General features: G+C 36.5%; 1 long non-coding RNA gene and 1 pseudogene across 1 annotated transcript; one reads left to right on the forward strand and one right to left on the reverse strand.

The window, feature by feature from the left end:
• Positions 1 to 45,881: 45,881 nt before the first annotated feature.
• Positions 45,882 to 47,101, forward strand: LOC123643292 (annotated as a pseudogene).
• A 3,157-nt stretch (positions 47,102 to 50,258) lies between these two features.
• Positions 50,259 to 115,353, reverse strand: LOC123643293. The gene is made up of 3 exons (XR_006736746.1): positions 115,300 to 115,353; positions 51,047 to 51,202; positions 50,259 to 50,543 (listed from the first exon to the last, which is right to left on the reverse strand). It is a non-coding gene; the product is annotated as an uncharacterized LOC123643293 (long non-coding RNA).
• Between the last annotated feature and the right edge of the window lie 28,826 nt (positions 115,354 to 144,179).

A 144,179-nucleotide genomic window follows, 5' to 3' on the forward strand; every position in this document is an offset into this window, starting at 1 on the left:
TAACACCATATCAGAGTAGGACAAAAGCATATATGAAAATGGTAACTAAATAAGATGTCATTTGAGATCATGGAAGGGAACTTTGATTCCCTAAATAGGTATTCAGAGAGTGAAATGAAAACTCTATTATACAAGAATAATTGACTCTTGCCAATTGGGACTACTTGATTACATGAAAATATTATAGAATGAAATATTTACCAAAATATAGTTCAAAGATATTTGCAGGATCATAGATTCTAAGATATGCAAAATGGGATGAGAACTGAGTGGTGTGTATGTATCTTCAGCAATGCAGCCAACTCAGTTTCCAAACTAAAAGAAAATTTTCAAAAGATTATCTTTTCCTGGCAAGATAAAACTAACACAAATACAAAAGTAATTATGCAGAAATCATTACTTCCGACCTTCATTTTCAGATTAACTTAAAACAGGTGTTAGTGAAGCCAACAGCAAGGTTTTGATTTCCATGTGGCCTGGTGACCTCACTTTCTCTGTTCTTTGAATATAGAACATAGCCTTTCCTTCACAGTCCCTTATAAACATGGATGGGCGGTCACAAGGGGGAATGAAAGGGAAAAATGATGGGAAAGAAATTGCACTTATATTTCTCAATTGCGAAACTGAGCACTGGGTATAAGCATCTTGTAAGTAAAAGGATTTCTCTTACTGTGGTTACCCAAGTCCATAACCTGGGACTTGAAGGGGTTCCCAGGATGAAGGACTTTCAGTGCTAAAACTAGAAAGTTCCAGGCGAATTGGAGTAAGGTGGTCATCCTACTTAGTGAAATAAGTTAGCTAATTAACTTGCAATTTAATTTGACACCATTACTCACAGACTTGAACATTTCTTTACAAAAGATTTTAGGAAAATAGGACCACAAAGGACTCAGGTTTCTGTTCTGAGAATTTCTCATCCTGCGTTTACCATGTAAACCTGTGGTCCCCAACTCCCGGGCCAGGGCCCAGGAAGGTCCGTGGCCTGCTAGGAAAATAGGGTTGTGCAAGCACATCTTGGCCTGAGCGCTGCGTCCCCCACCTCCCCACACATCCCCACCCCCCTACGAGTGGAAAAATTGTCTTCCATGAAACTGGTCCCTGGTGCCAAAAAGGTTGGGAACCACTGATATAAACTATATTTTAAGGCAACTAAATAGTTAATTTTAAAAAAACCTATTTTTTTCTTTTAAAAATAATTCCAACTAGTAAATACAGAAAGAATGGTGGAATTAGAAAAATCACCGTTTTGCAACCCTGAAAGACATGATGGATATAGGCATGATCAGCAGTAAATGTAAAATCAGTAGTTGAAATGTTGTTAAGGAACTTTAACAGGCTGTTCAAGCCTAGAGTTATATAAAATGAGACTCATACAAAAGGCATACACAGAATCACTTATGAAATGTTCTAGCCTGAAAAAATTGAAACAAAAACCTGAAACTAATTATATCAGATGCGTCTGGTGCTCCCAGCCCATCCTTCTGGCCACCTCTGATCTCAGCTTTCACTCTGGGGCATAGTTCTAACTCATTGTAATAAGCATCATCTTCCTGGGAAACCTTCAACCAAAGGGAAATGGGAGTCAGTGGAAACATATGGGAGGCATTCTCTGTGCTTCTCAGAGGTCCTGACTGAACGAAGCCCTGCTATCTACAACAGGTACTTTGATAACTCAACCTTAAATTCACTTTTCCTTTTTTCCTGTCTTACTCTCCCTACTCTATCACTCCTGTCTGGTGGAGCCACCTCCCAAATAAACTACCAGCACTGCTCTGGAGTCCTTGCTGCAAGCCCTGCTCTTGGAAAAGCTTAAGTCATTAATAAAACCTAGATCTAATCGCTCATTTTCAAGAAATACAGGAGATAGAGGAGCTAGCTAACTGTTAGCTCAAGGAACAGGCAATCTTCTCAGGACAAATGACTGTTATTTCCAACAAAGTGATTGCATGGAAAGAAATAAAAGAATGAAGGAAAAGAAAAGGAAAGAGGGAGAAAGGGAGGCAGGGAGGAAGAAGGCTTTTATAGAGTAAGAATGATCTAAAACATAACAACCAATGGCAGTATGTGGATCTTGTTCAAATTCTGATTTGAGTAAATCAACAGTAACACTAGGTGATATTAAGAAAGTTTTGTTAATTTTATCAGGTGTGACAATAGCAAAATGGAAGTGATTATGTTTAAAAAAAAAAGCCTTATCAGATGAGATTCGTACGGAAGTACTAATGGGTTAAACAACATTATTTTACCTGGAGTTGTATAAAAATACTCCAGCAAAACCAAAAAATAAAAATGTGGGGAATAGATAAAATCAGATTGTTAAAATCTTGATCATTGTTGAACGTGATGATGAGAACAGGGAAATTATTACCATAACTATTCTGTCTACATTTGTTTATATTTAAAAAAATTTTTATAATGAAAAGTTACTTAGTAAAGAAAGATTTGAGGGTTTGAAAATCTCTGAATTCAAACACATAAAAATAATATCAACTCTGATTTGCTATTAATTTAATCAACTCAGTCAGTTAATCTGATCTGTCGATTTTAGTTTGATTTCAATTGTGAAGGGCAGAGACAATGACAGTGAGGTGCCACAGTAACGATATGGTAAAAAGCTATTCAGTAATCCAAATGTCAAGTCTATCACCTTCTTGTTCCCAGAAGCAAATTCCAATGGAAGTTATTTTATCACTGGCTACTATAGTCTGGAGGCCTCCCCAGTTTCTGTGCACTCAAGAAAAAGGATCTATTTAAATATTTGCCTATGCTAGGTATCATTGGGTAGCTATAAAGAGGAAAATTAACTCTACCTCCTATTTGTATTGATATTTTGAAAGTGTTTTCAAATGCATTATTTCTATCAATTCTTAAAGAGTTCCTAAGAGGAAAAGAAGTCATATACTATACACCAAAGTCAAATGATTAAGTGAATATGAATCACCTGACATTAGCTGCTTTATATTACTCTTCTCTTACACCAATAGATGACCATTCTTGGAAATGTCACAGTAGACAGCTACTTGAAGAAAGGGATTTTTTTTAACGTATTCATTTTTGTATCCCTAGCACCTAAAAGAACATTTGACACATTATAGGCACTTGATAAATATTAATGCTTAAATTCCTTTAAATCCTTTAGTGAAGGAGTAATTGGGTCATCTGTCGACTTCTCTCGTCCTCACGGCCATTACATCAGCATAAACTAGCATTGCTGTCTTCTCTGGACTTTCTAACTGGTTTCCTCACATCCACTGTTGGCAATACCGAGCACATCGCAGGGTTCTTTATAAATGTAAATATGATTGCATGACAACACACACACACGCACACGCGCACACATGTATGCCCCAAAAACCACTCAATTGCATTTCATAGCTCTAGGGCTATTATTATCTAAATATGTCATTATATATTTACTGTGTGATTATCTGATTAATGTAAATCTTCCCTAACAGACCTTAAACCCTATTCTTAGAGCAAGAAACTGAGCTTGTTTTGCTCTTTATCTCTATTTACAGGGTTCTGCACAGTGCCTCGAATATGACACGTGGTCAACAATTCTGTTCAAAGAATTCATCCACTAGTTGAATTTTAACTTGATTTATTTTGGCATGTCATTTTCATTACACATACAAAAAAGGTAAAACAACATAGTGAACGGAGATTAAAGTCAAATGATCAGAGCTCCCCACCAGACATCATGGACATGAGCTGCACATAGGCTATCAAAGCTGGTCAGGATCACCAAGGTGCTGAGCAAGACTGGCTCATGGGAACAATGTACACAGGTACTCATGGAATTTATGGATGGCACGAACTGCTCCATCATCTGCAAAGTGAAAGGCCCCATGCTTGAGGGTGAAGTGTTCACTCTCAGAATGAGGGGCTCAGAGGCTTTGCTGAGCTTGGCTGCTGGGTTCTGGATTTCCCAGTGGACCATTTCATCTATGGGAATGATAGCTGCAACTATTAAATAAAGCGTTCATATTGTATGTAAGAAAAAGTCATATTATTAGAATTGTTTACATTTGCTAACAAATCACTAAAACACCTATAAGATTGCAACTTGCTAGTAACAGAAAAGCAACAACTGTATCTCCTTGCAAACAGTGACCCTGACTGTCAATTCAAGGGAGGTACTGAATGAAATCCATAAACCTGCCTTTACTTATAATACTTATATAAAAATTGAAAGTATATTTGGCAGCTTTCAGGAGCACAATTTTATATGAGGAGTAGTCAGTAAGTGGAAGCAGTAAAAAGAACCTGTTTTATTACAAATTTTAGAAAAGAGTCATTTGATTTTACCTCTTTCGCAAAACCCACTATACAAACAAAAAAAAGTATACAAATAGAAAACACAAACTTATCATGGATAAATTTCAGAGTATATTATTTGAACACAAAAGAATCTGGGGCACTTTAAAGGGCACCTTTACTATCTCATTCTATGCTAGGCCCAAGAGGAATGTTTCTTTCCTTCCTCTCAATGATGCTCAGTCTCGTGATACCATAATCCATGTGCTTGTGTGTTTCTCTCACTGGATTATAAATCTACAAGGTCAGGATCTGGCTCTACCCAAATAGTCTGGAATACATAGGGGCTGTATGTAGTATGTAACTCTTTATTGAATGCTGTGATCTAATCCAGAAAAATCCAATGTATATTGAAGGTTTTGGAATAATATCAAATCCATTGAGCAGAGGATGGCACAAAAGCACATGGGCCAAAGGTGGCAGGAAAAAAGTGTTTTCCAGACTAAAGGGAGAATGTGGCTGAGCTGTTCTTTGGAGTTCCTCTCCCACGTTACCAGCTCTGGCTGGATTCCATGTTGGTGCTTCTTCAAGTCATCACCCCCTTTCTTGCTCCCTGGGATTAAGATTTGATGCATTTTACCTGTATGTATTGATGTAATGCAGAATATAAAGCCTATGATTAATTTTTGTCATTTTCCAGTGAAATTTTATTTATAGAAAATGTCATCAAATTGCAGCAATTTGAAATATTATAATGAAATAAACTTTTGGAAAAATTTTCACTCTCTACAACAAGAAGCCAGCTTAAAAGGTTCACAGATTGTTACAACAAAAATGGTCTTCAGATAATTTCTGTCTTAACACCCTCTGGCTCAGAGAGGTCAGTGATTTCATTAATTCAATACTAACAGATATTTATTGAGGGCCTCCTATAATCTGCACTGGGCAAGACACTAGAAACACACAGATGAATAACACAGAACTGCTTGCAATGAGTTCCTAGTGCAGTAAGGCATATCACCTCTGAGCTGAAGAGAATTATGGTCATGTTTTCTGTGTGCAGAGGAGATATTTGTAGAATCTCAACATTTAGAGAAAATGTGACTTCTCAACAATCATCCTGATGAGCATATTAGTATTCATGGGGTCCTTGTGTCTCTCCATAGGTACCATTGTTGTGGAACATATTTCATCTGAAAAGAAATAACCCCCTAAAGTGCACACATTTTAAGTCTAAATAGTACCCTTTCTTTTGAAATTTTAATTTTCGGAACTTAATATAGAGTCTACTGTTACCAGAACAACCACATCTACCAAAAATCATCTTAAAGTAGCTATAGAATCCCAAAAGGATAATGAGTTCTTACAGAATTTCCCTAGTTATGGAGAGGAAATCATTAGTAACTTAAGACAGAAATAAAGAAATCATCTAATTAATGTATTCAGAGATGAATCTTAATGTCCAATTATTCTCTTGATTTGACACAACCTAGTAACAACATAACATAGTCAGCAACATTGTATTAATGTTGGAAGAATTAGAAGGAAGGTAGCCAAGTGGGGGAGGGAAAGACTTTTTTTAGTCCTTTCTTTTTTTCCTTTTCTAACATACAATAAGCAAATCTTCTGCTTAAATTTATCATATTTTTTTTAAAAAGTAAGCCCACAGAATTAACCTGAAAACCATATAATGCTAGAAATTCTGAATTCTATTATAATTAGAGCTTATAAATATCATTTAAACAAAGGTCTAGCTGTTCAATTCATTAAATATTAACAAATGATTTTCCTATCATTCAATGTAGTCTCTTAGTTCAGCTTCATTGATTAATTTAACCAATGTCTATTTAAACATGTATAATTTCCATATTTTATAATTGCCCCAATATTAAATGATTCACAGAGCAAAAAGTTAATGTGCCAATATTATCATTGATGCTCCATATTCTTGATTTGTTTCTTGAAATAATGAAAATCAAGGAAGATATTTTTCAATATTTTAGTATTTTTGATTAAATAATACATAGTAGCAATTTTTGAAAAAGAAGTATTACAGTGAAAATCTATACCCATGTCTAACCTCCAGCCTCCCCATTCTCCTCTGCAAAAAATTAAGATAAAAAGTCCCTTTTCAAGTTTGTGTTTAATTTTCCTAAAATTAAAAGTTCCTATCTCTTAAATATTAATAATTTATAAAACATAGTCACCATACTCAATAGCTGGATATATTTTAAGATAATTTAGTCACATCTCACTTTTTCTCATTGAAACATTATAAAAACAAACAAATGTTTTAAGCGAATAAATTTCAGAATAAGAAAATCAGTATGGTTTTACAATTTTTTAAACTGCAATTATATACTCTGGTTATGTTTATATTCAGCAAAACTCCATTGTCTGAGGAGATATTGAATTGCTCTGTTAGATTATCTCCTCTTTATGATCTCCCTTTTTTAAATTTTTGAACACTTCTAAATGATTCTTTCTCTCCCATTGCTGACATTTTAAGCAAATGTTTGTCTGCTTTGCCCCTATCAGTCAGGTCAGTACTATTTTCTTTATGATATGCAGCTCTACTCTGACCATCCAGAGTCACGGGTGGGATTCAAATGACTGATCTGTAAGTAAATGTCTAAATAGTCTGTCCATAAAGAAATAGCACTGAGCTTGCAATATATGCAAGAATCCATTCTAGGCATAGCTTAAATGCTAAGAATTACAACTTCATCCCAAAGTATGTAGAAGACAGGGAACCTGACCTCAAGGAACATAGAGGCTGATTGAAGAGATACAATGCAGTGCATGCAGAAGACATACACATGGCACTGCCATTAATAATTGTTGGATAAAAAAAAGTGAGAATTCAAAGGAGAGAAAATAATGATTATAGGCTAACTGTCAGAAGAGTTTGTTTTTGCTTTTTAGAAAAAAAAGATATAAACTATGCCTCAAAATATTAGTATGTGTAAGAGTCAGATAAACATTTTTTAAAAATACAGAATAGTGTGGCCAAAGGCATGAGGATGGAGACCTAGAAGACTATGTAAAGGACTACGAGTGGTGTGGCTGAAATGAAAGGTTAATAAATGGGGATAATGTGAGGTCAGGTTAGAAAAGCAGTTTTGGGATTACATCATAGACACCTTGGAAAGCCAAGTTAAAGAATTTAGCCATTAGGTGACGGCAGGGTGTAGTTAGTGATGATTTTTGATGAGAGAAATGACATGATAGGAAATATTGTTTTAAAACAATTCATCTGGGTGATTTTTCTTCTGTTCATTCATGCCCTCATTTATCCCACAAACATTGATTCAAGTTCTAGAAGATCCAAGCATTGTACTATCTTAGCAAAGACAAGCATTTCTCACCCTCAATTTGCTTTAATTCTAAGGATAAAAGTAAGTCAGTAAGTGCCATTTATTGTGGTAGGTGGATGGTGCAGCACCACCCTAAATACTAGGGATGGGGAGAAGAAAGACTCAGATAATACTCCTGATCAGGGAAAAATTCCTGGCAGAGGAATGGTGTGAGTTAATCATATAAAGTTGGAAAAGAAAGAGGCAATGAAGACATTTTAGGCAAATGGGAACCATTCATGCAAAGGCACAAACCCATGGCATAGTGGAGCCCTGTCTTTGATGCCCAGTGTCATGACCCTTTGGCTTATCTGTGATTTCTACTGCAGCTGTAGAGTTTAGTGCAAACTCAGAGATAGCATCCTATCAAACATGTCCCACTTCAAGGACTTCTCTGAAGTTCTGGAAGCTCACTGCGCCCCTGCACAAATGCAGCCTAGAAGTGTTGAGATGTCACACCCAAAGGCATCCTTCAACCAACCAATGGGGCTCAGGAGGTGGTGGATGAATCACTCAGCCTCCTGTCCTCCTGACAATTCTGGGGGTGTTATAGACTTCTCAGAGGTTTCAAGGAATGAAGTCCTATTGCCCATTACAAGGACTTCAATAACATGCCCTGACAAAAACATACTGTATATCTCTGTTCCTATTTCCTTATATAACCACCCAAATATATTTCCTGCCACCAAGTTCCTGCCTCGGGCTATGCTTTTGGTAGAATCCAAATTAAGACAAAAAGTAATTTATCCAGGGTAATGGTAGATAAATGTGTGGTAGTGACGAGAGGGGCCAGGATGTATGAGAAAGGATGGTTATTTTGAAACTAGAGAGAGCATTGTATATTGTGCTAAAAAGTTTGAATTTTGTTTAAAAATTTTATAGAGAATTTTTAATGATTTGAAATAGGAAGGTAACATGATCAAGATTTTTGTTTTTAAATTTCCCTCTGGTGGTGTAAAGAACATGAATTGCAACATCCTAGAGTAAGAACTGGGAGGTTGATTTAGAGACTATACAGTGATCAAAGCAAGGTATTTTTGATTCAGTCATTTGTGTTCAAAAAAAGGCAGTTCTGGGTGTAGAATGATGGCTTGAAAAGCACACATGCAGTTCTGAGTGGGCGGAGTTTCAAGGCCATGATTATACTTCAACTGAGATATAACTGCATTAAGATTTGATAAGCAATAGATAGAATAAATAAATAATGAAGTAAATTGGTTATATATACACATGTGTATATGTGTGTATGTGAGAGAGAGATTTCATTAATAAATACAGACTTCCAAAGATATAATAACAAAATATTCAGATTGGAAGAGATCTGAGAGAATATCTTATCTCTCAATCCCTACCCCCACTCTCATTTTGTAAAAAAAATAAGTGGAAATGTTAAACGATTTTTTTAAGGTTTAAATCCATGAGCGAGCTGGACATTCATTGAATATTTATCTGTCTAGCGTTGAGATAGATGCAGTATTTTAAAATACATAAGATAGTGATCCTTCCTTCAAGAATCTTATAATATACAATTCTATTTTAAGGATGGTTCTCCAATGTTCATGAAACAATGAGTTCACCAAGATGTAGCAAGACCCATGGAATTTGTGTGATTTTCATTAGGATTTTTTTTAATTTCCATTAACTTTTTAATAAATCATGTGTAGTTAATCCATGGCCTATATTTCCTGCCTATAAGCCTATAAAAGTAAATATTATGGTAGCTCTGTAGTTCTACATAATTACAGCTCTCTCTTATTTTTTTTTTTTTTTTTTGAGACAGAGTCTCACTCTGTTGTCCGGGCTAAAGTGAGTGCCGTGGCATCAGCCTAGCTCACAGCAACCTCAAACTCCTGGGCTCAAGCAATCCTTCTGCCTCAGCCTCCTGAGTAGCTGAGACTACAGGCATGCACCACCATGCCTGGCTAATTTTTCTATATATATTTTTAGTTGTCCAGATAATTTCTTTCTATTTTTAGTAGAGACAGGGTCTCGCTCTTGCTCAGGCTGGTCTCGAACTCCTGAGCTGAAACAATCCACCCGCCTCGGCCTTCCAGAGTGCTAGGATTACAGGCGTGAGCCACCGTACCCAGACTACAGCTCTCTTAAATGAAAGTATTTTCCTGTTTTGTAATCATTTTGGATATGAAGCAAGATATTATTAGTTGAAAAATGTTTTATTTCTCTGTTCAACTGGAAGCTCTCAAACTATGGAGAACACCAGAGTCACCTGAAGGGAGTGTGGGAACAGAGATCAGTGGGCCTCACCCTAGTGTGACTGATGGGGCAGGTCTGGAATGGGCCCAGAAAATCTCAGGGCTTCCCAGTGATGCTGATGCTGCTTGCTCCATGACCTCACTTTCAGAACCACAGCATTAATTAGACCATGAACAACTTTTGTGTCTCACTCATTTCTCTTTTTTTTATTATCATTTCAGAATGTCATGGGGGTACAAACACTTTGGTCACACAAATTGCCTTTGCACCACCTGAGTCAAAGCTACAAGCATGCCCATCCCCCAGACAGCGAGTACCGCACCCCTCACTCATTTCTCTATGCTTAGCATCTACCATATAGTAGAATGTCAACAAATGTTTATAGGCATGTGTAAGTGATTGATTAATTACATAAATGATGTAACTAATAATTTTGCCTAATTTAGATTATTAAATGCCCAGCTCAAGAGTTTTCCTGTTACTGCCACTTATAAGGAAATTAATAAATCAAAAAAATATTAAGTAATTGCTGTCCCATTTGCTGAAAATGAAAAAGCTGAACTCGGTGTTGTCATGGATACAGTATTCTATTTTCAGAACTAGTCGTGTCCTACTTGTTAATGACTGTTACAGTAACCAATAGGAAAATAACACTTCACTCACCACATTTCATTAAATTTAACACCTCATATTAAGCTTAATGGGACAATAAGAACAAAGTTCTGCTTGCCAATTGTTTACAGAATTCTACCATTTCCCGGTAGTTAGTGACTTACACAGCATCAACCTCTATGAACAGTTTCCAAAATGAAAAAGAAGATAGGAAAATAAAAGCTTTCTATTTGACTAAATATAATGACCTCTGGGCTGGACATTTCCTGACATTTAACCAACAGTTGAATTAAAAGACTCTACTGTCTTTGATTTAGGGTCTGTGCTTTCATTACTACCTCTCAGGAAATACCCTTGCTTTCCAACATTACAAATTTAATGAAAGAGACAGCAAAATAATGTGAATCCCAAGCACCAGAACTTTCAAATCCTTGCATTTTACAGTGGAAAATGCAAAATATGAGTGGAGAGTGGACAAAATCATTTAACTTGAATACAGTTCTTCACAGTTTGATCTTGATGCCAATCACGATGAAATAATGACCTCCATTGTTGAAACCTGGAGTCATGTTACTTTTCTCCCAAGGAAAGTTGAACGGTGAGGACAAAGAGCTTAATAATGCATAGGGATGGAAGACATTAGAAACAAACAATTCAGGCTCCTGAAGAAAAAAATAAAGATAATTAAATACATTTAATGATGCACACATCTGAGCAAAAGATCAAGCAAATATCAAAAAATATACCATCATTTCGAAGTCAAGGGAAATAAATGGGAAAGGAGAAAAGGACAGAAAATTCAGAGGGACTGAATAAATCTCAGATAGGATATAAAAGACTAGAAACAGATGTTTATATTAAACTGCCAATGGAGTGATGAAACCATACAGATTGTGGTACCAATTTAACTGGAAAAAGCTATGGCGAGCAGACAGAGATTTGAGTTGGAGCTCTATTTTCCACCAGTGAACTAAAAGAGGTGGCTGCTGCCGCTACTGCTAATGATGAACACCATATGCTAGCAAGAGACATAGCCAGTGTGCTCTGCTGTGTGTGTTGGTTTGGGAAGATATGTGTAATTTTCTTTATCTGATACAAAATTAGTGCAACTTCAAATAACTACGTGCAGAATGCCTGAAGAGAAGACCATATTGCTTCTCATTGAAAAAGTCAAGAGTGAGTCATTAAAAAAATTTTTATCTCAATTCAATAATTCAGTTTAAATAATTTTGCCCAGATTTAGCCATGGTATTGCTCTAGTTGTCTATTTTATTTTTATAGTGGAGAGGAAGCCTACAACAGAATAACCATGTAGTCAAATAGTCAAAGTGACATTTAAAAAAAAAAACCTTGCTGCTTACAGTACTCTTTAAATGAACACATACAGTTCTCTGTACATATATTACATAGTTTAGTTACTGTACCAGCAAATAAAGCATCCAAACCTTGTGTCCTAGTTATAAATTTAGTCTTACACTTTAAAATGTCAACTTCCCAGCTTGAAAAAAAAAAAAACGACAATCTTCCAAAAAAATACTAGAATTGGCAATTTGGGCTTATTGTTTGTTTGCTTGCTGTTTTCTTTAAGGGAATTTTGGGGCTCAAATGCAAGGTTAAAATAAATAAATGTTCAATGCAGAAGAAAATAAAAGGGCACCTAAGAGAAATAGTGTGTCAGTTCTCTTGTGTTCTTTTAACCAGCTGTAACTGCCTTAATTCTGAGCCAACACCTAGTTAATCTGATCAATTTAGCAGGAAAAAAAGCAAAGAAAACCTTGGTTATTTTCTTTCATACTCAGGCAAACAAAATGAGTGCTTATCTGAGTTTTTTATGCCCCCATCATTATATTAATGTTATGTAGACATGGTTGAAATGTTTTCTTTTTTTCTCTCTAATTCTCATTAAAATATGGACAGGACAAAGGGAGAGCCACAGAATAACTTTAAAAATATTTTGGTAGTCCTCATTAAAAAGAGTTTAAGTACCTTGGATTTTATTTTATTACATGGTAATAAAATTCGGCCAGAGGAGAGATGTTCAATCTGGAACTCAAAGGCCACTAAGCACAGCTAACTTCCAACCAATGAGCCTTTGACCGAGTAGACCTGCAGCTGAGGAAGCCTGTTGCCCCAGAAAAACCATCTGCACTATTTAAGCTACTACTTACTTTTTTTTTGTTGTTTTTTAACAATCTCTATCTTACCAGCTGAAGTTCTTTTTGCACTCATTAGTATTGGGAAGAAGTAGGGGAAAAAAATGACTTCCGAGGGAATGTGAACCTCTTAACAAATAGTATCAGATACACTTTAATACTATAGGCTCACTGATCTAGTTCTGCTCTGAAAATGAAAGAAATGAAACAATCACCAGAAAACTGAGGGAAGGATGGAAACACTGAGGAAAAGTAACTGCTGACAGAGACAGATAATGCTGCCTCCTTACCAGCCACTGTCATTTCATTCTTTCCTAGAGGCTAGAGACTTACTTCCAATGCTGCAATAGCCTTTTGGATCTCTGATACCAATGGCAAACATGGATTACTTGACGGCAATCCAAACTTGTCTGTTGGGGAGGATTTAAGCCACCTGATCCTACCTGCTGCTCCTGGTCTAGTCTAATGCTGTGACCTATCGCAGGCCTAAATGTGTGACTCCTCCTGAGATTGTGCCCACCAATCCCAGGGCCCTGGTGAGGACCGTTCACCGTCAGACCCCTTCTGGGTCGTGACTCCCACTGAAATTCCTAGCAAAGGTTTTCATTCCTAGCTACAAAGAGCAATCGCTCTTCCTGGAAAACTTTTACAAATGCTCTTTGAACGAACAAGAGATTTCAGGGCTTGCTTAAGGAAGGCAGACGGACACTGAGCTTGGCTCCATCCCCCTCTATCCGGCTTAGGTTCCAAAACTCGACAATGAATGAGAACGTGGAAAGAAATTAGAATTGTAGAGGTGCCAAAGGTATCCCTTAGAGCAGCGTGTATATTGTGTTGTCATGTAAAAGAGCCCTCGAAAGATAAAGGGACTAAGTCCAATTATATTACTGGTTCCATGTTCATCTGAATCACTGTTTAACTTCAGACTTCCAAAGATATCACAGTGCCTGCAATAATTAATTCACCTCTTACTTCCAAAAACACGTTGGAAAATTAATTCTCAATGCTAAAATGAATTTGGCAGCAGAGCACGTTACAATTTTGCAGGTTACCTGGCAATCATTTTGAAATGTTATCTTGGATAAAATGTACTCTTGTGCCTTCCCCCAAAGATGCAGTCTGCCTCATTCGTGGGCTTTACTTCTCATTTTATTAAAGAATACATAGCCATTATAAAAGAATACAAGTTTTCTTTGATAATCATTTATATAGCAGCTAAAATATATTTTTAACCTACGAGAACAAAATACTGATTTTTAACTCCAAATAAGCAAGGACATTTTGCTTATATGAAGACCAATGAAAAGTAAACCCTATAAATAAATAAGCTGGAGATAATTTTTTTTGTTATCCTATGGTTGTTATTGTGGTTTATCATGGGTGATACCTATGTAATAATTTAATCTCAGCTTAAGGGCACCCAGGACTACGGTGAATTAATATGCTTTAACCAGAACATAAATTCCTGGATTTGTACATCAGAACCTAAATGTGACCGTTTAGCCACCATCAAAATCTAATTCTATAATTTGCAGGTCTGTCAGCAGATGAGAAAACTACTCAAGACATAAAGACAAAGTTGAAATACCAGGTATAATCAAGTATTAATAGAAGAAGTATTTTTTCATCATTCTAAGGTGTTTCTTTGTTTTTTGTTTTTATTTTTCACTAATTGTTGAGGCTTCAGAATGCACAAATGCAGAGGGAACTCAGATTCTCTTTGATGGGCTCTCACTTGGGCTACTCTAGTCCCAAGAAGAGCCTATTTATATCAATATTGCAGTAGCGGAAAAAAAAAAAAAAGAAAAAAAGAAAAAGCCGGACACAGCTGGATACTCTTTCCTCTGGCAAAGAAAAGCAATGGCCTTACCATCCTTCTGTTTATGGCAACACAAACTACTTTATTTGAAAAGTCACTCATTTCTATGATTGCAGTGGACATGTTTTCATCAACAGAGCAGTTCAGGAGGAAAAAATTATTTTATTAGCTAATTTTCCTTTCATGAATTAGGGATTTTTCTCTGCACAGAGAGAAATTTCAAACCCCTCCAGAAATGGAAGCATGCCCATGGATTGACTACTACAGATCAAGTTTCCAGTGTGCTAATAACCTGCTCCAGTGAAAACATATTTTTAATTTGCTTTTAGGGTTATTTATTTTTTTACTATTACGCTAAGGGTTTATAATTTAATGTCAAACATAATTTTGCACGAATTATGTGACTGTACTATGATGCAGTAGATAAGCTCAGTGCGCCTGGTTAGCGTGGTCTCAAATGATGTTTTGAGAAAATGGATCACCATTTGGCAGATTGCCATTCCATAAACTGCTCAGTAGAACTTTAAAAGGAAAAAGTTGCAAAGAATTTTTGTGTTTTCCAAAAATATTCCTAGTAATATTAAAAGTAGAAAAAAATAATTACTCTCTTATTGCTTTCTACTAGATGTAGCATAAATTATATGAAGATAATTAAGAAATTAAAAGGTTTCCAATTAGAAATTGCAAAGTCATATTTATTGAAAATTGTCAACTAGCCAAGTGAAATAATATTTTTAAATGGGACTATTTGTTTAAAAATATAGTAGTCATCATAGTGTCTCCAAGCTTTACGATCAGTTTGGCAAACATTTAGGAGCATCTACAACATGCCAAGCATGGGAGATACAAAAATAAAAACTATATCGACACTGCTCTCCAGAAGTTCACTGTCTAGTGGAGGAGACAGGCAGAGAGGAGACCTATCAATGTAGTGTGGTATACATTATAATGCAGTTTACAGAGAGTTGTCTGGAACATAGATAACGAGCATTTGGCTAAGATTTGGGCATGGGGTGAAAGGTTAGAAAATGTCCACAAAGGAAGACTGAGGTACATATTTATTGTTTCAAGTTGGAGGAGAAAGAACCAAGAGAATTGGCTTGGCCAAATAAATGATTATTTGTTTATACATCCAGCATAAATTTCAATTTAAATAAGTGTGAATATAACAAAATATAACATTTGTATATCATTTAAGCCATTTTCACATGCTTTAGCTAATCTGATTCTTACACCAACCCTATGAGTTTAAGTATGGAGGGTATTAGTGTTAGTATATTCACTCTTCAGATAAGAAAAGTAAAGCTCAGAACAGTTTTGTAACCTTCCCAGGGTCACTCAGGTAACACATGCGTTTGTAATAACGCCAGGAGTAAACCACAGAACTCAAGACTTCCAGCCCAACAAGCATTCTGGTATTCTCCACTCTTGTCATTATCCTGCTCATTTTTCATGTCCTCACTAACCAAACAACACCAACTACAGCTCTAGGCATAGAAATGCTTGATTAAAGACTAATTTGAAATATCATTCTGGCCTTTCCAATTAAAACACAAACTTCATCAATTTAACATAATAAATAAGAATCCCATATATATTTCAAATGTCATCTGTTCATCAACCAAAAGTGCTAAATCACATCATACAGATCATGAAATCAAAACTTAAATTCACATCTGTGTCTTCATACTAGCAAATAGAAATATTTGGTTGATCAGTAAGTGAAGTCTGTTTAGGTAAAGGCATTCCAGCTCGCAGTTGGCCTATCCATCATAGTAGCCATGGAAGTTATACAACAAATTATAGGACATTTACTACAATGTTGATTGGATTGTAGGGTCATTGATCTGATTTTGTCATTATGGTAAGTAATGGTAAGTGAAATAACTGAATTGTGAGATTTTCATGAATCTTTTTTTTTTTGTAAATTCAATTGTCTTTATAGACAATTGTTGTGTAGTGAATAGTTCTACTCTTTAGTTTTCACTCTTGCTTAAAAATTTTTATTTCTGGAAATATAAGAGATATAAATCCTAGATTGGACAGAGCATTAACTTAACCTGGTATGGCATGATTAGTTATTTTTGTTTTTGTTTTGTTGTTGTTGTTCATATTCAAGAGTTTTATACTGAGCATAGGCTGGTCTGAATAAACATCTAATCCTGCAGGAAAATGTTCAGTGTGACAAAATATTTGCTTTGAAAATGTTAGAAAAAGGAATTTTCTCTATATACAGAACCACAAAACTAGTTATTGGTAACAATGATTTTTTTCAGGTAGGTGTCTACTTAGATTATTTAGGTAATATATTGCAACTCTTCTTAACATTTTCTGGTTACCCATAGCCTTACCATGCAAAAACCAGACTCCTCCAAAGGCTATATATGTTAGTTAGGTTAGGTTAGGCTATTATGCAATAACAAACAAATCACAGCATAATTCACAGAAGTTTAGTGATTGCTCATGCAAGATCCTCTATGGGTCTGGTAATTTTCAACTGAGGTCACAGGGATTCAGATTACTTATATCTTGTAATCGTGTCAACAAGAACATTCAACTTAGAGGTCACTGCACCAGGGAAAAGAGAGCTGAATAGCTACAAACCAGCTCATAAATGCATTTTGCCTGGAAGAGACCCACATTGCTTCCTTGTAAGCCCACTGGCCAGAAGTAGTCAGATGGTACTGCCTAACTTCTAGAGGGATGGGAAATGTGGGAGAGTACTTGAATCTTTTCTGAACAGAAAATTTCTCTGCCAAATTGCTATGGTTCTTACATGTTGTACTTAAGTTTCTAACATGCTCAGAAACTGACAAATTCCCTGGTTCAATTACACCACAACATAGATTATGCATCTAGAGCTAGAATTAATATCACATGTTAAACAATGAAACAGAAAATATTTTTCAAACTAATAAAAATAAAATTATACAACTGTTTAAAGCTAATTAAGTAGAAAGGAAACTAACTTTCCTGATTATTTTGTTATATTTCCTTCACTAAATCTTTATAGAAATCCTACAATCTGGGAAAGGAAGGCTAAGAAAAACTCTAAAACTTTCCTGAAGTTATGATGCTGTTCACTATCAATGCTCCTAATACTATATCATGCTGACTCACCAAATATGAATTGACTGGGAAAATGATCAAGATCTCTTCACCATTTGATGAAATCAAAATACCCTACAAGTAAAAGGTCCCTCCAGTACAGTTCATGGGTTTCCTAAGGGTAACAGGTCAGAGAAAGGCTCAAAAGTAAGAAATCAACCTTGTAATTCAAGGAAGCTAAATGAAGGATGAGAGTTTACCCAACATGCCCACTAGAAGTTAGAATAAAGGTAGCCAGTGAGATAGGAGGATTTGTAAATGCAGCAGGAATTAAGTCTTGACACCTGTAACAACACTGTCAATACAGTGCATTAAGAACAGGGTTTGGCATCAGATTGGCCTGGTTTGGTTCCTGATCACAACCATTTACAAAGCACATGATCTTGTGCAATTTGCTTAATCTTTCTATGCTCCAATTTCCTTTTTCTAGATAACACGCATAATGCCTACCTTGCTAGATTATTATAAGGATTATAGGTGGGACTGAATTGCTGCAATTTCATGATCAAACTTGAATAGATGATGAATTGCATCTTATGAATGAGCAAAGAAAGTAGTTCCTTTAGATGGAATCTACTCCTGGTGAAGATGCTGAGAACACTGTTGAAATGACAACAAAGGATTTAGAATATTATATTACCTACTTGATAAAGCAATAAATTTTTGAAAGAAGTGCTGCGGGTAAAATGATACAAAGCAACATCATATACTGCAAAGTAAACCTTCATGAAAGGACAAGTCAATTGTTATAAGTCAATTTCTTATCTTAAGAAATTGCCACAGCCACCCCAACCTTCAGCAACCACCACCCTGATCAGTCAGCAGTCATCAACATCGAGGCAAGACCCTGTACAAACAAAAAGATTATAACTCGCTGAAGGCTTGGATAGTTATTTTATTGTTATTGATATTGCATTTTTTAGCAATAAAGTACTTTTAAATTAAAGTTGTACATTTTTTAGACATAATGTTATTGCACACTTAATAGACTATAGTATAGTGTAATCATAACTTTCATATGTACTGAGAAACCAAAAAATTCATGACTTGCTTTATTGTGGTATTCTCTGTATTGCAGTTGTCTAGAACCAAACCTGCAATATCTCCAAAATATGCTTGTATTTGTGGGTTCATGATGATGTATGACAATGCCTTTTCCTGGAAGAGGTAAGGCCTAGAAGGACCTCAAATGATACAAACTTAGTATTATGAATAATACTTAAGCCACTGTAAGACTGCTTATAACAGTTTTTTATATGATTTATGGTACTTTTTTATGGATTTCTTGGTACTGAAATGGAGAGACACATAATTATAGAATACAATGTGCCAAATGAAACCAGTATAACACTGAAAACACATTCTAAATAACACAGCTAATATGAAGTAATGCAAACCTGCTCTACAAAATACATAAGCACTCAAAAGTTATTGACATAAATTCAATAGGACTAAAATAATTTATCACACTCTCTACCATCTTAACCAAGAAATTTTTTTCATTTCATTGTCATATTGCTGATAACCTTGTAGATCATTAAGATGAGCAAAATAATTCATGCCCCAAACATGTGACAAAAAATATAGCTTCAGGATATTAATTCAACTTAAATCATCTGTGTGGTTTCAACAGTTTGGTTTTATATAACATCATTTAGCACATTACTCACAGTTCTATTCTCACAGTGTAAATAGCCAGGTACCCTTGATTTATATTTTTTTACTTATTCAACCCAATTTCCTTGATATTATGTCAACATAAAAATAAATGATACAACTAAAACCAAAATTGGTTGCATAACCTCTAGCAAAATCCCAGAAATGTGTAGCTACTCTAATTATAAACCTCTTATTTTCAGCAGTTGACTACTTAAGTATTTTTTTCCATCACTTTTCAACTCTAGGAATAAGAAATTTGTGGTAATTCATTTTAGGCATTACATAGACAGCAATAAAAATCAAAGTTAACTATTTATCATAGGGAGATAGAGCCTGGGCAATGATGTCATGACAATTTTCACAGTGAGCTGGGATTCTGGGCCACCTCCAGATATACTGATGGAACTGTGCTTGGATGGGACCTTCAAGACATTTAGCATCTCCTAAGTACTAAGTAACCAAAAATAATTTAAAATGTAAGCTGAAATGAGAAAAATAAGTCATGAATAATCCAGATAGCAGTATCAAGGATGTGAAAGACTCATTACTAAGCATTAAACTTAATTTTGATATGAATTTATAGAATCTAAAACTTGTTTCTAATAACTGTGAACATTACCTAAAGTGCCACAAATAAGACTGCTATATGCATATCATTTGTCTTTTGAAAATAGCATTCAATATAAGAAAATTTTATACTAGGCATATTTAAATGGATATGTCACAATTTCCTCAAATAAGTAAGAATTGTAATGAGAAGTATACCACAGGACCAAAAATCAAGAGCAATGGATAACAATTGTGGCCCTAGCCATTTTAGCAAATCATTTTACTCCTCTGAAACTCAGTTATATCATCTACTCAGTAAGAAGCTTGCTCAAGATGATCCTGTGTGCCCCAAGTGAAACATCCAACTTACCATTTATATCCAATCCCATTCTTAGACCAGTGTGTCTTTTTACTATGTACAAAATGCTTCCCGAAATGCTGTCAACACTGACCACCAAAATACAGTAAATGCTGACTACACACAGCTTATTAAAAATCTAAAGGAGAACTGGACCTTATGCAAAACAAAATTATACTACATGAATGAATAGATCATTATCTAATATTGCACAGTGATAGCCATCTTAGGCCTCTTATGTCTAACCATTCATGGAAAATTCAATCAACTACTTTAAATAGAGGTAGCCCAAATTGCCTTGACCTCACTAAATGGTAAATTTGTGTTTAAAAAAACAATATAACTTTGTATGAGACATAGTGAGCCAGGATAATTCAAGACAACAATTCTAATTGCAATCGTTATTATTTCTTGAATCTTTACTAAATGCCAGGCAGTGTGTTAAGAAATTTATAGACATTACCCTATACTACCCAAAGTGATCTACAGATTCAATGCAATCCCTATTAAAATACCAACATTATTTTTCACAGATATAGAAAAAATAATTTTATGCTTCATATGGAACCAGAGAAGACCCTGTATAAAAAAAGCAATCCTATGCAAAAAGAACAAAATGGGAGGCATCAATTTACCAGACTTCAAACTATACTACAAGGCTATAGTAACTAAAACAGCATGGTACTCACCCAAGAACAGAGAGATAGATCAATGGAACAGAACTAAGAACCCAGATATAAACCATCCTCATATAGTCATCTAATCTTTGATAAAGCAGACAAAAACATACACTGGGGAAAAGAATCCTTATTCAATAAATGGTGCTGGGAAAACTGGATAGCCACATGTGGAAGACTGAAACAGGATCCACACCTTTCACCTCGTACAAAAATCAACTCACGGTGGATAACAGACTTAAACCTAAGGCATGAAACTATAAGAATTCTAGAGGAAAACGTTGGAAATACTCTTCTAGACATTGGCCTAGGCAAAGAATTTATGAAGAAGACTCCAAAGGCAATCACAGCAACAACAAAAACAAATAAATGGGACCTGATGAAATTAAAAAGCTTCTGCATAGTCAAGGAAACTATCACAAGAGCAAACAGACAACCTACAGAAAGGGAGAAAATATTCACATGCTACACATCTGATAAAGGGCTGATAACTAGAATCTACTTAGAACTCAGGAAAACCTGCAAAAAAAAAAATCAAACAACCCTATCAAAAAGTGGGCAAAGGACATGAAAAGAAACTTTTCAAATGAAGACAGTATAATGGCCAAAAAACATATGAAAAAGTGCTCAGCATCTCTAATCATCAGGAAAATGCAAGTCAAAACCACAATGAGATATCACTTATCTCCAGTGAGAATGGCCTTTGTCAAAAAGTCCCAAAACAATAAATGTTGGCGTGGATGCAGAGAGATAGGAACATTCATACACTGCTGGTATGACTGCAAACTAGTGCAACCTCTGTGGAAAGCAATATGGAGATACCTCAAAGAGATACAAGTAGATCTACCATTTGATCCAGCAATCCCATTACTGGGCATCTACCCAAAAGAACAAAAGACATTCTATAAAAAAGACATTTGCACTTGAATGTTTATGGCAGCATAATTCACAATTGCAAAGATGTGGAAACAACCCAAGTGCCCATCAATACATGAGTGGATTAATAAAATGCAGTATATGTATACCATGGAATAATACTCAATTATAAGAAATAATGGTGATATAGCACCTCTTGTATTATCCTGGATAGAGCTGGAACCCATTCTACTAAGCGAAGTATCCCAAGAATGGAAAAATAATCACCACATGTACCCACCATCAAATTGGTCAATACCTAAGTGCACAAATAGGAATAACAGTCATCGGGCGTTGGGCAGATTGGGTGGGCGGGGGAGAGAATGGGTGTATACATACATAATGAGTGCGATGCTCACCATCTGGGGGATGGACATGCTTGAAGCTCTGACTCAGGGGCGAGGGGGCAAGGGCAATATACATAACCTAAACATTTGTACCCCCATAATATGCTGAAATAGAAATAAAAAAAAGAAATTTATAGACATTACCATATGTAATCCTCTCAACAATCCCAAGTATTAAATAATGTTATTCATATTTTGCATGGGAAAAATGGCTGCACACTTTTTTCCTAAGGTCTTTTTATTTGAACCCCTGTAAGTTTAACTCCAAAGCCTATAGTTCTAAATACGCTTTATATATAACAGCTCTGTTGGAGCCATATACTGGATCCTCCAGTAGAGGAGCATGAAGTAGGGAAGAATATGTATAATTTGGGGCTTGGGTGATTTTAATAGCCATCACCCTTAAGCAGGGATTCTATCTGTCATTTTGAAAGTAAGAGCTATATTATTTAATAAAAGGGGACTAATTCACTAAAAGACACTAAAAGGAAGATGAATAAAAGTGATAATATCGCTCTTCCAGAATTAGCATAACTATTCCAAACTTAGATTTGCATAAAATCCAAGTTTCAGATTATTGTCCTAATCTTTAAACTGCCTTGCATGGAGGTAGATTTAAACACAAGAATTCTGATAGATGTTTCTCCCTTGTTACATCTTGCCAATAGGAAAGCACACATCTACATTCAGCTCCAAAGTAAAAGCTTGTAGAGCAAAAGTTTCACAGTATGTCCCTTTACCCATTCCCATATATAACCCACAAATCTCATTAAGAATGTTGGAGCCAATAAGAGAACTGTGCAAATGATTTTCCATTCCAGTTTCCTCTTACAAATATAGACACTATTTCATTTGCTATATATTCAGAAAATTTTTTCCCTTAAAAAAAAAGTTTTGAATTCTAGAAATGTTTACAAACTAATTACACCCAAGCTTTCAATGAGCCCAACTAGGATTTCATCATTGCAGGAAACACAATTGTACCTCTTGTGGCTCGTAATGGTAATGGTTGGCTTCTGCATCATTGCTTTGACAATCTGCCACTGATTCTTGTGGTCTTCATCTTGGTCTCCAAACACTTAAAAACAGCTGGCAATCTTGATGGAGAATTACATTTTCACTTGTTGGTCCTTGAGCTTCTTAACAATGTAAACTATTGTCATAACGATGTGGCCATGCCCTTGGACTTCAATCTGATACATCCACCACAGTCCATGATTAGAGCCTTTTAGTATGGTCCTGAAATATTTTTTGGAGTTCTAATCACCTCTGAAAAGAAATATTTGATTTTGAAATATAAGTAGCAACAGATATGTATAAACAGTAAGGGTAAGAAAAGTTAGCACCAGCAACCTACTCAGTAGTAGACACATAACTTTTTATGAGTGTCCTCTCAAATTTATACCTTGAGAATTGCCCTGTTTAGCAAGAATATGTGGCATTATTATAGAGTGTTATAAAACAAAATTCCATTAAGGAACATAATATGAGTAAATGGAGTGAGGGAAATAGTTAAAAAACAAAAAGGAGGAAATTTAGAAGACTGGGAAAAATGAGGAGAGGAAATCCTCAACTTAGACAAATAACACTAAAATCAAGAAAAAAGGAATAAAGAAAAGAAAACTATCATATATGCTGTAAGATTATAGAGTATTATAGCACTCTGTTGAATTGAATTACACCATTATAATACTAGGATAAAATGTTAGTGTACCACAATTGTATAATTCAGTTATGTGAGTTTCAAAACGTGGTATGGAACTTGTGGCCTGTGAGTCATTTTTGTCTGGATAACATGCCTGACCCTGTTAAAGATTGAAATAGCAATGATTATCAAGCATAAATTTTCAAAAAATAAAATGTCACTACTATTTTTGGAATTTACCATTAGATAATTGTGTTTTTAAAAATCAGTGGTAATCTCTTAATCTCAATTTTCCATATGTCCAGAAGCAAATCCATGTAGCATTAGTTGCTATTGCTAAAATGCTGTTGGTGGTAAAGAAAGATGATGACATTAATGAGCAAACATTATAATCTTCATAAAATATTGGGTTAACAAAGATACTGTTACATTTCTTACAAAATAGCAGACTTTTCCCTTGACATCTGATTTACGGATGCTTTTCATCTCAACTCTACGCATGAATCTTCAATCACAGAGTCCCAGTAGTGCTAATGCCATTTGAACAACTAAACTAGGCTCATCAAATCAAGAGCTTACTCCCTTTAATAAAGTCACTATCGTTTCTAGTAAATTGACAAGCCCGTGATTATTGGTATTGCAGGCCATAGGACTATTATTGTATGATTAAAAAAGGAACTGTTCAAGTATTTTTGCATTGTTACTAGAATAGAAATGATAAACAACCTACACCCATGAGAAGCAAAAAATATGTATTTAATATCTGATGTGTCAAAAATTAGCAAACACGGATCATTCTTTTTAGATGCCTTTTTAAAATTAATACTAGGGTATCATTGAGTTTCACACCTATCTCCATTTTAAGCATCTAATAGAATTTATTGCTCAAGCAAAATATATTATTTAGTCTTCTTATAGAGATGCTAATAAGAAATAGTAATGTATCAAGAGAGGGGAGAGGAGAGAGAGAGACAGTGAGGATTAGAGGCAGAGGGCTTCATCATCATAGACCCTCTGCTGAATCCTACAGGAAAAATTGTAAATGTATAGGTGAATGGGGAAAGAACAAGACAACTTAGGAAAGTTAACAGCTTGTACAGAACACTACGCACACACGATCTCCAATTATTTTCTACAGCCCTTAAACAATGAGATGACAACCATGCCATTTAACCAAAGCTGCTCTAGTACCAGAATACAAAATTTGCTTTTCCTCTTAGAAGTTGCTGATGAGGAAGATCAGCACTGTTTTGGGACATAGCTTTTATAGCCTCTACTCACAGTATTTAAATGTACTGAAATTATTTACCCTTTAAAATTAGAACAGCAATAATTAAACAAAATGTATTTTTCTGTATAATTTATGCAACTATTCGTTAGCCTTCTGTTTAAAACTTAGCCAGCATTTGAAACTCATATAATCATCTCCAGATTTCTATCTTCTCCAGATACACTTTTCAGTTTTTACTTCCTAGGCACAAATACATGAAAAAGACTTTATCTTGGTCTTGACTTCCCAGATTTTATACACTGAACAAACGGGGAGCCAAAGGTAGCCAACAATGGCTAGGTAGCATACCTAATAAATGATATTGATCACACACAAAATATTTATGTTCTCCAGTCTATTTCTTTTCCATAGAGTATGCATTAAATAGTAATTGGCATCTGTTAAATATATCCATGGACAGTATCAGATTATTTCTTCTTTTTCTCCTAAAGGCTGCTATACTAACCCACCCCATCCCGTATGTCGTTGGTTCCATCCTCCTCTTACCTGTTCTTGCTTTAGCATCTTCAGTGACCTCTTCACCACTGTATCTTCCAGTCAGTCTACAAACATCTTCATGTGTACATTATCTTAAAAAGAGAAAAAGCCTTTATTTTGCTTTTTTTAAATTAAACCCTCATTCTATTTCTTGAAAGTATAAAGTATGTTCCAAAGCAGATGCCACATTACATTGAAATGCTCTAGACTTGTGTTTTGCTCATCCCAGAATGGAGGCTCCTTGAGAGCAAGGACTAGGTCCTTGGATCTTTGGATCTCCAGCATCTAGAACAGTTCCTCCTTACATATCAGGTGCCAAACAAATAGTACCTGAACTAGATTGAATCTATCACCCAATTCTCTCTTATTATTTTAAAATATAGCTTCTGCTCTCACAATTCTACTAGAGGTCAGCCAAATCACATAGCCCTTTCTCTTCTCTTAGATGCTTCAACCTATTGCTTTGGAATTGAACAGACCTGAGCATAAATTGCAACTCAGTTACTTGCTATTTGGTGACCTTGGACATATTATTTAACCTCTCTGAACATCACTTTCTTCCTTTATAAAATTAAGGTAAGAATATATCTCTAATAGAAAGGCCAGCATGTGCGCATCTGGATCTGGATATATAGTTGACACTTGGTATGTGTCAGTTCTTTTTCCCCTTCCTCTTCTTCCCCTTTTCCACAATGCTGTGGTCTGTGATGCTCCTCCTTCCTCACTGGTATACTCTTTCATGGTAACTTCTCAGACTCCTCCTCCATTACCATTCTCCCACTAATACAGAGTCCAAGGAGCTGTCATTCCTCATTCTTCCATTCTGTACATTCTCTCCCTTAAGAATTCCATCCAATCTTCAGATTTAACTGTTTGTTTTTATCTCTACTTAGCTGACTTTAAATCTGTCTCTAGCCTCCCCTGTCTCGTGATCCCCCGAGGCGAGTTATCTGCCGAATGCTCGTAAGTGCAAATGCCACAGTTCCCACTGTCTCCACTCTCCCCATATGCTTGTCCTCATGTTTTGCATTTTGTTAATGATACCACCACTTACAGAGTCAAACAAGCCAGGAGTCGGGGTACCTTCCTTGTCCCCCTACCTCCTATAGCACAACTCTGACATCCTAACTCCCCTGATCAAACACTTGCACTAGCTCCAGTGGACTACTATGAAGTCCGAACTCCTTAGTTTGGCTTTCAAAACACTCTATAGCTTGGTCTTTATTTGCTACTTCAACCACCTTTTCCATGATTCTCATAGATTCACCTTATGCTTCAACCAAATTCTCAGCACTTCATTAATGACTTCAGATATTCCTGCCCCTCTCTCATTACCCCAAGCCTCCTTGACTGCCCAGCCCCCAGTTTCTACCTCTTCAAATACTAGATCACCCCCTAGGCCCAAAAGCAATGCCCTCTCTCTATGAAGACTTCCTTGGGTTCCACAGCTAAGAGCTATCTTTCCCTCTTCTAAGGATTCAAGACAATTTGGCAGTTTCTCTCCTAGATTATCTATTGTCTATCAAATAATAGTTATTCATATAGGTTTATTTTATAGCTTGTTAACCTGTATATTCCCCACCACCACCAATGCATTTCTAGCCCCTCCCTATTTCCACTTCCCTCTATATCTTGGAGAAGAACTAAATAAAAGTGGCTTTAAAAAATCCAGAAAACCAGGTATATTAAATAAGCAATCTTAAATGTATACACAAAATTAATTCAATAAACTTTCCAGGGAATAGCTGGACACCTCCAGGAAAGAAAGTTGCCTGTTCCAACATGGTCAAGGCTTTGAGAGGTACAATTCCAGGATCTCACCTGTCCTGAGTGCAAAGGTTTCTGAAAATCTGGCCACCAGATAAGTGGAGTGTTACTGTATAATCAAAGGCTTCTTGCCAAAGATTTATAATTAGCAACAGAATCAGCTGGCATTACTAAACTGTATTTCATTTCTTTAATCTCCTTTTCCTCTCTTTTGTTTTCCTCCTCCCTATTTGTGACCGATAGAGCCAGATGATCAATAATCTTTCTTTCACCAACTCTGATCATCGTCTTTGCTACTGCCTAGATGCTATTATTCACTTTAATACATTATTTCTTTGGTTGGAATTCTTAAACCACAATTCTTTATTAAAAGATCATGTTGGCATTCATGTGCTGATAGCAGCTTGTCTGATGTTTTGAAAAAAATAAATCTGAATGAAGCCTCTCTTTTCCCCAAAATATATGAACTGAAGGCAGAAAGAGAAAGATACGGAAGAAGAAAGATTTTAGCTCATTGACGCAATCAAATATATGAAAAGAAAATTGAATTTTATTACATAAATTAGAGAAAGTTTCACCTTGCACTTAGAATTAGACGTCAACATGTCATTTAATGACAAAGTGCTGAGAAATATTGTGGCATTTTATTGAATCTTACTCTCGTTATTATTCCAAAGAGAAATAGAACACACACTGTACTGGTTAGTAGACCAAACCTTTGTACGATTGCTGTAACCTTTGGTGGAGCCCACTGATTTTTGTTCCTTTTCAGAAAGACATTAAAGTGACAATGTGGCAGGCCATTTTTTCCACCACATCACACTAAAACTAGTGTGCGTGCAGCAGAACCCTGCCAAAGCACGTTGCATTCATACAAAGATCCATACAGATCTTAATCATAAAATAATCCATTCTGTACTCTGTTTTTATGACATTTATATGAATCTGGCCACAGCCTCATCAAGCAGTTCACAGAGGAAAATTGTTCTATTTATGTGGTCGAGACAGGGTGGACTTGATTTTCAAGCAAAGGGAGAAAGAAAGAAATACCCAATTTTTTGTAGTCACAAATCGGGAACTCAAAAGAACTATTTTACACCATTTTGTGACTATATTTGTAACGGAGGATCAGAAGAGATGAGATTCTCTTTCTCTGTCCCCTGTCAGTAGTAAAGGCATATATCGATATTTCTGAAACTGAGAGACTGAATGAAGACACCTGGAAGTGGTTTTCTTCTCCTTTTCTATTCAATTGCAAAAGGCAAAGAAATAGATGTGTGGGTAAAAGTAAAAAGGAAACTTTCCAACGTGCATCTGCTTTAATTTATTCTCGCCCCTGCATTTGAAGAACTAGTAATTTTTCAATTAATTTTCCTAACTTTTACTCTTTTTGCTCCTTTGGGTATCTCACATTCACATACACCCACAAAAAGTGACCTCTGAAAATTTGTTCAGACTCAGCTGCCCTTTCTTTCAGGCTTGTGATAATGGCAAAAATAAAACTACGTGCTTAATACTAAACAACAATTATCTGGACTCTATTAAGACATATGGAAATAAAGACAACTGTTTTATTTTCTGTAACATTTCTTAGAAAGTTAATTTTCTGGGTAAATTATGTGAATAGGTAATCTGGGTAAAATATCTCACTGGTTTGCTGACAATAATATTCCATCCATTTATACACCCTTCACTCATTTACAGTTTCTGGCTTCACTAACAATGTGGCTCATGCAATTCACACAAAGTTTTAGGTTGACACTTGCAGCTCTCTTAGATGCTGCACTCACTTCCTCAAAGTCAGAAACTACTAAATTCTAATGATATAAATCCTGCATTCATGACAAAGATAGGAGTTTTAAGTGTTCTGGTTTCTTTAAAGATACCATTACTTACTTGAGGAGGGGGGGATAATTACAGAAAGATCCACGATCATGTATAACAATCAGACACCATGTACCCCCTGAAGCCACATCAAATGCAGGCATTTTTGTACATGTTTTATCAGAAAATAAACCATTTTCCTTTTCCCTTCCAGATAATAAAGAACAATCCTCCCTTCTTTTAGAACAAAGAGGGGGGAAAAAGAGGAAGTGCCAATAAGTGTAAGACTGTTGTAAGAAACTGAATTAATGTGAATAATTATGTAATGATTGCTCCTAATTAAATAAGGATAATGTTCAGGGTGCTCTTTTTTCTCTTTTCAGAAACCACTGGTATTTAGGTAACATGCTATACACTGTTTTCATTCTCTAGCCACCCCTCTCCTAAATAAATGACAGCATAAATAGACGCATAAACTCCATATGAATCATTAGTGTGTGAGATACTGTTACCCTGAGGCTGCTGTAACTCACATGCAGTCCCTTCCTTCTATTTCAAATCTTTAAAATATTTTCTTTTCAAATACTTATAAAAGCACGTATGGTTGAAATAAAAATAAAGCACATACAGATGATATTTTTAAGCACAGCATTTTCATACCAGAAGGAAAGTAGTCAGGCATGTTCTGTTTCTCTGGGTCCAATAAATGTTCAGGGAAAATGAGAGCTTAGAAGTAGTGAGGACCAAAACGAAATTGTAGAACTACTTTAAGGTGCTGCAACTGTCATTTAGAAAAGAAATGACATAGTTCATGCAGCTCGTCTTCCTAATGTTGAAGTTTATGACAGACTGTGTATTCCATTGTTAACAGTGTATATGTGCAAAGTGTGTGTGTTTCACATCCAATCGCTACATGAGAATGAGGAGTTGTAGACAAATCTCAACCATCTGAAAATATTTTATGATAAAAAAGTACCTTTATTATTTAATTAAAGAAATACTCACGAGTTTGGCCTGAGAATATCTGTTTATCAATGTTAACATAATCTTATGTTTTAGCCATCCCTAAGTTATAAGAAATAATCTTCAAGATAAAGACTGCCAGAAGTCCTGCAAATCCAACACCTGAAAGTCTATTTTCTGAAGATGAAGGACTGCCTAATAAGCATGTATAGCCCCCCCTACCCCAAGTCTTTTCCAAACTTTTAGGATGCCAGCTTTCTAGTGAGAGTTAAGTCATAACAGCAAAGTTGGAAACTTCAGCACATAACAAGAAGGTTGAGTACATACCTGGCTCTTCTTTACGTCTGTGTGTGTCTCACAGAATAATGAGGAAATTCTAAGGGACTCCTTGAGACAGCAAGAAAGCTTATTAGTGTTTTCTCTGATCTGGCAGATATCCATCCCCCCTAAACTACACTTTCCTTGACAACATTGGGGTTTAAGGGAGTTACATCCTTTCCGTAGGAAGGATTATATGTGCAATGTGGCTTGACCACCACATAAAACTAGTCATAATGAAGATAAAAGACTGAAAATTAGGTGGCAGGTTAAAAGAAGAGCCCCAAGGCTGCATTTACAAGCAAAGTCCATGCACTGAACACATCTTCAAAATGTGGCAGAGAGAATATTCCTGGAACAAGAGAGCAATTGCACAATGGGGCCACATCATAATGTACATTTATGTTATGTGATCACAACTATACATAACTCGGCCAAAAGGATAAATAAACAGGAAAAGATCTATTTATATAGGAAAGCAATTCTGCCAGCTATTTCTACAGAATGAGCATGAAATAGGGGACATGAAGCCACTATTCCTTTAGCCGGTCCCATTTCTTATGTGCCTCTCATATATTAAACAGCTTCCAGCACTGAGGGTGACTCTAGTGGTTTGTGATAATCATTCTTCTCTACAGTATGACCTTAAATGAAAGCCTAACAATTTTATGTTAAAGCAAAAAACAGCAATCTATTCCAGTATTGGAAGAAAACTTTGCTGTTTTGAACTTATTAAGGAAATAGAATCCATGGTCTCCAATGTGGCAGCTTCCTATGGAAGGATTCTTAAGGTAATTTTGTCTAATACAATTTTCTTCCTATATCCTGACTTTAGAAACTAATTCTCAGCGATACATAATATGAGTCTCTGTACATCTTTTTTTTTTTTTTACACAAACATTTAACATTGCCAAGAAAACTGATCCCTGGTACCCATTAAACAAACCAATTGGCAAAACAAAAAGACTTTAATGAGTATCTACAGTATGCCAAGCTAGATGCTATGGGCAATAAAAGAAAACATACTACATGATATCAATCCTCAAGTAATTAAAATATCATGCATGAATAAAATTGCAGAGACCAGACCAAGATTTTTCAGTACATAACAATTGTGAATCTTTGTATCCCATGAATTAAATTCTAGAGAGATTTAAGGGGAAAATGTGATGGGTGTAATATGACATAATCTAAGAAGACTTTTTGTAGGTCGTTCTTGAGATGAGTATTTAGAGAAGAGGTATGGATTAGATAGAATGAATGAAGTTCAAGGTTAAAATTACTGCTGTATGGTTAAATGACCAATAAGATCTAAACAGATAGTTTAGAACAATTTTCTAGCACCAAAATAATGATATAAGAAAGCAGGGTGACATATTCAAATAGAACAAATTGACGGTTCATTATATTTTAGGAATCAAACAGGAAATTTTAAAAATGACATTAGGATGTACTCCGGCTTTCAGAGAAACCATTGGTTTGACACATTGCGTAGATCAACAATGGCCCTTGAATTTTTTTTTTTTATCTTTTTATTTTTTTGAGACAGAGTCTCGCTTTGTTGCCTGGGGTATAGTGAGTGCCGTGGCGTCAGCCTAGCTCACAGCAACCTCAAACTCCTGGGCTTAAGCGATTCTATTGCCTCAGCCTCCCAAGTAGCTGGGACTACAGGCATGCGCCACCATGCCCGGCTAATTTTTTTTTCTATATACATTTTAGTTGGCCAGATAATTTCTTTCTATTTTTAGTAGAGATGGAGTCTCGCTCTTGCTTAGGCTGGTCTCAAACTCCTGACCTCAAGCAATCCACCCGCCTCGACCTCCCAGAGTGCTAGGATTACAGGCGTGAGCCACCGCGCCCGGCGGCCCTTGAATTTTTTATCAGTGACATTGCCTATATCAACAATAGCCTTTGAATCTTTAACCAGTGAATTGGGGACTAGTCCAACCAATACAAAGGGAAGGGATTTGGGGTCATAATGGCAAAGACTTCCATTCAATATGGAGGTCTTAAAGCAGATCATACATTTGCATATATTATGAAAATCTCATAAAAAGCCAAAGATTCTAACAGAATATCCAGAGCAATCACTAATTTCTTTTACCTTGGAAGGAGGCTCAAAAATGAATAAAACACACATAAAAACAACAGCATTATAAGGCTGTTTTACATTTTGAAACACTTTTTAACCAACAAAAATTATGATTAAGTCAATGATCTATATAAGAATAAGTATGATCATGGCACAAATGACAACATTTTTTCCACTTCTTTTATAAACACATATTCGTCATTCATATACAAAGAAATGCACTCAACTTATCATTGTTACAGATGTAGTACAAGATCTATTAACTGTGGACATAAGGAACCTGGAAGACAGCAGGGTTCAGTAATGTATAGTTATCCCCCCAGAAAAAAACAGAAGAAACTCAGAAAACATCAACTGAAGAAGCTCTGGTTGTTGAGAAATAACAATATCTGGGAAGCAATAGGCCATTGATACTGCAGCATGTAGAAACGGAAGTATCTTTTTTAATCAAAGCTACCATGTTACCTAAAAGGTAAAGAGACAAATCTGCAAACAAAAAACCCTATAAACAGCAGCAAATCACAGAAAGTCTACAGAAGCAATAGTCATACAAGGATTGATTGCAGGAGCCTACATCTCTTTCTGGGATTAATGCCCATAAAGATAGCAACACCATCATCAGTGTCATCTTCCAAACAAAGGACCACAGTATACAGAGAACAATATTAATTATTGTCAAAATCACTTGTGCACTCAGCAATTTCAATAGGAACAATCAGTTTAAGTGGCAGCGGCAACTTCTCAACATAAAACACACTTGCTGCAATCCAAACTGGATTTAAAGAGAGGTGAGCAACTGCTTTAGTTGTTTAATCTGGTTATATTTGAGCTAAAGTAGTTCACATTTTTAGAATGAACGAATCAAAGGCGTAATTGTTTTTGTCATCTGCACAGCAATTTTACTCCTGAATGCATTGTTTTAGGCAGGAATTAATAAAAATTGCATGCGCTTCAGGTGCTGGGTAGATCACCCTTTTCCACATAGCCCAGCCTGAAGCTGTGAATGCTCCTTTTCTTATTATCAGTTAATAATTCTCTCTCATTGAGGCAAATTAGGAACTTGACTGTGTCAGAGAGTCCAGAACACTGCTAGAGGCAAAAGGGGGCTAAATGGCAGAAATTCCTCTCTGAGCAAGATGCATGAAGCACGACATTGTGTCCACCACAAAAGCCGCTCTGTATTTTTGATCCTTTCTAATTTAATTAGCCCAAGAGGTAGCGCATTAATTTGCCAAGAATTCTTCTGATGCGAAAGCTGCCCTTATTGCAGTGAAGGGAAAAAATAACCTGCGTGCTACAGTGGCATGCCAGTAATGAAAGGGGGTTATTTTTGTGTTACAAATGGCATTGCAGGGTTACAAGAGACCTTTAAACCTTTTTATCTCTGGTTAGGTCATATGTAACACAGTGCAACACAAAGCGCTAATTAACCAATTCTGGTCCAGAAATCTTTTAGAACACTCAAGAGAGTTACCCAGTTAGAACCCAGGTCAAACACATTGCTTTGTTTTGCATTTAAAAACCAAAAAACGTCTCCTGGTGTATATATTAAAAATAGAACAAAAAAAATCATCAATCGACAGTTCCGTTACTCTACAGACTCAGCACACTAGATATTTATGCTGGTCTTTGTTTCCTTTCTGTTCATTGATATTCTTTATGTGGGCAAGCTGGAGTCTTGAAGTCCTTTAGAAGGTCTCTTGGTTCTTTATGCTGTATTTGTTTGGTAAATTGTCTCCATGTTCATCTTCTTCATCAAATACTTGGAGTCAGTTTTGCAAAACTTTGATCAGATCTACCACCACCACACTTCTTCACGGCCATGTGCTTCTGATATGCACTCGTGTACTCAAATGGGTCATTTACTCATTAAAGAACGAGAAACATGCATCCTACCGTGATAAGTCCTCCCCTATACTTTGAACTGTTAATTAAGCCTATGCAATCATGTCTCCTGTTTTGCAGAACTATTTCTTTTCTAGAAATTACAGGATCCCGTTTAGGGACTTTCAACACCCTTGTCGTTTTCCCTCACCACTTGCCAACCCTGCTGCCTGAACGTGGTTTGTAAAAACGCTCACTCCTAGAAACTCAAGAAAACCCGACTGTTATTACATTTTTACATTCAATTCTCCTATCCCTTTAATGAAAACCAGTAGAAGACAATGGCTTTAAAGTAAGGCACTGATATTTCCCTCCCTCCCTGCTTCTGGCTAGAAATCAGTGAATTAAGGAGCGCTGGCATTTAGAGTATTTTCGGCTATGCATTATGGATACCCAGAGGCATCACAAGTAGCCTGTTTATGGCGTGGTGTAAGATTTAGTAGCCAAACTGAGAAGAGGAAATTAGCATTGTCAAGAGGTAGGGCAGGATGGATCCAGACAGGAGGGAGTGGCCAGGGGTGAGAGGGCAGAGAGCAGAGGAGACAGAAGAGCATCTAGAGAAAGAGAGGGTCTTTTTAAAAAAGCAAGAGAGAGGTAAAAGAAAAAAAGTGACAAAAGAAAAACAGTAATTGGGTGTTAATTGCAAGGAAAGGACAGGGGATGGAGAGAGAATCGGATTAGATGAATCTCTCTAACTGTCCAGCAATATTTTCTCATGAACAACAGTATGAAATGCTTTAGTTTCATAAAAGAGATTGTCTTATCAAAATGTCTGTACGTTTTTAAAAGTAACAGGCTTCCAGATATTTTTGTCCCAATGTAGAAATGCTTTTCAGATTTATACTATATAATTTTTTTAAAAAAACTTTAATTTTTGTTTTAAACTAACAATTTTTATCTTTTATATGTTTTTTGGAGATTTTGTTTAAAACTCAGCAGCTTTTACTTAAATACCAGGTGACAGTTTTCTCATTCAGATTAAAAGGTTCATATGTAATATTGTTAATATCACCACATATGAACAAGATAACTCAGCTGAGAATGTGCTTCTATAGATATATGTTAAACTGTTCTGAATTTTTCCAGGTTGTCCAAAAGATTTGAAAGGGTAAAAAGATTTTTTAATACACAGTAAATACTTCTGAAATAGTGAATTAAAATGAAAAACAGATGACACATTTATTCAGCTTTTGGCTTCTGTAACATCAAACAGCACATTTTCTTCAAATGGTTTCATCAGTAGACCGGTAACCTCTTAAATTGATTGACTCAAACATGTCACTTATTTGATGATTGGAGGTTTATAAAATAGTCCCTACCTTTTTTCATGTGTCGACGTGTTACATATCTCTTACAATAGATTAAAAGTATCATGTAGTTCCATGCTGTCTCTACAGACAATTTTAAGTTCTAAACTAAAATGAAAATACAAAGTATGAATGAAATACTGATTTCCATTAAAGAGATGTCTTGGAATTTGGATTTAATTATTTTTATTAGGTTTTAAAAATATTGATAAAGGCAATCTAAATACTATCTACAAAAGGAAAAAAATGAACAATTTTCTTTTACCGGGGTGATATGCAGGCAGGCAAACTTACAGCTATAGATAAAAAGTAAGTGATAGGCATATACTAATTTGAAAGGAAAAAAATGGTGAAAATCATTATTTTGAGCCAATGTTTAACAAATGGTAAGAAACTACTTTCAGTGATGTGATAAAATAGATGTTTTCTTCCCCTGAATTCCAGATACCTTTATCATCTCAGAGAACCCAGCAGAGTTGAAACAACTTACCTACGTCTGCTTTCAAGTCCAACCCAGTGCCCTCAGATCTCAATTTACGCTTCCTAAAATATCATGAAGCCCACAGCAGGGTACTCAGGTCTGAGAATGCATATATTTCTGAAAATGCATATGTCCCTGGAAATCTGTTGATATTTAAATCATAGCACTCTAGGTTGGGGAAAGTTGAAGAGGAACTAACAGAGTAAAATCCTCCCTGGAGAAAAAGGGAGAGTAAAAGACCAAAAGCAAGAAACAGATGTCTCCTCAAACATACCAGGGATGAAAAAAAAGGTATTTAATAGTCTATACCTTGACCGTTTCGTGTGGGCCTGGGATCAATGCCCTGAGGTGACGGAACAGGCAGGGCCACAGGCCAAGCAGATGACACACTCAAGCTTAGAGACGGGACGCTACAAAGTGTAGGCAGAGAAACTACCCCAGGAATGGGACGTACCAGGGCAAGCAACAGCGGAGAGCTGGTGCACGGGAGGCATGAAGAGTCCAAGGAAGAAGTGGTCAGCAGAGCCCAGAGGGGTGTGTATAAAGAACCACTCACTTAACAGGGACTGTGGCTTTGCTAGAGAGGCTCAGCCAGCTCACAGCCACTCACTGGAGGGGGAGATGAGGGAACTAATCCCCTGGCCCTCTGCTACCATTATTATCAGTCTTTGATGGAGACCCATCAAAAGGCAGAGGACGGCCCTTGGACTCAGCCTCCCCAGCAGAGAGAGGGTTGATAGGGCAGTCAAAAGATAACCAGCACAGGTGGCTTTTCATATTTAATTGGAGAGGAGACATTTCTTAACATTTTCTCATATGTTAATGATTATCAGAAAAAAAATAACAATGCCTTTTTCAGAAAGAACACTTGACAGTACTTTGGGATAAAAGATGCATATGGGTACACACACACATGCTGAATTATTTTCAAAACGGAAATAGAAGTCAAATTATAAAACTAAAAAAATTAAGATACATAAAATTATAATAATAAAATATAAGAATATATAAAATTGCAAGCTGGCCATTGCGGTGTGGTGTGTGTGTAGTCCCAGCTACTAGGGAGGCTGAGATGGGAGGATCGATTGAGACCAGGAGTTCAGGTCCAGCCTGGACAACATAGTGAGACCCTGTCTGTAAAAAAATTAAAATTAAAAAAATTAAAAATAATAAATATATAAAAATAGTTGATAAACTTTAAAAGTCTGCATCCACCCTCACTTTTTCTACTATTGAGAAATATAATCTATCCAATGAAGTAAAATATGATGAACAGTGAGAGAATGAGGAGAAAAAGAAAAATTCGAGCAAGAGAAAATACAGATGACCAAGGAAAAAAAGGAATTGAAAACCAGTTTTTTTCATTTTCCTATTCTCCTGTGCAGTGTAGCCCTGGAAAAACTGTTAATTTCTAAAAACTAGAATCCAAGAATCCACTGAATCTAACTGCTCTCTAGGCCATTTTAGAGACAAATCCTTTTTCTTCTGACAAGCTGGTATTTCCCACCCTACTTTCTAAATAAACTTGGAGGAAGACACATAGAAATATAAAAGTACCATTCCCCAGTCAGTGGGAGATGAGAGGCACTGAAAACCTATTTCCACAACCAGTGAAGCTATTTCAGATCTAGATTTCTATTCTCACCCACTTCCCAGCCTTTACTGCCTCCCATGTCCATGGGTGCTGCTCCCTTGGAGACATCGGGGATCCCAGGCCAGGGGTCAGCTAGACAGTCTCTGTGTGTGCAGCCTCCAGGGCCAGCTTGTGCTGCACAGTTTCCTTGCTCACTTTCCTGACCCTGTGAAGCAGCCCTACCTGTGCACAGGACAGTCACTAGCACAACTGAAAACATTAAACTGTCTGTTCTCTGTCCTGTCATGTTGAATACCAGCTTTAGTTCATCTTTCTTCTTTTCTTCCATCCTTTCCTCCTTTCCTCTTTTGAACATGCATTCATTTCACCAACATTGACTGAGCACTAATATGCTAACCATTGTGCAAAGATGAGGATATAAAATAACAAATCCTGAGCAGCACATGATGCAATGAAAGGGAAAGACACATTATCACATTGTCCTTGCCCACACCCCTGGAACACAACACAACATAAATGTACCGTATGCATAGATACATATGCATATGTGTGCGCGCACACACACACACACACAGTCTGATCCTGAAATACCTCCAATCCCTTGGGGAAAGATCCTCCCCTACTTACCACACTGTCTCCTGGCATCTTTCCTATGTCTCCTGATCTTTTATTTCTACGGGTTTTTAGGAATTGAACATATGCAAGGATGCTAAAGCCCACTCAGAATGGTAAAGACATAAGCACATTCCTGGACGAGGGTTAACAGTGGTAGGAGTTGGGAAGCAGCTCTAGAAGAGATGGAAGGAAGTAAATAAAGGGATGATATATGGAGATGAAATCCTAAAGACACGGAAGGAACTAAGTATCAAGATTCCCTTCAAAGTTATCTTCTGTCCAGTCCAGCCTTTCTCACACTAAAACCCAACCCTTTAGAAACAATCAGACATTAAGCTTTGGAACTAAATTTTATAAGGACAAATAATACATAAGCAAATCCTTTCTTTGCATAGTCACCTTTTTTAAAAGCACCTGCTTTAAAACAGAACACATAGTTCTCCAGAGCTATTAGAATCACCTGGGGAGCTTTAAAAACTCTCAGGTCTGGGCCCAAACCAGACCTATTAAACTAAAATCTCTGGGGGCGAGCGCAGGCATCACTGTGGCTTCAAACTCCCCAGCTGACAGTAATGAGCACCCACAACCCCATGTAATAAATGTACACTTAGAAATATGATTACTAGTTGCATACCTACCATCAGGTAGTAAAAGGAAACTATTCTAAGCAATTTTTTGTTTTTGAGAATGCCATTGTCAAGAATTTATTATAATAATATATAGTTATATCTTTAAAGTCCTTTAAAAATAAAGGTAGATATTTAGGTTTTCTATAATACCTATTTTTGAAGAAAACACGGAAGATTTTGTAATGCTTAATAATAGAAAGAACTTCCTAGAAGGTATAGCAAGGTTTTCATAAGCAGATGGAGCCTGGGTCAGAATAATGAGGCAAAATTTTTATTCAACCGACTCCCTCCCACCCACGTCCTCTTTTTTCTCATCTATCCCATGCCTGAGGTCTATTCGACAGAATTTAGATAGTCTAGCGATTTGAAATATAAGTAAGTTTGGAAAATGTTGACTTAGAGGAACTCTTTCATGCAAATAGTCGATAATTTCCTAAGTATGTTTGTTTTACAGTCCATTTTAGTAAGCAGTGCAAGGCACAGTTCCCTCGTACATTCACACAATGTAGACAACAATAGCTGCACGGGGCGGGCCCCATGTTCAGGACGGCTATTGTGACGAGGAAGGGCCCAGTCTTTAGAGGTAAGTTTCCAAGGTATGCAAACCCAGATTAGCTCTGGCATAGAAACGACCAAAAATGTTCTTGTTAACTGGGCAACATGTTTTCTAAAGGTGCAGAATCCACATTGTTTCTATCACTTGTCAGAGTTAAGCATAAATAATGTACAAACAAACAAACTGTGCCAGTATAAAATGTAATATTTGTTTATAAGACACTTCCAGAATCTGACAGTGGCCCTCTGTTAACAATATTTAGGCCATAACTATATTGGCCAAATTTTACCAAAAAAAAAAAATATATTCTTAATGGGTAATGTTAAATAGCTTTATAACTTCCCTTGTATCTGGTTTCTTCTCTCAGATAAAATCAGGCCAGAGTTAACAATTTTAATAATTATAATGTCACACTAAGCAAGAAGAATAATAAACTAAGAACCTGCTATACAGCAAGCCAGCATTCTCTTAATCCTGGACTCTCTAGACTTGGATATTTTATAAACCAGTGAAACATCTCCAAAAATGTTAGAAAGTAAAACAAAGTTGCCATTAGTTTTTTAACTTTGCCAAGGAAGGACATTAAACAGGGGGGATAAGACCAGAGCCACTATTATCATTCCATCATTATGTCACATAAACACTGAAAGAGTGGGAAGTACAGAATCTGTCACTAAAGGATAATTCTATAAAAAGTATACACTTAATGAAAATTTTATTTTTTTCTTCCATATCTCATTTCACGTCAATCCAGTGAAAATGTCATCACAAATCAGCCTAAGACCATTGACTGGTATTCCTGAACCACTGTTCTGGGAGTGTTCATTTAGACACCTGCCTACTTTTCAGGAAAACTCTACTTACAATCTCATTCAAACCTGGGAAGAGCTTCCCCTACATCCTACTTACAGGGCAACCAGTGTATTCATGACAAATCTAAAAGAAATACTTCTCCATCCAGTTTAGATCTCAAAGTTCTACCACAGCTTACAATAACATTGGGAAGAGTAAAAGAGTCACTTTCCTCAAAGATTACCACCTACGTAAAGCGACAGTTGTGTTTGTTTGTTTTTTTTTTTAAATAAAAGCTTAGGCAGCAACAGACAACCCAAAACCTGATCCCAGTGAATCAGAAAAAGAATTTATGGCCTGCCAGTCTTGGAAGCTTAGGTTTTCCATATTGTATGTGATTTTATAGACTTAACTAAAGCATAACAAGATTCCCTTATCTTACAAGAACACTTAGTATATGATATCCAGGACAACAGGACTAAAAATTGTCTTGTTCATGTTCTACAATCACAATATTGTAAGACTCTGATCATGAGCAATGCTTGAGATAAATTTAGTACTGCATAATAAATATACTCTACCAAAACTGTGCAGAGTATCTATAAAGCTACCTGACAAATTTCTTCTTCTGTTACCACAATGACATTCAGATTGTTTACTCCAAAGCAAATACTTTATTTCAACAGTCTGCAAAACAGTCATTTCATTCAATTTCAGCATCAAGAATGTCCTACCAATGAGCATGCTCTAGATTTGAATTATAGATTTTAAGTTAATTGTAAATTAACTAAACTAATTATAGATCAACTTTTCATTTATTTTAGTTTTTTTCATTTATCTCAGTTTTTTTAACAGTATTTTGACCTCCAGTAAAGAATAAATATAGCTTTATTGGTTCTGTTAATAAATATTTCTTTCTTAATTGATCAGTTTTTGCTCTTTTTTAATAATCTCAAACCCACAAATGTGTTTCAGGGAATGATAGTGCAAATACACAAGTGAAGCTCCCCCACTTTTCCAGTGCACTATACATCCATGATGATCTTGGACTTTAACTTCTTTGAAATCACTCAGAAAGAATAAAGGGACCCAGAATGGTTCATACTGAAAGGAAACCTTGCAGGTTACTTTGTCCTCCTCCAATGTTAAAAACACAACTCAAAATGGTAATAAGAAAAGAACACAGGGTAAAAAAAAAGAGAGAACATAAAAAGAAAGCTCTAAAAGGGACTCTGTACAGGCAACAGGAAAAACTATACAAGCAAAGAATGTCAGAAAAATGATATTTGAATTTAGTGCTAACTGAAACACAAAAAAATATAAATAAAAATTCAATTAGTCAATTTAAAATTTTCCTTCAAAATCCAAATCTAAGGCTTTGTATTAATATACTTTATCTGGTAAATGAGTAGCTCATATTTACAAATTTGAGAAAACAAGGACCTTATCTTAGTCTATTTATGCTGCTAAAAAAATACCTGAGACTGGGTAATTTATTAAAAAACAAAAATTTATTTCTCATGGTTCTGGAGGCTGGGAAGTGCAAGATCAAGATACCAGCCAGTTTGGTGTCTGGTCAGGGCCTGGTCTCTGCTTCCAGGATGATGCCTTGTTGCTGTGTCCTCTGGAGTGAACCCAATACTGTGTGGTCACATGGTGGATAGTTGAAAGGGCAGCAAGGACCTAGCTAGTTTCCTCATGCGGAATTGGTGCCTTATAAAAGGCACTAAGCTCTCATGACCTGATCATCTCCTAAAGGCCTCACCTCTTAACACTATTGCATTGGGGATCTAAGTTTCAATATAAATTTTGAAGAGGACACAAACATTCCAACCGTAGCAGGCCCTCCTTACTGTTCACGTTAAACAGGAAGCAAACCAATGAGTACCAATTTCCCTCAATCAAACGGATCCTAAAAAGCGCCACCTTAACAAAAATACTTATTTTTAGCCTCCCCTCTATTCTTTTTCTTCTATCGCAGTTGGTATTTCCAATATCCCTTACTTTCTTCTGCGATTGGCTGAAACACGATTTTAACATGCTAGCCTATGAAAAATTATTGAATGCTGATTCACATAGTATTCTTAAACAACTTATTTTCAATATTGAAGTTCAGATTTAATTTTGAGAAAGTTAATTTAATAGAATCACAACATATCAGAGAAAACATATATAGCCAGCTTAAAGAAGAAATGGCTCCAAGTTTTGCAAAATTCAAATGTACTTAAAATGATTGTATTAACAGAGATAAAGAAAAAACATGTGTGTATTAAAAAGTGAGTTGGTCAGCCACTAAAAGATTTTTTTAAAAGGAATCACAGAGGCACATATTGGTAGAGCTATCCAGCTCTATATAGGAGAGGCAAATACTTAGCCAAAAACTTTGAACTGTTTCTATTGTGTAGGTGGATACATTAACCTAAATTCATTTGCCATTTGATTCATTGTATTCCTCTTCTTATTCTAGGCTCACCAAGCACACTTCTATTAATAAATTAAATGCCCAATGTGATCGAATGTGTTTATTACACTATGAGTTGTATTTTTCACTCTAAATTAATAAGATCATATTCTTACTCCCCCGCATCCATCATCCTGAACAATAGATTCACTTTTGGTGTGCAACTGACATCAAGCCTCTGAGAGTGGGAAGCTGAAGACAAGACTAGACTGTGTTTAATTCACCCCAGACTTACTCGTTGTTGAGACATCTTGGGAAGAGACATTATTAATCATGAGCATTATTTTCCTTATTTTGAAATTTTTACTGATACAAAGTTTTAACATCGCTTTACAAAGATAAGGGAATTTCACTAAAAAGTAAAGCTCAACTCTCCTTCTGCCAAGACACCTGGAAAGATAAGTTTTGTTTTGTTTTTCTTAGATTAGTATTGCATTTTAATATATATATATATATAGCATGGTGTCTAGAACAGGGTTGGTCTTTAATAAATTGTCACTTTCCTGCAAAGAATATTGCTACCTTTTAACAACAACAAAATGATATCTCATTTCACCAGCCTCAGCATATGTCTGAAAGAAAATGAGCCTTTCAAACTGTATCAAACGAGTATATCCAGGGAGTTCTATTCTTAACTTAGAACATTGGTTTCTAAATGTTAAAAAAAAAAAAAAGAAAGAAAGAAAGAAAGAAATGAAATGAAATGAAATGCCATCAATGTAGGCCAGGAACATTTAAGTGGAAAACCCTATTCTAAGTATGGGGGCTCAGGTATAGAAAATATATCTAGAGTGGCATTTGTTATCAGGAGATAAGAACCATCCATAGAGGAAAAATGTTTTCATTAACAAAGAGACATTTCCAGAAATGTGTCCTTCTTTATACCCAAAGTGAGAGAGGACTGTAAAACTTGTCTCCTTAAAGCATTCATGGATACTATAGGCAACAGGAATTTTTCAGAAAGCACAAGCCAGAGTTTACCACTAACATTTTTAGCAACATGTAAGCTTTTATGAACAAGAGCATAATGTCCAGCACAATAGACATATAACAGAAATCCCTGTGTTTGAAAGACTCACTTTGGAACCACTGAATCCCAATGACAGAGAGCTCTCTGCATTGACTGTTGCAGGCTCTGATTCAGACTGTGACTGGGTCAAAGCTGATGGACATAGATGAGACAAGACTTGGAAACAGATAGGTCACAACACAAAGATGACAAAGAAAGAAGAGAACCTGATCTAGAACTATACTCTGTTCTGTTCACTCCTAAATATTTCATTAGTACTCTAGACAGGAAGAATCAGCAGTTACCATAAGGTATTCACTAGCTTTGCCTGTATATAAGTTAATTAAATATACCTGAATATGTATATAAATACAAATATCCTTACCTGTCAGTTCATTGGGCATAATTTAATTTGTAATTTAAAATGAGCATTCTTCCAGTGAAAAGCAAACAAGTAAACACACAGATAAAGGTACGATGTTGATGAGTGCGATGCAACAAAAGAACAGAGTGTTATAAGAGAACAATGGGGACGAAGGGGAACATACTTTAGTTTGAGTGGTCAAGAAAAGCCTGGGAAATGGGTTCAGCTAAGCTCTGCAGGTGCTCAGAAAAAGAGTGGGAGAAAAAAGATTTGTAGGCAGGAGAGATGTAAGAAGACTCCAAAGCAAGAATAAAACTCAGCTCAGTCAAGGAACTGAGTCAAAGCACTTTAGCATCTTGGTGCCCTTCCCTAGGTCATTTAAACTTTCAGGTTCTATTTCTTCACTTGGATGTCTTCAGTCTTTTTCTAAGAAGTGGAATCCTTTCTTCAGATACCGTCTGAGTTGCAAGGCCAATATGTAAAACCCACTAACGTTGAGCTCTGTTGGGAGGCCTGGAGTTCCGAGGGTCCTCAAAGAGCATCTTAGGACCCCAACACACACAGTCTCTTCCTTTGCAACTTTCCGTGACCCTGTGCCTGCTACACGCTCACCTCTCAGGAGCAAAGTGACCATGTGTCCAAAGATCCAGAGAGTGATTCTTCCCTTTTACAGGGTATTGAAAGGAACATATCCATTTTTCATCAATGTCAAGTGAAAAAAAGGAAAAAAGCAAACAGGTGGGGGGATGGAGACCCCACCCAAAAGATGAGCACTACCAAAGATATATTTAACTGATAATGAAAACTCTAATGGAGCTAAATTTTATTTCATTTTATTCATTAGCGATACAGATAGTTTTTGTACAAGTTTGTGCTATTTTTTATACTATGTCCTTGCTTATTTTGACTTCTATGATTGGTGAAATCCATTTTAATCTAAAGTCTTTTACTGCTCCACAGGAATAATTGGGGAGGACAAAACAGAAATTTTTAAAGAGACATGCAAACAGCATGCAGGGGTACTGAGGCTTCCAAGTCCTGAGGCTACTGGCTTTCAGGAATTCTCATTTTCTTCAAATGTTGGTTTAGACCTGCATTGAATTAGGCTATCATATTCCATTATATGATAAAGCATCATTTAACAGGAAGTTATACTCTTTTATGTTGTGTTTGCATTTCATTTCCATGCTACTTTTTAGAAAAAAAATAGTGATAAGTAGAAGCAGAATAGGTATTTGTAATTACTCATGAGTCATTTGCTCTCACAATTTAATAGCCATAGATCTTTAATATTTATAGCACACATTGAAAGGATTTAACATATGTAGTGATCTTCACCAAGTAACTCTATACTCTTCTTGAATATAAAGATGTAAATTTTGTCACCATTTATGCAACCTGTTAAAAATCTTGCTATTAATTCATGTGAATGAGTTTTTCCTCTAAAATTTTAATTAAAAAACAAATGCTTTGCACACTTCAATCTGCAATGTCCTACACATGCAGTTTTTTAACACTGACTGATTAGTTGGATAACAGGGCATTTCTTTGTGAGATGCTTTCTCATACCTAAAAATTCCCACAGAGCAGTTATTTTTGTATGAAAGCCCATTCAAAAACTAAATAACCATCACACCACAAGGTTCTCAGTGCCAGTAATGTTCTCTTTGCATTCCTATGTATGACAAAATGTACTCTAATATGAAAAGGGAGAATTGGCCAGGCTGGAAGGAAAGAAGAAAAGGAAGGGAGGGGAGATCGAGGACTGCCAGCCTAGCCAGGACAAGAATGCAGTTGCCCCAGCAGTGGGAGCTGGGAGACCCCTGTGCTTGGACAGGAACGTTCCCGCAGATCAGAATGTATACCCATCTGCAGGTGTCCTCTTCATGTTTTGGAAACAGAGTATTTAAAGGGGAAACTTTCACCTTACCCCAAACCTGGAGAGATTAGTAATGATCCCATAGCATTTAACACAAATTGAATGTATTATCCAGAAAGACCTGGATGGCTTTGATATAGACAAAGCACAACATATAGTGATGGAATCCAACATCAGTCTCCAACAGCTGAAAATGTGGGGAAACCAGCTATCGTTGAGATAACTGCCTGCAACAGGTACAACTTTGAGACTGCAAGGCATAATTTGATAACTAATATAATGTCAACAGAAGACTTCCTGCTCCCATAACATACAGAATTCTTCGTTAAAATGTAAATGTAGAAGAAATATTGGCCAGTGAGGTTCTTAGAGACTTTGTTGGGGCAGTGAAAACTGTGTGGCCACCAGAGAGCCCGAACACCGTAAACATCACACTGGCCCTGGTTCTGCTGCCCATTAATGGCCTGAAGGAGGACGTCTGTGTCATAGTTGGTGCTGATGTCCTGTTTTCCTCTTGTTTATGAGATGTTCAAAATCCACAGAATCAATTGAAATGCAGTCAAGACATGGAGCTTGTAATAACATGTGATAAAAATGTCACACTCAATTTTACATTGACTAGTGCAAAATTTCATTGGTTGATAAAACAAAGCAAGTGTCCACCTATCAGAAAGAGATTCACGGAGAAGGGATTTTAGCCGATGACGGAAAGTACAAACCTTCTTCTGATTCTTTGAAAAGCAGAGACTATTACATGGATTTCCTAATTACAATGGCTGCGCCCTTGGCAGTAGCACTGGTCCTTTTACTAACACTTGCTTATATCATGTGCTGCAGATAGGAAGGGGTAAAAAAAGAGAAACATGCAAACAGCAGGCATGCAACTGATCCATCACAGTGCTATTCGGAAATCTACCAAGGCGCTTTGAGACATGCCCAAGCATACAGAGACAGCATGGCCCTTTTCAACGCTCTTTCTGTGTTTCACCCTGTAACAGGAGAAATCATACCTTTTCTATACACAGACAAGTATGATAGCACTAACATGACACTGATGCAAATGTAGCAGAACTTGACACATCAGACACCAGATCTTCAACAGCAGACTACAAGTAAATGGTATCCCTGAAGAAAGAAAACTGACCCAAGCAATGGATTTTAAATCAGATAATATAGCAGTTATATCTTGCTTCTTTGCTCTTCCAATAAGGCCGTGAGCTTTTTTGGCATATGGTGTGTATGTTGACAGTATTAAGTGTGTACCAAATAATACAACATAACTTTCACTTTACTAATGTATTTTTTCCCTAAATCATTTTTGACAAGTTGTAAAACATTGATGACTTTATATTCGTTACAATAAAAAGTGATCTTTAAAAAACACATTATTAATGGAAAAGGGGGCAGTAAAAATCTATTGAGGTGAATAGGTAATTCTAGCTCACACAATTATAATTTGAGAGAAAACCATGTCAAAGAAATAAAGTCAACATTAACAAAGAGCCAGTAGCATCAGAAAGTGCATTACCATGTATAACTTTGGATTTCTACAGGAGTTGTTATTCAATGCAGAATACTTTGACAATCAATTATAATGATAACAAGTAATTCCTTTTCAACATCTAAATCTTTTTATGCCCAAGCTTTCTAGAATAATACAGCTACTTCAGCATGTCATCATATATTTTGAAATTGCATATGCCAATGTCATTTTTAAGAATCTATTAAAGGTACTTCTCTCATTGGCTAATTTTTTCTCCAGAACAATAGCAAAAATAGTAAGAGTAATACAATATAATAATATTACTGTGTTCTTCAGAATCTTAAAAAAACCACACTCTTTGTTTCTTTGAACCATCTTTATAAGCAACTTTTCAGCTATGTCATTTTTACTATTATATATCACTATCATGCTATACATTCTTTCACCAATCAGTTTTCTTAATACCACTAAGAATTCATCAATAATTGTGGGCTATTAGAAAGCAAAAATAAAGATTTTTCTAGACCCATTTTTCAAAAACAGAAGTATGCATTTTCCTAAAGGGATGAAAGAGAAGTGTTTGATTAACTGACACTCAGAAATCATTCTTGAGCAATCTGTTAGAATTTCTTTCCCTTTACAATGTTTTCTGTTCTATGCTATCAAGAACTATGAATCATAATTTCTGGCAGCTAAAACCAAAGGGGGTGAGAGTCTCTATTAGCATCCTAAAAATATGCATGTCCTAATGCTCTCTTAAAATATGTCTGCTCAGAGATGTTTCAGATTTTCTCAGCCAAGCAAAATGACATTAACTAAGACCCTGGCATGAAGATTTGCTTATTTTAGTTTGCTTAACAATGTAACCATAGCACAAAAATATTGCTACTCAATGGCAGATAAACTATTTTCTCATATTCTGACCTATTGTTTGTTAACATCATATCATAACATATCAAATCACTTATGATCACTAATTCCTTTGATCATTCACTTAGGAAGACAATAAACTAAAACTATATTAGAATTAGTTCTTTTTGGGATACAAGAGCATTCCCTCATTCCATTTTAAAGGAGTCTGGTTAGAATCATTCGGCTCAAACTAGGCATAATTGAGAACAATTGACAATTTAAATCAAGATAGCATAATGTATCTACGTCAGTAGCTGATAAATTTCTGGAAAAAAGTCAAAAGTGATACTAATATGATTCTTGTGTTCAGCATTCCACAAGGAAATTTGACTTTATTTGCCTCTTCTCTCTGAAAGTTTACTAGAGGATTCCAGGAAGAATTTCCTAAAAGAACAATATCTGGCAGCCTATTCAGCTGACTTGCAGTAAAGGATGAGTAGGATGCAGAGAAGGTCAGATATAAGTCAAAAGAGGATGTCTTGTTACTCTGATGTTACACCTTTGAGGCAAAGGCCTAATACCTTTACAGAAAATAAAATGCAACAAAATGAATACTTTTCTCTGCTTGAGACAGCAAAAGGACAAGGGTCATGTAATTGCATATCTTCTTACATTGTTTTGCCCATTTTCTCTTTTTCAACAGAAAACAACAAATTAATCAAAGAAACACTACCAACTGCTTTATTTAATGTGCTAACTAGTATATTAATGTATTTTCAAAAATATAGTATGCTTTAAGCAAGATAAAATGGAAATGTTTGATGAATTCACTGGAAAAATCTAAAGAAATATTTTTAGTAGGGAAAATATATCAAAAAAATACCAAAGAACATAAATAATTCTGGAAACAGCTCTAACAGTGACATAAGAGAAGATGGAGAATAGAAAGTGAAAGAGATTTTGAACAGGGTTTGCAGAATATACTCCAATTAACAGATGAGGAAACAAAAACAAAATATGGATTGATGACAAAAGCCTGACTTTTTTATGCTGGGATCATGCCTAGAAACCAAATATTTATTTATTCCATTAGACCAGTATTATCTAAGGATGTTTCTTGAAACATAAATTCAATTGTGCCATTATAACATATTCCAATTAAATATATGTTGTATATTTATATATTTTGCCAAAAAGAAGAATTTTATAATCAAAACGTTGGGATACACTGGGTTAAGCAATGTTTAATAGATTGCTTTATTGCAGAACTTTTCAGAGTCTTTAACTTGCTAGTGAATTTTATTACTCTCTGAAAGAAACACATGCCATGTTTCTTAAATGTATTCAACAAAGGAAATTATATATAGATAGAGTTGGAGATAAAGAGATAGATAGGTAAACAGTATATAGATAGATATGGACAGAGAGCAACTGTAAGAACTGACATCCCATAGAACCCAGACTGACACTTCGCAAGAATTTTTCTTTTCCATCATATAAAATGCCAACTTACTACCAAGGAGGAAAAATAACTGTTTTTACTTCAACTCATTCATTTAAATTTTTTCTCATCGTTTCTGTTTGAAGACTTCCTATATATTGTGCTTATTCTACTATAGTATCTTGTATTTAACTTCTTCATAAATGAAAACATATAAAGTGCTAAACATACTAAGCTGTGTTAGACTTTAGTTATGACAGTAGTTCCAAGTATAGTGACTTCGTTCTAATCTCTATTAGTGACATACAGAGCTACCCTTTTTGCTAGGAACTTCAAAACTAGAACCAAAGGAACTTTATTCAAGATGGTAGGCAGAGCATGTGAGTTAGTTACTGATTTACTTCAGACCTCATTTAAAAAATAATAATAATATAAATGTTTAATCTATTCTAAAACATTATCAGTTATAAGACATATTCTGATTTAAGAGATGTCAAAAAGTGAGGAAAATGTGCATTTAAATATGGATGAAATGCAGTATATATACCTGCAACTACAAATAGAATAGGGGACAAGTCATATGGACAAGAGCCACATCCTAGAATACACACAAAAGGGACTACAGTGTAGAAGGAAATCATTCTTCAAGGCAGAATTCCAACAAGTCTGTACTCAGAAGCTGCAGATTGGATGGAGGGTAAGCAGCAGAGGATAGTGGGAAGATAGAGGACACAGAAGAATGACTTTCCTCTTCAAACTGCATGCACAACTTCCAGCAGCAGGCATTTTCATCCCCTGGGCAAAACGACAAACAGAGAAAAACAGTTCTCAAGAGAGAGTGAATGATCTCTTTGGGGAGAATGAAAGCAATTCTACTAGGTGTGTTAGAACCCTAATTAATAACCTAGGAGACCCTTGGTTTATCTTTTTTTTTCTGAAAAAAGGGATAATATAAAAAGGGAATAAGTAAGGAATGAGACAGGGCTCTTTAAAATAATTTTTAAAAACTTGTCAGAATAAAAATGTTCATAAAAGTTTTAGCAGAAAAATAAAGGAATTTAAACCAAAAATAATTTATTCTCATATTTAATCTAAGAGAGGAAAATTTTTAGATATAAAGAACTGATCCAGGAATTCCAACATCTAATTAACATAGGTCAAAAGAAAATAGAAGGGAGAGAAGGAAATTATTAAAGAAATAATAGAAAATAACATCTCAGAACTGTTAAGTAACAAGTTTTCAGACTGAAAGGGCCAAGCCAGCATAATGAATGAAACATAATCCCACCTAGACTCACCAGGATTAAAAATTAGAACACTAAGAATAAAGATTAGATCCTAGTTGAGAACAGTGTTGTGAGCCTCTAGTCCCAGCTACTCCAGAGGCTGAGGCAGGAGGATCGCGTGCATCCAGGAGTTTAGGACGATCTGGGAAATATGCAAGACCCTCATTTCTAAAAAAAAAAAAAAAAAAAGATTAGATCCTAAATCCTAAATGTGTCCACAGAGTTACTTAAAAAGAAATAAGGATATGATTTTTTTCATTGTCAACACAAGTTGCTAAAAGGCAATGGAAGATTATTTTTCATCTAATTTTTTATATCCATCCAAAATAGCTCAGTTTATTTTAGGACAGAATAAAAACATTTTCTAAACATTCAAACATTCAGAAAATTTATAGACCATTTTTAGGGTGTACATATAGCAAAATCAAAGAAAAAATAACCTGAAAGATTCAGGAAAGAGTGAATTTAATTTGGATGAGTTTTGACAGGTACTCCCAGGTCAAACTGCATTGGGAAAGTCAAAGGCTCAATAAAGTAGATTCTCAGAGGGGAACCAGAGTGAGAAGACGGAGCAGGTCATCATTACTATCACTGATGCTGGGGGAAACCTAGAGATTTAAGAAAGTCACTTGGTGGAGGGTATAAAAGAGAAAATTCTTTTAGATTATCCCTGGAAACATTCTTCTTTGAGTAGTAAAGAGGTAGCTATACTGGACTGTAAATGTACAAGAGTAAACGTGATCCTAACACACACTATGTGGTTCTACATTGGATAATTAAGCCACATAATAATCTAAAATATGTTCATTGTTTTTCAAGTTTTAAAATCAACATAGTTACAAATCACAGAGGACAACGACGGTTATGGAATAGAAAACAAATGTTATAAACTACAAAAATAAAATGAAGGTAGCATCTATGATGTTCAGTTGGAATTATAGGTATCAGTACTACAAGTCACAGTTTTAAAAATATATATATAATGTATGTATATATTTACAACTACACACTATATAATATAAATTTAATTATATTTTTATGTAGAGATATAAAGATAAACATAATTATATGCACATATATGTACATATATATAAGGATATAGGTAAGATACCTAGATGATAAATAGATAGATAAATTTCTTGGATATTATGTCTGAGAGGACCTAGTAACTATAACACGCTGGTAACAACGAGCAGCCTTAGCACCCTGAACTTGATTTCCAAATGTCATTCTCCAGGATACAAGGTTAATTCCATGCTGCATCAGAAATAGTATAAGATAAGTATAAGATAAGTCCTCGAAGAATGATGAGAAAGTATGAAAAGGACACAGATCAAGGGGCTCCCATTGTGCAAATTTTAGCATCAAAATAATGACAATAGTGGATTATAGCTCATGAAACAAATTAAGAATCCATAAGTCTACACTAATATAAATAAATAATTTTTAAGTGAAGGTACAACTGACATAGAATAGGAGGTAGAAGAAGTAAAAAGGAAGGAAAGGAAAAGGGTAGAGTCCTATGTCTTACAAAATAAAAGCAAGAAATACCGTCTATTAATGATGCAACACAATATCAAGGTTTAATATGCTCTCTGAAAGTCCAGAAATGAGCAGAAGCAGAATTGCAAATATAATTGTATTAGGAGGGAGCAGAGAAAAACAACAAATAAATGCTCTAAATCCTGGTGTATTTCATCAGAAAGTTAATAGGGAAGAAATAGCAAGATAACCGTATTATTTAGAATATGTAAATACTTTCCCTAAGATTCAAAAGGTGGAATAATGCAAAGATAGTGTCTCTGTCTTTGAGAGCAAGGAGTGATAGATTTGGGGACTACTGCATTTTATTATAAGCCTGACTATACAGTTTAAATGTTGAGCTTCTATATTGATTTTGCTGATAAAAGCTTTAAAAAACTGGGGGATATATATACACACAACCAAACTCCTGCTTCTTTCAGAAGGTCACTACTTTTTATCATCTTTAAAAGATCTTAGCCTTTTTGTGCTTGTTTTTCAGTCTTACTAATAGTTGAGATGTATCTTAAATTTACTATGTTCTTTAAAAAGTTATACTGCTTCACACTGCCTTGTCTCAACTAAGCTTCAAATATTGCTACCTGGCTTTCATTCACTGGAATTTGATAAATTATTATTTTTTAATAATTTAGCCAAATCCGCTTTTTACCTTTACCATTCCAGTTAATATTGTGTAAATCTTTTCATTTTCTTGGAATAGTCATCTACCATCTCCTTCATAAATTCAGCAACTTGATGAAAATAATCAGTCTATATTTTGACTTTGAATTGGCCTAGCCTTTTGTTGTTACCTTTTTAAAGCACAGGCAGGTTACATCTTGTCTTTCAGAGAAGTGTCAATATAGCAATTCTCAAATTCCTATCCTTAATTGTAACTGAATGCCCAAACTTCATCTTTTAAAGTAGAAATTTTTTAGTTTTAAATGATATATATATGCCCTTGTACTTGTCCACAGTGACATTAATCGATCACTTTCCTGCTAGCTTACACAGCCAAACAAGATTTCTCACCCATTTTTCTTTATAGCTTTGCATTTTGCCACTGTGTGAGTTTCCTATTGCTGCTGTAACAAATTATTACAAACTTAATGGCTTCAAATAACAACAATTTATTATCTTAAAGTTATGGAGGTCATAAATCCAAAATCAGTCTTTCTGGGCTAAAATTAAAGTGTCATCTAGGCTAGTTGGTTCCTGCTCAAGGCTCCAGGAAAAAAAAAAAATCCATTTTCTTGCCTTTTCTAGCCTCAAGAGGCTGCCTGCATTCCTTGACCCATGGACCATCCCTCCATCTTCAAAGTGCGTCACTCCAGTTTCTGCTTCCACAGCCTCATCTTCTCTGCCCTGCTGCCTCCTTCTTACAAGAACCCTTGTGATTACATTGGATCCACCTAGATAGTCCAAGATAATCTTCCTATCTCAAGATCCTTAACTTAGTCATCTGCCTTTGCCATGTAATGTAACATACTCACAGGTTCCAGTAATTAGGATGTGGATATCTGGGGAGGCGGGCATTATTTAGCCTATCACAGCTGCTTAAAAGTTTCCTATCATGAGCATATTTGGAGAATTTTACTATGTATACCCTTTACCAGATAATTTCTCAAAAGTTTAAATAAGATTAATTCCAGTTTTGTGGGTCAGTTATATCACAAAGAGTAACTGAAGAGAGTTTAAGAGAAATTATTTACAAATATGTGAGCAACATTGAGGGAAACCCATAAAGGCTAGAGAGACACTCCTAGAGCCACAGCAGTCCAAAACTCTCAACCTGAATGGTCTACAGGAAGAAGCAATTACTGGAATTCCAAAAGAACCATTGCTTTTAGAGAAGTCCTCCTTCTATATCACACTGTGTAGAGAAATACATCCTCATTAGCAAGCAAAGAAGGACCCAGATAAATAAATATTTCCCTGGCCTTTCTCCTCCTGGCCATACATTAGCTGAACCCAACCAGAAGTCAGATGGCAAGAGAGCTGGCTGATGGAACCCATTGAGTCTAGCCTTCTGGGGCACAAAGGAGGGTGAAAAAAGGTCCAGATTGAATGTAGAGGGACAGAGAATAACCAGTAAGGTCCTCTTGTTTGCCCTTGGCCATCCATTCTCATCCTTTGTTGAAATGAAGAATACATATCAACATAGTTCCACCTGCTATCACCTTATCACAGAATTATGTCAACTCAGCCATATGCCCAATAAAAACCTGAAACTTAAAAGATATAAGAATATGAGCTAGCAGGAGAGTCAGGAAAAGTTGAGGACAAAGTAATAACTAACATAAAATATATCTGCTACTATAGCCTTGTGACAAATTTGACAATCACCGCTTCCTTCATTTGCTACCATTGTTCTTTACCTTCCGCCAGCACCTGAGCTGCTTCAAAATTTTCTTGATAGATAGAGGACCCAAACCTGCATTCCACCAAGATCTATGTTTTTAGTGTTGCTTTCTTCCTTTTCTTTTCTTTTCTTTCTGTTTTTTTTTTTTTTTTTTTTTTTTTTTTTGTTAGAGACAGAGTCTCACTCTGTTGCCCAGGCTAGGGTGCCATGGCATCAGCCTAGCTCACAGCAACCTCACACTCCTGGGCTTAAGCGATCCTCCTGCCTTACCCTCCCCAGTAGCTAGGACTATAGGCATGCACCACCACGCCTGGATAATTTCTTTCCATTTTTAGTAGAGATGGGGTCTCACTTTTGCTGAGGCTGCTCTCAAACTCCTGACCTCAAGTGGTCCTCCCACCTTGGCCTCCCAGAGTGCTAGGATTACAGACGTGAGCCACCACACCCAGCCAGTATTGCTTTCTTTACTGAATTGCCACAATTTCCCATTGACCATTATTATTGGATATGGAAGGATCAGTAGGTATCCCAGTGAATCATCTAAGTTGTAGACATGATGCTTTCCCTCCACCCCCTTACAGAGCACCAATCCAATTTCCCCTGGTAAACAGGACAAATCCTCCATGACAGTACAGTGACCACATTCTTTGCCAAAATGCCAGTGAGAAATCTCAATTTCTTATTTAACGGAACCGTGGCTGTGGTCCCTGGTGAAAGCATTCCTTTCGTGAGGATTAGGGTTTTCAATGCCACCAAGCCTAAATTCACGGAACATTGACAAAAATTTCTCAAGTGGCTTTATTAGGGTAATAGAGAAGTGACTCTCATTTATACTTCTTGGTTCTGGAAGTGTGCATTTTCACTATGGGACAGACAGCACCATATATTTGTTGCAACTTTTAAGCATATGCCACTTCTTGTAACATAGCAGTTCCACCTCACAGAATCAAAAAAAATACAGGAGCAGATTCACAATATATCCTTATGTCAGCATCCCAGGTTACTTCCTCAAAGGATCTACTCCTCCACCCTCAGTCAAGCGACTCTGGGTCTGTGAGCTGGATAAGGTCTCAGAATTGAATATAAAGTCATGAATGCTCACCTTGGCAACTTGAGTTAAATTTCTGCCCACCAGACAGACTTTTCCCACATATAAGAAGCAACACCTTTGTAAACTACACATCTATTTTCATCCCTAGGGACTTCATGATCAATGAGTCATTGCCACAAGTCCCTGTGGGTCAAACACTCTGATTATCACTCTATCCTTGCAACTTATTAAGATAATTGCACTCATCCTGTTTCTGCTGGTTAAGCAGTGACATGTGGCCTCTACCACTCTGTGATCCCATTATTCTGTTGAAATCCAAGAGTTCAATGCCAATGCATTATCTCCTACTAGCATCTCCAGTCTGCAGAGAACAGCCTCTACAGTTGCTGGTGTTTTCCCTTACCAATATATTTCTGAATTCTCTGGTGAAGGAAGTCTCTTCTTGGGGGTTTGTTTAGTGGGGGGCTAAATGAATTGTATATAATGGATTCATCCTCACATTCACACTTCCCTGAGCGTTCGGACTTCTTGCACTACAATATTCCAGGGAGGCCCCAATATTTCTTCCTCATTGACTCCAGAGCACTGTTGAGTCTAGTCTTCAATTCACCACATTTACATTATTCCCAAATGGGTGACACAATACATCTCAAAACCCAAGTAAAGGCAATATATAGATAAATTTGGCCTAATCTAATCTTATATTTTTCCTCCTTGGTTTAATACTCTTAGAAGCTACTTATATAAGCTACAGGGACTCTTACTAATACAATGTGGCAAGGTCCTGAAACTCTTTGATGTATAGTCTATTTCCTTCCTAAGCAGGCGTTGTACGTCTCTGTCTGCATTCTCCTGTGTACCTGGTTCTGCTGTTGAATGACTGTGGCCTTGGACAAGTCATTCCATATATATGAGCCTCTTGTTTAAAGTGAAGATAACAATACCTCCTCATAGGGTTGGTGTAGGGAATAAATGGGCAATATAAGTAGACAGTTACAAGTACAAAGCCTAGGACACAAGGAACATACAAAACATTGGAGCTTTTTTTTTCTCCTCTTTAAGGATCAACCTTGAAACACCCTCAGATACAAGCAAAAAATTCAGCCAGTGTAAGTTGCAAAGATTCCTTTTTACATAGGGCTAAGAGAATCTTAAATATTAAAAAAAGAAAAAAGTTCAGTTTAATTTAGACTGTCTCACACATAGTAGGCACTCCAGAACATTATTTGTGGAATTTAATTCTAACCCAAAGTTTGAATCTATACGACTGTCCTTGGAATTTGTTCTCCTTCAAGCATCTATGTCTGAAGAAAAAAATCCATAGGATTGCCAGATTTACCAGTAAAAGACAAATGCATCATAAATTGATATTTTAATTACTCATGAGTGGGATTGATGCTTAGCCTTGAGTATACTTAACAGGTTTTGTTGTTCACGAAAGCCTTTATTTCCACTGACATTGGCAATCAGATTATGAATCTTAGCTCCAGTGCGGTAATTATGTCAAATTCAGCTTGGGAGGGTAAAATGTTCAGTAGAGAGCAGTTGCCCTTGTTAAGAAGGAAAAAGCACGAGAAGGATAAATGATTGCTTATCAAAATTATTCTACTTGGTGAATGATAAAGTTCTTACAGAGGTGTAGAAATAAAACTACTGTTAGAAAACTAATCCTCACCTTATATGGCAAAAGTAAATGGAAGGATAAGAGAAGTGAACCACAGAAAATTTATTTGTTGGCTAGCATATTTTATTCTCTCATTGCCTTGGAAGAAAGTGTAAACATACTAAATCTCCACATGTTTTAATTTATACTAATATTTTCACCAATTAATTTGTTGGGGAACGCCCTTTTAAAAGCTGATGCATTTAGTACTTGTTTGCCATCTACTTGTGATGTCAATGCTAATTGCTTTAAGAACCTACAGTTTGGATAAATGGCCATATGTATGTATTGCAGAGACTACATCCATTCTTGGGGGAAGCAACTTTCTAAACAGCAAAAAGGTGCAATGTATAAATGCATAATCTGGAGTCATCTATTAGAAATTCATTTATTCCAAATACTTCCCCCAATGTGTAAAATTGAGATACAAAATAACTATTCCATGATGTGCTTCAAAAATGTACCAGATGTATTTCTCCATTCTGGTGGGAACCTGTGGATTAGCCTTCCCACACGAGCCATCCCAATGCAGGAAAATCATTTCCTCCTACTTTTCCCAAGAACTCGGTTGCCATTTGCAGGATGTTACGGGAAATTTGCCACAATACATGAGACACTTTTGTCTCTTGCTGGAATTTTGCAAGCATGCACTGCCATGGTTTGAAGTAGAGGTCAAGCTATTTGTTTCATACAGTGAGATCTGTAATATAACATAACGCTTCATCAGGGGACCAGGAGCTTGCCTCACTCTTCCAAAGCCATTAGAACTGACGGTATAACCCATTCATTGACGTCAAACTACAGAACAGGAAGGCATAACAGTTAGCTACAGTCATCCCTGCTGATTTCACAGTGCTGGAGATTGCAACAGCATGACTAGGTGCTGCCAGGGGAGGGGAAGGAGCTGGAAAGCCCATTCAAAATTGAGTTCTCTTCTTAAGAGAAGTTTAAACTCTGCCATGCTGTTTGCTCTGAGCACCAGAGAAGTTTGAACAACAATAAACCATTGTGTTTGTATTTTATTCATCTGGTAGGCCTGGTAGAACCAAAAGCAGAAAAATAATTATTTCTAAACAAGAATCTGAACTGTTTATATAACCAACGTTTCTATTTAGTCAAGGAAGAAAACTATTTTTAAATCAATTTTCTCTTGAAAAACAATGACTCAATTTAAGGGAAGAAATGCTTTATAAACTTTAAAATATAAAAATCTCAATTTAAAAAAACCCCACATTTGAAAAAAGAATACTTTATAGAAGTTTTAAGAAACATTCCTCATTCACTTCAGGTGTTTCTGTAATTTTTGTTTGTTTGTTTTGCACTATAAGAAATATATCAAAGTGTGAGAAAGTCTCTTGTGTGGATCTGACAGAAAAAGCCCAATAAAGGTACTGCAGTTGATTTGACCAATTCTAAGTCATTACCCTGGGCTTATGCCTTGACTACTGTGCTAATACTGTGAGTCACCAAGGTATATAGGTTATGTCCCCTATTATAAAAATGACCAGATAGACTCATAAATGGAATAGTTAATTACAATGAAATATAGTTGATCTAATCACAAATTGGGAATGGCTATTCATATGGAAGAAAAAAATGCAGTCTGCACATGATGAGTTCAGAGGCAATCCTAGAGACATGTCTATTATCAGATATGATCCAAATAAAAAAATTAAAGTTCTGCCAAATTATTATCTCACCGTGGCCTTCACTATGGGAATATCCTTAAAAAGAGGGGGAAAAGCTCATCAAATTCTAAATCTGAGATTTTTTTTTTTAATCTTCATAGTAAAGAAACAAAACAATATACACCTTGAAGCAGCCCCACAAATCTTTAATAGCCATATGAAATAGTTATTTCTTTTTTCTCACCTTCCCCTTGGCCATCAACCCAGCCCAGTCTATTCTTTGCAGCCCTCTTCCCCACATACACACACAAACACACAGGTAGAAGCAGCTTCCACTGAGGTTACCCATGATAAAAATGACACTAAATCCAACAGACATATTTTTAGTCCTTGTCCTACTTGACTTCTAAAAAGGCATAGACCACTAGTTACACTGACTTCCCTTGTCTCCATAACATGTCACTTTCTTGGTCTCCCTTCTACTCTGGCCAATCTTCTTTGCAGGCCTGTCCTCTACTCCTTGGGCATTAGTGTTAGTGTGAATTTGTCTTCTCTTTTCACTACATATTCTCTTCCTAGGCAATCTCTTTTAAGCTCATGCAACTTTTACAGACATAAATCACAAACTCTACTCTGTATTGCAAACCTCCCATTTCAGGTCACCAACTGCCTTGACATGTTCACTTGGCTGTCTCACAGAATTACATATTTAAGATATTGAGAACTGATCTCATAATAGTTCTCTATCCTAAATTTGGTTTTCTCCCAATGTTTCCTGATGGCACCACATCAATCCAATTGTGCAAGCCAGAAACCTAGGAGCTATCTTTAACAGTTCTCTTTGCAAATTCCTCTGTATAGAACCAATACATCAGAAGCCTCTATAAGATATTTCTCTGGTTTTTTTAATTGAATTCATCCACTCCAGTTCATTTTAATGCCACTACCCTCATTCACGCTGCCATTATATCTTGTCTGGACCATTAAAACAGTCTCATCATTGAGCTTTCCACTTCTATGCTTGCCCCATCCAAACTAAAGCTCCACTGAAGCCACAGTAAAGCAAGTAAATAAATAAACAAGAAAACAAATACATAAATAAATGAATTTACTTCTATCACCCAGTGCATAAAACACTTTAGTAGTTTCCCACAGCTCTTAGATAAACAACAAGGCTCCTCAGGCTTCTACTCCTCTCCACACTCATTAGCATATCTCCTGCAGGCACCCTCGCCTACTGTCTGCTCCTCGAACATGCCGCCTTCCCTCCCGACTCACGATGTTCCCTCTACTGAATACTTTTCCTCTCCTGCCCCAGTCAATCCTTCCTCACCTCTAACGTCACTTCTTCACAGAAGCCTTCGAGAATTCCCTGATGAGGCCAAATTGCCCATAATGTGATCTCATAACATCCCTGTACCTCTAATTTGTGGCACTTATCACGGTTGTAATATGAAAGTCAAGTGTGTGATCATCAGATGTACGTAGGCAGCAAGCTCTGTGACAGGACTGATGGGGCTATTTCACTCACCACGGTGTTCCCTGCTTCAGCACATTACAGGTGACATTCAATACTAGCAGAATGAATGAATGAATGGCATTCTGGAAATTCTTGCTAAATGAAGGTAAGTGCTCATTAAAAATACGGATCAGTCAAAGAACACTACTTAAGTGACCACAAAACCTGAGGCTCATAAACAGTGAGGCTGATGGTGTTGGTAACAATTAAAATGAAGATGGGGACAATAATGACACTGATGACAATGATGACGTCAGCTCATACTCAGTGAGCTTTATTTGACACATCAACAAAGTGTTAGTGCAATCCTCATCATAGCCCTAAAAGCAAATATTCCTGTCCCCTTCTTGTGAGAATGTGGAGATTCAGAGAGAGGAAGGTGATTTGTGCAATGACTATCATTAGAATATGGCAACCTGCTCAAGTTTGTTTTTATTATTTTTATCTGTAAGGTGGAAGAGTATTCCTAACTTTTTTCCAATCCAATAGTGCCGAACTTTATACATTTAATGCTCTTGGGGGAAATTGCTGACCTTTAACAACAAGTTTATTAACAAACATTTCCAATAATTTGATTGCATTGTGGCTCATCATCAGTAAGTGGAACTTCATTCTTTGGTACTGCGAAAGTATTAATTTAGAATGCAGTGTGTCCAGAAAGCTAAAGTAGTCAGTTGCCTTGAATTTTTTTTCTTACTACAGTGATCTCTCAAAATACCTAACTTCTTGCTCAGATTAAACAACAACAACAAAAAAGAGGTTTAACTTTTTACAATATTAAAATAGAAATTCTATTCCTGGTATAGAAAGTAGGACTACACACACTTTAATAATACATCTTCTACAAAGAGAAAATGAATTTATCATGACTGTTTTACATGTCTCTAATAAATGTTTTCATGTACATTATTCCAAAATAACCTATAAAATGTACTTGCAAAACATATTATAACAATATAGAATGTATCAGCAAAATAAACCACCATAAATAATAATTATTCCTTCCTTGTACACTCACGTTTATAGACCTTCTGTCACTTTTTATGGCATAGCTACCATACAGTAAAGCTGCATAAATACTATTAAACAGAAGCCATGACTTTTTGATATAAAATAAATTCTAATGGTTGCTTAACTCTTTAAGTGTCCAAAAAGGTTTCTTCAACCCTAACCAACAGTTCATGATAATACTGACTAAATTCTCCAAGATATTAGGTTCCACTTCCTCTGATCCTCCCAGTATTTGTTGTATATAAATTATCTTACATGAACCTTTTGGCACCTAAATTTTTAGAATATATAATTTGCAATATCAACTATTTGGATGAACCTGTGAAAATGACAGCTGATCCTGTTTTAAGAAACGTGTCACTCCGTCTCACAAGAAGTCATGCAATACCGAGACCTAATGATGGTTTTACAACTGTTTTCCAGCATATTTTTACATTGCATGCATTTTCACTTCCAGCCATGAATCCAATACTTAACAAGACAGAAAATTAATAATTCAGCTGAACATGCTTAACCAGGTAATGCAATCACATGCTAACTCCTCAGATGAATGAGTTGCATTTTATTTTCTAGACAACAGATTTTAAGTCATCTCATACTATAACCAAGGCAACTGGAATCGTAATGCACCAAAAAGTGCAATAAGCATACACTTCAAAAGTGCTTTTCTTCTGTGTTTGCACTAAACATGGGAGAGGGAAGAGCTTGGGGGTGTGGGGGTGATGGCAAGCTGACACTCTATGCACAACTTGTTCCATTGTATCTCGTTATTACAGCACATATGGCTTGTACCATACTGATCTGAGATCCCTGCAACACGTAGGAATAAGCAGAAAAAGTGAGGAATTAAGTGTTAGCCTTCACTTTGAGTTTCCCAGCTTTGGAGATTTTCTCTAAGAGTATTATTTAAAAGTTGTTAATTTCCTTTTATAACAGTTTTTTTTTAATGGAAGAAATTCCTTCTAGAAGTGTAAAGGAGATGCATGATAGACTGTAGAGGTTCTAAAGATGTGTAAATACTTATTTGTGGACGTTTTGAAACACAGATTATGCAACTACTCATCAAAGACTTTAGAACACATTATTGATGCAACTGATTATACTTAAAATATACTTATATATTTTATTCTGGACTATTAGAATCTGCCTTTAAAATAAAAATCGGATATTTTAAATAATGCTATTTACCTAGTAGGTTATAATGACTCCAAGGCTATTAAAGTTTGTGTATAAATATTTAGAACATGTTTTGAATATTTGCATTCCAAGGCACAACAAAAATCTTTATGCAGTCCTCTTCCTTAGAGCAGATAGAAATTAAGCTGTAATTTAAAAATCAGATATACCTTGACTGATCCATCATTATATTTAGCACCTTTAGGTATTCTTTAATTCCCCATACATTATATCAGGTCACTTGGCAGCTCTTTCATCCATGGCAAAATGGTTTGGGACTCTTTCTTTCCCAGAAAAGTACTCGGCAGGTTCCCCTACAGGCCACTAGTCAGCTTTCAGTTGTCTTCTGAGATAATTTTGGGCTTGAAGAACAAATTTTGGCCAAGTGTGACAAATTCCACAATCTTGAAACGCAAAAACCACACACATATAACTTCAGGCCTTTCATTACATTAGAATGAATGTCCAAAGAAAAAAATGTATTTTCAGTAATTTATTTAGGAGATGAAAAAGATAAGATTATTTTATTCACCTAGAATAATTTAAGTGGATAGCTAAGCCTTATCTCACATGGACATGAACCATTACTTTTTCTCCTTTAATATATTTAAGTAAAGTAAATTTATAATTTTAAAATAAGTGTATTTCATAGTAAAATCCTCTTCCTTTTGCGTTTCACACAATAAACACATAATAAATATGACATAACTGTTTAAATAGAAGAATACTTTAGAGTTTTAAGTCTAGAGTACCAACTTTATTTATTTATCTTCACTCACATGTTTCTCATGTATTCTATATATTTGCCTAATTATGCATAGGAATTTTCAGGAACTTAAACATAGAGGAATAAGGATTCAATGGTAAGGAGCATATTAGAAGGAATATTTATTCCAGTTGTAAATGACCTTGTAACTGTTCAGTGGGAGAGTAAATCACCAGGATTAGATTACATAAGGCCATTCCTAATCTGAAAATGTTTCTAGTTTTATATCTCATGTATCTCCAGGTAGAAGTAACATAAAGGGACAGAGAGGTATGAAGAAGAAATTCAAAGCTAATTCAGAAGTGCTAGTTTTGACTATAACCCAAATTTTGGTTCTAAGAGAGATTACCCTGAATAAAAATTAATTTCTTATTTAAAAGGGGAAAATACATTTAAAAGTATACCCGGGGCCCTGCTTTTGAAGGGGGACAATATTATCAATCTTAAAAATAATAATTGACTCAATAAATATATTAGAAGCAAGTACATATGGATGAAATTTCCTTGACATCATTTAAAATAATTAAGGGAGGGGAAATACTTGAAATAGAAAGCATTTAGGATTTTATTGAAAACAAGCCATTTGTAAAATAACTAAAGACACTTAATGAGCTTCAAATGTGGGTATGTTGGCACATCTTCCTTTTGGATTAATAAACTTTTTATTATTAGAGCCTTTTGTGTATGCATTCCTCAAAACTAGTATCAGTATTACCCTCCTTCAAGAAAGATGCCTGGGAACAACCATGGACCACATGCATAGTGTCCTTAAGCACTGGGAAATCCTGGGAATACAAGAGATGTAGGAGAAGAATCATAGTAAAAGTGTCATAATATAAAGACTCGACTTTTCTCATGAGTTAACTTGCTCTTAGAAATAATTAGTATAAGAGAAATGACTTGAACTTTGGATTTATAATCAAAGTTAAATTCTTTCTCTAGCTTCTGAATGATTTTAAATGTACCTGTCCTGATACAATAACTCATATGATTAGGAAATAGTTAAGGACTTTAAAAACAATGATACAGGAACAAAAGGCCACGGACTCTTGCCTACTTCTGTGCCAATCATATTCTACAAAATGCTAGTAACTGTAGGCACTCTTTGCATGAGTATAAGGTCTAAAGAGTTTACCAAACAAAAACTGATTAAAAAATAAACAAAGGATATATAATAGCTTTCCAGTTCCAAGGACTGATAATGCAATTCTTCATTTAGAACACACTTGGATATCGAATTTTCCATGCACCAAAAACACTTTGCAGGTCCAGAAGATGCATCTGCAATAGTAATTGTTTGGGGCAACGCTTAGAAATAATTTGGCCTTTTACCTAATTTAATGCCATTAAAATCTTTTGAAAAAACTAACTCTCCATTCCCAAAACAAATGCTAAATGCATCCAGAGGTCATAAAGAAAAGAGTCAGTATCAGTGGGAGAAGGCAAATGTACTGAAAGAGGAGATATTTTAAGTAGGCCTTGAGAGATGGATAGGATTTAGAGAGGCAGAAAGAGGAAACATAAAGTAAGACACAGGCAAAGCATGAAGAACAAGAATTAAAGCACAAAATAGAGCTTGTTGGGGAGTGAGAGATTAACTGGACCACAGTGAAGGGTGCTTTGAGGGAATCTGTGATATACAAGGATGAATAAAATGTAAGCAGACTATATAAGGTCTTTAAACCTGAGAAGAAAAGGTAGGAAATAAGGCAGCAGGGGAGAAAGGATAGATTTTGAGATCAGAAATGTCACAACGGAATGAATGTTTTAGAATTATTAGTGTAACAGTACGAGTAGGTAGAATAGATTAAAATGAAGAAACACTTCAAGAAAGCAAATGAACTAAGATGTCATTGCAGAATTGCAAACATAAAGTGATTGGAAACTGGGATGGTGTGCCAGCAGTCACCAAAGCCAATGGAGCAAAACATGTCACCAAAAGGTCAAAGGCAACATAGCCAACTAATAGGAAGGGACCGATGCATGTTGTCATTGGAAAAGCATGGACTGAGGACTCAGCTATTATATATTAACTCTGTGACTATAATCAAGTCATATAATCCTTTCAAAGTCTTCATTTCCTCATCTGTAAAATAGGCATAAAAACCTACCATGCAGAGTTGTGAGAAATAAATGAGATAATGCCTCGTTTATTATTAAGAGTCTATAGATTCAAAATGTGGGATTTTTGTAATTTCCCATCTTGGCCAGAAATGGTTTTAATGATCCTCTTTTACTAACCCTAACAGGTATACTCCAGTGGAAAAAACTGAATCATGGGGTCCCATTTAATGAATACTTTCAATCATCCCTTGCAAAAATTCAAGTTATTTTCTATTCTGCCTCTTGCTGCTACCCCTTTTCAAATCAATGGCTGCAAAGAAAGTGAGAAGTTGGCAGAATGAATCAAACAGATGCAATTTTAAGGACATATGGACACTGACAATTGAAAAAACTAAATTTCTATTATTGATTAGCTTTTGCTTCAAGAACTCCAGGTATTCTTGCTGAGTGTTTTATGTATTTTATATAAAGATGATAGATGCTGCTGCTTTTATTTGTTGCTAAGCTCTTTATTTTCATGTAAGTAGGCTGCAAACCATATACAGAAATTAGCCTACTGGAAAAGTCAAGTTCAAGCTTATCTTTGCTGTTGGAGAGCCCTTATCTCTCATTTTGTGGGTGGCCCAACCATGCAGCAGCTCAGAGTATAGATGTTTATTTTTACCTGAAATGCACACAGCTATACTTCTAGGTCTGTAAGTATTCCAGAAACCAATGCAATTGCCCTCCAAAAACTTTAAATGGAAAATATGGATTTCCCTTTGTGTCAATACCTCGATCAGAAAGATATATTAAAGTTGTCTCTTATTAAGAAACTGGCAGTTCATTTCCATCTGAATTTCAAGGAATAGAGGAAAGAGAAGAGATAATATTGTATAGGACAGTGTCTTAAATTTACTTAGTTTTTTGTAGTTTTAAATTTTTCTAACAGTATTGTATTTTTTAACATCAGGTTTTTAGGTGCATACTTTTATGAGCTATAGTTACATGCCTACCAACAGAATAAAATTATACAATATTTCCATTACCCCATAAGTTCCTTTGTGGCCCCTTCATAATCAATCTCTTCCTCTATTCCCAACCTCAAGCATCCATTGCAATGATATGTCACAATAGTTTTCCCTTTTCTGAATATCACGTAAATGAAATAATATAGTATGTTTGCTCTTGTATCTGGATTTGTTCACTTGACATAATGGTTTTGAAATTCATCCATGTTTCTGCATGGATCAGTAGTTTGTTCCCTTTTTTCCTGTGCAATAATATTTCATCATATGGATGTACCACAGTTTATTTATATTTTCCTCTGTTGATGGACATTTAAGTAGTTTACAGTTTAGAAGAGTTATGAATCAAGCTCCTATATATATTCACATAGAGTTTTGTAGAGACATATGTTTTTATTTGTCTTGGGTACATACCTTGGAGTGGGATTGCTAAGTTAAATAACAACTACAGGTTTAATTTTATAAGAAAATGCAAAAGCTTTATAAGAAAATCCAGAGTGAACACATTTTATGTTCCCACCAGCAATGGATTAGAGTTCTAATTGCTTCACATCCTTGTGAACACTTGGTGCCATTTTTTTTTTTAACTTTAAACCTTCCTAATAGGCATACAGTGGCATCTCATTGTGGTTTTATTTTGCATTTGCCTATTGACTGATGATGTTGAACATCTGTTTATTGTGTATTTCCCATGTATATCTCTTCCTTGGTGAACTGTTCAAATCATTTGCCTGTTTTTTATTTGGATGTTTTATTTTTATTACTATTACTGAGTTACAGTAGTTCTTACATGCCAGAGTTCTGAATGCAAGTCCATCACTAAATATGTATTTTGCAAATATCTTTTTTTCAATTGGCGTCATGCCTTTTCATTTTCTTAACATTATTTTTTGAATAGTAAAGTTTTTAATTTTGATGAAATCTAAATTATCAGGATTTTTTTCTTTTAAGCTTTCTGCTTTTGGTGTATTATCAGAGAAATATTTGCCTTGGCCAAGGTCACAAAGATTTTTTGCACCATTATGCAATGTCCGTTTTTATTCCTGGTAATATTTCCTGCCTGAAATAAACATTGTCTGATATTGTCATAGCCATTACAGCTTTCTTTTGATTAAGAATTTCATAGTATTAATATTTTTCAATTGTTAACTTTTAAACTATTTGTATCTTTATATTTAAAGTGAGTTTCTTATAAATAGCACATGATTGAGCCTTGCTGTTATATTAGTCTATTTTTTAAATGGAGCGTTCAGATGATTTGCTTTTAAGGTAATTATTAATATGGTTAGTTTAAAATCTACCCTCTTATTAGTTGCATTCTGCTTCTGCAAGTTGTTCTTTGTTTCCTCTTTCTCTCTCTTCCTTTTCTCTTTGTTGGCTTTCTTTGGATTAACTAATTTTTTTTTATAATATCATTTAATCTCCAGTTGAATTATTTGTCATTACCTCTTTTTTTAGGAGTGGCCATAATGATTTACAATTTGAATTTTTAACTTACCATAATCTATGAGTAATTTAATTTTTTTTTTTTTTTTGAGACAGAGTGTCACTCTGTTGTCCAGGCTAGAGTGCCGTGGCGTCAGCCTTGCTCACAGTAACCTCAGACTCCTGGGCTCAGGCAATCCTCCTGCCTCAGCCTCCCAAGTAGCTGGGACTACAGGCATGAGCCACCATGACTGGCTAACTTTTCTATATATATTTTTAGCTGTCTGTATAATTTCTTTCTATGTTTAGTAGAGACGGAGTCTCGCTCTTGCTCAGGCTGGTCTCGAACTCCTGAGCTCAAACGATCCACCCTTCTCGGCCTCCCAGAGTGCTAGGATTACAGGCATGAGCCACTGCGCCCAGCCAAATTTTAAGTAATATTATAACACCATTTCCCATTTAGTATAAGAAACTTACAGAAATATACTTCCAAATCCTCCTTCCCATCCTTTGTGATATATTTGTCAAACATTTCTTTTTTACCTATTTTATGCATCCCACAATTTTTTTTTATTATTGCTGTAGGTGGTTGGCTATCTTCTAAAGTGAATATTTTTAAAATCTTTTAAATTTACCTTAGTTTTTATTATTACCTCTGCATTTAATTTTTTTGTGTAGCTCCAAATTTCCATTTGGTATCATGCTGCTAAAAAACTTCCTTTATATTTCTTGTAGTGCCAACATGTTGGCCATAAATTCTCTGAACTTTATCTTTTCTGAAAATATATTTTTGTTTTTTGAGACAGAGTCACATGCTAGAGTGCAGTGGCAGCATCATAGCTCACTGCAACCTCAAAGTCCTGGGCTCAAGTGATCCTCCTGCCTCCTGAGTAACTGGGACTACAAGCACATGCTGCCTTCCCTCCCAGGTATGTAATTTTTCTATTTTTGGTAGAGACAGGGTCTTGCTCTTGCTCAGGCTGGTCTAGAACTCCTGAGCTCAAGTGATCCTCCTGCCTCGGGCTGTCAGAGTGCTAGGATTACAGGTACTGAGCCACCGCGCCCAGCCAAAAATTTTTTTATTTCATCTCCACTTTTAAAAGATACCTTCTCTGGGTATAGAATTGGGGGTTGAAAGAGTGTTTTTTTTTTTTTTCTTCCAGTACTTTAAAGATGTCAGCCTACTGGTTTGCATAGCTTCTGAAAACTGTTCTGGTGAAATCCTTATCTTTGTTCCTCTGTATGTAATGTTTCTTTTTTCCCCAGCTTCTTTTAAGATTTTCTCTTTGTCTTTAGTTTTCATCACTTACCCTATGATGTGTCGAGGTGTAGTTTAGTTTTGTTTATTTTGGTATTTATCATGCTTGACATTCTTTGAGCTTTTGCATTTGTGTTTTGATCTCTTAGGGTTTTTTTGAGAATTCTTGGCCATTATCTTTTTCAATATCTCCTTCCCTGTTCTCTCTCTGTTCTCCCTCTAAGATTACAATTACACTTACATTAGACCACTTGATATTGTGCAGACTTTAGATACTCCATTATATTTATTATTCATTCTCTTTTCTCTTTAGGCTTCACTTCAAATAATTTCTGTTGTCCTCTCTTCAACTTCAGTATGTCTTCCATCAGCTGTGTCCAGTCTAAAGATGATTCCACCAAAGGAATTCTTCATCTCTGATACCATGTTTCTGGTTTGTTTGTTGTTGTCGTTTGCTTTTTTTTAGCATTTCCATCTGATTTTTTCTTATAGTTTCAGTGTCTCTGCTAAATTTCCCAACTATTTATGCATATTGTCCATATTTCCTACTTGGCTTCTAACATATTAATTTATTATTTTAAGATTGCTTTCTGATAGTTCAAACATCTGTGTTATAGCTAATTCTGGTTCTATTGATTGTTTTATCTCTTGACAGAGAGTTGCTTTTTCTTGTTTTTTTGTGTGTCCTGTAATTTTCTTTACTGAATGTCAGACATTGTATATAGAAGAACAGTAGAGACTGGAGTAAATAACATTTATGCCTGGAAATGGACATACCTCTTCCACTGCAAAGACATTATTATGGGACTTCAAGCTAATCTAGTCAAAAATTGTGCTGAGTTTGAGGTTTATCATTGCTAGTTAACCTTGACTTCATCATACCTCAGGCTTCACATTCTTCTAGTAGTAGACAGCTGCCATTTTGGGTTCAGAGTGAGAGCTGAGTTGTTAAAGAGTTTTTCTCAGTGATTTTGTTCTCCCAGCAGCTTTCAGCCTACCATGAAGGCCTACGCCACATATGGATCTCTCTTCATGCCCTTGTTTTGTCCTCCATTGCTTATAATTCAGCATCAGGCTCTGGTTGGGGGTAGGGAGATTCTCTCTTGTTCCAATTCAGCCTCAGTCTTATACCTGTAACTTCTCACCATTCCTGCCTCTCCTACTTATGGCAGCACAACTTTGTCTTGGATCTGTAGTTGATGAGGAGTTTTTCACCTCTTTCTGAGAAGTAGCAGATCTCTGTTTGTTATACATACAGGATTCTGATCCCAAGATGGGTTCCTGCTGCTCCCCTGCAGGTGGGGTTTTATTTGTTTGTTTCCTCCAACAACTATGGATTTTTGTTTGTTTACTAAGAGATCATTTCTTATCCTTCCCTTCTGCCCCCACACCTCCACCCCTCCACCTCCACACACCACCCTCCTACCCCCACCAGAACCCCGCAAGTTTTTCTTCTACTTTTCCATGGAAGAAATGCTTGAACCTGAAAGAGAAGGTTTGCTGCCCTTTTGTTGGCAGATTTTTCCTTTATAGGAGAAAAGGATCTAGGAAAGGAGATTTGTGCACCACCCCCAAGCAGCTGATCACCTCCTTCACTCCTAAAACTTTGTCGGGGACTCTCTCTAGGCCTCTTTCATTCCCCCAATTTTCCTCATGAGCACCTAGCAGAGAACTGTCCAGAAATGTTTCTGAATACATGTAAACTCCTTTTGTGTCTGGGGATTCATCTAGTCCCAAATAAGATTTTTCCAATGTGATAGTTTTTCTAATGGGTCAGTTTGGCTAGGATAGAGTCTCCGGTTATTTAACCAAACACAAACGTATGTGCTGATGTAAAGGGAGTTTGCAGATATAAGTAAAATCTATCATCAATTAACTTAGATAAGGAAAATTATCCCAGATAATCTGGGTGGCTGATTCAATCCATTGGAAAGCCTTCAAAGCAAGGCCTGGCTTCCCTGGAAAAAAGGAAATTCTGCCTGTGGACAGCAGCAGAGGCCTGTGTCTGTGAGTTTCAGCCTGACCATGATCTCCCTTTTACAAGGCCTGTCCTTCGGATTTCAGGCTTGCTCAACCAGCTTCCCCAATCACACAATTCTGATAGATAGAATGAAGTCTGTTTCATTACATCTTATTTTCATAAATTTGACCATTTTATTTTCACCACTTTTGCCCTTTCATCATCTAAGGTATTAATTTTTATATAAATTTGGATAAAATGTTTTTATGTTATAGACGTTAGCTCACCTGTGATATCTACAGAAATTTTCTTTATTTATTTGTATTTTAATTTTGGTATTTATTTTATATACAGAAGTGGCTTCTCTCTTCATTTTTATGAAGTCAGATCTATTAATCATTTCTCTTAGAATTTTTTTTAATTACAAGTCCTTCTACACCTCCAGAGCAAACATATATAATTATTATCATCCTTCAAGTTTTTATGTTTCAGGGTTTTTTAATTATCCTTTTTTTTCTTCCTGGGATTTATTTTGTATGTAATAAAAGAGAATTAACTAACCTGATCCTTCTCTAAATATGCAAAGCAATTGAAAAGGACAGTGAGTTTTAACCTGAGAAACCTTTGTAACAATCTTTTAAGGTCAAGGGTTATGCATTCTGTATGTTATTTTTTAATGGTAACTAATGTTCCTGTTATTTCAGAAACAATAGCAACTGTCCCTGTAGGCAATACTAAAATATGGAATAATGACTTTCTTTATTTTAAAAGGTGTATCAATACATATCAGATGTTTGTTTGAATTGGTTCACTGAGCTAACATTACTGAAAGATTTAGAGTTTAAGAACAAACAGTATGTTAGTCTTTCCAAATAACCTTTCCAGTTCCTAAGGACTCAAACTGATATAGCTAAAAGCAAGCACTTTATTTTGGTGTAACCATTCTTTGGGACTAGGCAATTTCCAGGTATTCTTATGTGTTCAGCAAAGACTTGCTCATTCTACCTGTGACCTAAATAAGGCTTAATTCAATTATTTAATAGCATAACACTGGTCCACTGACATGTTCTTAATTTAGCACAGCCACAAATAATTCAACAAACTCACTTAGCTTTTTTTCTGCCTGTCAAAATTCAGCACAAAAGAGCAAAGTAATAGTGGAGACTAAAAATATATAAGCCCAAGAAAATTTTTCAAACTTTAAAAACTAATAATAAATTTGAGGGCAAAGGTTGACTACTATACCAAATGTGGGATTTTTCATAGTTCAGGGCCCTAAATCCCTACGGTTACCGAAATCCCAAATATAACATATTTTCTATTATTAGCATTTTCTATTTCTAATCCTGTTAAATTTCTGCTCTAATAAAAATATGGAGATCTATAAAGCTAGTTTATAAGATCAGATGGTTTTCATGTGCCAGAATATTTCAAACTCCAACTCCAGGTTTTAGTTAAAAAAAAAAAATCAAATCCATAATCAACTTATCCTAATTTTTATCAAAATGAAAACATTTACTGAGGAAGGGAAGTGACTGAGAAATATGCTGGAATTTCACCTTTGTCACTTTCATTTAAATCAAGTAAAAGAGTGTCCATGTGGCTTTCAAAGGTAGAAATAAAACATGTTAAGAATTTTAGCTGACTTCTTAATGACTGAATTTCTTCTTATATAATATTAACTTTTAAACCATAAATCTACCTTACATGTTAGAATCTTGGCATCAGGGCACTCAGAAAAAGTTTAAATGTTCCCACTCAGAGAATATTCTTTGGTAAAAGATCTGAGGAATGTTAAGTAACCATCGAGTGACCAAGTAAATCATCTGAGGATTCTATCTTGTTCATTTCATAATCGTGTACGTTTTCATTTGGCACAACATTCAGCCAAACAAAGAGCTGAAGAAATGAATGCATACATTTCATCTAAGAGATAATATAATATGGATTTTTAAGTTTAAACAATCTTTCATAAAAGCACTTTATTTGAAATAGTTAAGTAAAAAATAAATTTAGGCATTACAAGTGATAATCTATGCAGTAGTTCAAAAAGCCCCTTGTGGTTTAAAGCAAAAACAGTATAATTTATGAGGATAGACTACATACTCTATATATTGTCACCAGAATGCATCAGGTATTGTTACTGAATACTTACCTTTTCATGCTTGAGATAAAGACGACACCACTTTCCCTCACCACATTTGAGCATTTGACTTTAAAATCATGATCCTATTCAGGTCATCAGTGGGGACTAAGGCGTTGAAAGTACAATGGTAACAAGGTGCATTTTAAGTGGTTTATTTAAATGCTTTTTGTAGTAGGCTAATAATATCTTTTGATTCTAAAAAAACAAAAAAGAGTCATTTTAACAGTGAGTTAAAAAACACATACAAGTTTCCAGAATTCCGATCACCTCTATAACATCTGAGCATAACAATAATTTTAAATCCCTTTTGACTGCCAAAGTCCAGGTTTCCCTATCACTCTCAAGCTGAAACACTTAGGATAACTTTGAGGGACTCTAATAACTTTAAATCATTGTGTACTGCACATGCTCAGAACTGATCACTTCCAAATTAGAGAGCATATAAAAATTTGAAGAGCTTCAATTATTTTAAATCACCATGTGCAGTGTAGAGAGAGATTTAAAATAGTTGTAGTGCCTCACATTTTTTTAAGCACTTCAGTTTGGAAGTGAGTCAAGCAGCATTGCAGCATGGAAGCTCAAGACACATTGGACTAGTCTGATGCATCAGAACTAGAAATACATACCTAAAACCCGAGGAAGTAGTTTTTTTTTTGAATTACACATCTTAAAAGGTGGGGTCTTTGAAAAACCAAACAAACACCCCATTCCAATGAGAACACAGTAAAGTGAGAAATGTGATTATGAGGCCAGGCCAGGGAAGAAAGATCCAAATGATGTTTACTTACAAAGCAAAGAATGGCTTTCCTTAAACTAAAGGCAGTGTGGCAGATAAAAGAGACACAAAGCTAAAGAAATGCAAGAAGGTTCTGAAAGCACAGCGGGCAAATTCATACACTCCTACAGCTGAATTTTAATAGTAGTGGCATTTTCCCTCCCCGTGTTTTTCTTTGCCTCAATTTGCCCGCAAAGCTGACTTTCTGGTTCCCTCTTGGATGAATGATTGTACAGCCTCATGTGTTACCAACACTCTTGCGCCACTTTTCTGTATTCTCTTTGTTTGATTGTGGGAGAGGGTGAGCACTTTGACATTTTACACAGCACAGAGTTCACTTTCGACATCCAAATCCTTAAAGAACCCAAAAATCGTATCAGCACAATCAGGCTATTTAAAGGTGGCCTTTCTTCAGCATTTTCCATCTTTTCATCTGTGTAAAAAGTTATGGTTTCTTTGGTTGCCTTTGGGTTTTCACGTATTTAAGGCCTGACACTGCCCAGAAAGCAGGATGCTCTTCATAATTCTGCGTCAGTGAAAACATAATGTCCTATACTTAGTAGGGGGAAAAAAAGGGCAAAGGGAAAAAAAATGAAAGAAAAAGAGCCCGAAGGCACTGGAATAATTAAGCAAATGCAGTGACAGCTGTGGCAGGTCCTGGGCAGAACTGGCTCCACTGAGCTGAATTAATGACATCAACAGCCCAGTATCTCCATTAACACTTGATCATTAATTATGACTCTGTGACAGTAAGAGCCTAAACCTTCTCAGGAGTGGCCTGTTATAATTCTACCTTACCTGCCCTGAACACCCACACCTCAGCGCAGTTAGTAGGGCTAGTTTTCCTTTCTTGTTTTCTTTAATTCAACTATTTTTTAGTTTACTTGGATCCACAGTGATAGCCATTAGATTCTGCAGTCTTCTTTGGATTACTGGGTTTCATGTTCTTTCATCTAAGACAGGGAGGGAACCCCCTGGGATCTGCTGCATTGACTTCTCTATGTCAGGTTTAGGAGGTTCAGGAGACACAGTTTCCCTGAAGAAATATGCAAGGCAGCAAAGAAGGATACCCTCCTTTGTCCCCTTCCCTAGCCCTATAAGGACAAGAACTCCTCAGATTTCCTCAGAATCCCATTCTTGGGACTTTGATCAGTGGGCATAACTATCTTTCGGTTCTAAAACTTGTTCCCTTAAATGCTAACCAAAAACATAAAGAAGATCAATTTTGTACATGTAGCATCAAATACTGACCTCATTCAATCAATGATTGCGATTTCAATCATTCTCCAGTCAAGTCATACCCTTTCTGTTTTACAATGCAAATTACTCATATTTTATCTTTCAAAAATTAAAGATTCATTCTATATTTATTTCTAAATGTTGTTGGTGAACCTTTAAAACATATCAGAGCCTTGACCATTTAACACACACACACACACACACACACACACACCCCATAGATAATCTATAAAATTGCAGGAGACAAATTAGGAAGTAAAACAGAAAATCAAATGGCCTGTTAATGTCTGACAATGACTCAATTTCCTCTCCAACAAAGATTTGTCCTTGCCACGTGACAGAGTGTCCCGCTCACTGGCAAGGAAAAAAGAATGGGGCATGCCAACACAGCTCCTATGTTAAGTACTCTCCTCATGCCAGCACACCTTACAGTATCAGACTGATAATTAACTTTTACCAAAGAAGACTCCATACAAGTCCAATACATTCATTTGCTGATTGTTCTTTTCCAGCCAGAGACATAATCCAGAGTTCACTTCCTAGTCATAAACATAGACACAACATAACCTCACAGAGTGCCCGTTCCAACTAATGGCGCTGAATGCACTGAGAAAATCCCAGAGCTTCCAGGACTGTGTAGTATATTCTATGTATCCCTCCTCTTTAACAAGGAAACAATGCTGGAATCAGACTTGACCAAGTTTCCGTCAATTCTATTTCCTGTAGGGCACTGATGTTGGCCCCAATATGGTAGGCAGTGTGTAAATTTTTCTAAGATGATTGTGCGAAATAAGTAAATCCAGATTAATATATATTCCACTCACTAACTATACACCACTTAATTATATCATGAAGGCCCATTTTTTTATTCCCCCCACTTCTTGCTCTCCTAACCTTCAAAAGAGCCTTCCTCCCTCTTAGGGAAGATCTCTCTTCTCCTACCTACATTTACAATATCTCAAAGATTAGTCTTCCATGAGGGTTCTCCTCATTCCTTTGGTCAACCCACAGCTCACCAGGCCTCTTTGTTAGAAACCATTACTCAGGAGTCACCATTACTCAGAAATCACAGCATGTGTAATGAATCCTTTGATTAATACAAGTTCTTGGTTATCTAGTACCCTAAGATTATAAAAAGAAGGAAAAGGTGACTTAACTCTGTGGACTTTGGTTCTTTCACCTGTAAAAGCACTAGACAGAAATAAACAGCATGGTTCCTTGCAGGTCCAAAGTTGAGATGTTTGTTGAGAGATGTGTGTTTGCATAGCTAACACCAGAGTGACGAAGGAAGAATCTAGAAGGAATGAAAAAGTAACCAGGACCAAAGTCCATTTAGTAAAAATTAAGACAAAACAAAACACTGAAAATCCTTGATCTCTAAGGCAATTTTGAGATAAAGGAAAAAATATCAGTGTTTACTGTTTATATACTACTGTCTTTTTTGCCTCAGGGGAATTATCATATGGCATCAATCTTGCCCATTAATTGGCCAGGTAGTTCGGTTCCTTAGATTTTCTCACTCTACATACTTCGCAGTAATTCCCAGGATTTAACCCAATTTCACTTCATTTCAGTAATGTACTGACTTGACTGAATAGACTACTCCTACAGTCACCCCAAGCAATGGCCCAAACACTCCCCACATAGATTTTTCTGCTCGTATAGACTCAGATGTGCTTGATATTTTTTATAACCGTATTATAACTTCACTCAAGTCTTCTCTTTTAGTATCACTCTAACTAGATTCAAATCTAGATAATATACTTTTTGAGATCCCTTTTCCTTTTAGCTTTTTTTCATAACAGTAACAATGTTGACTTGGATTCTTAAAACATGTTTTAGCAAATTTTCTCTAGCTGTTTAGATAATAGATATTGCCTGTTCCCACTACATACTAATTTTCCCTACCTGATATCCTATGTTTGACTTTTTCCATAGTGGTCCTGACTCATAGGTCACACTGAGTCATCCAAGTTCACCTCAGTATCTTCAGCTATAAATACTGGTTTCCAACAATTCTGCCACCATACATGATCAGTTCATATTTGAAAACACTTAGTAGAAAGGAAATTAATGATCATAAATCACTAATGTGCCTTTTTCACAATACTTATAGCAAAAGGAACCACATTTTCCATGGGTGATCCTTAAGAGAAAAAGTCACTATTAAACACTCCCCTATTATAGTTTCTTATTAAATATTTTCCTGAATTTTCTTCATCTTATGCCACACTCACAATGACTCCAAAGAATTAATATCTTGCATTTTGATTACCTCTTTTTTTACATTTAGCAAGAGATTACAGAGCAGATATTGTTTGACATTGAAACTCTGTTAACCATGTCCTCCACTGGAGCATAGTTGTACACATTGTTTCAGAGCTAACATAATGGGGAATATTTTCAAAGAGGGCTGTGTTTCAAGCCAGATGGTTTATCTGCTGAAACAATTCTCCCAGTAGAGAAATAGTGGCTGCACAGTTGCAGTAGTGTTCATAAGCCTAGTGCAGTAGATTCATTTGGCACCCACATTTTGGAGTCTAACAAAAGTGTGGTTTGTGTGAATCTCAGACTCAGACGTTCGTAAGTGAAAGGAGTTTTCTGCAACTGCACATTGTGCTTTATTGTAAAGGCAGTAGTGTGTTTATATCAGAAACACAATATGTAAAAGTGATATAATTTTTAACTACATATTAATAGCTTCAATGATGTAAAGACACCGTGCTGAGATAATTGCTTCAAGGATCATCATGGTCTGGCTCAAAAAGAGCCAAGTTGCCATTAGTTGTGTTAGAAAAAATGTATTATCAAAAATTCAGGTTGGCTAAATCTACTAAAATTTGAAAGAACAGAAAAAGACTAGACATCTCTTGCATCTTGGGCTTTTGGCAAAGATCAATTATTACCTATGAACATCTAAGAGTTACACTGGTGTTCTACCAATGCTGTGATATATGGCTCTGCCCACCTTCTCAGAAAGCTCTTGATTTAAAATCGTGATTAAAATATCTTGATTTTCAAGGGCCCCTTAAAGGAGGGCTTGGTGACTCACAGTGTTGGCTTCTGTATTTGACCATGGTCTCTAGCAGTATTGCCATGCACGCTAGGAATCTCACCCTCCTTTGTCATAGGAACAGTCACTTCCCTGTATACTAATACTGCCCACATTTTAAAAATAAAACAGAAGAATTAGAGGATTCCAACAGGGAGTTACCATGCTCTGAAACGTCTCAAGCATGTAGAGCAATGGGAAAATCCCTGAGATTCCAAAGATTAAAAAAAAAAAAATAGCACATGGGAGATTCTAAATAAAGTCTTGGGTATGTTGGGGAAGTTGGCATCATTCTTGCAGTTCTTTCCCTCAGAGACTATTTTTGCTTGAGTTAGCAAGCAAGTGAGTATGTACAAGAATGTATGTGCATGGATGTGCCCTTTTGTATTTAAACAACTCAATGAACATCAATGACATTTCACTTTCTTGGAGAATAAGATACCTTTTTAAAAATATATTGTTTTCCCCTGAATCATTATTAACCCCAATATATCTCATATCTCATTGATTTTATTTAAAAAAAAAAACTATGTTGTCCACTTCAAAACTTCAGGATGAAAGAAGAAAGGGATTTTTTAACAAAACAATCCAAATAAGATTAGAACTATGAATACACAAAGTGAATTAACACTTTCTTCCCACATACACACACACACACAACACACTAATTTATGCCCTGTAATAACTCTAACACAAGAAAAAAATAAACATAATGACTAGAAACTTAGCATCCTAAAATTAACAGGTTAACTGGAAAACTCCAGGACCCTGGAAATACTCACATATTAACTTTTAGAGCTATCTAGTTTGAAAAATCCAGATCAGAATATTTCAATCCAAATTAATGTGTATATTGAATCCAAACAAATGTTAGAGACATGTGCCATGACGAAAATCTTTACAGTACTGTTTTCAAAACATTACCTGTGGGCAAATCAAAATGAAAAATATAAATGCCTACTGATTACCTGCATCATTTTCGAGGCTACCCAAGATATTTTGACACTTTATTTCATCCTTAGTTTTATATACAGTGCATGTTGATCTCTTTGGGTGAAGATTTGCTGATATGACATTCAGTGCAGGCATCAGATGTGCTCAAACTGGTATTAATAGAATTGTGGGGGTTTTTTTAAGTGACTGCTTTGGGGGATTTCTCAGTTTTCTGTTTTTTAAAAAATTGTGTGTATGTTGCCATTTACTGGCAGGCAACTTGTGGAACATTGTGGTGTAAGGTATACAGACCCCATTGCACTCACAACAGAACTTTTGTAAACATTTGGTAAAGAGTCTAATATACATTTTTAAACAAACAAAGAAAAATCTTATCATATCAGATGTTTGACGCTTCAAGTTACTCAATTATGAGTACTCAATTATGAGTAATTAATGCCACATATCTTTAAATACTCCTTTGTCCCAAATACCAAGAAAAATGCCAAGTGCTTCAGCACATTATTGGAATGATTTACTTGTTTGCTATTGATGTTTTATGCCACTTCGAATGACTTTACCAAGCACAAACCAGGATGCATATTTTTCCTACTTTTTTGGTAGATAATGGCATCAAAATTATATATGAAATCCAGGAAAGAGGAAAAAAGTCTGTGAAGGACAAGTTGAATTCAATTCAAACATTTGTAGCATCAAGAGCCAATTGGATATTTCCAGGAAGTAAACAAACTTAATTATACATAAGGCTGTGGTTAAGTCAGTACCTCTCTATCTTAACCAGGTTCTTTCCAATCGTTTGCATGGTAACAATACAAAGTATAGTTAAGATTTATAACTATCATATGTAAACAGAGATAGAAAGACTGGTAATTTGATTATTCAATGTATTTGTAAAATAACTTTCCTGCCACAATATCTCTCATAGTTTTGAAATGGATAAACCAAAAAATTTGTTCAGAAATATTATGAATCTTTGAAGAATATGCCAAGAAGCAAGAAACAGGTGAAATCAGGGGGAATTCCTCTCAACCCTTTCCACTGGAGTAGCTGTAGGCGTCCAAGGTAATGGTGTCTTCTCCCCATCCTGCCATTTTTAATGACACTGATTTTCAAAGAAAGAACACCTATCATTGCCACATAAGGATGATGGTTGCATGATCCCTTACTTCAGTATATTTTTCCCTCTCAAAACTATAACTCAATTTATCCCAAATTTGAAAGTGAATTCCTATGCAAAATAAGGGAGGAAAAAAATAATGAGTGACCCAATTCTTCAATGTTAGAGTGATTTTTGGGATGTACTAGTCGTGTGTGTTCCACATGAGCTCTGTGGGTTGCCCCCTCCCATACTCAATAAAACAGAAAACCACCAAATTTTCTCTCCTGTAGCATATCTGTGATATCCTTCCTGCATAGTAATTCTAGAACCAAGCTGGTTTCCAACAGGGATGTCTCCAGGCTGTGCCAGTCTGCCAGGCTTTCTAGTCAGGATCCTTAGACTCTGATTTAACTCTACACCCTCCAAGCACACAAAAATATAGCCACAGAGACCTGAGCCATGCTTCTCCATGTGGGCCGAAGTTTCCAGGTGGCCTGTGTATGTTATGATTGTGCCTGGCCTCAAAATAAAAACAAATTGACAATCCCTTACCTCCCCCAAGCCAGTGCCAATTTTTAAATAAAATGTCTAGTAGTGATTTATTGCCAATGCAAACTGCCAGACTGGCAGTCCCACTTACCTACTAAGCAGACAAATCAGTAAAAGCTGTGTTAACCTTGCCAGTTTCCCCATGTACGTTGTAGAAGGCCTTCCAAATTTCATGTTTGTTCAGTTACTAGCTTTCTTATTTGTGCACACTGGAAAACAAAATAGCTACATGACCTAACTGGCTTAAGGAAGTGGTCAGTTCTTCCCTTCGGGATTTCCCAGCATCATCCAAGTTCATTTTCCATAGATCACATTCTTCCATTCAGGTTAGAATTGCTGACCATTTATTACCTGGTGTGAATATCAAGCAGAGATGCAGAACTGAAAGAATTTCTTTCCTGCAGCTAACATCATCTCAGGGGCATGTTTCCTACCACTTCCCCAGGGAGCAAACACCTGCCTCGGTGATTCTCAAGAGACTTCTCTTCCCTATTCCTCTCTAACTTATAAACAGCACTTCTTGGTTAAGGTATAGCTTTTCACACATTAATTCAGGTCATGTTTGGTTGTTATCCATCCTTATTATTTCCTATCAAGCTAATCTATTCCAGCCAGAATAAAGTACATGAGATTTTTTGTATTGTTCTGGTCAAAAGCACTTCTTCCTATTCAAGAGTAGCAGTTCAAAGAAAACTGCTGCATGTTATATATATACATATATAAAGAAAAGAAAAAAATCCAAAGTCATTAATTGCTATTTCTTTAAGATTACAGACAGGCTGGGCTGACGAATGAGTCTTACTTAAGCTGCCCACAGTGACTAGTTATCAAGTCATTGAGAAGAAATCTTTTATGTCTCATCCCAATGCCTCTATGTCACTTACGCACAAACCTCAGAATCGTCTATATTTCATCAACCATTTTCTTCATGTATTATTTAATAAACTGTTTAGAGCATGCCTAATTACAAACATTTATTATAGAATTCAACCCTAGAAATGTGTGAGAATATGCTAAATTGTTTGCTACCTAAAGTTTTAATGAGAGTATAATACCTCCGGCCCATATGCTTCAAGAACGTTATCCTTAATTATGTAACATGGGTATTTTACTGATATCTGTTAACTGCTCAAGCAGCTGTGGTTTTCTGCTTTTTTGCACAGCTCAGGAGGAGCAGCGAGTTCAATTTCCCCTTTTTGGGGGGTTGCAAAATCCATGCCCCAAACAGGTGTGTGCAATCACGAACCACAGTGATGAACCCAAACTGCTGCCTTTCTAAAAATTCCACCAGCCGGTGACACACGCTCATCAAGGTTGCACAACCTTGTTTTCCACCGGTTATTTTGATGATTCATTCCCCCATGGGGAGGTGAATTTCAGCCATTGTTGCTTTGCTCCTGTTTCTGATAATTAGAGGAATTACTTCCTCATTTTGATGATTTCTCTTTCTCCCTCTCTTACTCTCGTTCTTGCTTGCTCGCTCCCTCTTTTCTTTCAAAAATGAATTCTGATCTTTGGAAGGTGCTGCCTGAAATGGCTGTTCCCTTCTTCGTGGACCAGGATTGGGAGAGATGAAGCTAAAAGTGCACACACACACACACGCACACACTCACACCACAAAACACTTCAAGCTGTGAACACTTAAGTTGTTACTGCATTGCTGGAATCTGCCTGGATAATAAGTAACTATAAAATAATCAATCATTCATTGAAAATACAAGAACTCAAACCAATAAGCAAGCGTTGTCCACTTCCAAGTAGTGACTTTGGAAAACTGTACATTGATTCTATTGAAATGCATGTGAATTGACATCAGCGCCTTCCTCATGTTGTTTTAAATGTCAAATATGGCAAGTTGTCCTCTCTAAAGCCTGGACTTGATTTTTGTAAACATCTGAAGTTTATCCACAGCCAAGTCTGCTGATAAATTGACCAAATCTTTCAAATAAAAATTTAAAATTTTTATTTTAAAAATCATGAAGTAATAAAATTTAGCTCTGTGAGGGATAACAAATAAATCCAAAGAAAATTTTTACAAAAGGAGGCACAAAAAGCATTTTGACCAGTGGCAAATATCACTGGATTAAATGAGGTCTTCGCAACATAGAAATACTGGAGAAAACATTCTTTTGTAAATTTTGTATGCTTGTCAAAATTATACAATACTATTTTGCCCTCCTGTCTCTGTTTTCCTAGAAAAAAGGGCAACTTAAATTAATTTACTTTTCCCCTATTAAACAACAATCAAAAACATATATTATAAGGATACTCTGTAGAAATTGCCTTCCTAATGAATGGTACCTAATTAATACAAAAGTACATCAACCCATTTCACATTGCTCTTAAGGTCTGGAGTAGCTTTGTACTAGAAAGTACTGTGACACAATAAGAGCACAAGCTGTAGAATGTGATAATCCAAATATGAGACCCTAATTTACCACCTACTGTCTGCCACCTTAAGCAGGTGACTAGACTTTCATAAACCTCAGTTTTCTCATCTGCTAAATTCAGAAAACAATTTATACCTTGCACAGGTATTGTGAGGAGGGAGTAAACGTACCAGGAAACCACAAGCAGTGTGCCTGGCACACAATAGATGCCTGAAGCAGGGCGACTTTGATGATGGTTGTTATTTTACACACCAGTTTCTGCACTGCAGCACGAGGTCCCGCAGGGCAAGCACCAGGCCTGGATGGTGTTTGTCACCCCGCATCCAGCATAGTGTCTGGCACATAGTGGGTTTTAATAATTGTTTATTGAATTAGGCTGAATATATCATTCTGAACACAGCTAAAATTAAAAATTGGAAATAAAAAGTTGAAGATTTCAAATTGAGTTTATTGTGAAAGTAGTCCAGAGGCAAACGTCATTCAGTTTGGTTTATAATATACCCAGGTTCGACGGCAATCAGAAAAGAAAAAGAATATTATTATATATTTTAAAATAACTGATTTCTTGATCTAGACCTTTCCTGCCCTCTTCAGTGTTTTAAGAAGTTTATTTGTTATCAATGCAAAGTTATTTCACTAGAAGTAATCACAAACTTTGATTATACAACTCTAGCCCAGCTAGGTAGATTGGGTGGATAATATAGCAGAAGGCATAGGTTAGCCCCAGACGGGAAGGTGGTGGGAGGAGAACTTTGGATAGGAAGAAGATTAAGCCACTACTTCTATAATTCTTGGTAGCTGCAGGGTGTGGGCTCCGTAAGGGTGGGGGAGCACTGAAGCAAAATTACACTTCCCCAAACACAAATTTGGTGGGGCAAAGTCTCCTCTTAACCTGCTCCAGACACAAACCTAAAGTGTGGCCCTCACAACTCAACCATGCAAAATGTACTGAGCACTTAAAAAGCAATTGTTATGCAAATATAGTAATAAATATCATTTAATCGTCATTTTATTTTTTTCAATATTTTTCTTTCTTTCCCCTACCCTCTGACTATACTGTTCAGAAATAAAGACTCCGAAAAGAAAATAACCCATAGATGAGACAATCTTAGGCTCAGTACAGTAGACAATGGGACAAGCTGTCCTTTGTGAATTAGAAGAAATTGCTACACTTGCATCAATTTAAAGGTAGAAAAGGGATTGTTTCTTTCAAGTAATTCACTACTACCAAAGATAAGAAGGTTGTAACCACCTTATAACAACCAACAGTCAGGTCTACTGAACCCTATTGGATCCCTGGCCTACACCAAAAACAGAAAAGGAAATTGCTACGGGAGCAAGTGCATGCTCCACAGAATGAATGATGGTGCTCACAGAGCCCTTTGAAAAAAACAAACAATAAAAGTATGACATGCACAGGTATCTTCAACTCTTCACCATCAGGAAAAATTCTCCTTGACCTGTTTGCTGCTGAATATTACTAGTCTTAATTCTAAGCACCTGGTTAAAAAGAATACAAAGAGTACCTTCAATTTACACATAGGTACCCCTTTAGAAAAAACTTTGCTTTGTCATGACACTTAGAGAAGAAGTTAGATAATCATATTTAGGAGAATTACAAACAAGGAACAGAAACTTAAGACTTTTTTTTTTTAAATCTTAGGTTGGAATCCCATGACCCAAGATTTTGCAAGTCCTGAAGAAAATTCAGCTCAGGCAATGAAGAGTCTTATGATACACTATCCTGCAATCTCTTAGTAGTTAAACTCCTGATTCATAAGTGAAAATAAGAATACCAAAAAAAGAGAATCCCAGAATTAAGCAGCAAAGGAGAAATGCACAGCCCGGCTCACCTGACAATTCGTCATCCCCTAGTCTCTAATCTCATAGTTTGGGACCATCCTTCTATGATAACATGTTTCACCTTTTATTTATGTATAACTGTCCTGTAGGCTATGAGCTGCTTTAGGGCAAGGACCAAATCTTAAACTTCCCAGTAATCCCAACGCCTGGCCCAGAAATGGCCCCACAGGCCACTTGGTAACTTGGTAACTGGTAACTGTTGGTAACTGGCCCCACAGACACTTGGTAACTGTTTGTTAAATAAATAAATTAAATGGTGGATACATCTTAGTGTTTACAAAGGATTTATCTATGAATAACAACACATTCTGCAAATCAGCATCAAATAGCACAAAGTAAGCAAATATAGTTAACTCTCTCACACAGGAGCAGGTAGACAGGCTGTCTTTCCTTCCCCTACTCATTTTGACATTTTCCTTCAACACCACCCATCCATCAGTGCATTGCCGTAGTTGGAGTCTTAAGGGTGGCAACCGAGGAAGGAATGGGGTGGAAAACTCCTATAAGACTCATCTGCCTATCCTTAAAATTCTACTGCTCTAATTGTATTTCTGAGCCCTTAATAACCACCACCCCTCCAAATAAAGATATTCTTCCTCCCATTGCCTTGGTTAAGGGCAGTTACATTCCTTGTTACTCAAGGCAAAAACCTTGGTGCATCATTAACTTCTTTTTATCCCCCATACTTCATATCTAATCTATTAGGAAATCTTGTTGATTCTGCTTTCAAAATATATCCAGAATCCAACCGCTTCTCATCACCTCCGCTGCTGCCAGCTCAGCCCAGGCCACCAGTATGTCTTTTTGGGTCTGTTGAAATAGGTCTTAGCTGCTCTCCTTGCCCACCTGCAGTCCATTCTCAATAGAGAAGTCAGAGTGACCGTCTTCAGTCACAAGCTACAGCCTGTCATTCCTTCAATCAGACCCACCTGTGGCTTTGGATATTACTCAGAGAAAAAGCCAAAGTCCTTACCATGACCCATAAAGCCCTACATTATCTTCCCAACCCCACCGCCCACACCCATTACACCCCGGAACTCTCTGGTTATCCCCCTATCTCTCTGCCCCAGGCACACAGGCTGGAGCGCCATTCCTGGAACAGACCAGACCCCATCCTGCCGTCGCAGGAAAGGCGTCCCCTTGGCTGGAATTACCTCCTCTTTTCACTGAGGCCTTTGCTTGCCATCCCATCTAAAATGTCACCATCCCTCCCTGACACCTTCTATTCCCCTCCCCTGCTATCTTTATCCTTCGCTTCGATCACTACATAACAAATCATGTATTTTCTCTGTTTGTCCTGCTTATTATCCGTCATCCTCACTAGAATGTAAGTTCTGTCATGGCAAAAATTTTACGAGAGTCTTCTGTTTCTTTTTTGCTGCTATATTTTGAGAACATAGAATAGTTCCTGGTATGTACCAGGTTCTCAGTAAAGATTTATGAACGAATGCATGTATGAATATGCCCTCAAGCACTGGCATCATTTGCAGGATCCACAGTCTCATTATTTATCTTTGATTTTTCTTAATGTAGTGTTACGACGATAAACTTTGAAAGAAATCATTTTTGAAACTTGTCTTTTTCAGAGGCATTTATAACAAAATGGAACATAACTTTGTTCTACTACAAAGTTGTATTCTGGCTTACCTAGGGAAGGAAGCTCATCAGAATTTTTGAACTTATGTCATGAGAAGGATTACATGATATAATATATGTTTAAAGGTATTTTTAATAAAATGTAATGATGGGGCAAAATTGTATTTATTTTCAAATAATGGAATCTATAACTAAGGGAAGTAGAGAAGTGATCGAAAATCTATTAGAAACATCTGAAAATTAAGTAGTCGGTTACATTAATTTAAAAAATAAACAACTTTTCTTTATAGAAATAATGACCTATTAGAGACTGCGATGGGGAAGGCGGAATCCTGTTGGAGCAACAAAACAGATGAAGCTGAATGAAAAAAAATTTTAAATTGTGTAAAACCTACATGATTGTTAAAATGCTACTAAGAAAGGTAAAGTAATTTAAATAATCAGAAAGACAAGTGTTCATCTAATTACTCAAAAATATATTTATTTAGCACCTATTAAAAATGCGGAACACCATTGTAGGCACCGAGGATTAAGCAGTGAACAAGATAAGATTCTTGTTTCCATGATGTCTCAAAGGCACTGAGAGTTCATTTTGTCTAAACAAACTCATAATGCCTGTCCCCTAAACACAGTCCTATCCAAATGATCCCGTAACTGAGAATGACACCGGCATGTGAGTATACACGCCAGGAACCTGAAATTATCTCTGACATTTTGACATTGCTCTTTCCCTTATCATCCAAATCAAAGCCATGAGCGAGTCCTATTGACTCTCCTAAACATTTGTTGCATATGATCCTCTGCATTTCCATAACCACACCTGAACCTTAGCCATCCAACCATCATTGTGTCTCTCCCAACCATGACGATAAGGCTCCCAGCACTATCTGCCCTGACTTCAACCATATCTTCTAACGGGGAGCAAATGTCACCCTTTCTGAAAGAAAATTTCTTAGTGACTCTTTATCATTCAGATCTTAACTCAAACTTCATTTCCTTGGGGAGGATATTCATGAATATTCATGGTTCTCATAGTATCATGTATTACTCTAGTCTGTCCCTTGACAAAGCTGACATTTGCTTGTATGGTAATTTATTTTCTGTCTCTCCCATCAAACTGTAAGCTCTGTGAGGATAGAGACAGTATTTCTTTTGATTTCCATTGTATTTCTAGTGTTTAGCATAGGTCCTGGCATATAGTAGGTGCTCAATAAACAATTGTTAAATTCAGTACTGCTCTTAAGACTTGGTTAAGATGGGGCTTTGCCATGGTCCTCTTCCCTAGATCCTCCCTTCATATCACATGTGTGTGCGCGCACACACACACACACACACACACACAGAAATAAAGAACATGCACACAATTTTTCTGTGTGGTTTTTGGTACACAGCCATAGCACAATGCAACCCATAATCCTGAATATCCACTTTGATAATTAACACCCTTCAGTATCCAGGGAAATACTTCTCATTTCCTGCCCTAAATCCTCAAAGCAAAAAGTAACTGAATAGTTGAGGACTGTGTTGATGCTGACAATGGAAAGGAACTATGCTTCAAATGAGTGGCAAATACAAAATCAGGTAAGAAAGACAAATTAATCATCTTGTCAAACCCTTTCTCTCAGATAGTGTAAATGCAAGAGATTCTTCCAAAACAAGTATAGTCTCCCAGAAATGTCTAGCATCTTTCTAGCTTCTTTTCATGTTCCAATTCACAGCTCTGGAGGTACTCACAAACCAATACGGTAGGTAACATGAGAATTTTTCACCTGTCAGGATGGCAAAGCATAAACCAACTCAAAGTTGATGAAGCTATAGGGAAACAGGCACTCTTCACTATAATATGGTGTTAAAATCTTGAAGAATAGTTTTGAGATATATATCAAAATTTAAAGTCTCATTCCCTGGAGAGGCAATGTCTCCTTTATATCCTGGTTCTGTCACTTTTTTCCTATGTGGTCTCGGGCAATTTCTAACTTCACTATGCTTCAGTTTCTTTCTCTGTGAAATGGTGGTATAATAGTACCTACCTTGTACATCCTAAAGTTGTGAAAATTGAAAAGGATACTGCCTATAAAATGTTTAACACAGAGCCTGGCTCATGTAATAACACTTGACTAATACTAGATATCATCATCTTCCTCTCCTCATCATCCTTATCATCACCATCAGACCAAACACCCTCTCTATATACTTTTATATCTTTAGAAATAGAAAACTCTGCAGTTAGAAGTCATAAAAAATAACGATATATAGCCATGTATGCTAATAGGGAAAGATGCTAATTATTGAATAAAGAAAGCTCCAGAAAACAATCTATAGTATAATCTTATTTTAGAATCATCTATAGTATGATTATATATGTTCATATGTGTTTGTATAAAATAGAAAATTTCCAGAATGATACACAAAAACTGTTAAAAGTGACCATCTTCAGGATATCTGAATTAAGAGAAAGATTTCATTAATCACTTTATACTCTTTCATGCTGTTTGAGTTTTTTAACATGAGCATTTATCACTTTTCTAATTTAAAATAGTAATCTATTTAAAGTTCTTTTTTTCATTTTTAGTCTTTATAGTTATTAGCGGTTCACCAATTCCAGGACTTGTCCTTTGGCACCTTGGAGGACTTCCCATTCTCCTTTGCAGTATGGTTGAAGCCATGTGATCACTTCTGGCCAATGAACTGTGAATGGAAGTAATGTGTTCCATGTTCTGGAACAAGGGAGCTAAGAGTTTGTTTGATAGCTCTGTGCTCTATCTTTTTGTGCCCTGGCAACCCTGGAAGACATATGATACTACTGCTGGTGTGACTATCATAAAACAGCACAATCCCTTAACACAATTTGAGAAATGCTACATTTTTTTCTCCTAAATTTCTCCACTCCTTAAGGGCTGTTCTCTCACTCATTGTATCTTAAGGAATAGTGAAGTCACTGCACTATGGAAAGGGACCAATAAGTATTTATTACAGTACTATTCATTATTTTCTTTCCTCAGTCCTGGACATGGGATATTCTAATTTAACCTGCAAATTGTAGTGCATATTATTGAAATTTTGAGAACAGGAGCATTGCATTTGCCATCTTTGGAAATAGACAAGAAATTAAAGAAAAATGACAATAAACACACAGCATTTTTGGAAATCAGGTGCATTTAGATTGCTTGATAGTTTACAAAACTGCAAAGCTCCACATGTTCTAACAAGCGTACATTCAATAAGCAAGTTTCAAGTATCTAGTTACACCAGGAGCTTGGAAATCAGAAACAACTAAGACTCAGAGCCAGACTTTGCCAAGTCCACAACCTAAGAGGAAAGGAATATCTGGAAACAAGTACCCAAGAGTTAAACACTAACAGTGCTATGCGTAGACTACCGAGGCTGGGTACAGAAGTGAGCAGCCACCATTCCTTGTGAGGTAGGGAACAGTCAAAAGGAGATGTCGTTTTAGGGCAGTTTGGATCACATTGGTGATAAATTTAGTTTTGAAATATGACAATGTCCCAAATAAAGGTTTTTAAATGAACTGTGATAACTTTTCCCTTTTTTAATTGAGTGAAACAGAGTGTTTGCACATACTTTCTCATAAATATGTACTTCTATTTAATTTGGCTCTATCTATAGTTAAACATACACATTTATATTGCTGTTTGAATTATTTGATTACTTCTCATTAGGGATTGGTAAATAGTGGTTTAGTATTTTAAACACACAAAAATTCAGTCCAAAATCAGATTTATGTCAGTCTGGTAATTTAATTGAAAGCCACGGCTACAGCTCACAGAGCTGGAGGTGTGATCGAATTGCATATTGAGCAGTAAATGGTGGAATGATGCTTACACAGCATGTTTGCCTCTTATCGTGTTTCACCAGTTAAGGTGTAGGTAGAAAAACTGCAGGTTCAAATCGCACAACAAAATAAGACATGAATTACTTGAAAACTGATATTTGACATGCATTTTATCCCCAGTTACTCCTTTAATAGAACCTTCCTCATCAACTGAACTCAGAGTTAACAACCGCCCCCCACCAACACCATAAAACTTTATATATTCTGTGAAACACACAAAAACTCAGCAAGTGAAAACCAAAATCTCTTAAGTGTATATAAATTTAATGTCATGCAGTCAATACTATGTAACTAATCTTGTGTCCACTTTGTTGGACTACTCTATTTATTCTGGGATGGTTCTTAATCCTGTAAATATAGATAGCAACACCAAGCATGATCACCTATGCCAAGATTTTTCAACCCCATTGCAAGAACTAGCAAGTCAATGCTTTTCTGCTCTCACACATTCTAGCTGATCACACTGATGTTACTGCTCAGGTCTTTATTCTTTCCTCACATTATTTCCTTTCTTGGACTCATAGGATTTCCAACAGAAAACAAGTGTTTTCTGGTTAGCTTTTAATCTGGATTGTGATTTATGTCTCAAAAACAGTATCTTACTTTTTTTTGTCCCCTCTCATAAAATGTCCAAATCTTTCTTCAGGTCTTTATATCCTTTATTTATATCCTTTAACTCAGAAGTAAGATATTAAATCTGCTTCTTGGAAGCCATTCTAAGAAAAAGAAAATCAAAGGTCACTATAAGGATGCTCATCAAAGCATTATTGGCAAGTGTGAAACATTGGAAACAAACTAAATGTCCAAAAAGATACGATCGTAAGGCAGAATATTATGTAGCCATTAAAAATCATGTTGCTGAAGATCAATAAATGATATATGGAAACAGTCACCATAGGCTGTTAACTAGCAAAAATAGCTCATATTATATAATATTATATAAAGTATGATGCCAGGTTTGTAAATATATACACAAAGAAGACCAAAAAGGTGTTTAACAAAATGTTAACAGTTGCTCTTTCTTGGGAATAAGAGTGTAAATTCTTTTCATTTTCTTTGTCACTGTTTCTTAATTTCTTTTTTTTTTTTTCCTGAGACAGAGTCTTGCTCTGTTGCCCAGGCTAGAGTGCTGTGGCGTCACCCTAGCTCACAGCAAGCTCAAACTCCCGGGCTCAAGCAATACTTCTGCCTCAGCCTGCGGAGTAGCTGGGACTACAGGCATGCGCCACCATGCCTGGCTAATTTTTTCTCTATATATTTTTAGTTGTCCAGATAATTTCTTTCTATTTTTAGTAGAGACGGGGGTCTTACTCTTGCTCAGGGTGGTCTCAAATTCCTGACCTTGAGCGATCCTCCGCCTCGGCCTCCCAGAGTGCTAGGATTACAAGCGTGAGCCACCATGCCCAGCCCTATTTCTTAAAATTTTCTCATTAGACACATAATTAGAAATATATAATGTGCATACATACACAGAGTTTAACACCTTTCTCCAGGGTTTTCTGAGTCTAACCAGTAAGTGTAATAATTTCTTAAGTAGAATGAAACAACTCATCCAATATACTCAACCACTGGTTAATACGAAAAAGAAAATTATCTTGAAATAGTCAGGGACTCATCCAGGTCAGGAAATAACAATTACTCAAAACCCTGACGCTAACACTAAAATGTGTCTATCCCACAACAAGGCAGTCAAATGCTGACACTTCAGCTGCACAGGCCATGTCAGTTCCTGTTGGTTCAGATCCTCTTTGAGCTTGCTGTTCTCGTCAAATTTAACTTAGTTTTTTTTCTTTAATACTCTATATCTGAACTCTAACCCTTGCAATATCACTTGGCTAGGCGAGACTAGGACAGGTGATGGTACGGAGCCTCACCAAGACCATCAACCCACAAAACTAGAAGGGGAGGGTCTGACTGCACTTAGAGTAGAGCACCTTTTTCTAGATCCAATGTTGTTCAGTCTGGTTCCCAGACTTTTGAATGTTGTGAACTGACCTCTTACAAGCAAAAAATAAGAGACTACATAGTTAAAAACTTTATTTTGCTACCTTCTATTCTCACCATTATTTTATAAAAGAAAGCACATTTTTTTACATGAAAAAATAAAAAGGGCATGATCTCAAAATAAAATTCAGTGTGTCAACCACCCACTAAAACACATGTGTAACATAATCTGGTGAAAATGTTATCACCAAATGGAGAAGATCCAGTGATTCCTCTGGGAGGCTTTCCCTTATAGGCAAAGGTGGTTTCATTATTGAACTGAGGAATTTATTTAAAAATCAGCCAAAGCACAAAGATTTATTTGTTCCCCCAGAAATGACATACTTCAAAGAACAACGAAGCACTTGGTTATGTGATAATCCATTTTGAAAATTTTCTAGAGGGTTAAAGGAGTAACAGAGATCTACCTTTCATAAGAACACTTACATCATTATAGACTTTGTGTTTTTAGAATGTTTACAATAGAACCCATCTCACAGTAAACTCAGATTCCTGAGCACGAGCATGTCCTTAGTCTTGCTAGAATCCTCTTATCTAGACAGGAGCCAAAGCCAGGATAAACCTACTGTCCTACACATGAACATGAACCCATGAAAACCCAAGGGGCATGACAGTGAATTTGCCCTGAGCCTTGATAAAGATACATTTTACCTCCATATGGCAAAGAGCACCAAATGACCATAAAACATCAAAATCTGCTCATCTGGGACTGAGAGAATCTTCTTTCCTGATTGTCCTCATTATTTGCAAAGCCACTCAGATCATCCAACATGATTTTCTGCTCAAGTTCTGGCTTATTTATCACAGCCTATACATGATGAAACCACTAATCACTTTGTTTGTTTCAAATCGTTATGTAGTAGTTTAGAGGCAATGAAACTTTTAACAAGAACCAAGGAATAAAAATAAAGGTAAAGTAAAAGTAGATTCCCTGCAGACAGTTGGTCTGAGCTAATGGGCTTTAGGTAGTATTTAGACAAGGGTCAACATTCATAATCATGTTTTCTTCATAGTTTCTTAATCCAAATTCAAAGGTAGTGGTTTCTTTTATGAATATTTTATCAGATGAGAATAAATGCAACATTTTATTTGGATTACACCACTCAAAGAAAGGGGGAAATAGAGAAAGGCCAATAAATCTTAAAGAGTTAATTATTTATACAGAGAAAATTTACTTTCTATATTGTGATTTGTTTTATTGGTACACTGCAGTTCAATTTAGATTAAGAAGCAGAAAGATTATTGTTTCCCAACAGAGAGGTATCATAAATAAATACAGCAGAGAATTTTTTTTTGTATTTGTTCCAAAGCACTTACAAATATTCAGAATAAAAATTCGTTCCTAAAATTCCTCAAGTTTTAAAATCTTGAAAATGACTACTCTTAGCACCAAAAATTTAATGGTGGGGCTAGTTAGGGGAGGACCCTTGTCCAGAGATGATGCCCACTGAAGCGCTGGCATCAAAGTTACCATATCTTCACTAGAATATTTGCTGGCTGTCTAGTTCAGCTTAGTTTACCCACAAAACTGTATGAAATGCATCATCATTCTGTGGGGAAGAATGTACTCACATACAACACGATACTCTGGTTGACAGAAGGGTCGTGTTGTAATCTGAACTATGGGTCTTTAATTGTCATTACTTGCAATACTAAAGTCAGTATCCCTGCTACACTATCAGAAAATAAAATCACAATAAGAGAAAGCTTTGGAGGAAAGTTTCACTTCCTGGTACAAAGTAAGTACTCAGTAAATATTAATTGACTATTGAACTAAATGGATGGATGGATGGATGGCCGGATGATTGAAAGAATTATTAAACCTGAGACTATGGGTGTCAGCCCCATAGTCCTTGGAGAAGTCCCAACAGATGCAACTCTCTTCTAGTTTGTTTTGAACCCAAGAAAAGTAACAAAACAATACCAGATAGTTACTAAATAATTCTAGTCACAAGAAGGTTCCAGATTTCTGGAGTTTTCTAAAATAGACATGAATTTCTTTAATTTAAAAGTCAATTGGACCTCCAAACACACCACAGAATTTACTTTATCCTTGGCTATTCTCTGCAATACATCTTGCTATAAATAGACCTAGGAAAGATTTCTCCTATTATCAGCAAATCTCAACTTATGTCTTAATTTTCTTTCAGAATTGTAAAAACAATAGCTACCATTTATTGAGCCCTAAATATGTACCAGCCACAGTGGAATGGATTTCAGATACATGACTTCATTTGATGCTCATAAATATCCTCTGCTTATATTAATATTTATTTATTCAACAAAAATTAAGTACCTTCTATGTATCAGGTAATGTTCTAAGAACTTGGAAATTAATCAGTGACAAAAATAGACAAAAATCCCTACCTTCATAGAGCTTAAATTTGTGTCAGGGTGGGCTAAGTGATGAACAATAAACATGACATTTATTGTTATTATAATTATCCCCAATTTAAAGATGAAGAAATTAATGTAACTCTCCAAAGAAGACACTGGCAGTAAATGGCAGATTTGAGGATTCAAATGCAGGACTCTCCCAGCTCCAAAGCCTGTGTTTACCATCATTAGGTTATATTCTCTCCACTATTAGAACTGAGCTAGAATAGCATCAAGTACTTGGAATCTAAAGTAGCCTGTTCAAGGTATGGTGCAGCTTAACTGGCTATGTGGTAGACTGTCAGATTCTGGTCATCTTCACAGCTGCCCAATAAAGCCAAGCTTCTCACTCTCTCCATCTGTAATCCTTAACCTTTAACTAAGATCAGGGCACCATAGCCATCTCCTGCCACAGTACTCAGTGAAGTTCCAGCCCACCCTACTCCAAGCGCACGGTGGGATTGTTACTTCCTGGTTCCCCTGTGCTGATATAGGAAAATGTGACTAGTTCTGCACAATGTGTTGTAGATAGAAGTGAATGTGTCATAGGATGGAACATTTAATTTTTAATTCAAGACCTCTCAAAACTCTCTTTTTTCCTCTTGCACGAAGCCTGGAAATGTTCAGGATGGCAATCGCTCCATCAATATGGTGCCCTGAGTAATTCCAATGAGCAGACCTTCTCTGCTGATCCTTGACAGACAGGAGTATGAGTGAGAATAAAACCTTATTCTTTAAGACATGGGAACATTGAAGGTTCTTGTTAAATAGCACAACCTAGCTGATCCTTCTTGCACTGTGAAATAGGAAATCTCTAATTTTTTTTCTTAATTATAGTGTTGTGGCAGTAAAGGTAAACTAAATAAAAATGTGAAGCCCACAGTCTAGGAAGTAACCATCTGGCATCTGGTAGAGAATATATTAGAAAGCAGAGAGAAAAATATATACAGAGAGTTTTGAGGGAAAGAAAAAAACATTATGAGAAATGTGTATCTTAAAAATACTAGTGAGCGAGGAAAAACATATGCAATCCAAAAATTGGCAAAATTCTTCTCTCTGCTCTAAGATCAGGAGTTATTACCATGCACAATCTTAAAAATATATATATAAAGGTAATATTAATCTATTAATGTATTTATTTCTTTATATTTTTTCTCATCAGTTCAGCCCCTCCCTAATTAAAAAATAAGCTCTTAGAAGGCAAGATATAAGTGTGTGCCATGTGCCTAAATGTCCAAATCTTTGAATAAAATTAAAAAGTTGATAATCAAACCTATTCTTCAACATAATAGAGCCAGAGAAAAAAGGTCCCAAGAACACAAGACACCACCTGCATTTACTTCTTCCAAATGAAAAAGTGAAAAAGGAACAAATGTGGTCTCACTACTTTCCATCAAAGTAAAGATCCTTACCACAACAATACCAATTATACCAGATTATCAAACGCAGAATCTCACTTCCGAACTAACTTCTGAAAACTACAGAATATAGACACGAAACAGAGCCAAAAGACCTCCATACAGTTACACCTCTCCTTCAGAGACTCATGTGTTACAGAAAAAGTTGGGGAAACTGAGTAATAGGGACAAAAGAAACTTGCCCTTTAAGGTTTTCTAAACGGAAATTATTCTTGTTTTGATTTACTTTTCTTGCAATTCTTAATATGCATATTTTTTAAGTAAATTGCATTTACACCTTTGTTAAATTTTAGTCTTTTGGTATAAGAAGTCAGCCTTGCAGAGTTGTATTAATACCTGTTTGATAATATTGTGTTCAAACATCTCCATTATTCAAAATAGAAAGGAGGAGAATTATGTAATAGTCCCTGGTTTATAAAAACCTAGGCCCACAGCCATAGATGAAAATGATTAAAAGTACCTAAAACTTGCTATTTTCAAGACCCTGAGAAAATCATTCCATATATATCAACAAGCCACAGGTGTCATTTAAAATATTTAAACTGTCATCCAATTATGATGTGGCCAACACATGCTTGCAGTGACTGTCCCCACAGAATAGACATCAATATTAAAATACAGACTGACATTAATAAGCCAAAAGAGAGACTGGGCTAATTTGTGGAATTATGAAAATCCTAAAGTTCACCCAAATTTGCTCCCATTACCACAGTCCATTTGAATTGAGTTAATGTTTTCGTATAAAAGTTCCTTAAAGTTCCAGGGTAGATAGGACCTTCCACAATTCGTATCTGCTTATGCACACTTTCCCAATTAGCAAGAAGCAAGAATTAGCATATCAACCACAGAATACTCATACATATACCTCATAGATTTTAAGTGCCCATAAAGCTGACTATTCCATAAAAGTAATCCATGTACTTGGAATCATTAAATTTCACCTTCTGGACACATAATGTAGTAGTTATGTCATACTCTGCAGATAGATCTTGGCTAAGTACCTGTGTCATGCTCTGCAGATAAGACTCAGCTAAAATAAAAGATCAATCAAACCTCTCTCTTCACAACCCTTAGTTTAGTTCGCTTGGACTGAATATTAATTTAGTGAAGGTCATACACTCTCTAGCCTTGTGGCCTAGTTATTCTCATCCTTTAGTGCTGCTACAGAGCATACTCCCTATCTTGGACAGTACTCTGCATTGTCTATGGTACAGTCCCAGCACCCATCATATACAACTGATATATGTTTGTTAATATATTTCATATATGTTATTTGATATATGCTTCCTGTGTATATATTTGATGTGTATTTCTTAAAATTGCATGTCACGCATCGTAGAGAAACCAACGGGAGAAAGAAGGTCGAGGAACGTGTTTACTACACACCTATTATGTGGGAAGCTCGTTCAACGTTTTATGTTATCTCACCTGACACAACTCTGTGGGTAACATGTTCATTATACAGATGAGGAAACCACAGCTCAGAGTGTTTAGTAACTTGTGCAGAGTTGCCAAGTTGTTAAATGATGGACTCAGCTTCAAATTCAGGTGTATCTGGCTCTGAAGTCCATGCTCTTCCCAACGTAGTTCAGTCTCACCTGCCCCTACACATCAAAACATGTCTTCCCTTATCCAAGCCCCTGGCTACTGTCCAGCCAACAGCACATCTCCTTGTAACAGGCCCGTTTACAGTACACAGACTTTCACATCAGGTTTCCCCCTAACTGGATATCCTTCTTCCTCCCCGACTATGCAAACATAACTGTCCCTTCAAAAGTCATTTTCTACGTGAAGTCTCACTTCCCCACCAGCCCTTTCCTTTCTCAGTGTGAATTGCACAACTTGGTTTCTGTGAGCATAAGTTAGTTTGAGCTATGTCCTTTGCTGTCCTGTTTTCTAATTAGACTATTATTTCAATCCCAGTCACATTATAAATTCTTGCATTTTATTAATAGTTTTCCTTGAATGTCCCATTCCTTCTCCTCAGTGTTAATAGGTCATAAGTACAGCATAAATGCTTCAGTTCTATTGAAAATGCTATCCTTTTGCTATTTTGTAATCAACTGAGAGGCAATGTTACGTACTGAAAATTGCACTGGACCGGGTGTCAAGAGACCTGGGTTGACATTTTATGCCATAAACTCATTGTGCCATTTGGGGCAAGTAATAGACCTTCATTACATCTCACTTTCTTTACCTGTGAAAGAGAGGGTTCAGACTAGATGATGCATAAAGGCTTATAGATATTTATTTTAATTTGTGTTTCTAAAAAAAGAAATTATAATTATGGTCATACAGTTTTGTAGCCAGGTTTTTCCAGGTTTTCTCCGTTTGGAAACAGTTCGCTCTTCTGTGTCTTCCACTTCGTTGATAAGGTCCAGCAGATGCAATATGGTAAAACACAGACATTAACAGAACTCTTTTCAAATTACAGCCAGTTTCCCAAAGCAAACTCCCACCAACCCACCGCAATATATTTAACACATGTATTTCTGTAAATGTGATTTATTAGTGAAAATCACAGTGTTTCTTATCCTGAAACTCAGACTACCACCTGTGCATAACACTCCAGAAGTAAAATAATATGTTCATATGTAAAACTTGGTTCAAAGTCAGTTCCATCCTTCTAACCATCCTGTCCTTTCTTATATTGTAGCTTCTACTTAGCTTTTATTTAAGTTGTCTATATGTATTGGAGGTGGGAGATGGATTCTGATTTTTAAAGTGGAGGATTTATCAGCCTCATTCTTAATCTAGGAAATACACATATTGATGTAAGGCTGTATGTTGCGGGGAAACCTTAAGATTAAAGCAGCACAAATAATAACTGTAAGAAGTATAGTAATAATTACAATGGCATACAGCATTCATTATAAACTACTTTTTCTTTTATGCTTGCTTTCTTTAATTCACTCTTTCACTTACTCATCCATTCATCCTTTCAATATGAAATTACTGAACATCTACTCTGGAGCAGCAACCAAACCAGCTGCTTAGTTTCAATTTTGTCATATTAGATGAAGTGCATGCAACTATTTTGTTCCTAAAACATACTACATAAAGATTAAAAATAAGCAGCTTAAAGAAAATTTATATATGGAAGGAAGGCAGAAAAACCTCATATTAATATTTAATTTAAAGTAAAAAGTCCCCCAAGACTCAGGGGAAAAAGAAAGAAAACTGCTAAGAGCAAGGATATATGAACTTCATCAGCACACAAAAAATAATGGTTGATAAAATAGGTAAGGCTGTGGCCTCAGGAATGACTGAAAAACATTCCACATCACCTTTACTCTTATACTCTATTCGAAAGAAACAATCATAGTTGTTAAGTTAGCTATATCTTATTTTTTGGAAGCAAAGAGGAAATTTTCCAACACAGTTGAACCATTTTCCCATTCAACACTTTATGTCAAATATAAACCAAATCCAACCTGCGAGATTTATTTTTTTGCTGTATTACCTCTTATGTTCCACCCAAAATGGACATATCTTGGTATAAATGCACTTTCCAGCTGATAATTACTGAATCATTAATAGATACTCTACTGAGAAATCGTTACCTTTCTTGACAGGCTCAATTCACCTGATATTTTGTCTTCAGTGAGTCAAACAGTATTGGAGATCTTGGTGACACTAGGTTAAAAATGTGTACATTACATCGTGAAAATTAATGTCTGATGTCTTTAAGTGCCTTTGCTATGGCACTTTGTCTGCTGGTCTTTCATATTTGCAAATACTTTAGATGAAAATAAGGGGAACTGGAAGCAAAAGCTCTAAAATCCATAACAAGATTTCTCGGAAAGTGTCAAAAACAATTGACTTGAATGGTACACTAGGGCCCCAAATATTCCTAGAAATAAGAAACAAAAGAGAACTTGGAGTATCTTGTAAAAGTATAGATGTATTTTACTCAGATTACTTCGGAGAGGTTGCTGGTTTTATCTTTCTCTAATTGAACTTCACAAAGCTAAGGACAGGTCCCTTGCTTTGAATGCCTCCTATGTATCAAGCATGCTACAGGGCACTTTGCATAATTTAGCTAATTTCCTCTTTACAACTACTCTACAGTGTGCATAGTATTATCATTTTTTAGAAAATGAAAAAGCTCAGAGAAGTTAAGTGGCTTGTACCGGGTCACCCAGCTAGTACATGCTGGAAGCGGGATTTGAGCAGTACACCCAACTCCCAGACCTACGCTGGTTCACAGTGCTCTGAGGATCTGTTTTCTGAGCCAAACATCTGGCTAATTACCTCATTTGGTTACAGCATGACACTGGAGAAACCAGGACTATATACATGTCAGATCCCCTTTAGGTCAGTTTGCTTAATAACAAAGAATTCTGCTCCCACTTGTGCTACCTCTGTGTTCCTTTGGTCATCAATATAAAACACTATCCCTGATAGCCAAACATTTCCAGGTGAATTCAGGATGAATGGTGTTCACTATTCTCACATAGCAAGGATAAAAATATAAAAATAGTGTACACACAAAAAAAATAGTGTACATTCCTATGAGGGTTGTTTGCTGGGACATAGTAGCTTTTATCTTTTTAGGTTTAGCTGAATGAGAAATATAGCCATCAACTTGCCAGGACTCCAAGCAGCAGCAAGCTAATAATCATATGACTGGGTCCCCTCCCTAGGACTATGATTATGTGAAGTAAATTCTTCTTTGTGACTTCGACCAAGTGGATTTTTTTTTTAAAAGGAGGCACCATTCTATCAAATTATGTAAATAATTCAAAACTTCCTCTTATGCATCCCTCCCTGCTCTTTCTAAGTCACCCAACAATTTGCAAAAATAACCATGGGAAAATGTTTTGGGTGGGCTTTTGAAGATATTTTTAGCTAAACTGGTGGAGGTTTAAAATACAAGCATGCGAGTGTCTGCCATTTAGAGAAATCACCTGCTCACACAGTTCTGTGGAGAAGTGGAATGTTTTAATGTGTGTCATTCAGTGCAACATGTGGACTGCATTAAGTCAGGTTATAGCAGGTCATGCCACGTGACACAGCTGAGCCACATATAATCTCAAGCAATACAACATGCTCAATGCAACATAAATTTAAGCAGGAGTAGGTTTTTTACCCTCAAAAAGAGGCAACAGCTGCTGTAGATAACAAAATGCCCACACTACCCCACACTGAGAGGGGTTTGTGCCTTGACATGATCTAAATTATATGTAGGTAGTTCAGTACATCTATATTTAGGGGCCTCTCTAAATATGAACAATGGGTGTTTTGGTCCATAGAATACATTCTCTAAGTGGCACAAACTTCATGCTTTTTTAATAGTCCATTTTGTAATTTTCTCACTAGTGAATAAGAAGCATTTTAAAAAAACAGCCTTAAAAATTAGATAGTAGAGACAATTTTTGGCTTAGACTAACTGGCTTCTGAGCCAGTGGGCCAAATATTTAGTATTCTTATTTAGACTAAAGATAAAATACTCTGCAAGCCCAGCATTAACAAGGCCCAGAAAAAAGAAAACAGCATGGAATTATGATAAAACAAGAAATGAGAGAAAGTAGAGAGATGTGCTGCTAAAATCAGGAATAGTTAATTTCCTGGAAAAGTCAGTACCTGTGGCACACTGGCAAGCACAGCATCCTGAGACCCTCAAGAGGTTTGTTGGATCTTTTGTTTGTTTGTTTACTCCTTCTTCCTTGGACTAGGGTGTAACAGTGTGATTTAAATCACCTTGACTTTGGCTACCACTTTCGACATTACATTCAGTTAGCTTCTTAAGAAAGCTTCATAAGAATTCCATGAGTACGAAGCAAATAAATCTCTTCAATAACCCCACCCAGCTCTGGCCACTCCCACCACATCAACACGATCCTCCCCAAGCAACACTTACATGTTCATCTCTGTACAGCTATAATTAACCACATGCTAGCTCATAAATCTATTTGAAGCACAAATGTATTATGATAAGAAAATGGGAGTATTTTCACAACGTCTCCTTTGTATTCATCAATAAATATGAATCAGTTTCATTGAACCCAGTTTTGTACAGTATAAAAACAAGCTAATTATCTCACTCTGGGAGGCTCAGGAGAGAGGACTGTTTGAGCTCAGGAGTTCAAGACCAGCTTGAGCAACAGCGAGACCCCGATCTCTACTAAACAGAAAAATTAGCTGGGCATCATGGAGCGCACCTGTAGTCCTGGCTACTCAGGAGGCTGGGGCAGGAAGATTGTTTGAGCCCAGGAGTTTGAGGTTACAGTGAGTTACTATGATGCCACTGCACTCTACCTGCGGCGACAGAATGAGACTTTGTTTAAAAAAAAAAAAAAATCCAAGCTAAGTATCTCATTAAAGAGGTGAAATTTAAGCTTCAGAAACTATTGAGGGCTAGAAAAAGTATAATAAAGCTCAATTCTGCCGGGTACAGACAATAAGTATGTCTTAGAAATAACTAACATCTATCGACTGGTTAATATGTGCTAAGCACATTACCTGCCTGACCTAATGTAATCCATGAGAAAATTATAACAAAAACAACAAAAGCTTGTAGAGGGGAAGTAGCCAGTGTGTGGCAGAACAAGAATTCGAACCTAGATCTCACTGGTACCAGAACCAGGCCTCCCAGCCAAACCCCTATCCTTTGCAATGTCCTGCCCTGACCTCACCACGTGGAAAGCCTTCTCTCCACGCTCAGGCTAAACATGTTTCTCCTAGAACTCGTATTTGCTCCTCAGGTTCTTGAAGTGAACATATCATATTTCCACAAATAAACTGACATTTTCTTGTGGACTAGGACTTTATAAACTATTTATTTTTAAATTTCGCCTACCTACCTGTATGTTTGAAGCAAACTAGGCACATAACGTTTGCTGAATTAAATGTGTTCTCACTCATGCCTACATAATTGTCAGCCCCATCTTCTCCACTCAGCTCTGACAATATCAGAGAGGCAATTGGGGTTCGAGGAAATAGGGTTAGGCGTGCAAACAACCTGAGTTTCAGTTCCAGCTTTGCCTCATTTTAGTTGTATGACACAGAAATTCGTTATCTTATTCCTTTGGTTTCCTCATCTCTAAAATTGGGACACATAAAATCTATTCCACAAAGATAAAATAGTATGACATTTTCCTTCAGATCTTTTTATATTCTACAAAAAAAGACAGGAAAATTTAACTGGCAAACTCTTAAGTGTCTGTTACAGAGATCAGCAAAATTTCCCTAGACTCCCTCGTATCATTCATTCACCCCCAGGGAGTCTGCGAGGCCCAGGCACTCTTCTGCAGGGGGATTATACAACAGTGAGCAAAACCAGACTCTGTCACTCCTCTCACAGGATTCATGATCTAATGCAAGGCCAGATGTTATAGCTGAAAATCATTTTATTTTCATACATTCATTTGTAAAATATATCTATAATTTCAATTTTTATTAATGGGACTTTCAGGAGTCAATTTAATATCCATCAGATCTGTGATCCTAATAATTGAAATTTCCTATAAAGTAACAAGAGTAAAAATTATACATGACAGTAAGAGTACAGTTGCCCACACATTTCTGAAATATTACTAGTTATGAGTAAAACACTTGGGAACTACAGGGACAGTCATAAAATCATGACGGTGTTTTCAATATGAAAGTGTTGGCGTCCAAAGTTTCCCAGTTCAGATGCAATATTGCAATCCAGGTCCTAATTTAACAAGACAAACTTTCAGACCAACATGGACAACGTGGCTTTGGTCATCTCCATTGTACTATTAATATTTGAGATAAGATGAAAATAAAGTGAAACATTACAACACTCACATAATGATATTTGAGATTATATTAAATATTCTAGAGGACTGGATTCTCAATATTAAAAAATTCCATCATTATTTGAAGAATTCACCATACTAAATATGACATTTCTACCAACAGGTCTCTTAAACCTAGCATCCTCTTAAAAAAATGCATTCATGTTAAAATACATTTCCATTCTGTAGGATTATACTTTTATTTCTCAAAAAAGATGTGATGTGTTTAATGTTAATAATTCCATAACAAGCAATTAACAGAAAACATAACGAACAGATTTTTCATAAGAAAGGAAGGAGTTATTGGCAATGGATTTCAACAAATTCCCCGGCTGGCTAAAGATATATCATGCTGGGCAACAGAGTAGGTAAAACCCTTCCATGGCAAACTTTCAAGGACTCATCATTTATGGCCGTGCTCCCTGTCCTCTCTTGTCTTCTTTTAAAATGCCAGTCGTGTATGGATGAGGCACATGTGTCTTCTGCCAGTGCCTGCTCAAGCAGACAGTTTACTAATTTGTAGCTCAGTAAACCTTTCACTGCACTGAGCACCTTGAGGTTAGCACATCTCTAATCATTATTTGATAACAGAAATCTGCAAGCATCACATCCCTAGTAACGAGAACATTGTATCTTAGCAACCAGCCTTGATATTCAAACAATTTCATTAAAGCGTAGCACCTCTTAGCAGGTGGGTGAGTGCGGGTGTTGATAAACATTTATAACATGATCAGCCATTGTGTTTGCCAACACTATAATCAGCATGACAAATTTATGAATTTGTTTACAAGCTCCTAGATAGCCAATCTATGTAGGTAAACTACATTTCAGACTGGTTAGGAGATCCAAATACCAGATCCTTATTTGAAATGGAGAGTTTCTTTAGAAACCTATCAATTTAAAAGATTGCTGAGCTGTTCTCAGTACAGAGACATCATTAATATTTCCATTGTGGTTTAATCTTCAAATAGTAGAGTTGAATTTAAATGCTTCAGGAGCAAAATCTGAGTAGGAACTTCAGCTACATTGAGATTCATAAGGATCATGTTATAAGGTTGAATATTTTTTCTCCAGATGGACAGAGCTAGCTGATATGCTTTTTGTGCCCATTGATCTATTTCACCAATGACTGAAAGAAAACAAATGTGGTAAAATCCGCCTTCCTAAAAAGAAGAGAATTTTTTAGCAAATACTTTACTACAAATTTTAAAATATATTATAAATGCATTTATGTAGACATTCATTTAAGGAATTACTGATCTGCCACCAACATGTATCAGTCCAAACATGAACAGGCTTTTCTCATTTATTTACTTCAATCTAATACCTTCATACAGTGTTTGGATTTGTCTGAAATTTAACATTCCATTTTAGAAGGATTTTAACCCTTTTCCTGGTGTATATTTCAGTAAAATATACATATATTTTAAATTCCCATCAACCCAATGCTCTTCAAAATTGAAAAGCCTTCCAATCTGGAAAGTACTACCAGAGCACATCTCCTTCTTAATTATTTTAATATATAACACAGCTCCTAATATGATTATAAGATCCCAAACCTGTGACTGTTCAAGTGTTACCAAGTATAAAAGTTCACTAAGGCATGCAGTGGAAAACAGGTAGAAGAAAAACAAGAACTTTTATACTTTCTGAAGTTTGAACCTTGAACCTACAGCGCACAGTTACAACAGGGCCCCTGGGCTCCTCATCCCTGAACAAGCTATTAATCTACCTGAAATAGGTGAACTTCAGTGAAGCATTATCAAATAGGTAACAAGCTTCCTTTCAAATTAAAACCAGCCATGATGAAAAACAAGTTTGTTGACCTAGCTTGTTCACCATGAACCATGACACGTCGGTTAATAACTACCACCTGGGCAACTCCAAGCTTCAACAAGTAGCATTCAGAGACAACAATATGCAGTATAGCCTGAAAGACCACCAGCTCTCTATTCAATATTGTTGGCAAAAAAAAAAAAAAGTCAGGGAGAAAGAAAAAACTAAAAACGTTTAAATTTGGGGTCAGAAAGGATCATGATCTGGGAGTTACGCTAGAGCAAAGGCAATAAAAATTCTCTGAATTTGTGTGTATGGTATCAGGTGGGGTGGGGGACAGAGATGGGGTGAGAGGGGGAGGCTGGTGTAGTATTTGCCATATAATGTACATTAGGTTAACTATTATACTTATTAATTTAATGCCTATTCATACTGATTTCCTGAAGCTCTCCTATATCTATTTCTTGTATTTTGACCACATGTATAGGAACTCTCTTTGTCCAAAGGAGAAAATAATTCAGTTTCTGAGGTGGGGTGGGGAGGTTGGAGAGAGGGAGAGTGACTAAAACAGAGACGCAGCTGGAATCGGGGTTTACATTTTGGTCAAGTCTTTAAACCTCTTTAACTAGCCAAGTACTATTAATTTGAGGCTAACAACTCCTTATATTCTGAATCTAACTTTTCTTAAAAATTAGTCATTTCTCATGAGAATTTGAAACTCGTTTTCTGTGTGAGGTTTTGGGCAAGAACTAGTATGTTTGTGAATGTGTACGAGTATGTGTGTGTGAGTGAGAGTGGGTATGAGTAAGTATGGGTGTGAGAGTACTTATTAGTTTATTTTTTACTTACTGAAATCATCAGGTAATTTTATATATCACTTTCTGAGAGAGCTATCAAAGTGCACTGGTGTTTGACGGACTACTTCCTGCACAGTTGATTTGTGGTCATTAAAATGCTGGATTTCTAAAAATATGTAATAGAACGTAAGTAATGCAACTGTTCCACAAGTAAGAAAATTTTCCTCTGTGTTATTTTACCTTCTGAACAATGCTGCACATTATGGATTATCTTCCAGTTAAATAAAAAATAGAGAGATAAATCAACACCTTGTTCCCCAGTAACACCAACTATTAATAGTAAAGACTCTTTTGAGCTGCCTTGCTTTGCCCATGCTAGACAGTTAAAGAAAAGCACAGTGCACATCTTAGCAACCCACCTAAGAGAGGCAGCTACCACTAGAGTTGGGCTCCCGTGGCTAGACCAAACCTCAAGTTTTATGTAACCAACACCAGGTGGTATATACTCTATATATAGAATTCATCTGACTTGGCTACAAATACTTTTTACTCTGGCTATTCATATCTAAAGTTTCTGCCAAAATATTTTGAAGAAAATATAAGCCTATGTCACTGGTGTTATGAAAACTTGGATATAATCTGAGAAAGAAAACAGGTAAGAACTGTGATTGTGCTAATGAATTCAGCAGCCGGCATGACTCAATGCTGTCATGGTCCTACACAAGCGGCCACCTCCCCAGCAAGCCCCTGAATTAGCAAAGTGTAAGGACTGAAAATGCCACAGAGTTCACAGTGCTTGGTATTTGTGCAGTACCTTTCATCTGAAGGTATCAAGGTGCAGGATAAATATTAACTCATAAATCCTGTCAGTTTTACAGACATGTGGGGCTTATAACCTCCAACTTCGAGTCAGAATTCCTCCCCTAATCCCATTTTACTCCATTTCCCAGGACAAGAATAAGATTTACTTCTCCACAAAAGTTTGAATATAAAAAAAAAAAAGAAAACTATAAAACACCCATGAAACTCAAACTTCTAAACCTCTTTCTCACTTATAATCTATTCTTTCCATTGAAAAAATAATTCAAATTAAAATAACATGAATGCTTGATTTATCTTGCAGAATCAAGAAAAAAAGATATATTTCTTTTAAAAAGTACCCTTATTATCAAATTTTAAAAACAATTTTTATGGAAATTTTGTAAACTGTATAGTAAATGTTCTATACAGCTTCTAGGGCAGGAACAAACCATAGACAAGTTTGACCTGTCTTAATTACTCTAGGCTACCATTATGGCCGTTTATGATGGAACTGTGTTGTAATCCAGCTCCAATATATAGAGGGCTGTTTGCCTCCAGAGCAATAGTTAAGATTACAATTTCTTTTGCTATTTTTGTAGGCTTTTTTTTTTTTTATCTCCCCTTCCATAAGCTGCCATGCTACTCTTAAAGCAAGCTATTTTTAAAGCACTCTTTACTTCCTTCCAACTTGTTGATTCTAATATAATGTTAACCAGGAAACCAGAGACCAGAGTTAGAAGACTAAACTCTTAAGGAGTGAGGGTCTGTGGTTGTTGCCAATGAGTCTATTAATACATGACAGCACTGTAGCTGCTTCCTTGTTTATAACAATCTTCTGACTATATTTGATCCATATCCCTAGAATAAGTGAGCTGTTACCGTAGAGCAAAATACATACGTAAGAGAAAAATCTGTATTTCTACCATGGTAATTTGAGCTAGTTAACTAGTGGGGGAACTGGTCATAGAATAATATATTTAAGGTAAATTTAAGAATATGGCACTCAGGAAAAGAGGTATTAGAACTGTCGATATTTTTTTTCTCTTTATCCTTGCAATGCTACTTTCTCCTTCTAGAAGGGAATAATTCCAAAAATCCCAATTCCCAACTAGATTTTCTTTATATTTCCTGATCATTGACCATTGGAGACACAAAATCAAACCAATAAATATGATTATTTCACAAGTTTTATTTGGTTTGTTTTTCCAGATTAAGTTGTCCCTGTATTAGCAACTAGTACAATCAAGTTGGGGCTAAAGAGAATTGAGCAAGAGAGAAAATACACTACAAGAAAAGATACTAAATCCAAATGATAAGTTTCTGCTGATATCTAAGGATATGTGAAAGAAAAAATTTGATGAAAATTTTGGAGAGAGAGAAAAAGCTCATGCACCACGTTCACAACCAGGTACCTGAAGTAACCAGTACGGGCAACATGGTCTGGCAGGTTAAGCCTTGTGACAGGATGAATGACAGTGTTGCAGCATGCCGGCAGCTACCTGCTACTGATCTGGAGGAGCACCTGGTCTCACTAAACACCTTCCCTGTGGGGTCATCCTTAAGGGGCTTCCCAGAGAGGTAGCAATTAGGCTTCATCATGAAAACTTCCTTTATCAAAACCAAATATGTTTTTCAATTTATCAAAACCCGGTATGTTGGCCGGGCGTGGTGGCTCACGCCTGTAATCCTAGCTCTGGGAGGCCGAGGCGGGTGGATCGCTCGAGGTCAGGAGTTCGAGACCAGCCTGAGCAAGAGTGAGACCCTGTCTCTACTAAAAATAGAAAGAAATTATCTGGCCAACTAAAAATATATATACAAAAAATTAGCCGGGCATGGTGGCTCATGCCTGTAGTCCCAGCTACTCGGGAGGCTGAGGCAGTAGGATCGCTTAAGCCCAGGAGTTTGAGGTTGCTGTGAGCTAGGCTGACGCCACGGCACTCACTCTAGCCCGGGCAACAGAGCGAGACTCTGTCTCAAAAAAAAAAAAAAACAAAAACAAAACCCGGTATGTTTTATGAATTTGCAAAACAAATTTTTACTCCCCCAGAGCACCCATTCCTCCCAAATACGCTAATGGTTCCCAAAGGGTGAGTATGAATAGCCTGGAGCGTTGGCAGGGTTATGGATTAGACTCTACATTACGGATTACACTTTACAGTTATTCCTATGCCACATCATACAATCCTTCAGATTGCAAGAGAGTTTATGGGCAAGTAATATATAAATTATTATGAAACCTCTGAAGTAGGCCTCTTGACATCAGAAAAGAACAAACATGGCCCAGTCAGGACTAAAACTTCACAGACTAGCTAGCACAATTATAATTAAACAACCAGATAAGTCACTACCTAAATCTTTGCTGTTCACAGTGGGGTTTTCGGATTAGCAGTACTGACCATTACCTGGGAGCTTGTTAGAAATCCGGCATCTCAGGATACGCTCCAGACCTACTAGGTGAGTATCTGCAGTTTAACAAGATCCCCAGGTGGTTCTTATGAACATTAAAATTTGAGAAGGAAGGAAGGGAGGAAGGAAGGAAAGAAGGAAGGAAGGGAGGACGGGAGGAAGGGAAGGAGGGAGGGAGGAAGGAGGGAAGGAAGGGAAAGAATATAGAATATAGAATGTTTTTCTATATTCCCTGCACTGTTCTAAGAACTTACATGCATTTACTCATTTAGTCCTCACAATGAAGTTAATGAGGTAGGTATAAAAAACAAGATTTTAAAGATATGAATAAAAACTTAGATTCTGTAATGCATGCAGCTGTTTCAAATGGTATTCATGAGTAGAAATTGTTTTCTTTTCTGACACTCCCTAGTGAGCCCTCCGTGGTTCTTTAGGAAATCTCTATGGGCAGCTATGGCAATCTTGGTCTGTGACACTCCTCTCTTTATAAGCTCTGTTCCTGGCAAAGAAGCAATTGACAGAGCAACCAGGCCAGATGCTCATCCTGGAATTACTTGCGGGGGGAGGTCTTTTGGGAAAATCAGAGCTCTACAGAGACAGAGATGTTTTCCACCTTAACCTTCCTTTCTTCCCAAGGTGTGTCTTACCTTGAAATTTGGGAACTCCATAAGGAACAGCCAATTTTATATATATTATACACAAATACATATATATATTCTTTGCATTACTAGGCATATTGAATAACTGGAACGGGGATTTCCTTTTTGTCTGTGATTCCTGGTAATGGTCTAAGATTAAAATAATTTCAGTAATAAAATCCAAATGAACTTTGTGACTCCCTCACGAGAGAGCAGGGAAGGGGGAAGAGAGAATGAGTAGAGGAGGGAGGGAGGGAGGGAAGAAGGGAAAATTTCAAATCTGATTAGCATTAAAACCCTACTTTTTAAGATTTTAAAAAGTCATCCCCTTTTAGGAGTAAATGAAAGAAAAAAAAATGCTCCTTTGCTTATTCTTTCTATGTTCATCTCGAGCATTGGATATTGCATATCTTGTGATAAGGAAGAATTCTAATGACATTAGAATATTTAGTGCCTTGGACACAGACCCACCTCATAGTTTGTTTTCTTTTATTTGATATGTCATATGCTATGGAATTTATTTAGATAAAACAATTACCAGTATCCATTCTTTGAGGATTTGAACTCTTTCTTTTATCCCACTACACAACAGGTACTAATAGAAAATATCTTTTATTTCAGCTTATTATGGGGGTACAAAAGCTCAGGTTATATATATTGCCCATGTCCTGCCCATTCCCCTGAGTCAGAGTCTCAAGCGTGTCCGTTCCCCAGACAGTGCGCCTGGCACTCACCATGTAGTCATACCTCCATCCCCTCCCCCCACCCCCCACCTCAGTCTGATATCCAGTTGGTATCATTCCCCAATGTGCATTTAGATGATGATCAGGGAAACCAATTTTCTGGTGAGTACATGTGATGCTTGTTTTTCCATTCTTGGAATACTTCACTTAATATAATTAATGGGTTCCAACTCTCTCCAGGAGAACCAAAGAGATGTCGTATCATCGTTATTTCTTATAGCTGAGTAATACTCCATGGTATACATATACCACAATTTACTAATCCATTCATGAAAAAAAAAGAATTTAAATAGAAATTAGGATATCATGCCAAAATTGTTCACCAAAGTTAACAAAACTCTAGATTTACACTTTTATCCCAAATGTCATGGGACCAAAACACATCCTTGAAAGTCATTAGTCCAGCAATGATATAGAAAATAACCTTCCAGAAGTTTGTATAGATCAGAAATAAAGTATTTTTTTGTGGAAAAAAAAAAAAAGAAAATATCTTTTATTACCTGAAATACAAATACTAAAAGTCTTTCCATTATTAGAACTGACACTATAAATACAATGGTATGATAAGAAGTCTTTTGTTTTGCTTTGTTTTTACCATTCTTAAACACTGGAATTCACTTTAGAACTCCTGAGAAGGTTGTCAGATTATTTTGATTGATAAATGACAAAAGGTACAAACACTCTGCAATTTCCTCAGTTATCTTTAAGTTGTTACTTATAAACATTTTATCTTTTGCTATAAAATAACCGTAAGGCATATGTAGAAAGATTCAACACCAAAAGTTTTATATCTTTATGTCTTATAGTGATCTTTACATTAAGAGAATATTCCTCATATCTTAATAATTCCTAAATTTGAAGCAGAAAACCTCCATTTTCTGCTTCACAAATGTCAAAATGTGATTTCCATTTTGTGCCCATTCTGAATTTCACATTACATTCTAAGCATCAACTATGATTACTGCTGACATCTTTGTATCAATGAGCCTCTAAGATTTTATGCAAAGCCTTGAAAACTTCACCCAGGGTATCACCAAACTAGGCAAGCTTGGTCTGCCTCTGTATTTACTAATTGAAGCACATAGTCTCTGAACTTAGAAGTACACGGCTGGCTAGGCAGTCATGCCCGGGTTTCACAATTTATCATTACTTTTAACGGCTTTCTTTTTATCCCAGTGAAATATTCTGTCTCTTAATTTCACGTGAATATCTTTACCTGGGAAAGTGGAAGAAAAATGATAACACTTGCTTAAAATTAATTTCTTACTTCTCCCTCAGTGCAGTGTATCTAAAGAAGCAAAACTTATTGAATCAAGTTTAATGACATAATAAATTCTTCCTTTCCGACAATGCTGTGGCTTAATTCACGAGTGCACTTTAAGCTTTTGCCTTTAGCGTCTGATGGGTCATTAGTCTGTATGTAATCCAGCAATTGGACTCCTCGGAGTCTAAACTCAATCAGCAAGCACCAAACCAGTAGTTTCTGAAATATGACTGGTAGGTCAAGTGTCCTCAAAAAGAGTGCCTGGGGCATCCCCGACAGAGAATAGGGTGTGACAAGCAACAAACTAGGACAGAATGTGATGCTGGCACTCATTAAAGACTTCATTCTTTCTAACTTACTGAACAGCTACTCTTCAAATGCTTTGACCTCCACTTTTGATGTTTTCTAGCAGTAAGTTATGCAATAAAATTGTTTGGTATGTACCAATAGCCTTAACATACATGTCATCAAGTTGAACATATTCTAATCACATTTTTGCCCCAAGAATTTTTGTCTAATACGAGAAAAACAAGCCATGGAATCACTATCAGTCATCCTAGACCAAAACAGTCTAATTGCGGCACAACAATCCCACATAGGAAATATGCTCTCTGCTGGATCAAATTAGTCTCCTTTCTTTGAGAGCATCTTCTGTGACTAAAAAATAGAAATAGAGATATCACTAATATTATTCCTGGATTTAATATGAGATTTGGGAAAACCATTTTTCTACCCTATCTTCAATGAGTGAAGTAATTCTACTATTAATACTTAGTTCTGCTATAGTGCTACATTCATTTATTCATTCAAATGATGCTGGATGCTGGAAATAGAGGGATAGTTTTCAGTCTCTGCCCATCAAGAATTAAACAATTAATTTTAGATAAGTGATGTACTTTAACCTGTATCATCATCATCACCATCTTAACTTTTTAAAGAATTTAATATAAAACATACAAAAAAACACCAGATATAATTCAGATATGACACCATGCATGGAGAAATAAAGAAAAAAAAATCTTCCCCCCACCTTCTAAAATGGGATTTTCAATGTTCTATAAAAACACTTTGTCTCACTTCATCATGGTGTCATCTTCCTGGAGGAACTTGGTATAAAGACTGGACCCAAGAGTTGAATTTAATCACTTTCTTTAAAAACTTAAAAGCCAGTATCTAAAATTGCTGGTTGGCTATGGCTGCTGTGAGCAGATAGAGGAGCAGCAAGGGCCACGGTAGCAAGAACAGACACAGAGGATTTGGATTCTGAAAGGAAAGTGACCATGAGAGCAGAAGGGAGGCAAGAGAAAAATAGGGAGTCTGAAAGAGAAGTGAGTAGAGTTAGGAGCAGGAGGAGAGAGGAAGTAAGAAAGGAAGGGCAAAAGGAGAAGAGAAATTGAAGAGTGGGTGGGAGGAAGAACAAGTGAGTTGAGCATTAAGCTACAGCACATATGCTTCAACCCATGAAATTAACATATTGAAAATAATCCAGTGCTTCCTTATAGAGAAAACAGTGGTTGGATCGAGTTGCAGGGCCTTGTTGATGAGGAAGCCAAGCGACACATTGTGGTATGCAGCCTCTAAAATGGCTCTCAAGGCTCCCTGGCTCCTAGTGTTCATGGCCATGTGTAATGCCCTCGCATCCAGCACAGGCTGGACCTAGTGATTCCCTTCTAGCCAAGAGAATACAGCAAAATCAATGGGATTACACTTAATCACTTCCAAGATTAAGTTACAAAAAGCCTCTGGCTTCCATCTTGCTCACCCTCAGTTACTTTCTCTCACTTGCTCATTCTGTGGGATGTCAGCTGCCATACTATGAACTGCCCTATGAAAAGAGCCTCATGACAAGGAGCTGAGGGAGGCCTCTGGCCAGTAGCCGGTGAGGAAATGGAGCCTCAGTCCAGTAGCTCTCAAGGAACCAAATCCTGCCGACAACTACCTGAATGATCTAGAAGCTAATCCTCCCTCAGTTGAGCCTTTAGATGAGACCACAACCCTGGCCAACACCTTGATTATAGCCTTGTGAGAGTCCTTCAGACAGAGGCACTAAGCCACCAATGGATTCCTGACCTACAGAAATTGTGAGATAATAAATGTTTGTTGTTTCAAACGGCTACGTTTTACAATAATTTATTATATAACAATGAATAACAAATATACACATTTAATATGAAAATGACCACTTTGACCAAGATTAACTCTACATCAGTAGGTGAATCACTAAGGTAACCCTAATAGATTTAATAGCAGAATTATGAAAACCTAACCTGTGATAAAGATAAGAATTAAATTAACTTTTATTAATTTAACCTTGTAAAGACAGGGTTTAAATTAATCAGCAAATCTTACCTCATGTTTCGCACAGAAACCTGGGTTTGAGCACCAGCTATGGGCCAGGTACTTACTAACTGAGGGATATGGCCAACTCATTAAGCCTCTCTGAGACACATCTTGATCTGCGGAAAATGGGGCAACTAATTATCCCTATGTGTCATGACTGTCATGAGATTGACTTGAGGTCATGTGATTGAAACTACTTTGGAAACTATACAGCCGGTTATGATGTAAGTACTAAGGGGATTGCTGCAGTCCCACTCATGCGATCCCTCCAGGCTAGTAACATTTCAAATATTTGCAACTCCTGACAAAGTATTTCCCTTTTTTATGAGGCAAAAGATGATATCTCAATACTTCTTAAGTTTTGCCACAAAATATCTTCAGTGTTTATGCTGGTTTTTTCCAAATCTAATGCTTTATTCTAGCACAATTCATCTTAAAAAATGGTCATTTCACATATCTTGAAGATTTAGTCAAATAATTTCAAAATTTAAAAAAAATTTTTTTTAATTATAAAAGTGTATGTCTTAGTTGAGTTTCCTGAGGTAGGAATTCTTGTTCAAGTGATTTATTGGAGAGTATTCTCAGGAGAAGGCGAAGAATGCTGGGCTTAGCCAGAGGTTCGCTTCAGTTGATCCTGGAACTCTGGAGAACAAATTGCACCACACCCTTAGGTCCACTTTGAGGCAAAGAGACTGGCCTTTTGCAAGCTTCCCCCAAAACCTCTCCTGCCCCTCAACCTTGACCTTCTTCCCAATCAGTTATTGGCCAGAGGACGATTCCAGAGAAGGAGGCAGCTGTGAGCTTACCAGCCACACTCAAAGCATCTTGAGGGAGGAAGCCACTGAGGGAGAGCTAGGCAGGGCATCAACAGCATCTACTACAGGATATATTTCGTGCCTTTTTAATGGTATTTTATCATCATTTTTGCAAATAGATCTTGTTATGCTAAATAGTTCTCACATTTGACCACTTTTATACCAGCTTTGTTAAATGAGATAGCAGAAAGAGTGGCAATGTGGAAAAAGAGGGATCTGTCTCTAATCAGAGTTGTAAAACTTAGGTCAAATAAATGAAAGGGGGACATTGGGAGACTTTTTTCCCCTAAAAATATAACCATTAAGGAATATATACAAGAGGTACCTAAGTGACACTGAGGTGTGCCGGGCACCTGGGGACAAGGGTTCCTCAACAAGCCCACTGGGAGCAGGGGAGGAATGCAGGAGAGGAGGCGAGAACGTGAAGGAGCTGTTAACTTGTGTTCCTGGGAGACACAAAGATCAAGGAAGTCCTTGCCTGTGCCCAAGAGGGACAGGGAAGGAAGGGAAGAGATGGGAGAGAAGGGAAGAAGAAAGAGACACTTATGACTTGAGAGGAACCATGAAGACAGGAACCCACCTAAACAGGTTAGCATCGTAGGCGTTTCCTGACTCTATCTCCTGACAAAGCACAACTCAGATAGTTTTCCATCAAGCTTTTCTCTGTTTCTCAAATCTGACATGACCCACTTTTTTCCTTATAAATTGTTTACATTCAAAAAGCTCCATCATGGAACAGAAGATGGTAAAACTTCTGTTTAATTAATGGTTATCACTAACACTTCAGCTGAAGCTTCCTGAAACACTATTGCTCTTGGTTTGCATGGCCTAGGGTGGGGGTGGCGGGGTACAGGGGGCAAAGGGGGTATTTGTCCAAAAAGGTATTTTGACATCAGTTGCCCAGAAGAAATTCTGAAGCTTCAAAATGCATGGGAGGCTTTACATAGGAGCTGAAATGGGAAAGTGGAATCTGGGGTTGGTACGTGCAGAGTTTCCAGCCTCCCCTCCTTCTAACGTGGATGTCCGATCACTGCCAACCCACATTTGTGTTTCTGACATTAATTAATTTTGGCTTTTTTAGTATATAGGAAAAAAAGATTGGATATTCTAATGAATAACACTCTACAGTGGCAATACTATTTCAACCAGAATTCAGTCTCTTTCCATCATTCTCAAACATAGGTTACCACTTTTTAGAACTATTTCCACTAGGGAATGTTTATGTATGATAAAACTAAAATGTAAACGTGGGCTTAAGGTGCTTGCCCAGCTTGCTTTATATAACAAAATATCTGCTGGTTTTCAAACTTATATTAAAACAGTATGTTAAATTCAGTTCTGACAGCACATAAAGATACTGGCTTTCCTAGACACATAAGCAAAGTCTTCTTTATGAGCTCATAAAGGCTAGACTTAAAGAATATTTAAGTAGTGGGTAATTCATAGAACAATACAATATCTTTAGTCATTCAGCTAACATAGAGGGCAGCCACAATTTATTCTTCTTAGATCTCTTCTTCTCACGTTTTATATTCTTAGGAGGTGAAAGTTATTTAGAAAAGACCTAAATACATTTTTTTATTATTATTGAACTATCAAAGATGTGTTGTCTTTGGGGACTCCCTTCACTTCCTCATTCTGTGTATGTTAACCCACTTCAGAGACCATCGTGAAATGAACCCAAAATGCTCAACTTAACTATTTGCATTATAAATGGAGACACAAAAGGATATTTTAAAACTTTTGGTTGATCTGGTATATCAAAGATTTCTTTCGAGGCTACTTCAGTGACTGCATTGAAGTAAACTGAAAGTGATAGCTTAAAAGTGGCTAAAAAAAAAGTCATAAAAAAGCAGCCAGCTTATTTCCATGGAAATCTTCAGCTTACTCTCCAAACCCCGCTTCTGAATTGTTTCTCTTTCTTACCCTCTTCTGTATTGGCAGGACTCAACAAGGAGGAAATCTGGAGTTTTCTGAATGCAAGTGTTAAGCTAGTTCTCACTGGAGTGCAATCCATTTGCCTTGCCTTGTACTTTACACTCAAACTTCCAGCAAGTAGCGTGACTCTCATTTTTTCTTCTATTGAGCTAATTGCCAACACTGCAGCTTTGAAGCTTTGCTCTAACCATGTGCTTTGCAATGTCTGCCCTCTTCCTCTGCTTCATAAAGTACCCAACAAACTTATAAATCATTAGAGTGACTACTGAGAGTCCATTTAAGTGAGGCTGGTGAAACCTAAACAAGAAGTTGGCAGGTCTTAACAATCACTACAGCTTTTTTAACTTCCCCTTTGACCCTCATAGATTCGTGGTTTTTATTTTCTATTTTCAAAATGAAGGCCAGGGCCTTCCTAAGAACCATGGGAGAGTTGAAATGGGCCATGGATAGGTAGCATTTAAAAGCTATTAAATAACCACTGGAACACGGTGGAATCTTCCAAGGGCTCCTTGGAAGGATTGCTCCATCACTGGCAGTGCTTGTGGAAGAATCCAGACTCCCTCTTTTTAGCATTATCTTGGGGAGTTAAGGACTCCTCATGGGCTCAGAGGATTAAGAAATGACAAATGCTCACAGAATATAAGTGCTTATTTTGAGAACATCAAGGGGAAGGCAAAGCTCTTTAATCACTAAATTCTTACAGGTAATATATACTGTATTACTGAATTTGTCTGGAAAATAAGGTATCTCTAACATGAAAAATTTATGCCCATATTTGACCATTTGTCATTTCAAAGTGTTGTTTTAACCATGTCCTCTTTGGAGTAGGTATCTGCCTCTCATTTGACAATGTTAAAGTATTTAAGCTAATTTAACATAACATGGGACACATGGCCACCCATAATATCAAGCTCCTACAAATGTATCTCAAATTTTGCTTTTTGTTCCACACTTTATCATACGTTATACTGATTTAAAAAATTCACATAGGAACAGGTATGTGTCCCTCTGTTCTAGTTTTTCTTTGAAGTGGCAAAACTTCTTAGATATAAGAAAGTTGACATAGAACTCTGGTTATAAATTTACCAATTAATTCATTGTGACCCTTGGAGAGATATACAGTCTCAACTCCAATCTTCCAAACATTCACCCCTCCACACACACCAACCACCACCAAAAAAAAAGAAAAAAGAAAGAAAGAAAAAGGAAAATAGCAAGATATCTCCACAGATTCTATAAAATATTAACATTAAATTTTGGATAACACTGATGAAGGGAGATGTTAGTATTAATATTTAACAACATGGAGCTTATTAGACCAGAGGTATATCTGTCTCTAAGTTATGGAACATAGTATATAATTATTTTGGCTTTATAATGAAATTCATTTCTTTAGGTAGTTAGATTTTTGATTTGGGTTTGCAAAGTTACTGTTTATTCTTGAACTGTAATGTAAAACTTACTTCCTAGCTAGGCCTAGAATACTTAAAGTTACCTGTCAAATTGTTTTAGTATTGTTTTTTAGCAAATCCAACCTTTGGAAAGATACCCATGTGTCACTAACTTTGGTATCACACCTAGCTAAATTGAAGCCACTGTGAATGCTGAATGCATTTATTCACTGTCTATCAATTTGCCAACCTTTCCGAAGTGCAAGTTCATAAAAATCATAGAAATTGATATTTTCTTGGGGCTGCATAAAGCCTCAAATTATATTTGTCAATGACTCATTCTAGAGGAAAACTTTAGTAATATTCTATTATTGCCACATATTCCTGTGCCCGTGTTAGAAACACCTCAGTATCTTTCCCTTTCTGCCACCACCTCCTACCTACTTCCTCCTAAGTTATGAGACTCAAGGCCGGTTATAATGACCTCGGCTGTCATTTCACTAAGACTTCTTTCCAATGTCACCACTAAGTCCTCCTGAAAACACACCTCCCTTAAATCATCCACCTAAACTTCTCAGGGGAAGTCTGCCCAACAGTGAAAAGGAAACAAACAAAAATTCATAATAATGTGAAGGAGGCCAGAACTATTAGATTGGAACAACCCTGTTCCAGTGTTAACCCCAACTGACATTTCTGTAAACTGTCCATTTGCACAACCATTCACTGAGGTCGTAAACTAAGTTGAATATTGGGGGCTTCTTGCCAGTCCTTAAGAAATCATTATTGCAGGAGTAATAAGACTTTATCAGCACCATTAAGATCTATTTGGTTAAACAGTTTAATTGACTTTGAAAATGAAAGAAAAGGAAAAAAAGAATAAAAGTCCCTGACACCTTTAAAAGCAAATAACAAGAAGCAAGGTAAGCCGTTGTCTTGCCAAGGGAAATGAGCTTTCCCAGAAATTATCTCTATAATAATTTTGCAGAAACCAAATTTTAAAATATAAAAAGTTACTATTAATTAGCATTTTACTTAATTTCTTCACTGCCATGAAACTAAGGCATTGCCCAACACAAAAATGTATTTAAAAACAAAGAATTAAAAATATTTATTTTCCTCTTGAGAACTTAGCAGACTTCCTTATGAGTATAATTTAAAAGATTATGTAGTATAATTTCTTAAGATTCCATATAAATCGCAAGTCAAAATATCACTTATAAATCTTTGTATTTAAACAAACTTGTTCAGCAAATACAGGGGTATGGGAAAATGTTGGTTTGTGAAATTTGGTACCTTCAAACATAATTGAAGACAAAAAATTTTAGAAAAAGATCCACTACTCCCCATCCCCTCACCCAGGAAAGAAACATATGTTATAGATAGAGACATTTAATTAGATGGGTATTAACAGACAAGTGCTAAACCCTAGGAAATAAAGCAAGACAAATCTGATTATAATGGTAAACATTTTGTTGTTCATTGCTAACACTGAAGTGACCCTGGAATTTATTTAGGTTGCCTAAAAACTCATTTAAACTGCATATTAAAAATTTTAGACAGCAATGAAATCTAGAACAGGCCGTGCTGCAAGAAGGAAAGACTACTTTTAACTTTTAACGTGCCTGATAAAAAAAAACGACGAGCCCTCCCCCACCTCAGGTGCAGACACACGGGAGCGGGTTTTCCTGTTATTCTGACACGTGCGTTTCTTCCCATATTAACAATAAAAGTTCGGTGTGCTATCTGCCTGCAGAAGTTCCTTCCTGAGCACAAGTGTGTCTTATCTGCTGAGAAATTCTGACACCAGGTAGACAGTTGTTTATGTCAAAAAGCATCTCAGGCAGATAACGGAGTGTTTTAAGAACCCAGATAAATGAGCAAGTTCTGTGTGCAAATACACAGAACACTGCTAATATAAATGTTTTTGTTTTTTTTTTTTTTCTGGAAAGACTACTCTGTGTTTCTATGATGGACATTTCTGCATGTGACCTTGTCACGTGTCCATGATCTTCAAGCTCTCCAACCATTGCCCACCTCCATTTATTTAACCCCTTTGGGGTCCACCTCTGCTCAGTTTCCACAGTCTAGTAGAGGAAAACCGAAAGACTGATCGATTGCTCTTCCCTGAACACTTGCTTTCTCCCACCTCTTCCCACAGGAAAATAATAACAATAATAATAATACAAACTAGGCCATTCCCCTTTGCTCTCTCCCTGCGTCTCAGCCACAGCTAAGAGTGAGCCGGTGCCACTCACCTGCCCCAAGGCCAACTGGCCGCCACTCTGCTCCTGCTCCTGAAAAGGAGTCAACCAGAAAAATTCACTTTAGGTTCATGTGCTAACACATTGCTGGTCTACACTTCCGGGTAACTAAATATCTTGTCCTAATTTAAATTTACAAACCACCAAGGAAGACTTCAATCCCCCATTTATTATTTCTTAAGCACCAAGGATATGCTAGCCACTGTGCTGAGGTGACAAAGATGGACACGAGAGCCCCTGCTCGCTGGTGCTCACAGTTCAGGGAAGTCAGTGGACGTGAGCAGTGTGGTAAATGCCATGAGCGGGATGTGTCCAGGACGTTAAGGCGAAAGCCTAGACGAGGCCCTAACCCACCTGGTGCAGTTGGGGAAGGGGCTCAGGAAGACCCCCTAACGTCGTGACTCATGACATGGTGTAAAATAAGTAGGAGTAAGGCCAGCGAGCAAGGGCAAGAAGGGAATTCCAGAGGAAGGACCAGCCTGGACAACATCATGGAGGTGGGACGCAGTATCGTGTGCAGCAGGAAAAAGCTCAGGTTCTGGTTCTGGCATTAGGACCTCAAGCCCGTGGAAGAGATATTTTTAGTCAAGTGAGTATTGTAAGAGGATTTAGTCCACCCTCCTAAAGCAGCAACTTCCTTTTTTGAGAATGAGACCAGCCCTAACTTCAGGATTTCCCTTCCATGCACAAAGACTCCTCCAAAGTATGTTCTTCCTCTCCTTTAGAATCCAGTGTACCCAGGGACCCTACCCTAACTTAAGCCCATCCCTCCCATCAGAGTTAATTGGTTCATATAATTCTTCATATGTCATTCTCAATTTATTTCCTTATTTCTCCCACAACATTTTAGGGTTAGGGACTTGAATACTATTTTTCTATCTTTCAGAACATTTTAGAGCTCTGCAAATGCTGATTTGTCATCTGATTTAGCATCTTCATAAACAGAAATAGACAATTATTTTCCCATAACTGTTTTTCAAGCAATACATTCAAGGTGAAGATTTTAGCACAGTAATTCACTATATGAGTTGAAAGTCCAAGGTCATTAAATACAAAATAGTAGTAAAACTGGAGACCCCTTGAATGCCTACAATGATCTCATTCAATCTTTACAATAATGGCATAGCATCAGTATGAGTGCCCTTATTTTATAGATGAGAAAACTGAGTCTCAGAGAGATTAATTTGCTCTGGATAGGAAAGTTAGAGAAAACTTCCCTGCAAAAGAGAACTTTGAAAGCCAAAAGTGACTAGGATTTGACCATGGGAAGAAAGATTCCCTGGTGTAAAAGAGCAGAGCCAGGACTCAAGCCATCTGATTTAACAGTTTTAAGTCCATGAGTTCAAAATAATATAATTTAAAAACACACATACAGCTATCATTGGTCACCTTTGAAGAATGCTAGAAAATAAACCGGAAACTGGAAACAAAAAGTTAAATCCAGTAATTACCCTCAGTTTCATATGCAGATAACATAACAAACATATACCCTCAGGGTAATCAAATAGGGGAAGGTTCTCTTAACAGAAATATTTCAGCTACTAGGTCAAAAAGGAATCATATTCAGAGAGTTACTATACTGTATCGCAGCCTCTGATGAATTAAGGATCTGGACAATGATCAATAATGGCTACTAATATCACAAAAAGAGAGACAAGCAGTCATCGGGCATTGTTTGCCTCCTATTAGAAATACTCAACACATCTATGAAGCATATTTGTCAAAATAAAAAAAGATCTGAATCTAATTGTGCATTTAAGTGTCAATTTACAGGAAATAAAAAAGACTGAGGAATAAAACATGTCAAAAGGTAACACAAAAATTTAATCATTAAAATCAGAAAATTCACAGGAAAAATGACCCAGTTTCTTCACCAAATCATTAAGAAAAAAAAAGAAGGAAGTAAACCTACAAATTAAAGGAGACTTAAGAGACATACTCCCGAATAGCTATCTATGGACCTTACTAGAATCTAGATTCAAACAAGTTGTTAAAAATACATATATGAGGCAATTGGAGAAATTTAAACCTTGACTTGCTACTGAATATAATTAAAGAACTTTTGATAAATTTTAGGGGTGTTATTAATATTGCAGTTGCTTTTTAAATAAAAAGAGTTCCTAAATTTTAGGAATAAATTTGGAAATATTTGCAATGAAATTGTGCGAGGGATTTGCTTCAAAAGAATCTTGTTAGGATTAAATAAGCTACAGATGAGATAAGATTGACCAACAGTTGACGGTTGACTATTAATGATGGAAGCATGGAGATCAATATACTCTTCTCTGTATTTCTGTATATTTTTGAAACCTAGGTAAATTTCAATAATAAATTTGACATAATTTGTTATTGATATAATAACAATCAGCCTTTTAAGTCACTTCTCTTTTCCTTTCTCCTCTCAGCCTCCTTTGCACTGGACCCTTGACCCTCTCTGTCAAGTCTAGCATTCTCTTTTAAAGGCTCAGTAGGAAAACAACCATACAAGGATATCTTCCATCAGGAAAAAGGGATCATCTGAGCTCTGGGGCTGCCCTCGCTTTAATTATCATCCTCCCTCTTTTTGGACAAGGTGGTTCTTAACCAAAATGTAGTTTAGCAAACTCTGAAATACGCTAACAGAAGACATGTATTTTTCAACCCTGCCCTTAGACAGCCTAAAAAGTGCACACCCTGCAAAACAATAAGATCACTCCCTGTCACACCCCTTCCTCATTTTTCAACTTCACTTTTTACCATCCTGCATTTTGACATCATGGACATTTACAATGATTAGCAAGGACACTGTCCTTCTCTATAGCAACTGGTAAGTTTACTTATTGTTTATTTAGAAAAGCTCAGACTCCATGGCATGCAAATTCAAATGGGACCTTACAGTGCATTAGGTCCAGGTTCCTCATTTCCCAGAGGCATAAGTTAGGCTCTGAAAGGTGAGGGGACTTGCCCAAAACACATACTGAAGGGAAATCCGGGCCTGGGCACCCTAAAATCACAAACACAGCTTTCCTCTCCAGTGAGCTGGCAAGCTGAGAACCAGAGGCACATTCAGAATTATGATTTTATGATTCATTTCAGTCAATGTGTCCCCCAAATGTACAATGCTAAGCAATGCACTTGAGTCCCTTAAGTCCTGCCTCCTCTTGCCCTCCCATCATAGCATCATCATAGCATCGATAACCACCACGGCAGGTCCTGGCTGAGGCAGAAGAGTTCAGAAGCTTGAAGGTGCTGCTGGGCTGTAGATGGGTGGCTGTATGTGCCGTGCAAGTGGGTCACCTTTCCTTGCTTTCTCCTCTTCTGGAAAATGCCAGGTGGGCTTTGAGCCTACCATGTTGCTCACTTCTTTTGTCCCTCTTTAGTCGTTGCATACTCTTCTTGACTTCATTTATAGTTTTAAAAAGACTTGTATAAAAAAAGTATTAGTGCACATTTTCAACCCTGTCTTCCACTTGACATTAAACAGATAGAAAGATTAATAAAATTACCATCCGTATTAGTGCTCTGGCATCAGTCATGTCTGAGCTGAGGCAATTGGCTAAGTGACCACTGAAAATAACATTTTAAAAAGTCTTCTGTGTTAATTTCCCATCCCATTCTATAAGTTTTATAGTTTTCCAAGAAAGCCATGTCCAAGAATAATAAGTGAGTTGCCCACAATCCCAGAGGTGTTGAGGACATTACCAAGAGCAGGCCAGGGTCTAGCTGACCCCAAAACCCATTCCTTCTACGCAGCATGGGACAGAGAAAAGTACCATACTGGTGTCTTTCTTAGCTCAGAGGGAATAACAATCTTCCCAGGAAGGGACCAACAGGAACTGGGGGGCTTCTATCTTTAATCCCCCTTAAGTATCCTCCAGTGAAAAAGCCAAAATAAGTTCTGCACTTTTTAGAGAGAGAGAGAGCAGTAAAATGGCTGTGGGAGTGAACCTCGGAGTGAACCTGACATTGGGTGTGTGTAAACGGTTCATGACTCTGTGGTTGAGTGTCCATGAGTCACCCAGAACACGGTGAGTATCCAACATAAACTATGTCCTCAGGCCTCACCCTCAGCCCCTGCCACAAGCTTATTCACACATGATGTGCTAGCCTGGCACCCAAAATCCCCAAATCATCTATGAGTCAGAGCTCATTACGTGGAATGCTTCAGACTCACTATCCTGATGTTTGGTTATGATTTTCTTAATTGAACCCAGGGAAGGAACATGGGAAGTGAGGGGGCCAAGCGGTTACCTATACAGTAAAGGACATTAAGCCGGACCAAAAGCACCAAGAAGAAAACATTTGAAGTTTAGCTGTGTCTGGAGGAGGAGGTCAAAGGCTCCAGAGCCAGACTGCAAAGTTGTAAGCCCAGCTCTGCCCTTTAGCATGTGTGTGATCTGGGCCACATTACCCCCTGCCTCACTCCCTCATCAATAAAACCCAAGTAAAATGGCAACTACCATATAGGAGTCACTGCTGTTAAAACAGCAATGCCTAAGGTGTGTGTATAAATAAGTACAGGTTGAGTAGCCCTTATCAGAAATGCTTGGGACTGCAAGTGTTTTAGATTACGAATTTTTTCAAATTTGGAATATTTACATTATACTGTCTCAGCCTCTCTAATTCAAAACTCCAAAGTCTGAAATGCTCCAATGAGAATTCCTATGAGCATCGTGTCAGTGTTCAAAAAGTTTCAGATTTTGGAGCATTTTAAATTTTTTTCATATCAGGGATACTCAACCTATACTATTCTTTTGCCTTCAGGATACCTTGACTTAAAGCCGTCTATGTCATTGATATATAAACCATGAGGTTTAACCCATCAACCCATTGCAACAAAGATGATCATGAAACTGTATTTGGATAGCTTTGTTTGTCACAATCTTGCTCAATATTTGATATCTGGGGATGGAAAACAAAATAAGTTGGAAACTAGTAACCAATATAAACCTCAATGTTACCTTCAGGGAGTTTAAAATGATAATCTTTAATAAGTGATCTTCTCATGTAAATGTATCTTAGAACTGTGTCTAGGTATCTTTTCTTTAACTTTCAGGTTCATGAGCTTATTTATCTTCTTGCTAAAGTTCAAAATCTAATTTCTAACACAGGTTACTTACTGTAATAAACTCTACAAGCTTTAAAATGACAGGTTGAAAGATACAATTTTTTAGAGTTATGAATTAATAGCTATATATGTCAAAGACTTTGAAAGTGCCAACTTTTTCATATTTATAGATATATTATTGAAATGATAAAAAATGAACTGCGGAAAGAGGAAAGAACTGAGAACCACATATAATGAATCAAACATACTTAACAAGACATGTACAGACACTTTGGTGTGCATCCCTTTTATTGCGTTACATTAATCAAAGACTGCTAAAGACATCCATCTGAGCAAAGTGTCACGATGATATTCTATAAAAACGTTCTTTTGAAAAGAGTCTGTCCTGACAGCCATATCAACTATATTGTCTTAAGTGATTGTCAGACCCACACTTCTCAGAAATTAAGACAATTTATGTACATGCCTCTTGAGCTGTCTGCTCCCTCTGCCTGATTCCTCCAACCCCAGCCCCACTGAGGATAGCTTTTTAAAAGAAAATAATTTAAATTGGAGAAAATGCACAAATTCTGGTGATGACTCACAAAAATCTGGCTGTAAATAATTTTTTTAATTTTCAAAGTATAATATCAATTCATCTAGTTTTAAATTTTTCACAAATTATAATAGGAATTTCTGCTTATTTAGCAAAACAATTAATCTGATCTTCAGAGGAATTTTTCCTAATGTAACACAGACCTAATGGTTTTACATAGTTATGATGAGCTATCTTTTCATTTTCATGCTAATAAACTACCTAAGAATTGCAATTTTTATATGCAATTGTTCATAATGTGTGTTTGGATTTCTACATTTAAATTCTATTAGAGTCCTACTTTATGAAAAATTACATTTATCACTTAATATTCTATTTAATATTGAGATAAACACACATAAAAGCAAACAGATGGGGAAGATGAGTAATATTTCAGGATCTGTAGCCATCAGACTATGAGCAAATCATAGTATATTATAAGCTCCTTCTGCTATAGTCAGATATTTCAGAAAAAAAATCACAATAATAGCATAAGTAATTCAACTGATACATCCAGATAATATTTATAGGTCTCTATACCTAGGGTTTGGTTTTGCCTTTTCTAAATTAAACTGGATCTTCAAACAACTTACGTGCCAAATTCATGTTACCCTGAGAAAGGAAACGTTAAAAAAAACTTTAGGGCCAGAAGTTTGTCTTAATTAGTATGCAATTGAACAAAGTCTAAAAACTAAAAGCCAGTGGCTGAATATGAGACTGGTTTTAATATCTTTATTTTTAAAAAGAACTTATCATACAAAATTGATGGTAGGTATAAAGAGAATAGTGATGCCCCTGAGTTCCTTAGTCACCTGTATAGAAAATGCATTTGAAAAAAGGACAAATTAAGCCAACTGCACCTTTGCCTTCATATAGATTCAATTTCCTCCATCAGTTTGAGAACAGTTTTCAATGTTATAATAATATTACCCACCTCCCCTGAGGGGGGGGTGGGGACCAACTAACAAATAAGCGAATAATTTGGCAGTTTGATGTAATCAAGCTAGTAACCTTTCTTCTAAAATTGCAGTAATAGCATAGAAAGAAAATCCAAAGTGTAGCCATGATGATTTTTAAGACTGTGTTGAGGCCACCTTCAAAACTTGGCTTTCTTACGCAAACCATCTATGCTACTTCTTTTTGTTCCAGTCCTTGGAACAAATGGCCAACCTCACTTGTTATTGTCACTCCCATGTGAACCTAATAAATTCTCTGTATGCGCTACTAATCTCTACTAACCTTCATCTGCTAGATGATTTCTTACTTGTATGTAAAAAAAAAAAATAACCTGGTTTAAAAAAAAAATCACTCTCATCATTTTGTCCAATAGGCTAAGCTCACAAATCAAAGGACGACAAGCCCTCTCTTCAAATTTTACATTGAAAAACTACGTTTATTTTTCTCTGATTAACTTTTAAACATGTTTTTTAAAAAATCTTATCATGTGATTGTGTGAGTGTTCTAGATGTCAAAATATAATTTTATTTGATGCTGTTTGAACTTTACTGATGCTGTAAATGAACTTTACAAAAAAAAGGTTTACTAATTTATTAAAAAATATTCTGGAAAAGCATAGAAAGGTTTGAATTCACATAGGCATAATATATTTATGATTTTGATTTTAACCAGTGTAAGGTATGTATCTGACTATTGAGTTCCATGAGTACCATCTACTCTTCTGTGCTATATGAAAGATGAATAAAAGGAATAATTTAAGAACGATTCTCTAATCCTGGCCACAGTCCTACAAGGTAGGTACATTAGTCTTATTTTACCAGTGAGGAAATGGAGGCTTAGTTGAATGGAGTGTCTTGCCCAAGGTCACAGTAGTAGTAAGTAGGCAGAGCCCAGACTGAATGAAAGCCAGGTCTCTCTGGCTCCTAAACTGTGTTCCTTGGAGCCTATGGAACTGCTGGCCTCAGAGAAGCCTGGGTCAGGCAATTCTCCTTAATGATGACTTATTAGAATCAGTCAGTCCCAGCTCATAGAGGTTCTTCTCTAAAAGCAAGTTTGAAAGAACCCCACCGAGTTGGCCCAAGGAAGCCCTCAGCATTTAGAGAAAACTCAAAACCAAGCAGATATTATGGGAACAATTTTCTAAGAGATCCTTTTCCAAGCATTTGGACATAAAAATCACAAGAAAATTTCAAAAGCCAAGTAACACTTGTTACCCTGTGTGAGCCTGCCTCTGTTTTTTCCTAACCGTTACTGGTCCAATGAGAGTACAAAAAGAAAAGGTAATAGGAAAACATAATTTGAAGGCGAAATCCTCATCATCTAGCAGTCTGTGGCCTGAAATCAAGCCTCTGGTTTTGTTTCACCCACACTAAGGTCTAATGTTTTTTTTTTTTTTTAATTAGTTTTGATGTTTTAAAATCAGTATATTTTTCATAAAATTCCAGACTTAAGAACTTAGGAAATCAGGCCACCCTGTACCTATATTCTAGCAATTGGCTAGAGCAGAATAGATGGGATTCAAGTGTAGAGCAATTGCATACTGTTCAGCGGGCCACTACTTCTGCCCTCCCTATCCACCTCTCAATATAGAGGCTCCTCGACTTACAATAGGATTGTGTCTTGATAAACCCATCATAAATGGAAAATACTGTAAGTCGAAGCATTTAATACACCTAACCTACCTAGCTTAGCCTAGCCTACCTTAAACATGCTCAGAACACTTTCAATAGCCCACAGTCAGGCAAAATCATGTGGCAACACAGTATACTGTAGGTATCAGTTATTTACCCTTGTGATTGCATGGCTGAATGGGAACTGCAGCTTGATGCTGCCGCCTAGAATCACCAGAGAGTATTGTACCACATATCACTAGCCTGGGAAAAGATCAAAATCCAAAATCTCAGGTGCAGCTTCTACTGGATGCATATTGCTTTCACACCATCCTAAAGTCAAAACATCATAAGTCAAACCATCGTAAGTCAGGGAACAACCGTATGTTCCATTATGGTACTTAGTTGGCCCCATATACATCTTTTTGTGTGAACACTGGTCTAAAACATTTGTGGGGTCCTCAGAAAAGTAGTCCAGCCTCAATTTGGCACAGGCTCCTTGCCCAGTTTTTCTTGCTTCAACACCAACGTCTCCCCATGAAGTTGGAGAAAGCTCATGAAAGAGATACAGACGTAGGTCGTAACAGGGAAGTAAAATCTGGCTTTGAGTTATTCGTGGTTCTTTTCAAATAAGCTGAATTGCCATTACTCTCTCAATCCCAATTTTCCAGTGTGGAGGAGGAATCTAAGAAGGTTGGTTTGATTCCAAAACAATTGCAGCATTTCTCAACAGGCACCATCCATCCCGGTAGGAGCAGCAGGCAGGTAAAGCAACCTGCCAATTCTCAATGCCTCTTTGGAGCCACTCAGGGAGGACCTGGGGGTAAATTATGAAACAAATGGGGGAGAAAGCCTATTCAGAAAGAGATTCCTGGGTTGTGCCCCTCTCCTTTTCTCTGCTTGCATCCTTATAACACCCCTCCTTCACTTTGTTACTCATCCAGAGTTTTGAAATAAAGCAAACACTCAGAAACAATTGGCAGGTGATTTGAAGTCATTACCTGCCTGCCATGCTAATTACAAGTCATTACCTGCCAGCAGCACACAGTTTTGTACATTTTGTGAGACACAGGGAGGCTCTACTTAACTGGAAGGATCATTTTTCTCAGACTAAAGAGTGCCAGCACCAGCAGCCGTGTGCCCACTGGTGTTACGCAATGTGTAGCTGATACTCCCTCTGTCAGCCTCATCCTTGAAGACGTGCACATGTGCATCTTGCGTGGAAAAAGGCAGAAGTAGTTTTCTGTCATTCATTGCTATTTACCTTACATTTCATATTGCTATGTATTAAAGGAAAAAAGCCACGATTCTCATTTTGCAGCTTTTTCCTACTATGACAACTCTTTGAAACCATACTAATTGCAGAGTGAATGCAACTCTATCGCACTAAAAGTTCATTTGATAATAAACATGGTTGTAGATTGCCATCTATTACTATCAATAAGATAAAGTTCCATTACAGTCTTAATTTCCACTTGCAGAATGGATATTGCTAATGTCTGTAAATTATACACATCTCTGTTATATGGAAGTCCATCACAAATTGTCATTTCTGATCTATGATATCCGTAAATTATGACACAATAAATATTTAAAATGTTTTATTCTTTCTAGTTGTTTTATTATAAGGACCCCAGTTCTGCTTTCAGTTTTAAGTTTACTTTTATTTTATTGTTATCCAGTCTCATCATAAGAAACGCAGGAATTTTCCAGCTTTTAATTGACATGTACCCTCATGTTACTCTTCTGCATCTTGGCAATGAACACAAGACATACCAGGTATGCCACACATTGTATTTTGCCAGAACTTTGAGGATAATTTACAGGATTTTCCAAAATGATACTTCCTTTTTATTCAGCAGCTTGAACATAAAGACAGAACACTCTTCTGACTGCAAATATAGCAATTATACCAAGTTACGCTTTGACACTGTTACCACAGGCAAGTGCCCAAGGAGCATCCGCAGTCAAAATATCTAAGCAAGTTAACAAGCTCCCTTTACTCTCTACAGAGAGGGAGAAGAAAGGGAATCCAACCCCTGAGAAATGTTAAAATGAAGGAGAAAAAAGCTGTTGGTGTTTGTTAAAAAAAAATGGTGTCAGTGTCTTGGGCTGATCAAGCTACAGAATCCGGGGCCCTGACAGACGCCCAGGCCGCCATCTGACGGGAAGCCTTTTCCCAGTTCACATCTGCTTGATGATCTCAACTAATGAATGACTCCGGTCTGCAAGCCCTTGTGCTGGAACTACACCTTGCTTTAAGGTTTGGTCACACTGGCTTGCCCTCCGTGTCACCTCTCCTTGCTCCTGTCCCTTGCAAGACTACATTTTGCCTCCTCTTTTTTCAGCCCCGTTTTACAAAATATCACCACATTTACCACACAAAAGACATCGAAACTAATTAAGTAAACGCCAAAGAACTATTACAAATCATTTTGCTTCAGCCAGAGATATCAGATTTAATTAGGTGATCGGTGTTGATGGGGTACAAAAACAAAAGCTATCTCTTCTTTGAAAAGGTTCAGGCCCTATAGAGACCCAGTCTTCCCACTATGACACAAATAATAATTGAGCATTTCTTAAAAAAAAAAAAAAAGACAGGCATGAAAAGAGGTTTCTGTGTTAGAGACAAAAGCTTTCAACTAAGGTTTGTTTTCTCTTTTTGCCAGGTGATTTAAAAACAAAAAGCACACCCTCTACAAAGGAATAGCTGTAACCTACATTGATATCACCATGACACAGAATATAAAGTGGTTCTAACAAGCATAATTTTTGCAAGTGATTAATCAAAATCTATTTAGCCAGTCATCTTCAATGATTATCAACACACTTACTTAATATCACAATGAAAATCATTTGTTTTCCCCAGGTTACCCATTAGAGAATAGGTTTTCTTCAGCACGTAAAACAAAACGTTCAAGTTTAAAGTTAACATAGTAGTTTAAAAGGTCTGGATTTTAGTATGAGAGATTTCTTGCTCATAAGGAAACTGGAAGAAAAACTGTAGATTTTAGATGGCCCCACTTAAAGCACAGCATTGTGGACTAAAGTTAGCCCTGTTTTTGTCATTTGTTAAGAGGGTGTTATTTTGATATATTGGCAATAAATAATATAGGATGGAGTAATTATTTTTTAATCAATCTTTATCATGAATTAGTTGTCAATTCCTGACACACAAATCTGTTGGATCTTAAAAGAAGGCAGTATTCCTCTCAAAGAAAGATAGTTTGTTTTTCTTAAAATATTTATTGGATAAGAAGTTGAAAATGCAATGCCATTTTTAAATTTTCATACTGCAAACTTATGACAGCCAGATTTCTTATGACAGTGGAAATTTGTGTCATTATCATCTTAACTCTTACACTTTTGTCCACACATACACACACATAGATTATGAAGGAAAATAAATACATATTGGTTTCTACATGCTAAACAGTGGCTCTCTTTTGATTCTAACTGGTGTTTATGGTATGAAACAGCTCTGAATAATGTTCTTTTTATATGCTGTTGTTAAACAGTTCGCCTGGAATTTTTATCCAACAAATGCACATAACTTTGTATGATGGAATAGCCTTAAAGCAAGTCTGAAACAATCATACAAGTGACCAAAAGGCCAATGCAGTATTTCCCAAGTTTAAGTACACCTCAAAATTCCTTTCTGTAGCTCTTAAAATGTTGAAAGGAAAATAATTTTCCAAGTTGGCATTTAAATGGTATCATTCCGTGTGAAAAGAGTTACCGAGACATTTGTTGGAAGTCAACAAAAATAATTTGGACATATTTTGAACTTATTTTATCTGACTCCTCGACATTTAATTTGGTGTGAAAAACGGCAACGGTAGAAAACAGATGTTAAGGGGCCAAGTATACAGCAGAGGTCAAAACAAACATAAAACACCGCTTCCATTTCTAAAAGAGAGAGAGAAAAAAAAAAAACACGATTCCTCCAGCAACAGGTTCTATGTTAAACCTGCTTTTTTATTGTTCTGCTTGTGATATCTGTAGACTACACAATGCAATACTGTCTGCCATGGAGCAATACCTCTCAGCACTAGTAATTTAAGACTTTCTTCTCTGTAATACACTGAACCATCATAACCTGTCTCTTCCCATTTAGTTTAACCTACAACCACCACATACTGATTTGGCTGTGTGTGGCTTTTTCTATTGCCATTTATTACTCTGCTCGACTCCTGAAATTCTGTTTGCAATTTAAGGCCACAAATTAGAAGCGTAAGTCATCTGTTTCCTATAATCCCCCTGTCAGGACTGGAATCGCATTTGGAGCTCAGCACTGAGCCTGGGCCTGGGCCCTTACAGACTTTCTGATTGGCTGGCCTCTCTAAAAGCTGCAGCAGAATAAATAAAATGCTCTGGAAAAATAGAGCTTTTTACCAAAAAAAAAAAAAAAAAGATGAAAGAAAATAAACCGAGTTTCAAATATTTTCGTCTCCCTTCCATAAGTATTGAATCAATTGTTACAATAGCAGGGTTTGTTGTTTTGTTTTGTTTTGTTTTCCAGTAAATGGAGCTGAATATTACTTCTTTAAGGACAAAACAGTGAATATTTAAGATTCCACGTGGGAGAAAAGTGTAATCCTGCTTCAATTAGTTATGTATTTTTGCTGCATATGGAATATCTTTTATAAGTCCTGCCATGTTTCTTACAAAACACATTTTTTATATAGTATATGTACTAATTAGCTGGGCATTTTTTAACAGTGTCATAGATCCTTTGCTAAGCTAAAAAATCTATGAAATCCTAATCCACTCATTCTACCAGGCTTTTCCATCTAAAATGTTTTGGCAAATTTAACATAGTACCCCTGGATTTTATAGAAAGATTTCAAGAAATCAAATATGAATCAATTTGTCTTTTTAAAAGACATTCATACTTCTAGTAACATAAGAATTTCAAAAATTTGGGAATATGACTATTTCTTCTTTCCCTGTTTCCTTGGTTCATTTTAATCGACTTTCTACTATCCTTACTGTGGCTTAGACTCTTTCAGTGTTTCATATTTTAAAATATTCTATTTTCTTTCCATTATACTTTAAGCGTTCAGATTACACATTAAAGATAGAAAGATAAAAAATATAAGTGGTGAGAAATAAAGAATAGCCACATCTGAAAACATACTCTGAGTTCTCAATGCAATTGTGAACTGCCATTGGGCTTTAAAAAATTATTAGTTAACAGGAACAAAATCCAACACACTGAATCATGTTTATTAATATACTTACAGTAGCCATACCTGGGCCAAAAGGTTGGAAATAACCAGACCAATATTAGCTGAATGCGCTAAAAGGAGACTTTGTGTTTCAAAAGAAAACAAAGCTCAATGGCAAAAATCATATATATATATATATATATATATATATATATATATATATATGATACAAGCTAACTTTTAGCCAAAAAATAAAAATTAAATTAAAAAGAATAATTTTTAGAGAAAACCCGCTTTTTTAAAAAATCAACAGAATTTAAAGAAAGACAAAAGAAGCATAATATTAAATGATTTTAAAGGTATGGGATTATTTACAATATTTACTTCTGGAAATGTTTTGTGCTTTGTAACTTAAATTCGGTTTCTTTTCCGTTTGTTTTTTTTTTTTTTTACATCAATTTTTGCAGGCTGTTAGTCTACAGTGTGGCCTGTGATCTCTGGTTATTTTAAAAGAAACAAAGGAGGAAAACTAGCCAAGAGGTTGAGGTTTCAAAGAAAAAGAAAAAATAGCTACCGTACATGCGTACGCTGATTATTTTCTAGATTTTTTTTTCAACTATACTTTCTGTGTTGCAGATTTATTTAATAAACAAATGCATCTTCTGGGCCCATAATACACAAATGCATGCTACTGTTAATTCATTTACAGAATGCGCCGTGATGGCCCCTGAGCAAAAGAGCAATCTTGTTATAATGAATGTGTACTATTCTTAATAAGCACACTGTAGCAACGACCCACACTGCACACAAAAGCACACCCAAACCATTTGGTTTGTTCCCAGAGCTCGGACACCAGCACCACTATTAAATAGCTGTGCGCTGGGAGAGCAATCCAGTATTGGCATGCAAATGAGCGCACGAAGAGGCCAGATGCTGCTCTTTAGAAAGGAAAAGTGCCTCAGCTCAAATTTGGGGGGAGAGAGAACCTATGAATGTTACAAGCATAGGACAGCTTCACGAATGTGAGCCATTATATTCCTGACAGGGGAGGAACAGCCAGTGGGATGAACCTAGGAAAGAAAGATGAATAGAGCAGAACTTCTTGCAAACACGTGAGCATTGAAGTGCTCCATATTTCCATGAGTCGGCTAGAGATGGCTGACCATGTTTGGGGGCTTTTTGTTTGTTTGTTTAATTTGTTTGTTTGGGTTTTGGGTTTCTTCTTTTTTTTTCTGGCCTGACATGATGCCTGAGAGACTTCATCTCTACTATTTAAATTGACGGCATCATTATTCACAGAAGTTAAATGATTGTCAAAAGCTTTATTATTTCAAATAAAATATTAGGTTATTGAAAAGAAAGTGGATTTTTTCCCCAAGTTATCTCATCATGTGTGATATTTATCTATGTTTGGAGACCACCCTGGGCTTTCATAATTTGCGGTGGGTATATGACCCATGAGTTGCCGCCTTTTATCTTACAGTAACAATTAACTGCCTTGAGGATGGAGTAGAGGGGAAGCCAGTGCTCCAGAGACTGAAACTGGTCTTGCAACAGCACGGGTAGACTGTGTTCCAATGACAATCAGAACATTGTCTTTCTTCTCGGCTCATTTTTCATTTTCTTATTTTCTCCATGTTTAGGGAGTCACTGATTTATTTGGTTTCTTAAAGATAGTTGGAGATGATAAGGATAGAAATCATGGGTATGTGCTTGAGAAAGGGACTAATGAAAAAGAAGCAGGAACATACACACATGGTAAAATTCACAAAGGGAGATAATAGGATTACCTAATTAAAATGTATAAGTGTAATATGTCACCTTTATAATGATGGCACTTCAGGACAGGACGTTTCCCTAACTTTGTTATAAATGAATCATATAATAATAAAACTTACCGCATATCATGTATCTATAAACATTTACTGAACACCTATTTATAGGCTGGTTATTACACTAATTTCTTAGAAGAGTTATATCTCACTGGAAATAAAATAGCTCATAGTCGTGGCTGAATCTACATAATAGATCCCCTGATCGTGGGTTATTAATTATAAACCCCATAATAAATAAATCTTCTATATACAAATACTGACTTTAGCAAGAATAGAAATGGATATTAAGATATGTGGTAGGATTATTTATGCCAATTTTTTTCCCAAATGATCACAGCATTGTCTCTACATTTCTGAGAAGTCCATTCCCACCAGTCACTTGGTACATAAAATTTATCTGTACATTTAATAAATATTTGTTGAGCAACATGTAAGCTTCCTTGGACTGCCTTAAGGAAGGGCCTCAAACAGAGTGGCTTAAAAACAACAGAAATTTATTCTGTTACTGTACTGGAAGTTAGAAATCCAAAATCGGTGTGTTGGGGGTGCTATGCACCCTTCGAAACCTCCAGGGGAGGATACTAACTTGGCTCTTCCAGCATCTGATGGCCCCAGGCATTCCTTAGTATGCGGCAACATAACTCCAATCTATGCCATTATCTTCACACGACCTTCTTCCCTCCATGTCTGTGTCTGTGTCTCCTCTTTTTATAAAGACATCAGTCATGTTGGATTACGGCACACCCCAATTCAGTATGATTTCATCTTAACCTGATCACATGCACAAAGACCCACTTTCCAAATAAGGTCACATTCACAGGTATCAGGGTTAGAACTCCAACGTCTTTTTAGCAGACACAATTCAACTCATAATAATTACTTGTTAAATACCAGGTATTTGTTCTTGGGCATTTTATCATGGAAAAAATATCTGATGAAATATGTTGTGGAATTCACCATATGAATGTTGCTGAATTTATCAGTCGAGTTAAAAATATATAAAATACACCATTATAAGTTATTTTTTTAATAAAGAATGTTGCTAAAGATATACTTTACTTTATCACAGAGAATCCTTCCTATGAGAACTCCTGAGAGAAAATGCTCTCAGGACTCAGGACCAGAAATCATCGAGTTTCTTTAAATTAATTGGGGTTTTTGCAAATGTTGTAGATGCTGTTAGACATGTAACTGATCTTACTTCTCTCTTTGAGTTGGCTGCTAGCAAGTTCAAATTAAATTTGAGACTCACTGCCAATAAGTATATAATATCCTAACAAGTGCATTTTATGTAGTGACCTTTTACCCAGCTTAATCTTCATTTTCTTCCTTTTATTTCCCTTTGCCATTTTCCATATTTTTTTATCTTGCCAAGATATTATTGGAAATAGCATTAAATGACTAAATCTGGAGTAAATCAAGCTATAAATAGATATTAAAATTTATTAATTAGGATAAACCCAAATCAATTTGATTTTTTCCTAAAACAAAAATAATTTAAAAAGATGAAATATACTGTGAAAAAGAATATATTCCAAAAAGATGACCCACACTGGGAAAGAATGTCCCATTCTCAACACTCCATTATTAGACACGTTCAAGCTACGGTGTATCTACCATGAGTCAGAGGGCTGAAACAAGAGTCCCAGGACTTGGTAGAAAATTGGCTCCAAAAACCACGTTTTCTTCCATCTAACTCCAAAATCCTAAGATCAATGATTCTATACCTGGTTTATTTTTAATAAAGAAATAATATAAGGATTATTTTACTAAAATTGGATCCACTTAAAGAGTTCTAAAATTCACAATAATTTTGTAAGTAGAGCTATTTAGGAAAGAGTTGGACATAGTAATGGGTCTATCTTGGCACCAGTTGGACATCAAAACCTCCTTTCTGCAATCTTACTGAATAAACACAGCCACAAAACCTAGGATTTTGATAAGCAGACCATTATTTCGTCTCATTAATCTTAAAAATAAGCAACTGAAATTCAGCAAGAGAAAATTACTTGTCCAGTGGCATACAGCAAGTCTACAACACAACCAGTCCCAAGACTGCAATTGGAGATGTAGCCATACTCCCTTCCAAAGAGTCAGAAAATCATGACAACCATCACCCAAACACTCATTGCAAGCCATATGTGGTTTCTTGTTATGTAGTCTTCAAACATCACCTCATGCAATCTCCAGACATCTAGATAATAAATCCAGTCCTTAAAGGCATAGGATGACTCTGTGGCTCTTTGAGTGACGTTCGTGAATGTGGTTCCACGGTCACATAATTTTAAGATCACATCCATGCACCTTGGCCGTTGTTATGACTAAACTTTTCTCCTACTGACACACTACTGAGCCAAGTTTCCGTATGGTAGGATAGCAGGATTTACCCAGTCATCTCTCTGCAAACATGTCTACTGTGCTGTGCTGCCTTTGATTCTCGAGTTTTCTTTCAAATGCGTGTGCGCTCAGTTTAGTAGATGAGATCATTATTCCTTACTCCCTTTCCCTGACGGATGACAGACTACTGCAACAAAAACTGAATATTATGGTCCTTCCATGTTATTTCTGGCTTTACCAGGGACACACTCTGTAACTTTAGCCAAGTCACTCACCCTCTCTATGAATAGGGACCTTCAGTGGTAAACTGGTGGCTGTTAGTTTCGCCAGATCATATTCAGGAAACACAGAAGTCTGCACTTCAAAGTTCCTCTAGACATGGGAATGTACTATCATTATTATTGTTGTTGTTTATGACTAATACAGCTGCAGAACTTCAGAATTTAAGATCTCCCTGTGGATTTTACTGTGGCCTCCAGAACCTGAGATTTAATTTTAAAAGAATTAAATTTCCAGTCTGCCTTATAAGGGTGACTGTGAGAATGTGTGCTGACAGACTGTTGTCTTCAGAGGCAATATCCAGACACACTAAAACAATGCCACAGCTTGAGCAGGGGTGACCCTTTCCCATTCATCTTAATGGAGTGTTAAACTTGAAGCCTAATTAGGTCCACTTAAATGCCAACATTATTATACTTTTCTCTGCTTATCTTCATACCAGAAACAATCAACTAATGCACTCATTTAATCTGGGTGCGTGCAACGATCACATCCAGACACCCTGTCATTTTGATAGCCTGCTTTGCAGTCATAAAAGTACAAGTTTTAAACTTGCACTTTGGTTGTTTTTAATTATCCACATAATTAGATTACTTTGTACTACCTTGAAAATTTAGAGGTGAGACTGTGTACACATATACATGATGTTTGTGAGGCGGTAGGGCCTGATCACCATTCCCGTAGTGAGAAACTGTTACCAAACTTGCTCCCAGGATAACAAAGATGTGTTAAATGAAAGATCCCATTCCTGTCTCTTACAGAAGGCTCACAGAGCTATAGTTTATCCATCTTGTATGTGCCTGAGCTTTCTATGTTTCCTGTTTTGTTTTTTTTTCATCATTGCTGCCTGGACTTCATTTTTATTTTTAATTCCTAAAACAAACCTTGGATAAAGCAGAAATAAAAATATATAAATCTTCATTTGCCTATTTTGTACCTAGTAGGATCTAGATCTAGGTCCATAATGCAAAGTCCTTGACTACCTTATAAAATATCTCATAAAAGTGTATTTATTTACTCAGGGCTATAAGAAGATTAGTCTGTTTTCCTTTAGTGGTCTCTGTGCCAACACAGTACACAAGAAAAATTTTGGAAGTTCATCATCCAAGCTTTTGGTTAAAGACATCAGTTGTTGTCTTCAAGATGGGACAAGTATTCCACCCCTCTGCCTACATACTCCTCTACCTTAGGCCGTATATTATACCATGTACCTCAGGCATCTGAATGTCCAAGAACATAAGGCTTGGAGGAGCATCTTCCAAAGGTGTTGGTAATAGACATTACTAATGCCCACCTTGGTTTTCCAACCCTTCCTAGACATACAGAAGAAGAGGTTTCCTAGCCCCCGTCACAGCTGGCTGAGACGATGACTAATTCTGACCAATGGATTGGGGCATGGAGGTCACTTTGGTGAGGAAGCGCTTCAGAGCCAAGGTGTAATCCTCAGTGAGCTCTTTCTCTGCTTAAACAAACCCTGAAGCCCCATTCTGAGAGAAAATCACACGAGAAGGAAGCAACCTGGAATGCTAGGGCTGCCCCTGGAAAACCCCTGGAGAGATTCCTGGACATGCAAAAGGTTTGTGTGACTGAAAGTGGACTGTTCGGATTAACCATCGAGATTTTGGTATTATTTGTTACGACGTTAGCTAGCCTATCTTGTCTAATATGATGTTTTCGGAATTACTTTCCAAGCCAAATCATATTAGATGGTCACCTGTGTTTGATTTTCATCGCTGCCTTCTTGCAGCTTCAAACAGAGTGAGCAAAGGAAGATGCAGAAGTCACTCCAGACAGTCCACCATGCTCTGATTTCACTCTTCGTCACTGACCCCCTTGTGTCTGACACTGTAATCTTGAAAGAAGTCAAGACCTAAATGACATCACAGGCTGCTCTTTTCCACCATGAGAGAAACTTGGAAGACAGTGGTTGTTCACAACTCTCAGGACATTTTCCAGACACAGAGAACAAATATTCAAAGGCAAGCCAGAGTCAAAGACGGTGGGGAAAAATCCCTTAGGTAAAACCCTAAAATTCAGATTTGCACTGTCCAAGCAGGCACTGGGGCAAATGCCCGTCAGCCAGCTGCAGAAACAGGGCACTGCCCAGAGTCACTGAGGAGGAGTGGAAAAAAACTAGTTGTAAATAAACTTTAAAAGGGGGATTATGTTAATAAAAATACCAAATTATGTCTGACTTGGGCTAAGCTGTATTTTTATTGAGACTTTTAGGTGATACTTGCAAATATTTAAACTTAGTTGCTCTGACAACTTTGAAAGGCAAAGAACTATTCATAATTTTTACTTTGACAGAGATGTGTTTATTGTGTTTACATTAAAACAGGTCACAGAGTCCTAAATGGTTTCTGAAGTAGGACCCACTTACAGACTCAGTTATGCAGATTCCCTAGCTGACCAATAGAGACTGATGAGCTCCAGCACACACAGAAGAAAGAAAGGGGACTTAGGGCACCTTAGTAAAGAAAGAGAGAAGGAGGGAAAGTATGATCTGGAGATTAAGGAGGAACAGTGAGGAATGGCTCTCTCTCCCTGCCCCCCCCCACACACTAAAGGTAAGCCCCATGAATGCAAAAACTATGTCTGTCATGTTAACAGTTGCAATCCCTGCATCTAGGTGAATTCCTGGTGAGCAGTTACAGCACTCAATAACTACTTGATGCATGATGGGATGAGTATATGTTGAGTGTATGGGAAGGTCTGGAGTCTGTTGCAGATTGAGAGGAAAGGAAACCCTGTCCTGCAGGATTGTTCTTAACTCCTTCTCCAGGTCCAACTCAACATGATATAATTGAAAGTGAACCAGCATCTGGGGATGAGTTGTCACCATTTTTGTCACTAAAAGAATTTGTGTTTTATAGTCTCTGCAACAAGCCCTAGAATTCAGCTTATTTCAAAATAAACTAGCCAATTTCTCACATAAAAAGAGAAGCCCAAGCCCCAGCTACTAGGGAGGCTGAGACAGGAGGATTGCTGAAGCCCAAGAGTTCAAGGCCAGCCTGGGCAACACCATCTCTTAAAAAAAAGAGAGAGAGAGAGAAGCCCCTCTGAGCATGGACTCAATTTTCATGACTCTCCACTGATTACATTCAACCTTTATTGACTCTGTGCTCACTAATTATTTTGGTAGGGAAAAGGGGAGGGGAAAGCTCATTCACAGTGATTGCAATGTGCAGTTTGATTGAATTATTTATAAAACACATATGTGGAGACACAGTGGTTCCAGTGGGTCACAAACTTTGGTCGCCCAAGCAGCAACATGTGCACCACCCAGGAACTTGTTAGAAATGCAAATTCACAGACCCTGCCCCTGACCTTCTGAATGGAAGCAAGCTATGTTTTAAAGGCTCTCCAAGTGACTCTCATGCACACTAAAATTTGAGAACCACTGATTTAGATGACTCACATATACAGGCATACCTCAGAGATACTTCAGGTTCCATTCTAGACCAACACAATAAAGCAAGTCACACAAATTTGTTGGTTTCCCAGTGCATATAAAAGTTACGTTTACACTATACTGCAGCCTATTAAGTATGCAATAGCATTATGTGTTTAAAAATACATATACATACCTTAATTTAAAAATATTTTGTTGTTAAAAAATTCTAACAATCATCTAAGCCCTTCAGCCAATCATAATCTTTTTGCTGGTGGAAGGTCTTGCCTTGACGTTGATGGCTGCTGACTGATGGGGTGGTGGTTGTTGAAGGTTGGGGCGGCTGCCGTGATTTCTTAAAATAAGACAGCAGTGAAATTGGCCACATTGATTGACTCTTCTTTTCATGAAATATTTCTCTGTAGTATGCAATGCTGTTTTTATAGCATTTTATCCACAGTAGAACTTCTTTCAAAATTGAAGTCAATTCCCCCCAAACCTGCCACTGTTTTTTCAACTGAGTTTATTTAATATTCTAAATCCTTTGTTGTCATTTCAACAATGTTCACAGCATTTTCACTATGAGTAGGTTCCATCTCAAAAAAACACTTTATTTGCTCATCTATAAGAAGCAACTCCTCGTTTCTTCAAGTTTTATCATGAGATTACAGCCAATCAGTTACATATTCAGGCTCCACTTCTAATTCTAGCTCTCTTGCTATTTCTACCACATCTGCAATTACTTCTGCTAAAGTCTTGAACCCATCAAAGTCATCCAGGAGAGTTGGAATCAACTTCTTCCAAATTCCTGTTAATGTTGCTATTTTGACCTTCTCCCACAAATCACAAACATCTTAATGACTTCTAGAACAGTGAATTCTTTTCAGAAGGTTTTCAATTGACTTTGCCCAGATCCATTAAAAGAATCACTATATATGGCAGCTATAGTCTTATGAAATGTATTTCTTAAGTAATAAGACTTGAAAGTCAAAGTTACTCTTTGATCCATGGGCTACAGAATGGATGTGTTACCAGGCATGAAAACAACATTCATCTCCTTGTACATCTTCATCAGAGTTCAAGAGTGACTAGATGCATTGTCAATGAGCAGTAATATTTGAAAGGAATCTTTTTCTCTGAGCAGTAGGTCTCAATAGTGAGCATAAAATATTTAGTAAACCATGCTGTAAACAGATGTGCTGTCATCTACGCTTTGTTGCTCCATTCATAGAGCACAGGCAGAGTAGATTTAGCATAATTCTTAAGGGCCCTAGGGTTTT

Source organism: Lemur catta, chromosome 8 (assembly GCF_020740605.2).
Source record: "Lemur catta isolate mLemCat1 chromosome 8, mLemCat1.pri, whole genome shotgun sequence".
Taxonomy (NCBI): Eukaryota; Metazoa; Chordata; class Mammalia; order Primates; family Lemuridae; genus Lemur; species Lemur catta.